This window comes from Callorhinus ursinus, unplaced genomic scaffold, assembly GCF_003265705.2.
Source record: "Callorhinus ursinus isolate GAN/ISIS: 27379988/994484 unplaced genomic scaffold, GSC_fseal_2.0 scaffold96, whole genome shotgun sequence".
Taxonomy (NCBI): Eukaryota; Metazoa; Chordata; class Mammalia; order Carnivora; family Otariidae; genus Callorhinus; species Callorhinus ursinus.
Genome location: NW_027397158.1, coordinates 1,404,959 through 1,542,992, shown reverse-complemented (window position 1 = coordinate 1,542,992; position 138,034 = coordinate 1,404,959). Strand labels below are relative to the sequence as shown.

The window sequence follows — 138,034 nt, the reverse complement described above, 5'->3', positions numbered from 1 at the left end:
AGTTGAGGGTGCACACATGGCCGTTTGTGGAAATATTCTGGATTCTTTTTCATATGTCCTATCACATAATAACGTCTCTCAATAAGTCTTGCCATGAAAGGGAGCAAGCAATCAGGCTGACCTGGCAGGGCATGGAGCAAGGCCTTGCTGCCTGTGGCAGGGGGCAGGTCTGCAGGTGAGGGGTCTGAAGGTGTGGTGCTGGGGTCACTGTGTCAGACACACCGCACGCTGGAGAGTGGCAGGAAGGGCCAGCTCCCCTCAACAGCGCTGGGTGTGAAGTTTGAGAGGACACAAGCAAGCGTGGAATGGTCCCTCTGGGGGTGGAGAATCATACGGCCGCAGGTGCTGGGTCGGACATGTGCAGGAGTGATGGCCAGCTGGCTGCAGGTTCAAAGCTAGGCCAGCAGGAGAGGGGTGGGGAGCATGCCAGAGCCCAAGAAGAGCCCGATGAGCTGTTCAAAAGGGCTCCGGAGCCTCGAGAGTCTGCCCTGCCAGCCCTACGAGGGGGCACCTTCAGTGTCTGAGGGTGACAAGGTCCAGGCTGCAACCACGAGACGTGCAGCAGGAAGAGAGAGGATGAGAGGGACCAGGCCACAGTGGTCATGCATGTGGATGAGAACATGACTGATGGTAAGGACCATGGGAGAGGGACACCCGGAGCCACGAGCCAGGGCCCCTGGGGAAGGAGGGGAGTTGAACCTCTTCACTTGGTGAAGACACGCTGAGGACCCACCGCAGGCAGGTCACTGCAGACACAGAGGATGAGACCAGCCCCTCAAGGAACTCGGTCTATTTCTCAGGGCTCTTGGCCTATTTCACATTTCTGCATAAACATGGTGGAGTGTGGGCAGGAAGCCAAGCAAAAGCCAGACCTCTACGGACAAATCGACAGGCAAAGGCGGCCTGAGCCCTGAGACCAGCTGCCTGCACAAACCTGCACCCTGGCATCTGTCTGCCTCCCAGACCAGCAGCACGGCCTAGAACAGACCACCAACACGGCACCTCTCCCTGAAACACCGGTTTTCCCGCAAGTTGGGGGAAAAACAGAACTCGTTTTTCTTAGTATTACAACAGATGTACAGTAGAGCCCATGCCAGGCCTGCTGCTGGGCCCCTCAGAAGGGCGAGGGGACCTCAGGCTAGAGGCCTGCCATGCGCTGCCAGGCTCACTCTTGAGGCCCCATGAAATAGAGAGCAGAGCACGCTGGCGAGTCACCCCTGTGGTGAGGGGCAGGGGAGAGGCGTCACCCATGACCTCAGGCCCCTAACAACCTTTCTGGAGGGCCCAGAGTGGGCTGGCACAACAGCAGGGACCTTCTGGACTCGAGGGCTCAATGCGGCCAGTGGCGGGCAGGGGCAGGATGTGAGGCTGGAGAAGACGTCCTGGGTGTAAGTCTGTCTGCAGAACAACCATAGGATCGGTGGGACCCTCACCCCTCTCCCAGCCGCCCACCCCCACAGAGGACAGGGGCTGCCCACCCCCCCCAGACCCGCGGCTCCCCAGACACGGAAGAAGACGTGTGGTGAGAGAGCTTCAGTGTGGACGCTGACACCCCGCGTCCTGTAGGAGGGCGACAGAACTACGTGGATCCAGCTCCCAGCGCTTCAGACCTAAAGCAGAGCCTGCCGGTGCATGCCTCCTCACCCGCACGCTGAGCTCAGCTGGGAAACCAGCGGCAGCATGCTCTACCACCCCACGGGCCTCACGAACGGGCCCACAGGGCCTGCCCCCCACACCAGCAGAGTGAAAAGCTTCGAAGGTGAAGACCGTAGTAAACCCGCAGGGAGCAAGAAATAAACCACGGAACAGAGGCAGAAACAAGCAAACACGGGGCGCCCGGGGGGCTCAGTCGTTGCGCGTCTGCCTTCGGCTCAGGTCATGCTCCCAGGGTCCTGGGATCGGGCCCCGCGTCGGGCTCCCTGCTCCGCGGGGAAGCCCGCTTCTCCCTCTCCCCCTCCCCCTGCCTGTGTTCCCTCTCTCGCTGTGTCTCTCTCTGTCAAATGAAGAAATAAAATCTTAAAAAAAAAAAAAGAAACAAACGAACAAAAAATACCTCTATGAATACTCAGAATGTTTCAAGATGATAATACACTTCCAAAACAAGAACAGGACGCCGTGAAGCAGGGAGATAGGGACGGGGAAGAGAGAGCTCTTAGAGATGAGCAGGTAAGTGCGGAGATAAACAACCCCAAAAAGAACTCAAAAAGGAAGCCCAGAAGTTGCCCAGAAAACAGGACACAAACAAGGAGACACGATATAGGAGAGAAAAAAAAAGAAAAAACAGGATGAAGACCAGACGACCACCACATAAAGTCAAGGAAAAAACAGAAACACACGAGGGGTGGAGCGCTGCTCCTGAGCAAGTGGAGGCGTGGGGGGGACGCTGACGCCTCCGTGCTCCGAGGGGGGTGTTTACAGAGGAGGCGTGCCGCCAGACACACCGCGGACCCAGTGTGAGGACAGAGCAGAGACCCAGTCCCACAGCCAAGGGCTCAGCCCCATTTTCAGGACCTCATACAAGTCAGGAACCCAAGAAAGGGGCAGCTCTGGGTCGAGAAACAGAGCTGCCAGCCCAGGGGGTGTGGGGAGCGGTGCGCGGGCTAGAGGGAGACAGGATAGAGGTGGCTCCTGGGTGTGGTGCCAGGAAAGAGCAGAAGAGAGCGTATGACAGGGAGCTGCAGAAATCAGTTCTACTGAGGACTGCCCTGCCTAAGGATGGAGCTCATGCAGGAGAGAGCAGGCCCCAAGTTTTCTCCTCCGGTCCCGGTCTCATGGCCACGTCCCTGCTCATCCTGTCACCTTCCAGGTACCGGGGACCTGAGGCCATGCGGTGGCCCTGGCCTCAGAAGCAGGCAGAGAATGAGGACCAGATGACACAGAGCAGCTGAGTCACCCCGCTGCCCCAGCCCCACGACGGCCCCTCAGAGACCTGGTCCCCCCTGACCCACTGGCCTTGGGCACTGATGGCCCTGCCCTGCCCCTCACCATCCTGGCTGAGCTGATGACAGATGGGGAAGGAAACGGAGGCCCACCCGAGCTTTTCGGGCAGGGCTGAGACCTGAGAGCGGGGACAGGGCTCCTGACACCCCACTAAGGCCCTCCTGGGCACCATCAGCCTCCCTCTGAGAGGCCAAAGGCAGAACTCAAGGGAGAGGGTTCTGCAGGAGCAGTCGGACCCATTCCCACCCCAGCCCTAGCACTGCATTTCAGGAGCCTCACAGGAGATCCAGAGCAAGGGGGTACCTGCCTCAGGAACCACTGGGCCCTAAATGGGAGACATGAAGACACACAGACAACCCGCATGCGGCCAGTGGGGCAGCTCCTCTCTCCAGGGCCCACAGAAAATGGACCACTTGGGCTAAAGCAACTGGCTCAACAAGAAAATAGCATTTCCTGGGCACCTACTGTGTGTGAGGCCCTGCATTGCCTGGGGTGGGTGGGGGCAGTGGTGGGGGTAGAGGACAGGGGTAGGGGGCAGGTTGAGGGTGGGGTAGAGGGGTGGGGTGGAGGTGTGAGGGGGTTAGAGTAGGGTGGAGGGCAGGTCGGGGGATGGGGTAGAAGGGTGCTGAGGCAGGCAGAAAGTCTGGGGTCTAGGGAGCTGGATGGACTCTCAGCTGGATGGGGTCTAGGGGGCCTTAGTCTGCAGATCTGAGATGTGGCAGGGCACCACCTGCCTGGTTAGGGTCTTGGGAACACCCCATGAGGTCTCCCAAGTCTCCACCCAATAAACGTTCACTTTCTTCCCCCGACCCACCCCGCCCACAGTGGGGGTGGAGGGACACCTTGGGGGCTTGCAGGAGGCTTCAAGGTGGTGGAATCTGGGGGGTCCAGGGACTTCCTGTGGAGGTTGGGTGGAATGCTTCAGAGAAGGAAGAGGGTGAGGCAGGAACAAAGACAAGTGAGGGCTGTGTGCATGTGCGCACGTGCGCGAGGGAGTGCATGTACAGGTGAGTGTGCGAGTGTGTGTGAGTGTGTAAAACCATAAGATACATGGGGGGTTGTGTGTGTGAGAGTACATGTGTGGGTGCGTGTGGGTGTGTGAGGCTGTCTGTGTAAAACTGTGTAAGTGTGAGAGGGTGAGGCTGGGTAAGTGCGTCTGAGCAGATGTGAGTGTACATGTGTGAAGATGCGTACGAGTGTGTGTGAGACGGGGAGGGTAAGAGTCTGAGTGTGCATGGGGGAGTGTGTTGAGACTGAATGTGAGGGACTCTGTGTGTGTGGGCATGCACTGGGGGACTGATGTGGGGCTTGCTAGCCCTCCCCACACCCGGGGGGAGCCCTGAAACCTAGCAGGGGAGCAGGGCAGGGGCGCTTCCCTGCCCCGCCGCTTCTGAATGGGGGAGGGGGAGGGCAGGCAGAGCTTGGGCAGCTGGACTCCAGGCCAGGATTATCAAGAGATTAAATCCAGGGGGCAGAGGCTTTACAGAGGCGACAGCCCCTCCTTTCGGATGCCTAGCCACCCAGGCAGCAGGTAAATCCTGATCCATCCCAGGGATGGTACCTAGTGAGGCCTCCGGGGCTGGCAAGGGGCTCATGAGAGGCTCAGATTACAAAGCCAGGGAGGAAGCTGGCTGGGCGCTGGGGACATGACCACAGAGGCACACAGGAAGGGCTGGAGAGGAGCCCAGAGGGGTCAGGGGGCTCAGCCTCAGCTGTGCCTCCACCCTTCCAACGTACCCAGTGCAATGACCCCTCTGCTAAGTCCCCGAGCTGGGGGTAGTGCCCAAAGCCAGAATCCCCATGGTGTTCAGGAGTTAAACTGCAAAGCTGCTCGGTCAGGTGGGGCAGTGGATCACATACCCACAACCCCAACCCTTACCCTCTGCCTGCTACCCCAGCCCTGCCTGTGGGGTGAGGCCCATCAGCTAATGGGACAGAACAGGGTACTGAACAGACCCACCTGCCTGGCTCTGCCCCTGGGCACCCCAGCCAAGCTAAGAGGTTTGGAGCAGGGTGTGGTCCGGCCCCAACCGAGCTCTGAGATGCTCCTGGGTATGGATGGGGAGAGGGAGACAGTGGAGGGGGGTGGGGGGTGGGGGTCCACTCCTTTGGGTCTAAGAACCCTAAATGGGGCAGTCCTCTAGGGAGCACTTAGGACTGGGCAGGAGGACAACCACGTGCTCATCCTGGGGGTCACTAGCTGCTGTGTGACCCCTGGCCCGCCAGTCTCCACCCCAGGGGTGGCTGCTCAGGCCCCTCCCCACTCTTAGAAGTATGGGGTCTCAGGCATGGAGGCCTGTGTCCTGATCCTTAAAGACCAGGGCGTGGTTCCCAAAGCTGGTAGCCCCTCCATGGCCCCCAATCTGGTGGTACCAGGATCCCATCAGAACATTCCCTCCTCCTGTCACACCCAGCTCACCTGCCTTGGCTGGCCTATGCAAACTGAGGGAGCCTATGCAGCCCCCCAGCCCCCTGCAGGGCATTCTCCTGAAACTGTGTTGCCCCCATCTCTGCCCCCCACCCCCTGTGCCTCCCCCAATCCCATCTCTCCTCCACAGAACCCACGGGAGGACTTCCTTGCTCTACCATCATCAACCCTGGGTCAGCAGTGGTGACACCAGGAGCCTGAAGGGAGACCAGGCAGGGTGGCAGGGTCCTCTGTCCTAGGGGTCTTGATAAATTCTAGCTCTGCTCAGTCTCCATGTGGCTGGCCCAGTGCAAGGCCCCAGGGGTCAGTCTGTGGGAGCACGCCAGTGTGGGGGAAGGGGGCACACAGCAGACATTCGGCAAGCCATCCTCATAGGCCCTCCCCACGGAGAGTCTTGGGGTTGGGGAGCCCTGACTCCAAACCTGACCCCAGGCTCTGTCCTGTGGACCACACCCCACAGAAGGCACTGCCTGTCTTCAGATCCTGGCTTAATGGGGGACAGCATTGCTCATCTTGTCCCTGTCTTGAGCCCAATACCCTCCCCAGACTTCGCACCGAGGTAGAGGCTGACTGTCCCCTCCACCCCCCTGGGTTTCTCAGCCAGTGGCCTCCCTGCGAACATCAACCCTCCTTGGATCTTCACCCCAGCCGAAAGCAGACCTGGGCCCTGGCCCTCGCAGCATCCCTCACCCTACACTGCAGACACTGCACCCCACTGCAGGCGCCACACCTGCTCCACACCTGACCACCCTCACCCCACAGCCCCAGCTAAGGAGGGTGGCCAACCACACCTGCAAAATGGCCGCCGCAGGTACAGCCCCAACCCCCCACTCTGGACCCCAGAGCTTCCCTTCAAACCTGCAGCTGCCCTCTCAGGCTGAGAGGCGAGGCAGATGCGCACAGCTGCCCTGGCAGAGCCCCTTTAGCCAGATGGAGAGCAGGGCAGGGACGGTGGGTCGGGTGGGACTGCTCTGCAGGAGCCTGCGCTCTGGGTCTTGCAGAGTCCTCTCCCCCCCCCCCCCCCCCGGGTTAGGACATGGCCAGCCCTGAGCGTCAGGACCTCTCCGCACCTACTCCCCGCAGCCACAAGATCCAGTTCGATGCCCTAACAGGCCTTTAATCCCAGCAATGCGGGCACCCCTTGGAGGAGGCCGCCCCTTGGGGAGGGGGCACCAGTCTCTCAGGGAAAGTCGCTATTCCTGGGAACGAGGGCGCGCATCGGGTCCGCGCCGGGGCGACGTCGCGCCCGCGCCCAGCAGGCCCCATGACTTGGCATTCCCTCCCTCCCCCCCCCCCCCCCCCCCCCGCCCCCCGGCCCCCCCCCCCCCCCGCCCACCTAGCGCCCAGCCGACTGCAGACCCTCCCTCCGCGCCGGGATGCCTCCGCCACCCCTTCGCCAGCGCACTGGCAGCGCCGCTGGTTTGGGGTGGGAGGAGAGAGGGTGAGCAGCAGCCTAAAAGGGGAGACCAAGGGTCTTCGCGGCATGCTCGTCCCTGTCATCCGAGTCGGGCGGCCCCGCAGCCCCCTCCCCGCCCGCCGCCGGGCCACACCTGTTACTCGGGCGCTGGCTGCGTAGACGCAGGCCTCCTCCGCTGACGGCCCCTCCCAAGCCTTTCTAGAAGGGAGCTGGGGTCTCTCGGGAGGAGGACGCGGCTGGGGGGGTGGTGAAGGGCAGTCCTGGAGGTGCGCACGAAGCTGGCCTCCCGCCGCAGCCCCCGCCGGCCCCGCCCGCCCTTCTGTTATGCTCTGGGCTCCAGCATCCGCCCTCCCCCACCCGGGGGACTCGGGCAGCTGCCCCGCGCGCTCCCCCGCGCCCCCATCCGCGTGCTCTCCCCTTCTCCCCTGCCCGTTGCGCCCCCCACCCCGCGCCGGTCTAGCTCCGCGGCCCCTCTCCAGGAAAGGACTGGAGCGCGGAAGCTAGGGAGGGGGCGTCTTGAGAGACCACCGACCGCGCGCGCCCTCCCCGTGGCGACCCCCGCCCCTCCCAGCGATAGCCCCGCCGCAGCAGAGGCCGCAGCTACGAGGCCTTTTCCGAGGGCCCTGCCGGGACTCGAATAAAAGAGGGACACCCCTGAATTTGCCCCATTGTTCTCCTCAGGGACGGGGGAGGGTCGGGGGGAGGGAAGGGGTCGCGCGCGCGGCGCCGGCGCCTCCGACAGTGACAAGGACGCGGCTCCGGGCGTCAGCTCCCCACGCCGGGCGCAGCTGATGCAGGTGTGGGAAGCGGAGCGCAGGTGCGAGAGGCCAGGCGGGCGGCCGCCTTACCTCTCCGGCGTCACTGGCGGCGGCCCGGCATGGGCACGGGCATGGGCGCGGGTCCCCGAGCGCGGAGCTGCTGCGGCTCCAGGGCTGCGCTGGGCGCTGTGACGGCGGCACCGCGTGACGGGCTGCGCGCCCCCGGCCCGGCCCGCCCCGCGCCCCTCCCGCCGCGCTGGTTGGCTGCGCGCGGCGCTGGAGCCCCAGCCGCCAGCTGGTTTGTTGCGCGGGGAGAGGGACGGGCGTCGCGGCCGCCTCGGGGAGGGGGCTGGGACCGGAGGGGGCCGGAGCCGAGCTGTGACATCACCGCCGACACCGCGGTTTCCTCGGTGGAGAGGTGCGAACCTACACGGGGCTCGGACGCGGCGCCCCCTGCACGGGCGCAGTCCCCGCGCGCCCGCGCTCAGGGGAGAGTGACCAGGCGGCGCCCAGCCCCGAGGCCACCCCCCACCCGAACTCGCCACGGATCCCGCGCCGGCCTTCCCCCACTCTGATCCCTTTCTAGTGAAATCTCCACCTGCCCACCCACCCCCCGCTCCTGGCGAGGCTGGCAGCACAAACGCTTGGTCGCAGAGGGACAAAGCCCGAGTGGGCTCCTTGCAGCAGGGAGGGGTGGTGGGGGGCAGGGAGGGAGCACTGACTCTGGGTGTAACAGGTGCATTTTAAATGGCATCTAGAGTCTTGGTCAGAGCACTGGAGGGGACCAGAGCATCGCAGACATTTCTTCTGGCGGGGATGATGCAACCCGCCGGCGGGAGGCTGCCGCCTCTCCTCCCATCATGCCTTGGGGTAGACCCCCCACTCTCCGCCCGCCCCACTTCTCCAGGTCATCAGTCCCCAGTCACCCCCGCCCAGACTTTCTCCCCAGGTTAACTTCCCAGGACCAAGTCACACACTGCTCCGGGTCCGCACTGGCAAACCTGGCCTTCGTCAACCTCCCCAGTCGCTTTCTGGGCCACCGGGATTGACTGACATCTCTGTTGCCAGCATCCTCCATTCGCCGCCCTAGGGGTACAAACTCTGACAAAGCCTCAGGCCAGCTCACCCACCGGAACTGCGGTGGGTGCAGTGACGTCATGCCATCGTGAAAGCGGGGGCCCCCAGGACCCTTTCCCCCCCAGCTCCTGTCTGCATCCCCGTGGCTCAGCCTCGCCTCGGCAGGTGCCAGGCGCTGCCCTAAGGGTTTTATTTAGTTTCCCATCTAATCCTCACAAGACCCAGTGAGGGAGGGGGGCTTCACCTCGATTTGCAGCATCGGTACGCCCCCAAAGGAACAAGGGCACAGACAGATATCCGCTCTGTAAAGGAGACCACCTTCTCACCCTCGCCCCCAAAGGCCCCCAGACAATTTCTCTTTTTCTATTTCCTGGAACCACTTACATGAAAGAGAAATTATTGTTTTTCCAAACTTTTGGTAGAAACAGTAAAGCTATGGGGGGGGACTTTATCATCTCCATTTTCATCATATTTATTGATCTGGTAGAGTTCTCTATTTCTTGAGCCAAATTTTACATGTTTCTAGGAACTAATCAATTTCATCGAGCTTTTAAAATTACTAGCATACATACATTTTTATATCAACTGCCTCTGTAATTATTTCTCCTTTTTATTCTATACTTTGTTTATTTGCTTTTTTTCCTTTTTTAATATTTTTAAATATTTCCAAAGGGCCAACTTTTAGTTTTGTTCATCTTCTCATCTTTCCCTTATTTCACTTGTTCCTGCCTGTATCTATTATTTCCTTCCTTCCTGGTTCTTTGGATCTGATATGCTGCTCCATCTTGAGTTAAGTGCTTAGGCTCATTTATTTTTGACCTATTTAATTTTCTGATAGATATATTTAAAACTGCAAAATTCCTTCCCCAGCACTGGCTTCCTGGGTCTCACAAATTGGGACATACAGTGTTTCATTATCATTCAGATCTAAATATTTCTTAGCATCCCTGATGATCTCTTTTAAACTCATGAGTTACAAACCCATGCCTTATTTAATAATGTTATTTACTTTCCAATAGCATTTCTTGCTTGCTTGCTTCGGTATTTTTTTTATTATAACTTGTTACCAATTTCTAATTTAACTGTATTACTGTCTGAGAACAGAGTCTGTGTTCTGTCAGGATCCTGGCAGGAAGCAGATGGCACACCCCAATTGGGTAATTTGAGGAATGTTTGATAAAGAGACTATTTACAAACGAGTAGGTAAGAGTAGGGAAACCACAGGACTGAGTAACACTGGGGTAACACTATGGCCTGAGTGAGGGGGGGTGAGGGGGAGAGGGAGCAGCCCCTGGAAGGGGCAGAGTCCTCAGTTGAGGGATGCAGCCAGCCTGAGCACTCATCAGGAGGGATCAGAGCAACCAGCCCCTGGACCTCACGCTCCCTCCTCTCTAGATCTGGGAGTGCTCCCTTTGGCTGAGCCCAAAGGGCAGCTGGAATGCAGGGGCACCCAGTGAAAGTGACAAGGTCCATTTAGGGTGGTCTCTTAGAGCATGGGGTAAAGATGACCTAGAAGCACAAACTGAATGTAGCAGCCCAGTCTGCAGGGAATTTCGCCTCAGAAACTTATGGAGGCTTCTTCAGGTCCTAACACCTTTAGGACCTAACACCTGGTCTCTTTCTGTGAATATTTTACATGTGCTCAAAAAGGTTGTATTCTGTTTGATGGGCATACAGCTCTGTATATATTTAACAGTTCAAGATAATTAATTATGTTGATTAGGATTTGGAGATTTCTGCTAGGTTTTTGTATGCTTGAGCTATTAAATTATTATTTTTAAAATTTAAACCTCCAGTTACAAATGTTGAAATATCTATCTCTCCCTGCAGTTCTGGCAGATGTTGCGTGATATGCATTGAGACATATTCTTAGGTATTAAAATGACTTTGATGGGGGTGCATGATCATTCTGTGGCCCATTTCATCAGTATGCATGTGGTGCCCTTTGTTTTTGTTTTTATTTTTTTTGTCTTAAATTTGAATGTCATATATTAAGATGTCCATCTAGTTGGCTTTGGTTCATATTTGCCTAGTATGTCTTTTGCCAACTTTTTATTCTAAACTTTCTGTATCTTTTTTAAGTGTTTCTCTCTCTCTCTCTTTTTAAGATTTTATTTATTCATTTGACAGAAAGAGACAGAGAGAGAGAGAGAGCACAAGCAGGGGGAGGGGCAGAGGGAGAGGAAGAAGCTGGCTTCCCACAGAGCAGGGAGCCAGATGTGACTGGATCCCAGGACCCTGGGATCATGACCTGAGCTGAAGGCAGACGCTTCAACAATGGAGCCACCCAGGTGCCCCAAGTATTTCTCTTTTAAGCTACCCATTGTTAGAATTTTAAAATCTAATCAGTTTGTACCTCTTTTTTGGTTTCTTCCTTTTAATTGGAATTTAATCCACTTACATTTATAGTAATTACTGTTATATTGAGACTTAGTTTTGCTGTCCTATTCAAAATTTTATTTACTGTATTTACTTTTTTCTATTTCTCATTGAGTATAGTGAATTTTCTTCTTCTGTTTTATCCTTGTTCTTATTTTTATTCTTATGGCAACTGCCCTGAATTTAACACTGTTTTTATGTAACCTGTGTACCCTCTGTAGTTATGTATTCTCCCTAACATTCAAGTTCTTCAGCCTGGTCACATATCCTTTACTCCCAGGCGCTGATATTGTCTAGGACTATAGTTCTGAGTTAATCCGGCCATACTTTTTCTTTTCTTTGGTCCTTGCTTTTGTTTAAAATAATTAATACTCATTCCAAGGAACTTGGTCATCCTTATTTTCCATCCCTCTTGAAGATTCTCCTGCATTTCTGTTGTTTATGAAATATAAAGTTTTTTAATGTGGGTTTTGGGGTAAAAAACATTCTGAGGCCTTAGATTCCTGAGAATACTTTTATTATATTTTCCACTTGGCTGGATATGAAATTCTGGTACAAAGTTTGTATTTAAAAAAACTTTTTTAAAAAATTACTTCGTGGTCTCCTGGTATGCTGTTGAGAACTCCCGTGTCCACTGGCTTCTTGTTCCATGTTCTTTTTCTCAGGATGCTTCTGGAACTTTCTGAAGGTGTGGATTGTCCTGTGAGCCTATAATCTGAGGTTGCTTATTTTTCTTTCATTCTGGAAAATTAACTTCCATTGTCTTCAAATGTTTTCTCCTCTCAGTTTTAATATTTTTCTGACTTTAGGACGCCTACCCCTTCTATCCTCTGCAGCTCTTTTGTACTCTTTAAATCCTCACTCCATGAGGGGATTCAGGGCCCCTCCCCCCAGCAACAAGACAGGGCTAACAGCCAGACCCTTCCCGTCTTAGCTCTGCACTAGCGACTCCCCTGTGCTCTTTCAACCCACACTCTGATTCCCTTTCTTTTGCCTTCTTGTGGGCTTCCCTCTCCATCAGCTGTGTGACTCTGGGTAAGTTCATTCACCCTCTATGTCCATCACGGCTCCTCAGATGGGATAAGAGCAGGACCGGCCTCACATGTGAAATGCCGAGAGCAGGCCTGGGTCCACGATGAGCCCAGTATGGACCACGTGTCACAGCGGAGGAACCACAAGAGGACTTCTGTGACAATGAGTGATGTGCACGGTCACCTCCATTCCACTCAGAAGTGTTAGCCACTGCAATGACAAATGAGAGAAAAAAGGTAAAAATATTTGAAAGGAAGAAACAACATTATCATTATTTGCAGATAATGTGATTGTCTACCTAGAAAACTTTAGGGATGAGTGAAAAGCCATGGGAAGCAGTAAGTTAGGGGCAGGTAGGAAGCATCATCACAGAGAGGACAACAGTTTCCATAAAGCAGACAGTAACCAGTTGGAGCCTATAATGGAGGAGTCTGAGCACAACAGCACTAAGGAACATAAAACACCCAGAAACAATAAAAAATGAGCAAGTTTCTCATTTGTAAAGAAATTATACAGAAAAACTAAAAATCCACTGAAAAGACGTAAAGCAATGGAAAAACGCAGCATACTCTTGTAAAGGAAGAGGCAATATTGTAAAAAGTCCAGTTTTCCCTAAATTAAAAGTACACATTTGATGCTGTCTTAATTAAAATAGCAACAAAAGTGCACATGGAAAAGCAAACATGCAAGACTAATCAGGAAATTTGTTTAAAAGGAGACGAATGAGGAGGATCTGCCCTGTTAGACCTTAAAACATGTGATGAAATGCTAAAGTTCTAAATTCTGAAAGAAATAGATCAAAAGTTTATGGTATCATGTAAAATAATTTGGGGAAAATAGATGACTTAGTACCTGGTGTAGGCCACCATGGGAGATATACAGAGCGGGCTACCACCTGACATGACATCCAGAAAAATTTCTGATGAGATAAACATTTATTTGTAAAAAAAAAAAAAAAGAAAGAAAGAAAGAAAGAAAGAAAGAAAAGAAAAGAAACTTTAGGAAAGTAGAATGAAGTGTGATTGGACATATTCAATATTGGTGTGGAGAAATCAGGACACATAACCTGAAAACACTAAAGAAGCGCGATGGACTGTAGAAAAACTAGACATCCCTATGGCCCAAACATCATAAACAAGATTGGAAGACCAACCCCATACTGAAAACATATTTCAGAACTTAGGAAGATGAAGGGAATTTTCTAAAACTATAAAAAGCCTATACAAACTATTAACAAAAAATATAAGTAACCACCAGAGAAATGGCCAGATACTATGAAGGGACACTTTACAGAAAGAAAATGGGTCAATAAGCAAAGGCCATCGCAGTTAAAGGAATGAAGATTGAAGGAGGGAGATGTTCTTTTGACCTATCAGATTGTGCAAAATGTGAACGTCTGGTGATACCCAGTGAGACCGGGCTGTGGGGAAGTGCACCCCTCCACAATGTGGCAGTGTGCAGCGAAAGAAGCACTATTTTTCTGCAGGGCAGTCTGTCAAAAATGTTTCCACATTTAAAGTGTTCCTGTCCTTTTTAATGTGGGGCTCGAATTCACCACCCCCAGATCAAGAGTTGCATGCTCTACCAACTGAGCCAGCCAGGTGCCCCAAAAGTGCTCCTCTCCTTGGTTCAGTGAGCCCGTGGCTAGATACTCGCCTGTGGTTTCTACACACAAAAATTTGCCCCCAAACCTGGAGATAATCCAGGTGTTCCCCCATGGGTACTAGATGAATGAATTGGGGCATATACAGGAGAGATTTTTCTGACACTAGTAAAATCAGTGAGTCTCAAAGTTATATGCTGATGTGCAAAGATCACCATGATGTTAAATTATTTAAAAGGGACACAGAAGCGTGTGCATAATATCTACCCCCTCTCTTTTTTTCCTGAAAGAAGCACAAAAAACTGGAGACAGTGTTTGCCAAGGTTGGGGCTACTTTTGGGGGAGGGGGGCTGGGGATGCCTTCATTTTTTTTTTTTGGATACCTTCATTATTAAAAAATATATATCGTCTTTTGGTATGCACAGTTTGAATTTTCTAATCTTATTTGGGTGTATTTTTTTTATTTCAGTGGCTCTAAAAGTAGAGATTAAGACCCATTTTCATTTTTACTTTCTCTTTGTACCATTCTGAATTTACAATGTTAATAAATACTATATTAGAAATAAAAAGGTTTTAAAATCCTATCAGAACTGTAGACTTCTGCATAGGTAAACAATCTGGAAAGACCCCCAACCACTCCAAATATTAGGTTAAATCATGAAATTGCTAAAGTTCAACTATTTTGACCTACAAAAAATGGCAATTCAAATGACTTAACCTAATAAAAATAAATTGTGGAAAAATCTATCATAAAATTCAAAATACACAAACCAGGCTTGCAAACAGAAAAGGTAAACCACCTAAGTGCCGCAAGCCAAGAGGAACTTCAAAACTATGGTGATGGCCACAGCCAAATTGAGCCACTAAGGATGAGCAGGGATTGTAATGTCTGGACACCAACTTGGCAGGTGCACAGGGGACCTGGAGAATAAAGTGGGGGAAGAGGTTCTGGTCAGCTGGGGATCTTTGTGGGCACCAGGATGGCAGGGCCAGCTTAGGAAAGTGGCTGTCCAACTGGGGTCACCTTTGAGCAAAGTTGGAAAGAAAAGCGAGCCGAGCCACAAGGCTCCTGCTAGGTGGGTACAGAAGTCTAGGGGAAGCCAGCACACAGCAAAGCAGAGGAGGGGCGTAGGGTCGGGGAGAAAGAGGGAAACCGGGTGGAAGCCTGTGACCTGAGCTTAGGAAAAATTCTTGAAATTCCAGAAGGAGGACTAGAGAGACATTGAAACAATATTTGAATAAATACGGGCTTAGAATTTTCCAGAACTGCAGATAGAAACGCTCAGTGAGAAATCAACATAATCCCAAAGAGGAAAAATAAAACCAAATCTGCAGAACACCAGAAATATATCATCATCATCATCATCATCATCATCATCAATAGAAGGCAGAGTGACAAGACAGGTTACCTGAAAAGAAGTGACATTGGACAGTTGGGGGGGTGCTGCGACAGCTGTCGCCTGCCCCAATTAGGGAGACCTTGACTGCCCTTCCTCTTGGGTGGGAGCCCCGGGAGCGGAGATGCGGGGATGTCTAAGGAGACAGGCGCAATTCCCGTGCTGCCAGGCCTCGCACCCGGCCCGGGCCCTAGGCGCAGGGACCACCGGCACTCCGCCGCCAGCGCCTGGAGGACGGGAGCCCCGCCGCTGCAGGCCCCGCCCAGTGCGGGTCTCGCTCGGATTAGGCGCCCCTGGTTGCCCTGGCAACCCCCGGGGCCAGGTTCCCTGCTCCGCGGGCCGCGGGGGGGACGCCGCTGCCACAGCAACGGCGGGGCGTGTCCAGCTTGCGCGGCGGAGCCGGGAGCCGCGCCGCGCATCCCCGCGGCCCGCTGTGCGCCTGCCGGGCGCGGGCCTTCGTCCGGCTCTCCTGCGGCGGGGGTGCGGAGCCGCGGGGACCCTGTAGGCTCGAGCTGCATGGCGGCCCGGTTCCAGATCCGACGCTGGAAGGCCCTCAGCCGCGTCTTACAGATAGGGAAGCTGGGGCCATGATGGGAAACCCAGGGAAAGACTTGCTCCAAGGCAATGCGTTGGTGTCTGGGCAGGATCCTCCCGGCCCAGCAGCGACTCTTTTCTTCCCAGCTTTGCTCAGCTGGCTCTTGCAGGTCCAGGCCCCAAGGGTGACCTCTGTGGGACAGTTTCGCTGATCTGGCCTTGGATCTTGTGGCCACAGAGCTCCTCCGTCTGGCAGAAGGTCCCTTGCCCACCTGGTCCTTCCTTATTCCCTCTAGCAGCCTGCCCAGCTGCATCATTGCAGGCCTCGCCCACTCTGTTGGTTACACTTTCTTTAGCTTCTGCAGCCTTTCCTTAAAACTGAGGATTCCTGCCCTCCAGAGCCTTTTTAGGATGCCTCCTCCATGCAGCTTTTCTGCCTTCACCACTGGATGGAACATTCCCATCCTGAGTTCTCATCTGTTCCATCCCCTAAGAGTCTCAGGTCCTTGCGTTTAAAGTGGGGACAATGTTCTTGTTTGGGTTTGGGGAAAAGTAAAACAAAGGAGCCAACAGGCAGCATGTAAGCTGAGAACCAGGCTGTCTGGGCACAGACTCCCAGGCTGGTAGGCCAGCCTGTGTACAGAGCATTCAGGAGCCTCGGCAAGGCTGTAGACAGGTTTCCTGCACTGCATGGGGCTGCAGAGACAGGGTGGTGTGCGAACAGCCACCACGGGTCTGCGTGCAGTGGAAGAAGGCCAAGCAGAGATCCAGGCACTGACCCAGCCTATGCAGTGGGGCTGGGGCCCAGGAGCTGACCACAGACTCAGGTCCTAGGGCCTGGGACTGTCCACCAGAGTGACCTGAGGACAGCCTGACACTGGGCATGTGGGAACACAGAGGGGCAGCCAGGCAGAGAGCCTCAGGCCCAGCCTCCAGACACCTGCTCCTAATTCTCACCAGGAACCTGGGCCCTCCCAGCCCCTGCATCAGAATGCAGAACTTGCAAAGTGCTTACCTTTGAATAACTGAGCTTGGTTTACTCATACTCTTTTGCACAGGGAAGCACAATTTTCAACCCCGTTTTGCACATGAGGAAACCGAGGCTAAGAGACTCGAAAAGACCCCAGAAGGTCAGGGTGCGTGAAGTCGGTCCCAGTCAGACCCTTGGCTGAAAACTCGTTTCTAGACTCCAGGAGCTTCTCAGGGGCCAGAGCCACAGGGGGTAAGGCAACCCCTTTGGGTGGGTGGGGGGAAGCAGGTTCCGGGTGCCCAGGCCAGGTTTTAATTAATGGAAGCCTGGTTGGCAGCACCCTCCCAGCCCCTCTCCTGGAGAACCGGCAGGGCTGAAATGGGGCCCAGAAATCTATTTGTAAGAATGGATTAGCAAAACCTAATCTCACTTCACTGCTGAATCACCCAGGAGGTACGACTGAAGTTCCATATTATTTTATGAAGGAGTGAAATGACCTGCAGGAGAGAGGTATTGCTGGGCCTCAGGCTTGGAAACCTGGAGCCATGGGTGGAACAGAGCAGAGTGGGGTGGAGATTGGCAAGGCCCCAAGTGAATGGGCCCCTGAGCTCTGGCCTGGGAGGCCCAGAGGGGACCTGCACTGCGTGTGGACAGCTCTGCGGGGCTCTGCTCGCCAGCCAGTTGCTGACTCAGTGTCTGGCTGACAGCTCGGCAGCTGGGCTGAGGCCAGAGCCCATTGTGGGGGACCATGGCCACAGAGCAGCTGCTTCCGGGGGCTCCTTCCATGACCCGACCAGAAGGAAGTCGCTGGCTCCTTAAAGGTCAATCAGAGCCCCCACATGGACCTTCCCTTTCACCCCTTCTGACCCTGCCGTGGCTTTCCCTCCTCTGTGCATCCACAAAGACCCTACAAGTTCTGAGCTGGGTCTGGGGCATGTAGGGTGAGGGAACACGAAGGGCTGTCCCTCTCTGTATCCTTAATATGCTGTTAGGTGGTACTAATAAGTCAGGGCACTGCCACTGCCCCCCTGAGCTGGGGTGAGGGTGGGAAGAAAGCAGATGGAACGCTCCCCAGTGACTCTGGGATGGACTCTGTGGTCAGCCTGCACATAAAGCTGGGGGAAAGGTCTGGGGACTAGAGGCTGCTTGGGGGTTCCGTGTGCAGAGGAGTCCAGCACACTGCTAGCTGCTGCCTGGGCTGATGGCCTGAGTCGTCTTAGTGGAGACAGGCACTTCCACAAGGATTTACGGTGAAGGTAGGGGGGACATCCTGCCGTGGCAGTGCCTGGGGATCTGCAGGAGGGACCCTCTCGTGACCTGGCCCCTCCTCCCCAGTCAGCTTCTGCCTACTCTGTCCCTGGAGGCTGGCCTCCCTCCGTCCTGGGCTGGTTTCAGCCAGTGGGAGGCTCCAGCAGGAGATGAGAAGGCAGGAGGAGGGGGCAGGGTGCAGGTGGGGGCAGGTTTCCTAGTCTCCCCCTTTCAGGGTACCCCTAGTCCATTGCCATGCTTGTGGAGGGCTTTGGTCCCTCCACGACCTACCCCCGGTTCCAGTATGGTCCCCTCCCTGTGCCCTCCAGGACCAGCAAGGATCCTCAGTGCAGCTGACTACTGGGGTTCACCGTCCCTCCGTGGGGGCTCTCAGCCCCTGCCACCTTGAGTAAATGCCCTTCATAGACTCTGCGATACTGCACTTCAGTGTGCCAATGAGTTTCCTGAGGGGATCCCCAGTGATACATGCCGGCGCCTCACAAAAGCCCATGAACATTGACATAATTTTAATTAGGCCTCAAGCCCCTCCCCCAAACATCAGTAAATTATTCAAAGAAGAAATCATACAGATCATCTTTTTCTGAGTCCAAGGTAATAAAAAGGAAAATGAACCAGGGAAGCATAGCCCAAGGAGAAAACACCAAGCCCCTTGGAAATTAAAAATGTATTTATTTAGAGGAGGAAGCAAAGGAGGAGATGAAGGAGCGGTCCTCATCACCACCAGGGAGTACGGCCGCTGTGTCCCAAGAGGCAGATGCAGGCCTTACCTGCTTTGATAAGAATTCAAGAAAGACTGAAAATGATTGACCTCTATATTCAACTTCAGATAATTAACAACAACAACAACAGAATGCAAGGGAGAGTCAAGGAGAAGAGGTAAGCCCTGAAGTTACGGAACAGAAAATAAACACAATTCGGACTGAGAAAGAAAGGATTCATTATTTGAAAATGAGGAGATAGAGCTACAGAAACAAATACTTTAAATATTTATATAAAATGTGAAAATTTTAAAAAATGGACAACTTTCGAAGAAAATGTTAATCACCCGAGATTTTCTCACAGGGTGCTGACAGACTGCATGTTTATGTCCTCCCGAAATCCCAGTCCGCAGTGGGACGGTGTTAGGAAGCAGGGCTTTTGGCAAGTGAGCAGGTCATGAAGGTGGAAAACCTTTCTGGAGCAGGAAGGATCCTGCAGCCGCCGAGAACAAGCCCAGCAGATGCGGCCAGGCCAAAATCTGGAACTCGACTAGGACAAAATCGACCGGCGACAGAGTTAAAGGGCAAAAGAAAATCCAGCCAGGAGAAAATGTCTATGACATTCGTGAAAGATCATAGACCCCCATCCGCAATACTGAAATCTCTCTCAATGTTCAGTCCACGCTTCAATGTGTTTGGCTGTTTATAAAAGAAGCTTTGGGTCGTTCCCGGAAGCCTAAGAAGGTCTGCATCTTCCGTCCTGCCAATGATCCGGAATAGCGATGGGCGCCCTGCCACAGACCCCTTTCTGCTCAAGCCAGCCAAACTGAGTTCTCCACTGAGCCCGGACGGTGTCATCCACTGGAGGCGGTCCTGGTGACATCTGAGACATCGGGACCCTGTAAAATCCTGGGCCTCCTTCATGGCTGCATCGAGAACCCCGTGGGGAGCTCCGAGAAACCCCTGGGCCTGAGCCTCACCGGAGCACCCTGAATCCTGCTCGCGGTGGAGGCCTCTGGCCTCCCTGCATTGATTTCTGCTGGGGGCGGCTGTGTTTGCAAGGGTGTTTGGCTTCTGTTCCACCGAAGTGTGAACAAACTTCCTTCTCCTCTCTCCTACGCTACCACGTGAGCGTACCAGGCCCAGTGGCTGCCCCTGCATGCACATCCCAAATGCAGCCAACCGACATTCTGTTATTGGCCATGAGCATGTCCACGGCTGGCTCCACTCAGGCCGCCAGGAGCCCCCTCCCCTGTAGGCACGCCTGTGACACCCTGAGGCTACATCCCCGACGCACGATTATTGTTCTCAGGGGTCATGCATTCTCCTCCACGTGTTGGTGTCAGGATCTTCCCGTCGGTGTGCCCCCCTCCAAACTTGTGTTTCTTTCCACAGGATAATGTGCTTGCCATTTTCCTAAGGACTCAGTCAATCATGTGGGACGCCTTGTGCACATCAGGTGCAAACTCTCTGGACTCCCTGGGGAGGCTGAGCTCTCCATGGCAGGGGGGACCCTATCAGAGTCTTCAGTGCTGCTTCAGCCAGGAAAACATGGCATGCGGACTCAAAGGGCAGAGGATGACATCGCAAAATTGAAACTGGCAGCAAAAGTGGCTGAAATTAAATCTTTTCTTAGATCTTGGCAGAAGAGAGACTGACCTTGGAAGAAGGAGTTTGGGGATCAATTCCTCTCTCGTTGGTTATTCGAGAGGACGTGTGAAGGAGCCAGGAGGCCAGGGCAAGTCCCAGGCTACGGTGACAGTGCTGTTTGCTAAACCTCAGCGGGAGGTGGAGTGAGGTGACCACACTGAGCATCGATTTCCCCGGGGCTTCAGGCCTCCTCAGGATGAGGCCTCACCCCCCCGCCCCCAGGTGCAAGCGCTGGGGGAAAGCGGGTGAAATGGAGGGGCTGCGTGAAGGGGCACCCCAGGCAATGGTGGAGGAGAGGAAGGGGTGCGCAAGGGGGATTCAGGGACTGGGGTGTGACCTGTGCGGGCCCTGACGGAGCATGCTCCCTCAGCCAGGTCAGCCAGGGATGAGATCCCAGTGACCTTAGTAGGGTCTAAGCCACTTTCTGGGAACAAGGAGAAAAAGAGGGAGAGCCCAGAACATGTCTGGAAGTGACGGGTAAGTGCTCTGCATCAACCACAAGCAGCCCAAGGCCCCCGTCTGCCTCAAGGAGCGGCCTCTGCCTGGCCCAGGCTCCTTCCCAGGAGGCCCAGGGCCCTGGCCCAGCAGAGCAGACCTGCCCACCTCCTGGGGAGATCCCAGCTGGGACCCTGACGGCCAGCACCTACCTCAGAATGGCCTGAAGCTCTCTTCCTCTGCATGCCCACCTGGGGCTGAGGGCGGAGCCCCACTGGTCACCACTGATAGCTGCTGATGCAGCACATGGTGGCCCAGTGGCCCAGTAGAGATAAGTCCAGGCAGAGGACCTGCCCCTGCCTCAATTCCCTCATCCGCAAATGGAGAATAATAGCAGACTTTCCTCCAGGGGGTTCAAAGATTGGCTGAGTTAAGTTCTGTAAAGTACAAGGATTGGGTGCACCAAAAGCCCACTCACTACCCCTGGGCTTCTAGAATACACAGGAACCTACTTCCCACCTGGGCTTTGGGATCCAGCCCCTCCCAGATGGATCTGGCCAAAGAGGGTTTCCCAGGACCCCCAGAACTCCCTGTCACCGGTGCTCCCGGCCAGGTGGTGAGAGCAAGCTTCCTGCCAGGGGTCCCGACATCTCCCCGGTGTCTCCTCAGGCCTTGGCTGCCGCCTCCTGGGCCGTGTCTGGAGTCTCAGGAGCTCAGTAGCCCCACTGGCGACAGCTCCCTGGGAGCAGGTGCACAGGGAGAGGTCAGCAAGGTACCCTTAATTGCAGAGCACCCCTCCACCCACACACACCAGGTCTGAGGGGCAGGGGCAGCACAGAAGGGGTGTGCAGAAGCTCCCAGGACCCCCATCAAAGCAGAGCAGAGGCAAGGGGACAATGAGGGCCGGGAGCTGACACTTGGGTCTTCCAGGGTTGACAGAGTGAAAGGCTGAGCCTGGGGGCAGGGCTCTGTTCTGAGGAAGGGGATGTCTCCTGCCCTGCGCTGACCCTTCTTGTAGTACTTTTACCTTTCCCACCAGGAAACCACACCTGGCCTTGGGCCCCACGCCTCATACCCTGGGAGAAGTGACCTTCCTGCCCTGCACCCTTGGCCCCCCCTCCCCTCTGCCCAGAGGCTCCTGGGACAGGAAGTCTGCGCCCAGGGTTGCAGGAGAGAGAGACTCAGGGAGCAAAGCCTGGCCAGGTGGCCAGGGGCGGCAGAGAGCCGGCCTCCGTCCTGGAGCTGCCCCTCACCCCAGGCCTCTGGGTAATCCCCTCTCCCCAGTGGGCTCCGTTCCCTCCTTTGGGCCAGAAGACCCTGGGACCCTTTATGGATCTCACGCCCCGATTCAAATGGAATCAGCAGCCCCCCCACTCACCTGTCCCAGGTGTGCCCTCCTGCCCTCAAAACCATCTGTTGTGCGACACGGAAGAGTCCGTTGCGGTTGGGAGATAAGGGCTGACGGGTTGTCCCCACAACCTCCTCACCTCAGCATCACTGAGGCGGGCACCTCCCGACCCGTGCATCCAGTGCCACGTGTCAGGAAGCACCCAGCCCTGCCTGGTCCCGATTCTGGGGCGAAATCTATAAAAGACAACAGAACCAGGATGGAATGAAGCTGGCAGATGTACACGGGAGCTTCAGGGCCCATGGGGACAGGGACACACATGTGGGGAAACCCACAGAGGGCAACGCTGAGCCCTGAAGGAAGAACATTACAGGCCAAGACGTGGGTTCTTTTTTCTCTCTAAAGAATTTATTTCTTTGGGCGCCTGGGTGGCTCAGATGGTTAAGCGTCTGCCTTCGGCTCAGGTCATGATCCCAGGGTCCTGGGATCGAGTCCCACATCGGGCTCCCTGCTCCTTGGGAGCCTGCTTCTCCCTCTGCTTCTCTCTCTCTCCTCCTCTGTCTCTCATGAATAAATAAATAAAATCTTTAAAAAAATGAATTTATTTATTTATTTGACACACAGAGAGAGAGAGAGAGAGAGAGCATGAGCAGGGGGCAGAGGGGGAAGGAGAAGCAGGTTCCCCACCGAGCAGGGAGCCTTACTTGGGGCTCGATCCCAGGACCCTGGGATCATGACCCGAGCCGAAGGCAGACGCTTAACCGACTGAGCCACCCAGGCGCCCCAAGACCTGGGTTCTTTAAGACATCAGTGGTGTGGAAAAAACAAGAGGGTGGGATACCTACATACATCCATACAGACATACACACGTGTACACATATGTACACACATGTACGTACACGTGTACATAGGTAAGTACATGCGTACATACATAGGAGAGGGTCGGGATTGCTCTCACGACAGCACCGGGACATTGTCTAAATCCCAGCTCGAGCAAATCACCTTCGAAGAGACATTTTTTAGACAACTTGGGCAAATTTGTCTCCAGACAGGCTACCAGATGCGACTGAGGCATGTGTTTCGGTTTTGTTAAGGATAAAAATGGCATCGGGCTCCGTGAGAAAATGTCTGTTTGTTTAGATGCACAGGGGAAGGTCATGGTGAAGTGACACAATGTGTAGGATTTGCTTTAAAACTCTCCACAAGGGGCGCCTGGGTGGCTCAGTCGTTAAGTGTCTGGCTTCGGCTCAGGTCATGATCTCAGGGTCCTGGGATCGAGCCCCGCGTCAGGCTCCCTCTCCCTCTGCCTCTCTGCCCCCCATGCTTGCGTGCTTTCTCTCTCTCAAAAATAAATAAATAAACTCTTAAAAAAAAACCCAAAAAACAAAAAACAACTCTCCAGCAAAATCAGACAAGTGGCAGTTGAGGGTTGGAGGCCGGGGCCCGGGTCAAAGCGACGAGGGTGTTAGGGATGGCTGTTGAGGCCGGTGGTGCTCTGCCCCTGCGCCTGGAGATTTCCATTGTGACGCCCACTGAAGGTGATGTGAAGATAATCACCCCGTCCTTCCCTGCATCACCCTCCCTCCAGCGGGCCCCACAGACTCGGGCCACAGGGGTCCATGTCTCCCTGCTCACGGCCAGAGCACTGCCAGGCTCAAACTTCGTCGTGCGGCACAGGGAGTCTCCAGCTGCCTCCTGGAACCTCCTGCCGAGCCGGCGGCCTTGCCCGCAGACCCGCCATCCTCTCCTCTGCCTCTCCCCGCAGCAAGTGGCCCATGCCGCTTTCTCCAGCAGGAAGAACAAGAAAGCTTTGTTCTGGGCGCCTGGGTGGCTCAGATGGTTGAGCGTCTGCCTTCGGCTCGCGTCATGATCCCAGGGTCCAGGGATCGAGTCCCGCATCGGGCTCCCTGCTCCTTGGGAGCCTGCTTCTCCCTCTGCCTCTCTCTCTCTCTCTCTCTCTCTGTCTGTCTCTCATGAATAAATAAATAAAATCTTTAAAAAAAAAAAAAAAAGAAAGCTTTGTTCTGAGGGAGGAGAACATGCAGCTCCTGTGGGCCCTCCGTCTGGCCACTGGGTGTCACTGTTTCTCCGCGGGGCCGCCGCCTGGTGGTGGCGCCTTCTCTGTCCAGTCCAGTCCTCTGGCCGGCCACTCCCTGGGCAAGGTGGGGTCCAAGCACTGACCTCCGATCCCAGACATACCCACTCTGAATCTTCCCCTCCCGTGGGTCCACTGAGAAGCCTGGCCTCCTCGGGCTCCCTGCCGATTCGTGCCTCTGCCAGAAATGTAGATCCTCAGGCCCACCCTATTCTTCCTGAGCCAGAACATCTGCGCGTTCTTATGCTCATGTTTGGGACCCTCTGGGCTCCAGCACGAGAGGTCACCCAGGAAGAGCCCCCTCCCTTTCCCAGCCAGTTCTCGAAGGATTGCCCTTGCTGGGATCCATGGTTGCTGGAGGTAAAGTCCGTGATTCCGCAGGGCTCTTGGGATAAACCCCAAATGGGTCTTCCTCTGCTCCCAACTATGCCCTGCTCTGTGGGCCTGGCCCACACTGCAGTCCACCTTCTCAGCCCTGGTTAACCTCTCTCCCCGTCAGATCTTGGCTCGAATGTTCTTCTGCCAGGAAGCTTCCTGGCCTGCCTGCGCTCCCCCTTGAATGTACTTCCCTGAGGCCACGGCTTCCTGCCACGTGGGTCCCTTTCCTGGCTGCGTGCTGGAGCATCGTCCCACTGTCTTGTTCATAACCGTTTATTCTCATACGGTTGACACGGAGAAGACACTCAGACAAAAGCATGAATTAATGAAGCAAAACATCAGAACCTCTCCCAGAATGGGGGAAAAAATGAGGCAGAAGTTGGTTGCATGGAGGACAGGGATGCAGGTCTGATCACAGGTTTGTCAGTGCTAGGGGAAAACATTAAATTTCCAGTTTTAAAAAGCCAATTGTGCATACTTGTCAGGGTCCCCAGGACCACCCGGCTCGGTGACTCACTAGGGCCCCCCCAGACTCAGCAGAGGCCATGCCCCCAGCTGGGATTCACAGCAGAGAAATGGTGCAACACACAGGAAGGGAGAAGTCGGGGGACCAGGCCTGAGCTTCCGGGGCCCCTCCCCCCGGAGTCACACAGGCCACCAGCAGGCGTGACGACGCGTGAGGTGCTGTCTTCAGGGGAGCCCGGGAGAGACGCAGAGCCCAGGGTTTTTATCGGGGGCTGGGCCCGGGGCACTCCTGCCTGCTGTTGATTCGGGGCACCCAGGAGGAAGCAAGTGCTCAGCATGAACCACGCTGCACAGAGGTGCAGGGGCAGCGAGGTGCTCTCATCCATGAGGGTGCCGGGAACTCCCGCAGAGGGCCACCCAGAAGGGCAGCGAGGTCCTCTCATCCATGAGGGTGCCGGGAACTCTCCCGGGAACTCCCGCAGAGGGCCGCCCAGGAGGGCAGTGGGGCCTCCTTGTTGACTCTCTTCTGCACAGCAGGTGACAAGCAGCTCCGTGGATGTCAGGCAGAGCCGATGAAAAGAAATCTGCTCTAGAATCACCGTGGAAAATGTTTATTTAAGCTGCAGCTAAACCAAACACACCTGCTCACAGGCCACGCTGATGAAGGAAGCCAGCAGCTTGCTGCATCAAATGGCTTAAGAAACCGCTTCTTCCAATGTTCATTAAAAAAAAAAAAAAAAAAAAAAAAATTGAAGGGCACCCGGGCGGCTCAGTCGGTAGAGCGTGCGACTCTTGATCTTGGGGTTGTGAGTTCGAGCCCCTTGGATATAGAGATGATTTTAAAAAAATAAAATCTTTAAAAAAAATTGGACTGGGAGACAAACTCCGAGTGTCCAGGAGCACTCAGAGGAGTGCGTGATGGCGTGTGGCTCTGGTCTGTTCTGTCCTTCTGTCAGGGACCCAAGAATGTTCTGGCACTGACTCCACTCAAATACCAGTCTACGCCAAGTGATTGCCATGACCTAGGCAAACATCTGGCAAACTGAGCACAAGAAAGTGAGCCCCCTCCCATTACAAAAGTGGCCTAGTGTAAATAGAAGGTTTCTAGGCATTTAATTTGTTTTAAATTTATTTTGTTCTTTTTCAAAATTATGTACAGTGAGTGCATGAATACCTTCATCTTAAACTCTGCTGTAAAAGTACATCTCAGGAAGGCATGGGATTCATTTTCCTGGGGGAATTTTCCAGAACAGCAGAGCCCACTGGGTTTTCGAGAGCAGCAGGGTAAGGGGTTCAGGGCAATGGTTTGCAGAGATGCAGGGGAGGGCGGGCGCCCACACCCCCGCCACAGACAGAGCCCCGCCCGAGGGCGTCTGAGCCTGGATCAGCGCCAGGGCCCGAGAAGAATCTGTCCATTCAACTCCTCCAACAGCGTCCACACCCAGCCTCCCTCCAGAAAATGACTGAGTGTAGGGGAATGGACGTTTACGAAGCTCTCACTGAGGGTCAGACGGGAAAGGGCCGTAGGAACAGGACTAGAGTTTGGGGCCAGGGGCCAACCCTCGCAGCCATGAGGGGCATGTCTGAGCCTCTTCCCGTAAGCGCTGGGCTGTTTCCACGAGGCGGCCTGGGGCGGGGGTGCCTCAGCCTCTGCCAGCCGGGCCGAGACACCGAGAGACATAGCCAAGGACCGCTTCCACTCCTGCGTGTTTGCTGAGCTGACGTGTCAAACACTCAGGGGTGTGAGAATGGTGAGGGCAGGGGGGCCGTGCAAGAGACGCCCCTCCTCGGGGCCAGGGCCCAGGCAGCAGGGCCAGAATGGAGCAGAGGGTCCTGAAGGAAGAGGAGGACTCGGGGGCTGTGTGTGAGACCCCCCCCCCCGAGGAGCCCCTAGGCCTTAGGAGTTCCCCGATGTGATGTGTGGGTGCTGGTCCCGCTGTGGGCCCGGGCAAGCGTCCCCTCCCTGGGGACCTGAGTTCACCACCTCCGTGAGGACCAGCTGGATGAACCCTCTGGGGGAGGGGACGAGGAGCCAGGCGCCCATCTCTCAGGAGGAGTCTCGAGCCCCAGGGACCCCCGAGGGTGGCACCCCTCACCTCAGCACACATTTAGGAGCCAGGCGCCCATCTCTCAGGAGGAGTCTCGAGCCCCAGGGACCCCCGAGGGTGGCACCCCTCACCTCAGCACACATTTAGGGTACCACCTGCAGCTTGCAGGAGACCGGTCAGAGGGGGCTCGTGTCAGCACTCTGGGACCTGGGGTGGGGAGGGCAGGCATGCGCATCTAGGCAGCTGGAGGTCCATCAAACTTTCCCAGAAAATCTTGCGTCCCGGGTTTGGACAATCCTATTGTTGAATTTTGGAGTTAAAGTTTGTGACGGACCCGTCCAATCCGGGCTCACAGTGACGCCTGGGCCTGCTTGCTCCGTGTGTGTGAAAGCCAGCCTGTACCAGCTCTCGCGATTTCTCTGCGGGGAACACAAAAAGCCGCTTTCCCGGGTTTTGGGGTGTGAGAGGGTGGGGCACCTGGGTGATCCTGGTGTGGGCTTCTCCTCTGTTCAAAGCAGTATTTAAGTCCAAATGTCAGTGAAAAATATCTCTCAAGCATGAAATGATGAAACTACTCAAATGTATCTCTTGTTGGGAAATCCGGCCAAGCTGGTCGTGCAGCTGCCCTGTAGGGAGGGGCACGGGCTGCGGGAGCCCGGGGGGTAGGGTGGGGGGCGACTCGGTCACAGCCCCCACTTCTCAGGCAGGCATGAGGCTCCAGAGGGGACACGCACCAGCCCGCATCCTCCTTGCTTTGCCACAACTGTCATGTTATGAACAAAACAGCACCCCAGGGAGCCCCAGATGGGAAAGGGCAGAGCCCCCGCGAGGCCCTGAGATGCACAGAGCAGGCACCGCAGGCACCCCAGGGACGCACAGTCACTGTTGGTGGAGCTGCTCAGCCTCCTCCAGCACACATGCCGCTGGGACCGAGCAACCCTCGGTCACACGGCGTGGCCAGGGGCCAGCCTCCCCACTGCCGGCTTAGGGCCTGGCACGTGGGGCTGCACAGGAGAGAAGCAGCCACCACGGAATGCCCCGGCCAGCGCCCGAGCAATCCGACAGCTGCCTCCCTGGGGCTCCTGGCCCTTCCCTGCAGTCCAGGCATTTCACACGTGGGCCCTTGAGTCCTGCACCACAGGGCGCCCCGCACCCCCAGGGGGCAGCTCAGCCGGGCAGCAGGGGCGTCAGCAATAGATGGGGTCAGGAACATTTGTCCGTGGCAACTAAGCAATTACCCAGGGACACCGTGCTTTTCAGGGACCTCTCAGTGGGCCAGGTCCTGCATGACACACACGCGGCAGAGACCCGCTCTGGCCACTCGCTCGTGACCTGGACTCCCCTGAGCCGAAGCTGCATGCCACTCACACTGAGATTGCGGGTTCTGGGCCAATACCTCCCCATCTGGGACCCGGAGGGCTGTCTGTGGAAAGGGGAGCGTGGGGGCCCTTCAATGGCCTTTCCTGGCCTGGGACGGCACGACAGGCTGGCTCTAGCTGTAGATTTAAAACCGAGCACCTCCAGATAGGCTGCAGGAGCGGGCCACTGGGAGGGGGCGAGCGGGCCAGTGTTACCCACAGACGAGGTCATCGTCTGCTAGAGCACCAAGGGGACAGATGGCTCACACCCTGCCTTCTGACATGGCTCTGGGGCACGGCAGGTGGCAGGTCCATAGACAAAAGCAGTCATTTGCCCTTTTCACATCAGTTACGGAAACCAGGAGTTAAATTACAAAAATAGACTGTATTGTGCTTTGGCGGGCTGCGGCCAAGGTGCCCCCAGCTGAACGGGGAAGTAAGACCCCTTTGGGTCCAAGGAGCTGGCCCAGGAGGCCTGCCCAGGAGTGAGGGGGAGGACTTCACGCCCCACCCAGAGCCCTGGCTGATCCACACCGAGCACAAGACGTTTTCCCGGCATGGGTGATGCCACTGGCCTTGGCGTCCAGGCCGAGGCCACCTGGCCCACCTGCCCAGGTGCCCTTTGTCTCTAGAGCTCCAGAGACAGAGGTCGGTTACCTGCCCCGCTGTTGGCTGTCCTCACAGGCTTCCTCGGCTCCCAATCGGCTCTTGGCCTGAGGAAACGCCTCTCAGGATTGCAACAGCCCCCTCCCTGTTACGCGAACACAAGGCATCTTCCTATTTGGGGACAAGGCACACGCCCTCCCCAGTTTCCCTGGGCTGCACACGCCCATCCACCTGCCAGGACTGGTCGTCCAACCCTGCGCCCAGGATTCTCCCGTCCTCCCATGAGCCACGCTGACACACGGTGCTGCACGACGTGGGTCTTGCCCAGGGTGGGGCAGGCCATAAACAGTGTGACCCGTGTGGCATGTGGCGTGACGGAAGGGCATCCAAGGGGCTCCACACAGTTGAGATCACTCCCTGGACAGGAGGCTTGGCTGGGCTGAGCAAAGAGAGGGACAAGCATTCCAGGCCCAAGGGAACAGCACAAGCCAAGGCACAGATGCATGTGTTAGTCTGGAGTAAAGGAAGTGTGTACCTGGGGGGGGCGGTGTGCAGCCCCCCAGCTGGGAGGGGGGGGTGGGCCCAGAGGAAGGGGTGTCGTCACTGAAGGAAGGAGCCCAGGGCCCATGAGGCTCTAGACAAGGAGCCAGGGCGGCTGCTGAGCCGAGGGGAGCCAGCCCTCGGGGAGGGTGGGTCCCTGGTTCCTAGCAGGCAGGAAGTACCCATGGTGATCAGCTCGCGGTAGGGAAAGGGTTCGCCAGGGCTGGGCTGGGCAGACTCCACACAGACTCCAGAGGCCCAGTGCCACACCGACGTCCCCAGGTTGGCACCAGGTCCCACAGGCCATGGTGGGGCAGGACCTGAGACTGCAAGCTCCCTTAGGGGTTCCTGCACAGGATGCCTCATTCAGGCCTCTGGCTGTGGAGACCGCCGCTTTGTTCCCTGGCCCCTGCTCTTTCCCCTGGGTCCTCACTGCGCTCCAGGCCCTGGGATGGGCATACTTCATTCTCCAGGCCCAGCGCCACTGCCTCCCAGGCCCCATTGACCTTCCCCTGGCAGCCCCCTGGGGTTCTCCCCCTCTCTAGGCTCTTAGCTCCCTGGAGGCCATGCAGACCCGGGACTCCTCCGGCCCACCCTCCTCCCCCACCGTTAGGCTTCTATTTTTCTCTTTGCTGACACTGCCTCAGTTGGAGCAGCCAGCCTGGGTCCTGGTCCAGAGCGAGGGCTCTGGAAGAAGGAAGGGAGGGGAGGGGAGGGAGGGCAAAGGGGAAGGGGAGAGGAGGGGCAAGGAGGGGCTCCCACCTGAGCCTTCTTATGCTGGGGCACTCCAGGCTAACAGTGCCAGTGAGCATGCCCGAGGCCAGCTAGGACCTCATCTGCCCTGGGGCTGGGACGGGGGCATGGGCCCGTGCTGGGCTGCTCTCTGACCAGCATGGAGGCCTGTTCCCTCTGCCTGTTTCTTCAGCCTTCAGATGGACAGAGGACCACTTCTGCAAGGCTGTGGAGATCCCCAGGGGCCCAGACCATGACTGTCCAGCCTGGCTAAGGCTCTTTGGGTCCCTGTGCCCGTGGGATGCCAGACAAACCCAGACCCAGCAACAAGAGCTGAATGAAGGGATTTTGCTGAACTGGGGATCAAGTTGTCATGGGAGGAGATCACATGCCAGGCCCCGGGGGAGGGTGCTGCCTCCTTGGTCACTGTGAAGCCTCCTGCAGGAAGCTCTGATGCTCCCCTGGTTACCAAGGCCCCCGGTGTTGGAGCCCTAAACACAGAGCAGGAAGTCCCACCCGTGCCCAACCAGGCCGCCGTGAGAACTGTAAGCAGGGTCCATGCTGCTGAGGAGACAGCAGGTCGGGCGCCTCCTTCTCCTGGTTGCTGGTAACATGGGCTTTTCCACGTTCCTGGGACACGAGCAGCTCCACTGTACAGGTGTCTCTGGCTCAGCTGGGTCTGGCCCCTTTTCCTGCTTCATGATCTGCATTTATTCTACCCACCTGTGACGTCGCAAGCAGAGAAGGCTCCGCAAGCAAACGTGCCCTTGGTTATGTGAGTGAACGCCAAACCTCAGGGCCCTTGGGAATGGAGAAGCACAGGGAATACTACTCAAAGGATCAGGAAGGAACATGTCCTCAGTGTGTGTGGGTCTATACGCACGGGGCATACATATTTTCTAAACTGAGCCTTTCCTCTAGCTCAGCAAACGATGGCCCCTGGGCCAAATCTGGCCCACCATTTGTTTTTATAAATAAAGTTTTATTGGTGGGCAACAACCCCATTGTAGCCCCTTTTGCACTACGACAGCAGGATTGAGGAGCTGTGACACAGCCTATAAAGCCTGCCAAGCCAGAAATAGCTGCTCTCTGGTCCTGTAAGAAAAACTTTGGAGCCCCCTGGGTCCGGCAGGATGCATTTGGCTGGGGCTGGGCACCTGACAGCCTAGAGGAGCTGGAGGGGTGGGAGGGCAGAGGGCAACATGCCAAGCTCTGTTTCTCATTGACTGGACTCTGGAGGCTCCTCCCCCCAGCAAGGGTTCAACACCCTGGCTGTCAGGCTCTGACATGCGGGAGAAGCGTCAATAAGGGGTCAGGTCACAGCAACAGCAAACAAGGACAGGCCGAGGGTGTAGCGGGAGCCCATCGACCGGCCTTGCCTCCGGACACCAGCACAAGGCCCCCTGGGAAATGTTCCGAGCACTAGCCAGGGCCAGTGTGGCCCTGGGGCCCCAGGCGGTGGGCTGGGTGCGGAACATGGCCTCCCACCAGCTGCTGGTGGCCCCCCCGAAGGCCCTGCTGAAGCCCCTGTCCATCCCTAACCGGCTTCTGCTGGGGCCTGGCCCTTCGAACCTGGCTCCACGTATCCTGGTGGCCGGAGGGCTGCAGATGATCGGGCACATGCACAAGGAGATGTTCCAGGTAGGCCATCCAGGTGGTGGCAGTGGATGAGCCTCCTCCTCAGCTGGGAGAGGGCAGGGGGAGCAGGGCCTGACCTATGTGCCCTCTGCCCCCAGATAATGGATGAGATCAAGCAAGGCATCCAGTATGTGTTCCAGACCAAGAACCCCCTCACACTGGCCATCAGCGGCTCAGGGCACTGCGCCCTGGAGGCCGCCCTCTTCAACCTCCTGGAGCCAGGGGACTCCTTCCTGGTCGGGGCCAATGGCATCTGGGGGCAGCGGGCCGCGGACATCGGGGAGCGCATCGGTAAGACATGGGGCCTCCTGCCCGCCCCCCAGGTGAAGCCGGCAGACCCACCCCACACACCCCAGGAGTGCCCATCCCCCTTCACGACCCCACCTCCCTGCCCGGTCAGCTGCTGCCTTCTCCAAGGGGGCATCAGGGTGCTCGAGAGACGCCCACCTCCCAGGATCCCAGAGCTGAGGACAGCGGTTACCAGAGCACGTGGGGAGACAGCGCTACGGGGAACCTGCAGATTTCAGCACCAACCCGAGAGCCCCCACAGCTCTCCTGGGGACCCAGGCATCACCTCCACCCTGTGACAGGACAGGGTGTCAGAGGCTGAAGCCCCCTCCCAGTATCTCAGAAACAGCTCTCTTTCTGGAGATGCGAAATACAGAGACACAGACAAGGTTTTCACTCTCAAGAGTAAACTTTTCTGAAGAGAGACAAGAATCAAAAGCAGGAGTGTGCCGTGGGTTTAATGATTGATCTCGGCATTTGGAAACATCGTGAATGTCCTGCATGGTCAGCTCCACACATGGCCGCACTCAGTCCTGGTTAATGGACAGCCCCCAGTGGCCCAAGGAGGTCCCCACCTCTCACCTGGTCCCCCTGAGTCCACACACTGGTTTTCAAAGGGAGGTGGCACAGGGGCAGAAGTCAGGCCCCGTTGGGCCCCGGCACCCCTGCTCCAGAGGGCTGCCCCCAGTCCGCACCCTGGCCCTGGGCTCCCTCCTGGAGCTTGGGTGGTCCTCCGGCCTCTTCCTGCCTCCATACGGCTCTGGGGGTCGGCTGTGCAGGGGGCCGCGGGGGCTGGGCAAAGGGGTCCTAGAGAGAGCAGGGGCCTGGCTTCCTGGAGCCTCCACTCACCCTATTCCTCCTCCACTCAGTCACTGAATGTTGCTGGGCAGGCACAAATCCGGCCAGCCTTGTGCAAATGCTTGTTCACTTCCCGGGTGAGGATCCTGGCTGGGGGAGGTCCGCCCAAGGAAGGGGCAGTGCCGCTGAGCCTGAACGCTCTCATCCCAAGTGCCCCAGAAACCTCAGCTCACAAAGAACAGCCTCACTGAGCACACCCCACCTTCCTCTTCCCTCTGGCTTCTTTGGGCTGGGATGGGCGGGTACCTGCCCTCACAGGGGCCGCCTGCTCAGCGCAGACCCCTGTGGCCAACACTGCGGAGGAGGGTGCTCACCCCTCACTCTGCCCCTGCCCTCAGGAGCCCAAGTGCACCCGATGATCAAGGACCCTGGAGGCCACTACACACTGCAGGATGTGGAAGAGGTAGGGTGGGGGCCCCTGGCCCTAGGGAGGAGAGGGAGCCGGCCAGCCAAGGGGGCTCAGGGCTGGGAGGCCGGGGCTGGCGGCTGACCCTCAACGCTTCCCAGCACCAGGTGACTGGGCACAGGAGGAGCATTCCAATACCTGCGAGCGGGTGGAAAGCCTGACAGGGAGGGTTCTGCCTGGCAGGGAAACTGAGTCAGGAGCCCAGTCCTGTGGGCTGGGCAAGAGGGGCTGAAGGCAGGATGTGCCCTGACACTCAGGATGCCCCGTCAGGAAAGGTCCATCCCAACCAGGCAAGACCCCGGCGACTCAGTGAACCTCACCGTAGCCCTAGCAGGACAAGGTGGGAGGCTGGGGCCATCCTTCCTCGGTCTCTGGAAGAAAGTCCTTCCCTTCCTGGACCAGCCCACCTCCCAGAGCCCAGAGGCTAGCACAGCACACACACACACAGGGCATGAGGCTCTTTTCCGCTGCCCAGATCTCTGCCATCCACGGGGAAGAGGAGGGTTTGGGAGGCGGATCCTGCCCTGCCCTCCCCAGGAAAAGTCTTTCTGGGCCCAGGGGGAGTCCGAGCCCGCTGGCTCTGCCCACGGCTGTCCCACTGTCCCACACAGGGCCTGGCCCGACACAAGCCAGTGTTGCTGTTCCTGACCCAGGGGGAGTCATCAAGCGGTGTGCTGCAGCCCCTCGACGGTTATGGGGCGCTCTGCCACAGGTGAGCCTGCCCAGGGGTGGGGCGCTGGGGGCGGGGCCAGGCATTCCTCAGGTCCGGCTGGGGGCTGGCGGTGCGGGCGGGTCCCTCCAGTCTGGGAGGCAGACCCCATCTTGACCTTCTACCCCCCTGCCTCTGTCACACGGTGTGCGGCTCCTCTGGGGTCCTCTGCCCACCTGAGAGCAGGATCAGGTGCTCGGGGCACCCAATAAAGTGCCCACTGTCCTCCAGTCCCCGTGGCTGGGAAGGGCGTGAGACTGACCCAGCTACCCGGGTCCCAGGAATGGCTGGGGCCTGCCCCCACCTTGTCCTGAGATCCAAGAGCCCCAGAACAGCCTCCTACCTCCGCTACCCTCCTCCAGCCTCCCCAACCCTGCACGGAATGGGCAGGACCTTGGGTGTAGCCAGGTGGGACTCCCTCCTGTGACCAGCAGTCCTGCTCTGGAGAGTTGACCACGGGATGGAAGGAGAGAAGCTCTCTCCAACCGGGCAGGATCACCCCGACAGGGCTGCCATCCACCCTGGGGGACAGGGGGGCTGACTGGCACTGCCCCAGCCAGGACAGCTCGTCCCCTGGGGTCTTGTCTAGTAAACCAGTCCTGGGCTGTGACCCCCAGGGCAGCCACCTGCCCCTCTGTGCCCAGCATGGGATATGCTTTATGCCTTTAAAAAAATGTATTTAAGTAATCTCTATGCCCAACCTGGGGCTAAACTCACGACCCCGAGATCAAGAGTCGCACGCTCTACCAGCTGAGCCGGCCAGGCGGCCCCGTGGCTTTTTTTTTTTTTTTTCCTAAGAAAACATGGAGATGGAGGAGAGTCAAAGCTTTCAGCTCGGGCTGTTTCTGGACTCTGTCCTCCCTGGGCTCTGGATGTACAGCCAGCACACTGCTGGCAGAAGGAAAGCCCAACCTTGTGTGCTCTGGTCCCTGGGCCCCACTCAGAGCCCCAGCCCGCCCCCAGGACCACAGACCGGAGGGGCAGGCCCTCATACACACCTGTGGGGGGGGGAGCCCTGTGCACAGGCCGGCCGGGCCCGTGCGGACACCTGCTCTGCCCCTCTGCTCCCCCCAGTTCCCACACAGAGCTGGTCCTGGGGGTCTGGGCATCCAGGAGGACAAGCCCTGGGGGAGGCAGGAGGCTCCCAAGCTTCCCTGCTGGCCTCTGGAGGTCCTCGAGGCCCTTCCCGAAACTCCAGAGAGTCTGAAACCTCCCGTGCTTCCCCATACTGCCTTGCACCCCCAGGTACCAGTGTCTGCTCCTGGTGGACTCGGTGGCATCCCTGGGTGGAGTCCCCATCTACATGGACCAGCAAGGTAAGCCACGCCCCCATCACCCCGCAGCTGCGGGGCTCGGAGGCTGTGGAGGGTTCTGTCTGGCAGGGCCTGCAAGCTCACCGCTAGCCCACACAGTGGGTTAGGGCCCCAGGGGAAACTTCATCTCCTCCCCCAGGAAGGACGGGATCCACGAACTAATCAACACCCCAGTGTTTCTGCTGGGTTGTCAGGCCCCAATGTGGGGAGCAAGTGGGAGGGAGAAGCTCCTCCAGCATCTGGAGAGGTGCTCAGAACCCCTCAGGCATGGGGGGGGAGAAGGGCCAGGGCCCCTGCCAGTGAAGCTGGGCCTCAGTTTCCCCATTGGCTGGCACCCCACCAGCCTGTCACATGCAGTGAGCTCTGTTTGCAGGGTCACCTTGCAGGCCAGCCCAGGGAAGCCTTGCAGGCCCAGCGTTTCCTCAGAGAGGAAAGTCCGAATCCACACGGGTGGTACCTGTCCACAGCCACCCACCCAGCTTGGTCAGGCACACTTCTCCCAGAACCTCTCTCTCAGGGAGCTCCGGGCAGGCAAGAGGGAGGGGGCCCTGGGGACGCAGTGCAGGGTGGCAGGGCTGTCCCCGGGATGCCCACTCTGCGCCCCCCGGGGCCAGCCGTCCCCACCGTGGGAGAGAAGGAGAGGCTCCAGCCCGGGTCCCAGGAGACAGTGCAGCCCAGAGAAGCCAGGGCTGGACCCGGGACACCCTCTGCACTTCTACCCTCCCTGCCAGCCCATCCTCAGTGGCGTCTGTAGACCTCAAGCTCAGGTTGGTGAGCTGTAGCCATGTTGTTCGACGTGTCTGTCCGTCGGCGTCCTCTGACTACCTGAACGCACCACAGCTCACGCCTCTCCTGGCGGTGGGCCTTTGGGTTCTTTCCGGGTTTGCGCTTTCAGGAATAAACCATAGAAAGCGTTTCTGTCCGTGTAAGCCTTTAGTGCACGTTGGTTCACAATGGTCTCTGCTGCAAACGGGTGCGACACTCGGATTTACAGCTACGCGTCGCTGGTGTCTCTGGCATAAAATCCGGTTTTCGCGGAAGTCAGTGGGCTCTTACTCAAGATGTGGCAAGAAAACCTGTTTCCCCCGTCCCCTCTGCCAGCCCCACACGCCCGCTCGCCCCTGACGCCACCTGCGTGGGCTTCTCTACACCCAGCTGACCGCAAGCGGGTGGCCTGCAATTTAACTCAATCTCCCCGGACACAGTGTCAGGTCGCAGAGGTTAAGGACTGAGTCCGACAAGACGGTCAGCCTTGCTTCAGATGGCACCTGCAATGATCCCGCCCTGGGTGGAGCTCGGCGCCCCCCAGGAGCATGCGCCTCTCCTCCCCACAGGCATTGACGTCTTGTACTCGGGCTCCCAGAAGGTCCTGAACGCACCTCCAGGGACTTCACTCATCTCCTTCAGTGACAAGGCCAAGTGAGTGACCCCCGGGGCCCCCGACCCGGGGCTGGATGTGGGCAGTGAGGCCGGATGGCCCCTAAGGAGGAAAGATCGGAGCAAGGGAGGGAGGCACTCCTCGGGCCGTGCTCGGACACACCGCTGGACTGCTCACCGCCCACCCTGGACAGGTGCCCGCCCGGGGCAGGTGCCCTGAAGCTCTGAGCTCACAGGCAGGTAGCTGGGGCACGGTGAGGGTCACGGGTATGAGGCTAGTGGCCTCCAGAAGAGTCTCTTCATGGAGCCTGGGCTTGTGTGTAAGGATGCAGGACCTGGCATTCTGGAAGTTCCCCAGCTTCAAGCCAAGGACTGGGGGTTCCATGGCCATCCCCAAGGCCCCCACCTCCGGCTCAGTGTCCAGGAGCTGATGCACAAGCTTCTTCATGGGGTTGGTCATGGACTAGCTTTGTCTGGCTGCCCCAGTGTCCCCCACATCCCCAGTGTGCAGGCCCTGAGCCAGGCCAGGCAGGGATGGGGGATTGGCCCCAGCAGAGGGTTACCGTCGGTGGCACTCGGCCATTTAGCAGCACAGAGACAATCTCGGATGTGGTGGGGGTTGTACGTGGGTGTGGGAAGTCTGAGCTGCCTGTGGGAGGGCCATGGAGGTGGCTGGGTCTGAGTATGGAGCTCGGAGCTCAGGTAGAGGCCCTGTCTGTTCACACTGACCTGGACAATAGGTGTACTTAAAGTTTCCAGACCAGCTGCATTACTGGGGGGCTGAGAGCAGACGAGCCGAGGTCCCCACTGTGCCTGGCCCAGGAAGGTGCAGGGGCTGGGGAGGCACATAGCCCGCCTGGGCCTGAGCACAACCACAGGGGTCCGGGGGGGCCTGCCCCTCTGGCTCACTTCTGCGAACCAGGAGAGCCTGACGGGACTGCCCCTAGGCGCCCCAGCCAGATAGGCAGGCACTCAGGCTGGTCCTTCCTTCCCAGAAATAAGATCTACAGTCGGAAGACGAAGCCGGTCTCCTTCTATCTGGACATGAAGTGGCTGGCCAACATCTGGGGCTGCGACGACCAGCCCAGGATGTGAGGACCACAGGGCCAGGGCTGCATCCTGTGACCTCTCTCACCAGTTGTACACACTGGGTTCTAAGCCCATAGCCCAGCTGGAGCCCCAGGATTCACCAGGGTCAGGCCAGCGATGCCCCTGGGACTGGGGGCTCAGGTCCAGCAGCACGGCCCCCACCACCCTCCCACTGGGCCCTCTCCTCTCAGAGTGCCCGTGCACCTCCGGGCACATTGGGCCTGGCCCAGCCACATCTCCCCATTCCTGGGTCTCAGTTTACCCACCTCTCAAAAAGAGGAGCTGAGCCAGGGGCTCCTTGTGAAGTGACTTTAGCTACAACCCAAGATCCCTTATGGCACACGCGGGGCTGAGGGGTGCCAGGAACCATGCCCTACTCAGCAGGAACAGTGGCTTCTTGGGGCCACTGGGGCTAAGAGAGGCCAGGTGGAGGGGAGCCCGCCCTAGGTGATCTGGCCGGTGTCCTCCCTCTGAGCCTTGCTCTCCCCAGACCTAGCTGCTTCTCTAGCTCGGAGTCTGTCATGCCCAGAACTGGACAGCGGCTCCCTGGGAAGTGGGCTAGACCCATTGTCAGAGAGCCTGGCCCGCCCCTCGCCCGGGGACGCTGGACCAAGCCCCGTCCTGTCTTCCAGATACCATCACACCACCCCGGTTGTCAGCCTGTACAGCCTGAGAGAGAGCCTGGCCCTCATGGCAGAGCAGGTGAGGGGGGCGGGGCAGGCGGCAGCGTGGAGCAGGGGCGTGGCAGGGGCCGGGCCCCAGGGGCAGCAGCTCCCAGGAGCCCCTGTGTTGAGGCCGGCCGCCCCGGGGAGGGCCCTCCTCTGGCCTCCATCAAGCCCTTCTGAGGAAACATGACGGGAGGGATTCCTGCCAACGAGGAAGAGTGGAATGAACTGTGTAGCCGAGAGACGAGCACTGTAGGACAGCGGCTCTGAGCTGGAGAGGGTGGGCTCCACGCGGGAGCGCAGGGAGAGGGGCGGGAGGGCTGGCTGCGAGGGGGCCGAGGACAGAGGCCGGGGGTCAACGTGGTGACGGGGCAGGTGTGGACTGTCATCTGACCCCTGGGCTGCTTAGTGAGGTGCTCAGTGAGGGCCCGGCTGAGCGTGAGGGGGTTTGAGGGACTGGCTGGTGGTCCTGAGTGTCAGGGGGAACAACTCCAGCAGGCTGGGCTCCAGCCACTGCCAGCTCCCAGGGTCAGGAAGGAGCCAAGCAGGAGCAGGGGCGTGTGACCAGGGGGGTGTCTTCGTCCAGTGCTGCGACCACACTCTCGGGACACAGGGGGCCAAGCGTGGCCCCAGGCGTGCTGGTTCTGCAGGGCACAGGACAGGAGACACTTCCCCCAGCACAGCAGACTTTCTCATCCTGATGTCTCCCAGGGGCCATAGCCAGCCACCAGCCCAGAGGCCAGGAAGAGCCCCTGAGCTGTGGCTGGGCTCCCTGAGGCTGCAAGGCTGTGCTGGCTGTTTGCTCTTCCGTGTCTGCTCGCAGAGCTGCCACCCCAGCGCTGGGCTGGGAGGAGCTGAGGTGCCCTGGGAGCTGGCTGGTCACCAGCACCCAGGCTGGCCATGGGCTCGGGATGGGGGGCAGTGTGGCTGAGAGAGGGTGGGGCCCATGGACTAGGGGTTGTGGGGGTCCCTGTGCTGGGAAGACAGGAGACAGTGGGTAGCTCAGAAGCCCCTTCCCCACCCGCAGCAAGGTGCTCCCACCTCACATTCTCCAGGGGCCGCAAGGCTCCATCCATTGGCTGGGCCCCCCATCTACCCCCCAGACCCAGACCATTTCCACTGCCCCGAGGTGGCTCCAGGTCTGGTCGCTGGGACAGAGCCAGGGCCCTGAGCTTGGGACTTGGGGGGTCTCTATGGGGATCAGAGTCCAGGCCAGGAGAGGAGCCCAGGAGCCCCTCTATGGCCTGAAGCTGCCACCCCCCATGGATGAGGGCGTTTCTCCGTCTCTCACGACCGAGGGAGGCGTCCCACCCTGCCCTCCCCTGTCGCGCCCGCGGGGTGCCCTCTGCCCACCCAGGGCCTGGAGAACAGCTGGAGGCAGCACCGGGAGGCCACGGCGTACCTGCAGGAGCGCCTGCAGGGGCTGGGCCTGCAGCTCTTCGTGAAGGACCCAGTAAGGAGAGCGGGAGGTGGGGGGCGGAGAAGGAGAGCGTGGCGGGGAGGGGAGAGCTTCTGCCCAGCCCCCTCTGAATGGACACAGGGTCCTGTCCCTGACCCCTCCGGATCTGAGGACACTTAGGTTGACGCCCCTGCTCTCCCCCAAAGCCTCCCCACTTAAAGTCGTTATGGGTGACCTCTGAGCCGAAGACGCCCATCGGCCTCAGAGCCCTGGCAGTCCAGCCAGGCGGGGGTGGAGAGTGGGAGGGTCCCCCGAACCAGCCAGTCAGCCCAAGTTCCGGTAGGAAACAGAAGCTCCTTAGCCCCAGGGAGGTGTGACCCGCCCGAGGGAACAGACACACAGACACACCCAGTGCGTCCGGCTGCTGGTGAGGTGGTGACCTCACTGTGCTTGGGCCCCTGCTTCCCCACTCCCTGCCCACCCCCGTCTCTGCCCGCCCCTCTGGAGCCTGAGAGCAGGGCTGGCCGGCCCAGATCAGCTGGTGCTGGCTGCACACCGTGGTGAAGGTGGCTGAGTCAGGCGCGTCCTGCAGGCGATCCGGCTGCCCACTGTCACCACGGTGGCCGCTCCCACTGGCTACAACTGGAGAGACATCGTCAACTACGTCATGGACCATTTTGACATTGAGATCACGGGTGGCCTTGGGCCCTCACTGGGGAAGGTAAGGAGACAGCGGCCACTCGGCGTGGCCAGTGCCAGGGACTGGACACACCTACCACAGAAGCTACATTCACCGCCCCACGTGGAGCACTGTGTGCCCAGGCCCCAGCTGAGGTCAGCAGTCATCAGGTCCCTGGGGCAGCAGGGGCATCCAGATGGGAACATCCTGCTCTGAACCCAGGGGCTTGTGCGGGGGGTGGGATCTGGGCAAAGGGAATGCTCCTGCCCCCCCTTCACCCCAGCTTGGTGACGCCGTGGGGTGCAGCACCCCCCAGTCCCCCCAGAATGGCCTTTCCCCCCTGCGAGTGGGCAGACCAGGCTGGAGGCCCCATGTCTGGGTCTGGCTGTGCCCGCTGAGTGGGCGATTCTGAGCGCTTGTTAGCTGACCGTCATCCTGGCCACCCTTCTTGAGCTCTGTGTGTGCTCTGCCTGGGTCGAGGTGGGGGGCTCCCTGTGTGTCTGGGGAGGGCGCCCACGCTGGAGAGCCCGTCTGCTCTGCCCAGACCTCGTTCAGGGCCGGGTCGACATCTGCATGGGGACCCCCCCCCACCCCCCACAGGTGCTTCGGATCGGCCTGCTGGGCTGCAACGCCACCCGGGAGAATGTGGACCGAGTGATCCACGCCCTGCAGGAGGCCCTGCAGCACTGCCCCCGGAATAAGCTGTGATTGGCAGCCTGTGGCCCATCCTCCTGGAGGGGCCCGGACGGGGACCAGGAGCAAACAGACTCTGCTGGACAGTTGGGCCCCAGGGGGCGAGGCATGCAGGAGGGGCAGGACGGGGCAGCTGCCCCAGCCCCAGGACGTCCTTCTCTTTGAGAGGCACCGCCCAGAGATGGACCGTGTGGGCTCAGGACCCATGGCACCTCCCCAGTGAGCCACAGCCCCTGCAGGTCCCTGGCCTGCCCCGAATACTCAATAAAGAGTCATTGGTCATCTGTCCTCATTGTGTGTAGGGTGGGCTGCAGAATCGTCCAGCAGGGAGTGACCACTGCCCCAACGGCTCCTTGGTTGGGGGATTGCTTGGGGGCAGATCCTTGCCGGGGCACGCCCCCCCTGGGACTGTTAGACAGGTGTGTGGGGGCCTTGTCACTATACACCTTGGCCCCAGATCTCACACCTGCAAAGAACACCCGCACACATGCCTCCAGGGCAACCCCCACAGCCTCCCGGGCTGACTCGTGACTCGAGTCATTGATGTTAAGGCCCCAACATGCCCCAGGCACACAGCCAGGACTGGAGCCAGGATGGCTGAAGGTCACAACACAGGTGTGCAGGCCAGTGCAGGGGCCTCAGATGGACAGCCAAGGGTGGCCCCGGGACCCAGCCCCTGCCCTTCTCCACTTTGGCGCCCTCTGACTCTCTGTCCCTTAACTGCCCCCTCACTTGGGGTTTCTGCCTGTGCCAGGCTCCCTCCCTCCTCCTTTCTAGGAGTTTCAGAACAGGCCAGCCTGGGAATCACAGCCACAGCCACACTCCAGGTCCTCATCTGTCCTAAGAGCCCCAGGAGGGGGCCAGGCAGGGCCTCCCCCAGGTTGAGGTGGGCACCCACAACCCAGCGGGCCCCATGTCTTTGTGCAGGGCCCGGGCTGGCCTGGCTCGGCCCCTGTCACTCACGCAGGTGCCCGCCAGGCACAGTTGTGTGCGCTGGGGGAGGGCCCTGAGCCAACGGACCGCGGGTCGGAATGTGCCTACGGCCACCAGGAGGGACGCGGGCAGGAGCGGAGAGGGCCCGAGGGTCGGAAATCCACAAGTTGAAGGTGGGCGGAGGGAGGCGCTCCCAGAGAAGGCCAGACAGGGCCCCTTGGGCTGCCTTCGTCCTGACAGCAGCCCTGTCCTGGTTGGCTCTTCCCTGAGCAGACACAGGGATGAGAACCCAGCGGCAGGTCCCCCGTGCCCCAGCCAGGCAACGCCCCCCAACTGATTAGATCCGGGCGGACCCGCCCTGCAGGTGTTTGCGTGTCGTATCGACGGAATCACATGGCACATGCTCTCGTGTATCTGCTGCTTTCGCTTGGCGCTCTGACAGTCATGCGTGTTGCATGGGACACGGGGACATGCTTTGTCTCCCTTGCTGGTGCGGTTCCATGGTCTGGCGTCTGTTTATCACCTGCTTTAACACACCTCTGGGGCTATGATGAAGAAGGTTGTGATGACCATTCTCACAGGTGTGCACGGCGCTGGGGCGTCCTGGGGTCATACGGTAGGTCCAGCTCTAGCTCTGGAAGAGTCCACAGAGCTCCTCGCGGCTTAGAACACTTGAGATCCTCACCGGACACGCCCGCAAGCCCCATTGGTATCTGGTGGTGTCTTCTTTTCTAGTGGGGGCGAAATTGTATCGCATCTGGTTTTATCTTGCATTTCTCCAATGACTCATAATATGGACCACCTTTTCAGGTGTGGACAGGCCATCCATAGATCTTCTTTTCTGACTTGTCAGCTTAAGTATTTTGCTCATATTATTTGATTTTCATCTTTTTATCGTTAATTTATGGCCATTATTTTATAGGTTCCAGGTACTGCCAGGTGCGTGATGAATATTATCCCCTACTCCCTGGCTTACCTATTCATTTTTTTAATCATGTCTTCCAAAGAGCAGGTCTTTTCCCTTTGTGAGTTCCAATTTATGTGTCTTCTCTTGTGGTCTGTGCAGTTGGTAACCTCTCAGGACATCTTTGATGATGTGGAGGTTCCAAAGATCTCTTCCTATGTTTTCTTCTGGAAACTTTATGGTGTCAGCTTTTGTGTTGAGGTTCAGAATGCACTTTATATTAATTTTGTGCATGGGGTGGGAAAGGGACCAGGTTCGCTTTTATCCACACTGACAGCCCGTGTTCTAGCAGCGATTGTTAAACAGACTTTCCTGAGCCCACCTGACGGACGTGGCCCCTTGCCCTTGATCGTCCTTGCAGGCCCTCCCAGGCCTCTCCCTCCTGGGGCACTGCCTCCGCCCAGCCCCGGATTGCCACCCACACCGCTGCTTCATGGTCAGTCTTGAAAGCAAGTTGTGCCAGTCTTCCGATTCTGCTCCCCCTTTTAAAGATTGTTTTTCTTATCCTAGATCCCGTGAACTTCCATGGAATTTAGAATCACCTTGTCTATCTCTTCAGAACAGCTCGTCTGAATTTTGATAGGAATTGCAATAAATCTATGCATCGAGTTAAGGACAATGGAAATTACCAAAATATAAATTCCTATTCGTGAATGGTAATTTGGGTCTTTTAAAATCATATTCAGCAATGTTTTAGTGCAGAGGACTTACATACCTTTCGTTACACATATTCCTGGGTCTTTGACAGTTCTGACCCTGTCGTAAATGGTATTTTAAAAATTTTATTTCCAATTATTTATTCTTAATGTATACAAGTACAGTTAACTTTTCTCCGTTCACCTGTCTTCTAACCTTGCCAAATTCACAAAGTCTGGCAGTTTCTTTGTGGATTCCTTGGGGTTTTCTATGTAGATATGTAATTTGTCTGTGAATATGACAGTGCCACTTCTTTTCCAGTCTCCGTCCCTTCTACTTATTTTTCCTGCCTCGCTGCACAGGTGAGGTCCCTCTGTAATACTTGGCTCGTGATGGGCAGCTCAGATCCCACTGCCACCGAGGGTCCCGCGGTCAGGGGCTCCTTCCCCACTGCGGCCCAGTTTCATGACAGATATTCGGAAAGGTGAGTGGTTCTCTGCTGCAGATGAAGCAGGCTTGCACGTCGGGATTTTCGGAGATGTTATGTGGTGTCCCCCTCTCCCAGGGCTACCGTCATGAGCCATGTTTGTATGGTGGCACAAACCTGCCAAAGAACCCACCTGCACTCTGGCCCCACTCAGAACTAACAGGCTCTGAGTCACCCGATGCACGGACATTCCAAGTGAGGTGCGTGCTATCTGCAAAAGCCAGCAGGGCCCATGTCGCACTGCCCTTATTCATCATGGTAGGCGGGGGATGGTATAAAAACTCCTGCTATTCCTTAGAAGCAATGTCTTGGCATGCCCAGACCACTGAGGCTCTCAAACCTTCAGCTACAACACAGACCCTGAGACGGTGACATTTGTCTCCCACCCTTTGGAATAAAAGCGTCTTACGAGGCATCCAAAACACTTGCCAGTCAATGCTCCTCAGGTCTTATCACCATGATGTCATCAATATCGTGAGCCAGCAAGATACTTGGCAGGACCCGTCCAGGTGATGAAGGCCCATGAGGCCTATATCATGACCAGAGCCAGCGGGTCAACCTCAGCCTGGGGCAAGACCATGACCTCATGTCGTTGCCTCTTCCAAGTGAACACAAATTGTTTCTAACTCCCTCTCCCATGGGACTTGGAAGGCATGCATTCCACAGATGCGCTGCCATGTAGCGCTGTCCACAGCCTGTGCCAGCCTCTTCCACTAAGTCTGTAACACCCCGCAGTGCACCTTGGTGACAAGCTACAGCTTGGTCCAGTCTCTGGAATCTGCTGTCATTCACCACGACCCCATTGATTCAAAACATTTTAAATGTATTGTATTTTTGAAGACTTTATTTTTGGAGGCAGTTTTAGATACCTAGCAAAATTGAGAGGAAGTTATAGAGATCTCCCATAGACCCCCCTGCCCCCACATGTGCACAGCCTCCCCTGTGACCAACATCCCTCAGCAGATGGTACATGTGTTATAACTGATGAACCCACATCGATACATCATCATCACCCCAAACCCATCGTTCACATTAGGGCTCACTCTTGGTGTCATGTACTCTACGGGTTTGGACAAATGTGTAATGACATGTATCCAACCGTATGGCATCATGCGGAGTATTTCCACTGCCCTAAAATTCCTCCGTGCTTCACCTGTTCACCCCTCCCTCCTCACCCTTGGCAACCACTGATCTTTCTACTGTCTCTGTAATTTTGTCTTTTCCAGTATGTCAGAGTTGGAATTCTACAGAATATCACCTTCTCAAATCGGCTTCTTTCACTTAGTAATAAGCATTTGAGTACCTCCACGTCTTTTCATGGGTCGACAGCACATTTCTTTTTAGCGCTGAATAATATCTCCGTGTCTGGATGGACCAGCTCATTTATCCATTCACCTACTGAAGGACATCTTAGCTGCTTCCAAGTTTGAGTGATTATTTGTTAATATAGCTGCTATAAATAGTCATTGCAGGTTTTGTGCAGACATGAGTTTTCAGCTCCTTTGGGTAAATACCAAGGAATGCAATTGCTGGATCACATGCTAAAAGTGAGATTAGTTTTGTGAGAAACCATCAAACTGCCTTCCAAGTGGCTGCCATTTTGCATTCCCACCAGCAGTGAACAAGAGTTCCGGCTGCCCCACGTCCTTGCCAGCACTTGATGTCGTCAGTGCTCCAGACTTTGGCCGCTGTCAGCCTGTAGAGGTTTCTCGTCGTTCTCGTGTGCATGTCCCCGATGACATATGATGCGGAGCATCTTTTCATGTGTTTCTTTGCCATCTGTATATCCTCTTTGGCAAGGTGTGTGCTAAGATCTTTGGCCCATTTTTAAATCAGGTTGTTTGCTTTCTTGTGTTTAAAAAAATTTTTTTAAATATATATTCTGGATAGCAATCATTTGTCAGATGTGTCTCTTGCAAATATTTTCTCCCAGTCTGTGGCTTGTCTTACTCTCTTGACATCATCTTTCGGAGAGCAGGAGATTTTAATTTCAGTGAAGTTCAGCTGACTGAGTCTTTCTCTCACGGACCGTGCCTCTGGTGTTGTAGCTAAAACGTCATCACCACACCCAAGGTCATCTAGGTATTCTCCTATGTTATCTTCCAGGAATTTTATAGTTTTTTGCTTTACATTTATGTCTATGATCCATTTTCAGTTAATCTTTGAGAAGGGTGTACAGTCTGTGTCTAGATTCATCATTTTGCATGTGCATGTCTGGTTCTTCCAGCACTATTTGTTGCAAAGACTATTTTTGCCCCATTGTATTGCTGTTGCTCCTCTGTCAGAGATCAATTGGTTATATTTGTATGGGTCTATTCCACTGATCTATTTGTCTGTTGTTTTACTAACATGACACTGTCACGATGACTGTAGTTTTATAGGAAGTCTTCAAGTCGGGTACTGTCAGTCCTCCAACTCTATTCTCCTCCTTCAGTGTCACGTTGGCTATTCTGAGAGAGTCTTTTGTCTCTCTCTACAACTTTAGAATCAGTTTGTCAATATCCACAAAATAGCTTACTGGAATTGGGATTGCATTGAACGTATAGGGCAAGTTGGGGAGAACTGACATCTTGACATATCTATGTACATGGAATATCCATTTCTTTACCTCTTCTTTGATTTTGTTCATCAGAGTTTTGTTTTCCTCAAATAGATGTTTTACATATTTTGTTGGATTATACCTAAGTATCTCATTTTTGATTCATCTGATTTTTGCTAAGGTCATACTGGTGAATTAGGGTCTTGAGGGGTGATGCTAAGTTCTGTTATTGTCCCTGGGATACAGTATGTTTTGCTAGACTATTTTGGCCATGAGAAAAGAAGTGCTTTTGAAGTCTTCGCCATGGCCTTTCCTATCATTAAAGCTCTTACACCTGCTAAGAACAGACGTCCTGATAAATACTCAGATACTGAGGAAATGATCACAGGGTAGGCCTGGACAATTTGTACCCACTGTGAATCAGATTGGACCAAGGTTCTGTGTTCTGCAAGCCTCCACCCTAATGGCATTTTGTGTCCCCCTGTGTTAGGGTCAGCTCAGGCCCTGAATCCCATAGTCTTCCAAGGATCTTGCATTTCCACTCCTACGTGTGTGGCTATTCTGGCCTATGGCCATAGGAAACTTAAGAGGTTGGGGAAGATGCTGCTACGTGCACTTGCCATGGGATTGCAGGCCCCTTTCCAGGAGCCAGGGTGTGGGCTGCAGCTCAGAAGCTGAGGAATGAATGTCACTGAGAGGCAAAGAGGGTGGAAAGAAGAAAATGTCTCCTAGGCTGGGCCACGTGAAGGTCACTGGGCCTCTCACGTGAGAGCTCAGTGGGGAAGGGGCTGCAGGCTGGCTGCCACGGGCTGATGAGAGAATGTGGAGTGGGGAAATGGAGCAGTAAGGACAGATGGAGGGGTGGTGTCAGATGCTGGGAGATGCCACCTTACACAGGAGAGGGGGTACCACCACGGTGACGGGACTGGCACTGGGTTGGCAGAGGGAGCTCCAGGTGTCCCCTCTGTCGGCTTCAGTTTCCTCTATGAACTAGAAGGTGGGGACACTTGGGAAGAGGGTGGTCATTTGCAGGGAATGGAGAAAGTTGGAAATTGTCTGCACACTAGCTTCTTTTACTTCTGTTTCCCGGGGAAATATTCTCCACGTAGATATACGGAAAGTGGTAAGTACCATCCCCACTGTGTATATGTAGTGTGTTAATTTATTCAAGGTCGGATATAGAGTATTTCATTGCCATGGAGTAGCATGTGACACAGGTGGGGACAAGCTGTTGAGCTCCAGGTCTCATGCAGACGCCTGGTTTTGCGAGTCTGATGAAATCACACTGAATGGATCAACGCACATCTGGTGAAACACAAGGCACCTTCATCCCAGGTCCTCGGGGGATCAGGCAGCTACTCCCGGAGGCCTGCTGCCCAGCACACTCAGACTCCCATGAGGCCATCCCTGGACAGTCTGAGGTGGTCCCTGTGGACATTTCTACCCCCCACCACCTGCCTCAAGGTGAAGCCCATTCTCTTCCCCAAATGGCCTCCGTGGGGCCTTTGCAGCCAGGCCGTGGGCAGTCAAGACTGAGAGTCAGGGGAAGGCAGCTCAGCATTCCTCACTGTCCAGAGTCTTGGTCTTCCAGAAGATGCTCTGCATGGCCAAGATCCGATCCTTATCCTGGATGTTGAAGACCTGGAACTGCAGATGGGGTGGGGCACAGAGGGGTCACGGAGCTGTCTGGGCGCCATCACAGGGCCCTGGACACTGTGTGGGACCACACGTGGCCCTTGACCGCCAGCACTTCCTGCCTCTGGGTCTCTGCCTGCACAGTCCTCCCCAAGCGTGGACCCACCCAGAGCCCTCTCCTCCAGGGGCCCTTCTTCACACGCAGGTGTCTTCCCCAGATGGGCCTGACACAGAGGAGGCCCACCAGGTGCTTGGGGAGGGCTGAGCATGTATCACCCCTCTTGCTTTCATCCTTCCAGCCCCCATGTGCCCCGGAAGGAGACCGTGTTGGCTCTTCAGGTGAGGGTGGGGGTCGGCCCTGGGGGAAAGGAGCCGGAGTGGGCTCGGTGGGAGCAGGGGAGGAGAGGGCTTAACAGAGCTGGCAGAACATTGGGGGCTCAAGGAGGGCCAGTTGGCAGAGCAGTCAGGCAACCCCTGAATAGGCCACAGCACGCAGACTCCTAAGGACGCGGCACGGGACGCCTGAGTCCAGGGACGCGGCAGGAAACTGTCCCTGTGAGGCCCAGGGATAGCCACACTCCTTCATGAGGAACGGAGTCCCAGGGTAGGCAGGTGGGGTTTGAACCCTTGTCGTGTGTGGCTTTGGGGGCGGTTCTGGTGGGTAACAGAGGCTGGCTCAGACCCGCTACCCTGGCTTCCTGGGGCACTAGCGGGCAAGGGGCACTTGTGGCCCATCTGACCTCCAGATGTTCCACCTTCCCCCGACCGACCTGCCCAGGCTTCCTTCAGCTCCTGACCCTGGGGGAGTAGGTCAGGGCTCTGTCCCCACGGGCATGCCCCCTGGGCCCAACTGAGACACCCCTCAGCCTGCCATGCCCACCTTGTCCAGCAGGACGTCAAAGTAGGCCGTGGCCCAGTAGGCCGGGTTGCTAGCCGGCAGCTGCAGAAGCGCCTTGACCCCGTGGCCGATGCGTGGGGGGGGGCTGCGGCCCAGGTGGGTGACGTGGATGCGCAGGGAGGCCTCCGGCTGGCTGGCAAAGTGCTCCACACGCTGGTACAGGGAGTTGAGGTCCAGGCCGGCGTCCTTAAGCAGGTTCCACTCGGGGTAGAGGAAGTGCGGCAGGTTCCTGGTGGCCAGACAGCAGAGCAGGACCACCAGCAGCCGGTACACGGCGCCCTGCAGCTCTGCCCAGTCCTCCGCCTCCGGGAAGAGCACCGAGGCCCACAGCAACACGGTCTGCGGCAGGACCGTGCGGTCAGGGCCCCGGCCCCCTTGCTGCTGCCCGCCTGCCCCACCTGGCTTCCCGCCACCCTCACACCTGGCCCCTCGTCAAGGCCGTCCCCCCTGGAAGCCCCCCCCCCCCCCCCCCCCCCCCCCCCCGCACTTCATGCCTCCCCTGGATGTCCCAGTGTGTGTCTCGGCTCCTCCCCACCCGCTGCCTCCATCCTGGCACCTCCCCGACTGCCCGAGGCACTGCCACTGAGTCCGGGCTCAGAGGGACCCTGCCCCCACCCAGCCTCCCACCCCACGACCCCCCTCAGGAGATTCTGAGGCTTCTATGCCTTCTCTGGTCCCTTGCCTCGTGCCCCCACTCCCCTCCGATGATCTCCTACTGTGCACTGCAGCCTGACCCAAAGAGCCCTACCCCGGGGCATTGTCCTGGCCCTAGTGTGTGGCAAAGCTGTAAGAATGGAGCTTCCTGGCTGCACCAGGCACCCTCTCCTCCCCCTGGCCCTGAGCCCCGCAGCCAGGGGCCCCTCCCCTGCCACACAGCTGCCTCGCTGTAGGCAAGGCATGACCCCTCCTCCCACCAGCCTCCACCATCCCTAGCTCCTGTGGGGCTCAGGAGCCACTGTGTGCCAGACCCCAAGGGTCCACCCCAGTAGGTGGCAACCCCTCAGAGGTGGGTGGAGGCCTGCAAGGGGTGGGGAGTGGGTCAGAGGGAGCTCCCATGCCAGGTCGGCCCACCACCCCCTCCCAGCCCCCAGCTCCCGTCACGGAGCAGCACTCCACCGACCCCCCCAACATGGCTCACTAGGGGTAGAGACCCCATCTGCCCCCCCTTCACTGCCTTGTGCCCCTGGGCCTGCCTTCCCCTGCTCTTCTCAGCACCTGATGGTCACACAGACTGAGGAGGACACAGCTCCAGCCATGTCCCAGCAGCCCCGGTGAGCAGCCAAGAGCTGCAGGACGGGGCTGCTTCCTCTCAGAGGGGGGATCCCCGGCCGGTAACCTTCACAGCCGCCAGGGCCCAGTGCGCCCGAGAGCCCCCCATGAGCACCTTCAGGTGGTGGAAGGTCAGGCCGGGGCTCTGGCCGCCATTGCGCCAGCTCTCGCGGTTGACCCGGTCCAGGATGGAGAGGCTGTCCAGGCGGTGGCCCGGGAAGGAGCCCAATGCAGCGAGCAGCCTGGTGAGCAGGTAATCAGTGGAGACCCTGGGAGCCAGGACAGGCACACCACAGTTGGTCAGCATCATGGCCTCAGCCAGGTATCAAGGGGCAGCCTGCACCCATAGCTTATGCCCAGAAAGGGAAGCCTCCAGCTTCTGTGGCCTCCCTGGGAGCAGAAGCTCATGAGCCTTACAGCGTGGTCCAGACCACGACAGGGGCCAGCCTGTTGCACCCAGCACCAGCCCCCCCATGTTTCTGTTTCCCAGGCCTGCACTTTTTAGGCAGTCAAATGTGAAGGGTCGGTTTTCATGGAGACACCCAGGCCCTAGAACATGGAGTGTAGGAAACCTCCAGGCCATCTTGGCCCTTTTGTGTGGACAGGAAGGTGCCACTCTGCCCTGCCCAGGGTGGGCCAGCAGTCCTGGTCCTCAGGCTGACACGTCCACTCCATGCCCCATTTGGGAAGTCCAGCCTTCCCTGGGCAGCCACGCAAGAGCTCGGGGCATTTCATGGGGCATTGCACACCCGTGGTGCTCACCATGTGCTTGCTGAGCCACCAAAGGGGTAGAACCTGAGGCCAGTGCCCCATGGGCCCCCCTCTTCTGTGGAGTCTCAGTCCCAGATGGCCATCCACCTGCACACCCAGAGCCTGGTTGGAGGGACATGGGATAGGCCATTCCCTGTTGATCTGTACATGTGAACACTCAGCCCCCCTCCCTTCCTTCTCACAAGCCCAGACAAAGCCCTGCTTGGGCTGTGGGGCTCACAGGCACTCAGTGGAGCCTTTCACTGGGGGCAGAAAACCACGGGAGGGCATAACCAGCTGGACGAATGTCATCCACGTCCAAGAATTACCTGTGAGAGCCACCCCCCACCCCACTTCAACCCAGTGCGCTGTTCCCAGAAGCTCTGCCCCAGGGGTGGGAGCTGGTGGGGCGGGTCACCCAGCTCAAATCACAGCGACCCTGCCTGCAAGGTGCTGTTGAGGCCATGTCAGAGCTGGAGGGGGCTCATTCTACTGCCCTTGGTTTGGGGTCTCAAGGGCAGCTCAGCCTCTGCCCCGTGCCCCCTACTCTCTCCATCTCTCACAGACACCAACTCGGGGTCTCCCTTTCCCTGCAGGTGCGAGTGAGGAAGGGGCCTCAGCACTTCAATGAGGGGATGGAGACTGGGGGCCTACAGGGGGCTGCTGGGGCTCCAGGGCCAGGCGGGGAAGGGGGACCTGCAGCTAAGTGCCACAGGTGGGGGACACACCATATCTGTCTGGGAAGCTGCTAGCAAATTCCTCTGGTCACCCTCACTGTGTGGGGCCCCCTCCCGACTGCTCCAGGAACCTGTATGACCTGGACACGTCACCGTTCTCTTTGCTGCTTTCCCACCTGAAACAAAGGAGTCGCGCTGGGTTGTGAGGGTCCCCTCCGGGACAGCCTCCTGCATTTCCCAGTTTCTCCTCCTCTCTCCTCACAGCCTGCCCCGGCACACTCTTCACGTGGGTCGGGGGCACAGCTCCACCCTCCCTGCAGCTCCAAGGGGGGTGAAGCTGGCAGTGGGGAGTGAGCATTCTGGCCAGATCCCACATCCCCCCCGCCCCCAGAGAGATCCCAGTGACATCCGATCCCTGCGGGGGGGAGGGGCATCCCCACAGAACTCCCTGCTCAGAGTGAGGGGAACAGTGGAGTGGCAGCCCCCTTCCTGCAGGCTCCCCAGGACCCCACAGACCCCAGGAGCTGTGTCCTACCTCCAGTGCTGGGCACTGGCTGGTACCAGGGCCACCTCTTGGCTGATGATCCTTCTCAAGCTGCCTTCAGGGAACCCATGCATCAGCTGGGCCCCTTCCAGGGCGGGCACCCTGTGCTTTCTCCGTACCACGGGCACAACGTTGAAGCGGATGGTTCTCCAGCCACTGGACACCAGCAAGGACAGATGGAGCTCCCCCTCCCTCAGGCTGTCCACGTTCAGAGATCCTGCAACGACCGTGCCCTGGAGTGCCCACCTCAAGCTACCCTTCACACCTCGCAGAAGGGGCTGGGGAGGTGAAGGATGGCCCAGGATGGCCCAGGAGTAACACACATGTCCCTGAAGGCCTGGTGTCGGACGAGTGTGCTTGGAGTCCAGCACCCAGGAGGGCCTGGATCCGAGAGCTGACGGTGAGTGAGTCTGCCCTCCCTGGTTCCACTCCACAGCCTGGGTCCCCAGAACCACATCCCAGATGGCACAGCGGAGTAAAGATATTTCCTGCCCCCTCACCACTCAGATGTAGCCCCGTGCCGCTCCCCTAACCCAAGGCCCCCACACCACCCAGGAGGGGACATCCCAAGGGTGATGGGGCTGGGGGCTGGGGTGGTAGGGGTACTCTGGTATGACCCGGGCCCTCTGGGCCTCTGCTTCAGTTGTCCCTTCCCCCAAAAAACATGAATACCACAGAGAAAGGAAGCAAAGCTGCACAGTGTGGGGGACACTCATACCACTGGCCCTGACCAGCGCCAGCCAACCCTGGATTCAGAGCAGTCCCCCCTCCCCTCCCTCAGCACCGCCCAGTGAGGGTGCTGGCCAGAGGTCAGGGACCAGCCATCGGGGAGACATGTCCCAAAGGGAGTCCCCAATATATGCAATGGAGAAAGGTCTCCACAGGGACTAAGCTTGGGATCTGCATTCCCCCACTGTCCCACCCTGGCCCATCCGCAGCACTGGGGGTCTTGTAGGAAGGAGCCTGGCCCCCCTTTATGCAGACCCCTCCCCCCAATCTCCTATAGGGTAGTTCTTGGGCCACTTCTTGGGACCTAGCCCAGAGTTAGGTCCTGCCACCTGGGCCACTCCATCCTCCCCCATGAGCCTCAGTTTCCCCATCAGTTAAAGGAAGAAGGGAGTTCAGTGATCCCTGGCCCCTCCCAATTCAGGGTTTGAGCTACTGTTGGTGGCTTCATTTCCTTATCTACCATTGGTCCCAAATTCTGTCCACGGAGATGGCTTGGAAGGCAGCCAGCCACACCCGCAGCCTGTCACAGCCACTCCCCGCCTTAGCCCCCAGCCTGGTCTCACCGGTTTGTTTCCCAGCGAGAGCAGCCTGGACCTTGTCACCTGGAGCTGCTGTGCTTCCCTTTTAAGGTAAGTGTCAGGAAGCAATGCCTGGAATTTCCCTGCGTGCCAGACTCAGGCGGCCCCCGGGTGTGGCTCCCAGGCTCCTCTGCTTTCTCAGCCTGGAAGCCGAGGGTGGTGGGGACCCAGGGACAGTGGAGAGGGGCAGCTCAGAGTGCGCCCGACGGCCCAGGGCTGGGCACACCCCCACAGGTGGGTCTGTCTCCCAGGAGGGGCACAGGGCCTGCAGGGGACAGGGCCAGGTGGGAATGACCATGAGAGGTCACGGCAGCAGACAGACATGACCCTGCAGTAATTGAGAGGTTCAGAAGATGAGCAGAGAAGACGTGGAAGGGGCCGGGGCTCTAGGCGTGCCTAACGACAGGCTCCGGCTGCCCTACAAAGGTGGCCACTGGCCCCAGGTCACCAGGCAGTTCTGGGGAGGGGCCAGGGCTAGAAGTTGTCCCCTCTGAGTGTTGGAAGTCCATCCAGAGGCCGCTCTGAGCAGCCCGGGGTGGGTCACTGTCCCTGAGGTGGGCTGACCACCCCCATCCTCTGGCATCATGGCAGACGCAAGGACCAGCCGCCACCATGGGCCTGTCCCTCCCAAGAGAGGCAGGACATTCTGTTTTGGTCCTCATGCCCTGCCAGGACAACTCGATGTCTTTGCTCTGGTCCCGGGGAGGACGCCCTGCTGTCCTGAACCCCACACCGGCGGTGCCTCTTTCCAGTGCTCTCAAAGTGCAGGCAGCCCCTGCTGGACAGAAGCCCACCACTCGGTGGTCCAGCCAGGAGCCCTGCCCCCCAGGGGCTCCGCACCCTGGTCATGCCAAGAAGGCACCTGGATGAGACACTGAGGCCAGACTCCAGCACAGAGCCTGCTCAGGGCCCAGGACACCAAGGAGCCACCAGACCATACACTGAAGCAAAACTGTGCACGTATGCACACACATCCACATCCTCGCATGCATGCACACTTCCACCTGCACACACTCACTATGCGCACGTGTCTGGAATCCTGTACACGCACACACCGTCTTCCCAGGGCCGCCTGACTGGGTGCTGCACACAGGGTCATCTGTAAGGACAACAGAAGCACCTGCCCAGACCTGTGGCCGGACCCGCATCCAGCAGGTCAGCGGGAAAACATTGCCCCAGCGGGTGTGTCGTTTCTAGCTCTTTCACAAGTAACAGCCAGTACTGTGACCACCAAAATCATCAGGTGACATGGAAACGCATGACCCGTCCTCTTAGAAGTGTTTGGAGCCAGAAAGGACCTCAGAGGAGCATCCCTCAACTCGTGTGCCCCGACACACACACCGAGAGACCAGCCTGTTCACACACACGTGCACACGCACACACGCACACATGCACGCACGCCCTGCCATCACACGTGTGCCCACAGTCGTTTGGCGGCTACCTGGTGTGATGAAGCTCTGGTGCTTGCAGTGCACAATGGCCGCCACCAGAAGGTCCTTGAGGACAAGCAGGACCTTGCTGGGTACAATGTGGCCACAGCACTTGCCACTACCCTCCGAAGAGACGCTAGAGATGTCCTCAGCCGTCCACTGCTCCAGGCTGGCCCCTTCCCTGGAGACACCCAGGCGGCAGGACGCGGGGCCACCCCCTGCCTCAGCGGCCCCCCACTCTTCAACCAGGAGGGCCTCAGCGTCCACCCACAGGGGCACCTCCATGTCCACTGGGTCCTCCGAGGAGCGCAGGGCGAACTGGAAGGCCTCCAGATCACGGGAGTAGTCCACGAGGAAGCGAGGGTCCAGCTCATGCACGCGCTCCAGCAGCGTGAGCAGCACGTTCTCCGCACGCTGGTAGTCCTGCACCCGGGGCGCCCCCCTCGAGCGGATGGCCTGCAGGTAGTGGTGCCACAGGGGTACCTGCACAGCCATGGCTGGGGCCAGGGCACAGGGGCAGCCTGGGAGGACTGCGCCGAGGCCGGCTGTGTGCACAGGAGGAGGCACCTGCCCAGCTGAGGAGCAGGTCCTCAGGTGGGGCCCCAGCTCCCCGCGCCCCGCAGAACAGAATTCCAGAGCTCGGCCACAGGGCTAAATAGCTGAGCCTGGCCTGGCCTTTGAAGTGGGGGTGAGTCAGTCACCAACAATTAGGAATGTCACTGGCAGCCTTGGGCAGGGGGCGGGGCCTGGTCACCACCCCGCCTCGGCTCCTCCCTTCTGTCACACGGACTCCGCCTCTCAGGCCCAAGGCACACTCAGGCTCAGGACAGCCCTGGAGAAATACCACAGTCAGACTGCTGCCCCTCCCAGGGCCCGGCCACCTCCCGCTGTGCTGTCCTGGAGCTGGGGTGGGGGGCTGTTCCTGGTGCCCCCCATCCCCAGCTCTGCAGCATGCGGCCTCCCCACCAGGTTGGGGGAAGACACATGGCAGCCCCATTGCTCAGATGACAAAGGTGAGGCCAGGTGATGGCCTCCCCAGACCCCAGTGTGGGAGCCCTGCTGCAGCTGCCTCTGAGGAGCCTGGAGGGCAGGGCGGGGGGCTGTGCTCCCTCAGCAACCTCAGCATTCCACTCAGGCACCTGTGCCCGGAAAGCAGGGAGCCTCCCAGGTGGAGGGTCGCCTGCAGCCCGCCTGTGAATCCTGCCTCCTCTCCCTTCAGTGCTGCCCTTCCAACCCCCAAACCCAGGCCCTCATGTGGCCTGCCCCCCTCCCTGTGGGACCTTCAGCCCGAGGGGAGCCCGCACCCACCTGGGTCTGCAGCTGGAGCGAGCCTGGTTCTAGGGGAAGTCTCCCCAGCTCCTCCTCACGGGGTGGAAAGCCACGCCCTGCCGGCCCCCTCCAGCGCCACACCAGGAGCCCTGCCCGGCCCAGCCTGTCTCCCTGCTCAGGCGGGCAAGTCCCAACCAGCCAGGGGGGAGCCGCCCCCGCTGACCCTTGGCCCTGCTGGGCTGGCCTTGTACGCTGGGTGCCCCCGCCAGAGTGTCTGCAAACAGTGAACTTGGAGATAGTCCCTAATAAGGTATCCTGGAGATGCCACCCTGCAGCCCTCAGGGAGCCTGCGCCTCCACCCACGCACGGGCCTCAGACACCCAAAGCGGCAAGCAGAACCTAGATCCAAGGCACTCACTTCCTGGTGCTTGGAAGCCCCAGGAACTGGGTCTCTCATTCCCCACCTCCCAGGACGGGGAGCTCACTACCTCACAGGGCAGCCCATAGCACTGTCAAACAAGAGACCGGTTTCCCTCCTCAGACCTGGCCCGATCCTGTCCTCTGGGGTTACCTAGAGCACGTCTGTCCCTCTCTCAGGGCAGCCACTCAGTGTCAAGGACCCTGATGCCCTTGGCCTGCCTCCCATCCCACCCATACCATGTTCTGTTCCCCCCACACACTCTGCATGGCACTTCAGTCTTCATGGGACTCTGTAGGGAGGGGCGTTGCTGCAGAGCAGCTGGGTCCCGCTGTCCTGACCTCGGCCCTGGGTCACGGAGCCAGGGGTCTGTGCCTTGGCTCCACCATCTGCGACCCAGTGATGTCATGTTCCTCCAGCTTCCCTGGACCTCAGGTCAATCCTGAATTGGCCCACGAGAGCGGGCAGCCCCACTTACCAAAGTGCCCACTCTGGGCACGGCGCATCAGGGACCTCCGCTGCTCGGGGCAGCCCGCATGTTGTGCACCCCACCCCCTGTCGTCTGGAGAGCTCTCCCCCTTGGCCCTGGCAGCTCCCTCCTCTGGGACAGTGACTCCGAAGTGCCCAAGGCCACTCATCCTCGCACCCTCCCTCTGCTGGTCAGCTCACCCTCGCTGTTTCCATCACCATTCTCCGCTGACACACGTTCCATGTCCCCAGCTCCTCGGGGCCCCAGGCCCTAGGCCCCACAGCAGCTCTGTGTCTGCCCTTGGACTTCCCACAGACCCCTCACACCCGGTGTCCTGCAAGGGCAGGGCCAGGAGAGAAGAAGCAGGTGCCACCCTGGACCACTCGGCAGTGTCTGACCACAGACGAGCCACGGAATTCAGTGGCCTGTAGACCCCCGGTCGGAGCGGTGAGTGACTGGGGTGGGCAGGGGCACCGGCGCGGTGGGCAGCCAGTGAAAGAGTTTGCTAGCTGGCAGATGTGCCAACGACCAACGCATGTTTGTGTAGCGTACACCTCCCGAGAGAGCTCAGGGCAAGTGTGCAGAGCCTGTGTTTCTGGAGTTCCCGGATGTGCTGGAAAAGAGGGATCTGCACAGCCCACGACGTGGACCGTGGGAGTCCGGCGGCGGACCCCACATGGCCTCGGCGTCGTGGGCATCGTCTGGCGGGACCATACTGGCTGGGCGCCGCTCAAAGCCCGTGGGTGAGCCTCCAGTGGGTGCTGGGACGGATCACCACGCTCGGGGCACTTAGAACAAGTCTATTCTCTGCTGGTCCTGGGGCCAGAAGTCCCAGATCAGGGCGTGGCAGGGCCCTGTTCCCCCCAGCACCTCTGGCGAGGATCCTTCCTGCCCCTTCCAGGCCCGTCTGTGCCGGCGTCCCCCCGGGGCCCCTTCGGTGTGTCTGTGTCATGTCCTGTGCCTCTGCCTTACAAAGACCTCTGGAGGACAGTTGGGCTCCTGGGCACAGCTCCAGCCGATCCCACCTCACAGTCCTCAACCCCGTCTCACCTGGGGCTCACTCTCTACCTGGTAATAGTCACAGGTTCATGGGCCCGGGAAGTGGCCACACTTCACACCCAGCCAGACTGCGTGTTGGAACGTCTTCCAGGAGGCCGCCACGCAGCTCCTGTGTTCATCAGCCCCCTCGGAGAGCGTGGGGCTGCCGCTCAGGTGTCCCAGGCCTTCCTGTCCGGACCACCACCAGACACAGCTCTGGGCCAGCCTCCAGATGTGAAAGCAGATGCTGCGCGAGCTGCCTAGTGTGATCCCCAGAAAGGGTCGGCGAGGTCTGAACCAGCCCCGGGTACCTGGGAGGACCCCTCCCTCTATGCCCAGTGGCAGGCCGTTCTCTCCAGGACCTCCTGGTCTCACTCAGCACACCTGTTGGAAGCTGCTCATGCTCATGGACACACAGAACTGTCAGACCTCAAGAGAAGACATGCCCAGGAGTGCTGTCCGTGAGACTCTGGGCGAGCCACTGGCCGGCCTGGCCCCAGAGCCCTCGGCAGAGAGATGAGGAATGAGCTCCCAAGACACGGCCACGTTCTGACAGCGACCGACAGCATCTTGGCCACCAGCTACCCAGAAACCAGCAACCCTTTCCGCATGATGCACCCCGTGGGCCAGCAAGTACCCATGCGGCATTCACACGGGAGCTGCTGAAATGAGTGGTCTGAATGTGGCCAGCCCCAGAGGGTCCCTCCCACACGTGGCTTCTGTGGGCTTTAGGCTGGAACAGCAATGCTTGCCAGGCTGCACACACCCGGTCCTGGCTCCCAGGGTGCCGGCGGCCCCACTGTCACCGGCAGCTCGGTGGTCACCGGCAGCCCTGTCACGGCCTAACTCTGGTTTGCGGCCCGACGACACGCAGGACACGCAGTCAAGGTGGACAGAATCTGACATGCATGTCTGACTGGCTGGGGACGTGGCTGTGAGCGCTCATTCGTTGCTTCTGTGGAATATTCAAGCCCAACAGGCCCCATATGTGTGTCTGCCATACCTGGCACTCCTTCTCCTTGCTCGACCCTGGAAAGGTTGCAGAGGCAGCTGGGAAATGAGGTGCCGCCCGCGCTCCCAGCCCTGGGGTCTTCCCTGGAGCCCTGCTGAGAAGGCCCCACTTCCTGTCCCAGCAGGCTCCAGCCTCCAGTCCAGGGCCGCGGGCCTCAGCCTCCACATCTGTCCCTACCCCAGCAGGCTCCGGCCTCTGGTCCAGGGCCGCAGGCCTCAGGGCACAGACCCCGCAGCTGCCGTAGGTACTCTGTGGGGCACCAAGGCCCGCGGTCACTCAGGAAGGCTGCCCCAGGGGAGACGAGGCGGGGGCTGGCAAACTAAAAACCACTGTGAGAGGGAGAAACAAGTCCCTCGCGGCTGATGGCAGCCCAGGTCACCGGGCTGTCCCTGAGCCGCTGTCTGACTGATGTTGTTTGCTGGATGGGTCCGGCCCGGGGTGGGGCAAGGAGCTAACCGACAGAGCAGGAAGGAGGACTCAGAGAAGGCAGGGTCCCACGTGCTTCCACACAGGACCCTCGCCTGGCGGGGGGACCGGCTAGGCAGGAGTGACAATCCCAGTGGTGGGGGGCTTGCAGAGAAGGGAGCCAGGCCCTGGGAGGAGGGGTTCCCAGGCACCCAATGTGGCCACAGCCAGGCCCCCTGCCCAGCCTTCCCCCAGAGATTTCCCGCGTGGTGGGGTCAGAGCAAGGAGACAGCTCTGGCCGTCGGCTTCCCGCAGCTCCCACACGTCCACATCCCTGTCACTGGGCGCGCCTCCCCACCGTCCGAGCAGCAGTGGCACGTGGGCTTATGCTGCCCCTCGGTTTCTGGTGATTTCTTGAAGGCATCTTCTGTGGGGTCGCCGGACATGAGAGGCACAGAGCACAGGAGTTAAATCACTGCCCCTCGTCCCCCGGGTCCCGGGGGCTGCCCTCCTGACACCGGGCCCATCGCTGCCCAGGGGCCCTGCGGGTCTGCTCCCCCGCAGGCGGCCTCTCCCAGCGGCCCCAGTGCGGCCCTCCCACACGTGGCTTCTGTGGTCTGGGGAGGACACGCAGGCCGTGCCGCCTGCCCAGGAGCCTGGGGCGGGGGGGCTCGCTGCGCGGCCAGCTGCCTCCACTCGCAGAGACCGGCTCTGGCATAAAGGCCATCACCCCCCCCACCTGCACCGCTCCATCAAGCCGAGGACGCGTGGGACTACACGTGGGAGGTCACAGGGCAGCCGACAGCAGGGGTGACGGCACCGGGGTGATGGAGGGCACTGAGGAGGCGCTGGGCAGGAAGCAGCAGACCTCCCTGTGGAAGGAACACGTGTGGTGGTGGCTGGGGTGGGAGGGTTCATCTGTCTGCTGCGGGCTACTGTCCAGGTGTCTGTGGACACTTGGGGTCCCCCAAGGAGAAGCAGGTGCGTGGCCGGCCAGCACTGTCACCTGGAAGGTGGCCACCCCCAGCCAGCGGCAGAGGCAACAGGGAGCAGAGAGCTCCGCCATGAAGCTTTGCAAGGCAAGAAGGAGGCTCGGGGGGCCACGGCCCAAGGTGGGGCCCGGCAGGGGCAGCGGGGAGAGGGGGGCTCCAAGGGTCTCAGATCCAACCCCTCGGTTACATGGCCTCCACCTCTGTCCCATGGTCATGGGGCACAGACACACAGACAGTGAGTGGTAGCCAGGGGCGCTCCCCCCATGGGCAGCAGTCCGCAGTTCTGGATGGCGCCTGAGCCTGAGTGTCCAGAGGAGGCTGTATTTTAATATAACTGCAGAGTGCGCGGCCTGCTTCCTGTCCAGCCCCTGCAAGGGACACGCCCGACAGAGGCCGTGAACCCGGGTCAGCTGAACCGTGGCTGCCGGCAGGAGCCACTCCTCTCCTGGAGCAATCGCCCACCCTCCCGTCGGACGGTCACGGAGGACAGTTGGCTCTGCAGGGGAGGCATGTCCCCAGGGAACAGAGTCACTGAAGAGCACAGACAGACAGCCGCTCAGATCCCAGAGCCAGTTAGGGTGGGATGGCTGCCTGGAGGCCCTGAGGGGCTGGCACAGAGGCAGGCCGTTCCTCTCCTCTGGGGTTGCCCTGTGTGTGACCCGTCTTCAGAGGACATGTCAGGGGCACGTGTCCCATCCACGGCAGGCCCAGCCGCACCCGCCCCTGTCCTGTCTGTCAGGGCGAGTACAAGAAACCCGACCAAGGGCCGAAGTGGCCAGCCTTCACACCAGGAAGCCAGTACTTCCGAGCGAGTTTTGAGGCCCCTTCCCCTCTCGGGAATCCAGTGTGGCAAATTCTGGTGCCCCTGGGGCCAGTGGCGGACGGAAAGAAGTGAGGCCACTCTCTTACCCTGGGTCAGGACCAGCCACGGTCTTCCCTGAACCCTGCCCTGCCCATCCCACAGAGATGCTGCCTGCATGGTAAGGACCTCTAGCACACCCTCCATCCATTCCAGAACATTCCCCAGGGGCCACGCCCAGGCCCAGGGCTGCCCTGTCCTGAGGGCTCTCCTTCTTGTCCATTGATGGCCCAGGACCAGGGGCCACGAGCATGGACTCCAAGCAGTGAGACCTTGGGGTTACGGGCAGGGCCCAACCCCCAAGGGGCTGGGCTTCTCCCTGGAGGAAAGGGTACAGGGGTGGGGGCAAAGGCTGGTCTGTGTTGGGCTTCTCTGCACAGCCTGGGGCGTTAAGGGGGAGAACAGGCCAAGGTGAACGCTGGGGAGGGGGTGGGGGCCCGAGGCACAGGCAGGATGCCCCTCCCACCATGGGGCAGCGACTCTCCTGGACTCTTGGGAGTGGCCACAGATAATCACGCCAGTCCCGTCAGCCCCCTCACGCCCCACCATTACACAAATGCCCCACAGTGAGTTCCCCAGGCAGGAACTCTCACCAGAGGCAGGCCACACCCTCTATGCCCCCAGAGCCCAGCTCGTTGGGGTCAGATGAGGCCCAGCCTCTGAGCAATAGGGAATGCTGCCCCCCGCCCCGCTCTGTCTCCCCGAGGACACCTGCCTCACACCTCTCCCAAGCTCCTCGGGCTATAGACAGCCTTGGGTGCTGGGAGGTGCCCAACCACACAGCATGTGTCCCCTGGGCTCTGAATCTGTGCCTTCAGAAGCTGGAGGTTATTGCTGGTCCAGAGGGGCCCGGGGCAGGAGGACTGGCTATAGGGCGTGTGCGCTGACGTGTCCAATGAGCCCCATGCCAGCCCCGGATGCCCAGTGGGACTGTGTCCAGCTGGGGAGCCTGGCCCATGCCTGCGTGGGGCACTCCGGAGGCTGTCCTCCCGGGGGACAGCAGGCAGAGGCCCTGAGGGTACCAGAACAGAGCACAGGCACTTCTCGGAGACACTTCTTTTGAGCACAGGTGACCCTGTCTTGAATTTCCACTTTGAGGAGACAGCCTGGCGCCTAGCAGTACCTCAGCAGCGCTCCCACCAAGGAACCCCTCACTACAGGTCCCTCCTGGCCTTGCCCCGGTGGGCTGCCCCCCATCCTCCCGGGATGCCCCAGAGGAGCCCAGGCTCTGGGAGTCTCGGGGGACATCCCCAGAGTCCCTACACTGGCCTCTACTCGTTTGAGGGGCAGTCATTCCTGGCCGCTGGGCCCCTCTCCAGCAGCTGCCTCTGTTCAAGAGGGACTCCGCAGGGAGAGGTCCAGCTTGGAATGAGGCGTGGGGAGGGGACACTGGCCCGACTGGATGCCCAGTGCCAGACTCAGTCCAGAGGCCCCAGAAGGCCCCTGCTGAGAGGGATGCAGGTCTGTGCCTGTCCCTCACCTTGCCCAGCCCCTGGGCCTGGGTCCCACCACCCCAGTGAGTGAGCTCTGAGAGTCCCTGCCTGTCCTTTATGTGGCTCTGGGAAGCTTTCAGTGACAGGAGTAGGGCGAGTGTGACACAAATCACATGTGGAGTCGATTATCCTGCGGGGGGACTCCAGAGGGAAGCGTCCAAGCACAAGGTTAGGATGAGGGGGGTCTCCTTTGGTCCTTGGGCAGGTGCTTTCTTCTCACCAGGCCTCAGTCTACCCATCTGCTGGACGCCAGCCCGCTACTGACCTCTGAGTTCTTTTCTAGATGTTAGAAAAGAAAGCCAGTTTATGATTCTCCCTCAGGGGGAAGCTGGTGTGCGGCCCCCAAACACACAGTCCTCCCAGGGAGAACCCCAGAAGGCTGGGAGCCCTTTCCCACAGGTGCGGGGTGAGGGGGAGGTCTGGGGGAGAGCCAGCCCCCTCCTGGGTGTGTCGCTCAGGGGGACAGCTTCACCCAGGACGCCTCCGGGTCTCCAGGAAACCGCTTCCAGACAACAGCGTTCCTTAGACCCCATGGCAGCAAGGCCTGCACTCCTGTTTCCAGGGAAACTCAATCCTCAGCGTCGCGGTTGCCCCAGCAACGCCCCGGGCTAAGCTGGCGGCTTGGTGGCCAGCCCAGAGGGGGCAGCTGGGCACTCTGACGGAGGAGCCAGGTGTGGTGCTGGAGCACCGAAGCAGGTCCTGGCTCGGCCAGGGTGCCAGGAGGACACTCACCGGGCAGCCAAGCCCCGGCTTACTCCCGAGTCCCGTGCTCCGGTCCGAGATGAGTTCTGCCTCCAGCGAGCCCGGTGATGGGGATGCCACTGCAAAGCAGACCCCACTGGGGCTGGACACCGTGATCCAGGTCAGTGGGGTGCCCGCCCTCCAGCACCCTCCTGGGAGTAGGCTCAAGGGCACCTTGGGGGGTGCACGGAGAGGCCACACCTCCCCAGCTCCAAGGGGCACTTGAGTGCTCACATGGTCAGCATGAGCACGCACATGCGCACATGCACGCACACACAAGTGCAGCATCAGCTCAGGAGAGGGGCCTGGGGAGAGACCGGACTGGGCATGGGGAGACCTGAGCCCAGCACCCAGCCGCCCCATCCATGCCTGCATGAGCTCAGGCCGTCAGCCCCCTTCTCTGAGCCTCAGGCTCGCAGCCTGCACACTGCAGGTGGGGAGGGACAGGCGACTCTTCCAAACTGGGGTCCCACGTGCTGGGATCCCACTCACTGCTTTCTTCGTGGCCGAGTGTGGGAGCTGCCATTGCTGGGCGGATGTGGTTCATCCCAGTATCTATTCTCTGACTTCCAGAACTTTCCCGTGTGCATAACAGCAACAACAGTGAGGACCGAGAACTCTCCCCATGCCCCTCTCTCCTTCACTCCCTACTTCCCAGAGTCAACCCAGTGCCCGGCCCCGCCATCCCACCCCCTTAGGCGCCTACCACTGCCATCACTTGACTCTGGCCACCACGGGCGGGCAGTCCGCACCCTGACTGACCCCTCGGGGATCCCAGTGAACCCCCGATGCCCCGGCTGACTCAGTTGTTTATGAACCCAGTTCTTAGAACCTCGGACTGCGCTGTAGGGGGTTGACATGGCCCTATATAAACAGCACAGGTGACCAGAGAAGAGTAATTGCCCACAGTTGTTGCCACATGATTAAATGACATGGTGGAGCCACCTTCCACACGCACACGCACACGCACACACGTGCACATACACACTGATGCCTACACAGGGTGCAATGTGATGGGACGGGACCCTTGAACCAGGTGACACAAGACAGAACAAGGGCCTGGGTGGGTGACTTTGTCCAGCTCCCAAGGGGTGTCAGTTCTCTGGTGGAGAGAAGGAGATGGAGGGAGGGCAGGCTTGCACACTAGTTTCAAGACACTTTCAGCCAGGCATCCCAGAGGATCATCCTCTCTGGATTCCAGGAAAATAGAGGCTTGAGGGCTGAAGCACGTTGCTATGGCTACCAGCGTTTGCGGGAGAGACGCCGGCTGGGGCCATTGTCTGGCAGTGGGCCATTGCTTGGCAGACAAGGCTGCCCCCAAATCCCACTGTCTGTGGGAAACTGTCACTGAAAGTCACAAGGAGTCCCAGCCGAGGTCCGCGCTGCCCACCCAGCCAACACCTGTTATTTGCATTGTGGTGATGGAGATCTGGGTGCCATCACCCCGGGGGTGAGTAGGCAGGCAGGCGCCAAGAGATGCCCAGATAAGCCTGTCCAGACAGGGAGGCAGGGCCACAGGGCTCCTCCAGCCCATCCAGCTGCAGACAGGGAAACTGAGGGGCCTGGGCAGGGTGTGGCTTGCAGATGGGACCAGGCCTGATGGTACTCCCCACGCCTGGACAAGTGCCCCTGCAGCCTCTGCACGGCACACCCCAGAGCACCCAGCCCCTGGCCTCCCCCTCAGAGCTGGGTTCTCAGGGGGTCCGGACCTAGAGCAGACAGAAAGGCGGACGCAAGGAAGAGCCCCGGGCGGGGAGGGCAACGCCAGGGGGCCTGGGATTCTGGATTCGGTCCCCTTAAAAGCTACCGAAATAGACTCTCTTTCAGGTGTAGGTTCTGATTAATGATAATTTCCTAGGAATTTGTCCACATATCTAAATTTTCAAATTTACTGATAGAAGTTGTTCCCAATATCTTCTCGCTGTTGTTTTGATGTTTGAGGATCTGAAGCAGGTGGCCGCCGGATCCTGGAGTTGAGGGGTGGGAGACCCAGGTATTCCTGTGTGACATTCAGGGGATCAGGGCAGGCCGAGAGGAGTCGGGCACCCTGAGCGATACCCATTTTGCTTTTCTGATTTCAGCCACTGGTTGATCCTCTTTACAGTATTTTTACCTTCTATTTCATTATTGTATAGATTTATTATGCCTTTGCTTTTCAGTTCTTTGGGTTTATTGCTCATCTAATTTTTTGAGATGTGTGCTTATCTCATTAATTTGCAGGCTTCTTTTTAAAAAAATTTTTTTTTAATGAGGCACCTGGGTAGCTCAGTCAGTTGAGTGTCCGACTCTTGGTTTCAGCTCGGGTCATGATCTTGCAGTCGTGGGATCGAGGCCGGCATTGGGCTCCGTGCTCAGTGCAGAGTCTGCCTCAGATGCTCTCTCCCTCTGCCTGTGCTCACCCACTCTGTCTCTCTCTCCGCACACATGCGTGTGCACGCTCTCTCTCTCTCTCTAATAGGTAGATAAATAAAATCTTAAAAAAATGTTTAACTTCTTTTAAAAAGGTGGCAAAAAATATATATACATCAAATTTACCATTTTAATCATTTTTAAGTGTGTGGTTCAGTGGCATTAAGCCCATTGACATTTATATACAACCATCACCACCATCATCTCCAGAACTTTCTCACCTTCTCAAACTGAAACTCTGTCCCCATGAAACACAGACTCCCCAGCCCCACCCCAGCCCCTGGTGCCCACCCTTCTGCTCTCTGCCTCCATGAATCTGGCCACTCTCAGGACCTCAGAGGTGGACTTGGACAATATCTCTCCTTCTGTCCCCGATCCGTTTCACCCAGTGCGATGTCCCCCGGGTTCATCCATGTGCTAGCCGCGGCCAGAATGTCCTTCCTTTGCGAGGCCGAATCACTCCCTTGTGTGGATGGACCACATCGTGTTTCTCCGCTCACCTGTTCATGGACCGTTGGGTTGTTTCCACCTTTGGGCTGTTGTGAATACGCTGCTGTGGACATTGGTGTGCAAATCTGTGTTTCAGTCCCTGCCTTCACTTCTTTTGGGGATACACCCAGAAGTGGGGTTGCTGGGTCCTATGGTAACTTCTTATTTAATGTGAGGAACCACCCTACTGTTTTCCATAACAACTGTATCATTTCACATCCCCATTTTCTTTTTCTTCTTTTTTTAAGGTATGCTTTTCTTTCTAAACAACGCGTTAGCTACATCCCATACATTTTGATATAATAATTTTCGTTATTATCCAGTTCAAACTGTTTCCTAATTTCCATTGTGATTCTATCCATGGGTCATCTAGAGGTATAAATACCCTAATTTCCAGACATGTAGAGATTTTCAAATTGTTTTCTACACCTCGTTTGAGTATATTGTGCTCAGAGGTTTTGTTTGGAACATCTTAGAGTGGACAAGCCTATTAGCATCCAAGTGGGGATGGGAGGGAGGTAAGTGGATATACGGACCTGACCTCAGGGAAGAGCTCCATGCTGGAAATAGACATGTGGGGTTGCTGGCATGTGCGTAGCTGGGCGAGTGTATATAGAAAGAGGAGCTGGAGCACTCCCACACTTACAGGTGGGAGAAGCAAGAAGGAACCAGCCAAGGAGACCAAGACAGGGGGCCAACGAGATGAGAACAACTGGGGGTGGTGTCAGGAGGCGAATGTTTCAGGGAGGAGGTGGTGACCCCCATGCTGCTAAGACATCAAGCAAGAGGGAGACCATGGACCACTGGGTTTAGCAACATGGAGGTCACAGGTGACCTTGACTGCAAGGGTACCTCATGGGGCATGTGGGAGCAACACTTTTTTAAAGAGGGTTATAAATTAAAACAGTTTGTGTCAAAAAGCAGGGTCTGAAAGAGAGAGAAAAACCACTGATACATAAGAAGAAGGAAGGCTTGCTGGACAACGTGTTAGGTACATGACAGAAGATGAGGTGGGATGGGAACTGAGGGGGCCACCCATGCGACTATAGGATGCTTGAGAGCATCCTGGTGCGGCAAGCCCTCCTCACGCACTTGCCAAGGGCCAAGCCCTGTGCTATTTCCAAGCCAGCCAAGGACAGAGGCACTGGCCCATCTCCGAATCTTCCATCCATTTGCCCTGATGCAGCCAAGGTCATGTCAGACCGGGTCAGATTAAGCAGTTATGCTAATCAAATGGGCCACATCCCCCTCCTCCTCATTCAGAAACCCCGCTCTCCCTGCTGCCACACCATGGTCCATAGCCATCCAAGGCTCCCACAGCGTCTGCCTCTCCTGCCTCGTTGCCCCCCACCCCTGCACCCTCCTCCCCCAGGCCCCATGCCGACGTTGAGAACCCACTACTCCCACTCTTCCCTCCACCTGGACACCTGACCTGTGCCTCCGCTATAGCTGCTGGGCCCTTGCTTGTCCTGCCACCTCCTCCAGGAAGCCTGTGTGCGCACCACGAACACAGGAGCAAACAAGACCAACAGGGCCCTTGCCCTTCCGAGAGTTCCTTAATATAAATCATTTTGTAGTTACTGATGCACACCTTAGGCTGGGTTTTCCGCCGTTCACACGGTGACCTGTACCAAGCACTGATCATGCTGGGGACTCAGAGATAAATGACAAGTTGTTCCCCTCACCCCCAAATGCCTGTTCAATGCCTGGCCCGGATCTCCCATTTATTATGAGTTGAGGATCAAACTGCCCCCCGTAAGAAGCAGGACCCTGCTCCTGGGGTGACACCCAGGGCCCCAGCAGGCTCCACAAATGCACAGAAATCTGAACTGGCCAGTGCTAAGACAGAGCAGCCAGGGGCCAGGTGTTACCGCAGACACAGAGGAGCTCTTTTTCCTCAGGAAACGGAGCCTGGCAGGCCACCAGCCCGGCCAGGGCCCTCTCTGCAGCAGGCCAAGCCACGGAAGGATGGCAAGCAGACGTCCGGTAGCTGGCCTTGGCTGCAGACCCTGTCCTCGGATGTGTCCTCCCCAGCTGTGCCCGCTCCTGGCGAGGGCCAAAGCCTGCTGCCGAGGAAGGCAGGGGGGCCTGTGGGAGGGCCCGAGTGGGCAGACAGGGAGGAGCACAGGGGGCGGCAGCCATGTGGGGCCAGGTTCTCAGTTCCTCTGCCATCTGCCTGGGCTCAGGGATGTGCCACACCGGGCAGGACACCTGAGGCCAGTGTGCCTGCTGAGTCCGTCTCCTGCCACGGGGAAGGTGCCGGGACCCACAGGCGGGTCAGTCCTAACACTACCTTTTGTGGGTGCGTGACCTTGGGGGAGCCTCCTCGCCCATAGAGTGAACAGGAAACCTGCCCTTTGGGGTCACGACAGCGGGAGTGACGATGTTCGCTAAGAAATCCTCAGCGGGGAATGCCCCGCCTCACTTCACTCCTGCGGGCTGGCGACCTTCCCTTCTCCATGGCGCGGGTCAGCCCCCGTAGCCACAGCCTCCTGCAGTACCGCTGGCAGCCACACAGCGGCACTGTGGGAGCTCGGCCACCCAACGCAGCAGCCGGCCAGTCCACAGGCGGAGGGGCCCAGGACAGCTCCTGGACTCGCACTCCCTCACTCGGCCTGCTCCTGCCCCGGGAGGCTGCAGCCTGTGACCTGGCTGAGCGGGGATCGTCCACTGGACGCTCTGTCCCGGGGTGATTTTGATCAGAGGTTCGGGTGCCCCTCCCTCCCTACCACTGGGCTCATTGAACGCACTCTGGGGCACCCAAGGGTCTCCCTAGGTCGGGGGTGGGGGAGCCTGACCTTCCATCCCGAAGATGCCAGGCTCCTCTTGCGAGCCCATCCTTCCCTCCTCCTGGGTAATAGGCGGTCTGCGTCTGGTGCCCCTAGGAGCCTGGACGCCCAGGGGGAGCCACTCGGGGACTTACTGATGCTGCTCCCCAGCAAGAGGAAGTAGTGAACTTGCTCTGTGTCATTTCCATTCCTGACCTACAAGGCCACCTGCCCTCCCGAGCCACCTCCTGTCCCACGGACTCCACACCCCACCCTCCCCAGAGGCGCAGCACCCCCAGGGCTCTGGGATGCCCCCTCCCATTTCACAGATGAGGACCTGAGGCAGGAGACACACCCAGGGTCATGCGGTGCACTGGCTGCGGCAGCACAGGGACCCCAGCCCAATTCAAAAGGGGAGTCCTGCTCTGATCTGGGTGGGGTAGATAGGGGAGCCCACGTTCCTCCGTGCGCAGCCTCTCCCCTCCACACAGCCGCAATGGGGAGGGGTGACCATGACCAAGGGGTGCCTGGCCCCTTTGGCAGAGATCTGCTTCCACGGGCCGTGCCACACAGGGACTGGGACCTCGCAGTGGCCTTTAGCGCAAGTTGAGCTGAGGAGGGCGCTGGAGGCAGGAGGAAGGGATAGGGCTGCGTTCAACCGTGAGTCTGGGGTCTTTGGGGAAACAGATGTCCAGTCCTCCTCCGAGGGGCTGAGAGTCCCGGGGCGGGGGGTAGCCTTCTGGAAGCCTCCCTGTGCACTGCCCCGACACGCAGACTCCCCCCCCCCCCCCCCCCCCCGGCCCGCAGAGGAGGCGACCCGCCCGGACCTGCAGGGCCGCAAGTGGCGGCCAGGGGCTGCAGACAGGAAGGTCTCGGGGCGGAGTGAGCAGCCTCTCTGGGCCAGACTCAAGGCGGCCGGGAACAGGCGGCGAGCCGCGGGGTCCTGCCCGGAGGTCCGCGAGGCCCCCGCGACCCGCCCCGGATGGAGACCAGGCCTCTCTCCTGGCCCCGCCCCCCACTCCTGGCTCTTCCCCTTCCCCTCCCGGCCCCTCCCCCTCCCGGCCCCCCCTTCCCCCTCCTGCCCCTGCCCCTCCAGGGCCTGCTCCTTCCCCGCCCTCAACACCCCACGGCCCCTCCCCTCCGAGCGCCCCCCGCCGCGCCCCCTCGGCTCCAGCTGGGCCGTGGCCCATCGCAGGCACCCGGCCACAGCTGGAACCCATTACGCCCCCAGCGCCTCTTGGGACGTCTCGGCTAATAAGTGACCCTCTGTAAATGTTAGGAATGAGTCAAGTTTATGCCGCGCTGCTTCAGCCTTCCCGTTAGCGGGTGGCGCCTCGGATGCCCGAGGGAGTGGGGAGGGTGGGGGAGGACGAAGGGGCAGAGTCGTTGCTGGCCTCGGAGGGAGAGCTTCCTGGAGTTCATTGTTCCTACAGCGGGGCCGGGGTGGGTCTCACTACCCCTCTGAGCCTCAGTTTCCCCGCGTGCAAATACAGGGTTCAGGGCAGACAATGGCTGAGCCCCTTTCGCCGCCTTTCCTCCCAGGAGGACATTAGGCGGGGTTGATGGTCTTGGCACTCGTGCCTTGCTTGGCCCAGAAAGGGTAGCAGGCACATCCTCCCCCGCCCGGAGACAGGCTGCTCACCTCCCACCCGGAGTAATACTGAAGGGGGTCATGGGGGGGTGTTGGGGCATGGCGCCTTCCCAAGGCCCCCTGCTGACTCAAATTCAAGCATCACTGTGCGAAGTAAGGCTGCAGCCTGAAGAAGGGCTGGGTCCCAGGTGAACCAGGACTAGGGTTCTCACCCCAGGGGGAGGGCAGTGGAAGTTGGTTCGTGGTATTTGCTCAGTGACCGTCCAGCACCTGGGCTGGGGATCAGAATGGGGCCTCACCAGGTGTCATGCAGGAACCCAGGTCTCGGGGCGGGGGCAGGGGGTGGTGACTCTTGGCATTCTGGTCCAGATGGAACCTGCCTTGTGTCCAGGGAGAATTTGAGGCGTGTGTGCAGAAGATGCCAGGCTGGGATCTCAGGAAGGAAGAACAGAGAGAATGTACCAGGGCAACGGGGTGGGCAGAACAGGGGTACGCCCAGGAAGCCCTCCACCCCCACCAGCCAGGGGCTGAGGGTCAGAGCCAGGTGGAGCCGTCTGAACCTGGAAAGGCTTCAGGGAGAGCTGGGAGGAAATCAGAGGAGGGAGGGGACAGGCGGTAGGAGGCGGTTCAGTGGTCCCTCACCCGGACCCTGGGCTGGGAGGGAGATTTGGGGTCACAGGGCGAGGGAGCAGGTTCTGAGGGACCCCAGGGGAGGGGGATCCCGGGGAGCCCAGAGGAGGGGTGAGTTTCAGAAGTCTGGGACTGGGTGGGCTGTGATAGGAGCACCCCGGTTTGCGGCCCTGGAGAGTCACTGTCTCAGGATCCCCTGGGAAGCACCCGGTGGTCTTGTCACACCAAGCGCTCTCACATCAAGAGTGAAGTGCTGCTTCACAGGCCCCTGAATGTCGTTCCCATGGCCAGTGCCACAGTTAGGCCCAGCAAGAAGGGCCCTGCCTGGGCCCGGGGTCTAGAGGGCACCCCCCGGCCCTCCCCCAGCTCTGCCTACCTCATGATGCAAAGAATCCGCAGAACAAAAGCAATGTGCCAACTCAGAGCCCAAGACCTCCCAATACCAGTCTCTGACTATCCAGAACCCTGGGATTTCCTGCCCACTTCCAGGCCTGCTGAGACCTCTCCCACGGCAGGTCAGCTGCTCTGGACGGGCCAGGAAGGAGGGCTGTCCTCACTGCCCTCCCACAGCCCCTCCCATGGCTCCTGCTCTGCCCTCTCCCAGGGCCCCCTCGTGCCCTTCCTGGTGGACAGGGCAAAGCCCTGAGCAGCTGGCCGCCTCCAAAAAGGGAGGTGGGTGGGTGGGCCTAGACCCTTACAAGTTGTCAATCCCTCCCAGCAACCCCCACTGTGAAGGTGGCGAGACCGTGTGCTGCAGGTGGTTGGGAGGTCGGGTCCCAGGACCGGAGCAGGGGCACCTCCCTCCCGGTGCCTCTGGAGACACCCACTGTGAACACTCAGCCTGGCCCCCACAGAGGTGGAGCAGGGCCAGAGGGCAGGGCACAGTTACCAGCTAGGCTAGGTGTCCTCCGGGTCCCCAGTGCTCAGAGCACCGCCGGTTACTCTACGGGTAGAGAAACCAAGGCATGTGCTTTGGGTGGTAGCCTCAGGCAGTCCTCTGCAGAGCACTTGGCGGCTGGGCTGGGGAGCCCTGTGGTAGCCCCCACGGACCCCAATGGGCTCACTGTCCAGGAGGCTGCCAGCCCCAAGTGAGTCTGGATGGCTGTTTTTCAGAGGCTGGAGGACACTGTCTTGAGTCCCACGGCCAGCAGAGAAGACCGGGCCCTGACTGTACGTGGGGAAGGCCTGCAGGCTTTGCCCATGCCTGTACCTGCCCGAATCCGGGAGATCGTGGCTGGCAGCCTGCGGGACAAACCACACCAAGGTGACGGGCGGTGGTAGGGGTGACGATGGAGGTGGGGGTGGGTACCGGGGGGGCCACAGAGCCATCAGCTGGAGTCTAGCTTCCATGCGTCCCCTGCCCCTGCAGTGTCCCCCTCCGGGTTCCAAGCCCCACCTAGGCTGGCCCCTCCTGTCATCTTGCAGTGTGATGGGGCACGGAACCACGCCCTCCCCCGGGGTCACCCACAGGGGCACGTGTCCAGACTCACAGCATGCTTACCACGAGGCCACAGGGACTGTCCAGCGCTGCATTTGTGTTTGTGACACATTTGTGACCAGCCGTCGTGATTTCATCATATTTGGGTTTCATTAGATGAGTGAAAATCCTGAAGGTCAACACTCAGGAAGCACAGACACTGAGCAGGCCCCTTGCACCCTGCCCCAGACCTCTGCTCCCCCAGCCCGCAGGCCCCCCCACCCCCGCCCGGGACCTCTGCTCACCCTGCCTGCAGGCCCCCTGGGGCAGAGCGCTTTGCAGCTAAGGAACTGGCCCCAGGCTGGGTCCCTGCAGCAGTGCCACCCACTGGTCAGGCCACTTGGCCCTAGCTAGTGCTGGTGACTCCCTTGTGTGTGGGTCCCGACACCCCTTTCTATAGTAAGGGTCTGTCCAGGCTCCTGAGGGAACCAGTCACTCACGATAGGTGTGTGTTAAGGAAGAAGAAAGCCCACTGTGTACTTAGAAAAGCAACTCGCTATTCAGATGAGACCGCCTTACCCTGACTCAGCAGTTCTCCCTGCTTCACGGGGGGTGGGGGCCCCCAGTGTCCAGGCCACTCCCACACCCTCTGCTCTAATTGGTTTGGGGCTCCCTGGGGTTAAAGGTGAGGATGAGAGGTAAGGTGTCGGTGGCCCGCCCTCCGACAGGAGCGGGAGGGAGGCCTGGAGCATGAAGTCCACATCCCCCACACCAGGGTCCCGGGTCAGAGCTGGACCCTCCTGGAAGAGCGGGGGGCAGACCAGCAGTGGGAGCCCGGGGACTGGCCCAGAGGCCCACCGTGGGGACAGGGTGCCGTGGCTGAGGAGCTGGGGGGCCCTGGTCCGGCCGCCCGGACCGACGCTGGCACTGCCCCTACAGGGGTGCAGGGGCTGCTGACTGCCTCGGGCCGTGCGCAGGAGGAGAATGAGCTCCTGCAGGAGGAGCTGGCCAGGCTGGAGAACCTGCTGGCCCAGGCAGGCACTGAGCAGGACGAGCTGGCCAGCAGGTACCACATGCTCAGTGAGCGGGTAAGCGTGCGCACCGGGCGCGTGGCAGGCAGAAGGCGGCAGCCTGGCCTGCGGAGAGGCAGTCACCTGTTGGGACTGGTGGCCAGACAGCCGGGACCATCGTCGAGTCTTAGGACATAGAATGACAGGTGACGTCAGCCACAGCACATCTAAACCCCGAGCCACAGACGGGAAAATGGGCTGGAGGGGGAAGGTGATGATAGGACGGGTGTCCAGGCCCCCTCTCCCTCCTGCAAAGTCCCCCCCAGGTCTCCCAGCCCAGCTGAAGTGTTGACTTGTGTCCTGCCTGCCCGGTGGCTTTGTGGGGGCAGCCGGGTCAGTCCTGAGCCCTCAGCGCCAACACCTCACTTTTGGGGTCTGCTAGGAATTGGCCCCAACCCTCAGACAGAGCTTGTAGTAGAGAATTGGCTCTGCCCCCGACCCCACACCTTTTCCTGACAGCCGAGGCCAGGGAAGCCCTCAGAGGATAGCTGTGACCCCTGGGTCCTCTGTCCCTGGGGCACCCACAAGGCTTTCCCCCGCAGCAAGATGCCATGTGGTTATAATGTGTGGGGCTCGGGGGGCCTCCTGTTGTTCAGGTGGCGAAAACCATGGCAGAAAGCTGAGGAAACTTGCCAGGCCAAAGCCTCTTTCCAAGGTCTGCCACTCCAAGCCCGATGGCTCCTGACGCGGGACTGGGCTGCAGATGCCCAGCTCCCAGTGCGGGGTGCTCAGAGTCCCTGTTGCGTCTGGCCCACCCCACCGCTGCTGTCTTCAGAGTCCTCCTCGCACCATGTGGCAGGATACATGACCCCAGTTTCCGGAAGAAAGAACTGAGATTCAGAGCAGCCAGACTTGCCCAGGGCTGGGGTGCCAGTGTTGGAGCCGAGGCTGAACCAGGGGCTGGCCCTTTCCCCAGCATGACCAGTGACCCGTACCAGCTGCCCGAGGCCCCCAGGATATCCGGGGCTTCCGGGAATCGGCAGCACCACCAGCCCCCATACTAAACACCCGCTCTCACGGCTGCCCCCACCCCCAGTGAGCCCCTCAGGCAGGACCACGGGGGCATCCTCAGCCCCGTCAGCTCCAGGAGGACATCAGCGAGCTCGCCTGCCCTCCAGGGCTGTCTGTGGCCTGGGCCCAGTCGTGGGGGTGGGGGGCCTTCCTAGCACAGGGTGGGGAGATGTTGGGAACCGGTGGTGGGAATGGAAGCCAGAAATCCTGCGGACAGATTAGTAAGCCTCATGAGTCAGAACTGAACTCCCAGACCCCGCAGCTCAGCGCACATGTCAGGCTCCCACGGGCGTCTCAGCCTCCCCCTTGTGCAGGCGCCAGAGGGGCCCGGCCGCCCCCACGTCACCCCCAAGCAGATGGGCGGGGTGGGGCGGGGGTCGGGGGGGCCAATGTGACTGCTCTGTGGTCACCCCCAGCCCCTGCCCTGGCCTCCTGGCTCTCCTGATTTCCCCGTGTCTCAGCACCCCACCAGCCCGCCTGCTGGGCCTGAGTTCCCCGCCCCAGACACCCCAAGTGTGCTCTGGGTCGGCACAGCCAGGGGCAGCGCCTAGCCCCTCCTGTTCTCCTTGGAGCTCAGGCCCCAGCAGGGAGCCAGGAAGGACTCAGGCTCTGAGGCAGGCCTGGTCCAGCTCGGCTCAGATGACCCCCAGCCCCAGCAGGCGGGCTGGGGGTGGAAGCCACTCATGTGGCCATGGCTCTTGCCCACCTGTGGAGGGACACGGGGAACACAAGATTCCAGCAACGGCCGGGGAGGGGGGCAGCTGGAGGGGTGGGACCCCACCCTTTCGCGCTCTCCGCGGGGGTGACCCCAGGCCTGCCCTGCAGTTTCTTTATGAAGCAGCCCCGGGGGCTCCCCTCCTCAGCCAGCCGCAGGCACTTGGCCCAGGGTCGGGGGGTGAATGCCTGCCCCTCGGCCCCATCCCCATCGCGTGGAGGGGCCTCAGCCTCAGCAGACCCCTGCTGGCGGCCCGAGGGGCGCCCTCTCTCCCACCTCGGGGAGGGCTTTATGCCACAGCTGCCCTGCCTGGTGGGCTCAGGAGCTGCTGGCTAGGTGGGCTGCTGTCCCTCTCCAGCTCCAGGCCCGTCTGGAGACCACCGAGGCTCGGCTGCGGAGGTCAGAGCTAGAGCACAGCGTGGACCTGGAGGAGGCCCTGGGCCGTCTGGAGGCCGCTGAGCAGAGGTGAGTCAGGACTGATGCGGCCGTCAGGGCTACCGGGAGCTCGGCCGTCACCCCTGGAGGCAGCAGGCCCCACTATGCCTTGGGGCCGTTGGCCAGTCTCTTCCCAAAGTGACTCCAAGTCAAACTTGCCTGGACGCGTTGGCCCCAGGCTTCAGAGGCAGGGGAAGGAGTGGGCAGAGCAGGGTGGGGAGGGGGACCAACCGGCTGTGGGCCTCAGGTGTGGGGTGCAGGTCCCATAGGTCTGGGGGGTCTCGCCGGCCCTGCGCTTCCGAGCATGCCACCTCCAGGCCCCGACGCCACCGAGGCTGGTGCTCTGGCCAGTGCTGCAGGCAGGCCCCCTGAGCTGACCGTGGCCCTTGCTAGCACAGCTAGTCCTGGGGTGCCCATGGGTGCTTCCCTCAACCCCACCCTTCTTCAGTGCTCTGGCCCTGACTCCCAGGCCCCTTTGGCTCAGGCCACTCTGACTTCATGGTCAGGGGCTCCTCTGTCCCCCAGCGGCCAGCACGTGTCATGCCCTAGCCTGGTAACCCCAGCCCTCCAGAAGTACCCCTGACCCCAAGCTCTAGGACACCGTCCCCAGAAGGGAAGGGGCATGTCTCCACACTGCAGGGAGAACAGCCAGGAGGGGTTGAGCCCCTGAGCTCGGCTGCGTCTTCAGACCTGGGGGAGGTTAGGACATTTGTGGAATACTTCCCGTTACTTGCTTCATCCTCAGGGACTCTGGAAACAGAAGGAAAGTGCTGAGAAGCATTTTGAAAACCAGTTTTCAAAAAACAGCAGGGGCGGGGGTGAGGGGTCACAACCCAAGAGGAGGTGATGCTCCGGTTGGAAGGGGGGCAGAGAAGGTCCCTTTCGCGGCCTCGCAGCCTGGCCGGCAGGGCTCGCTCTCGGAGGGCCGCTCTACCCATCACGGCCAGTTTCAGTGGAGAGAGGACCCCACGGTCACAGGGGGGCTGCCCCCCTTCACGGGACGTCATCTCTCCACTGCCCTGCCCTTTCCTCCCAGGCCCGGTCCCCTCAGCTGCCAGAGCCGCCCCTCTCATGCGTCTCCGGGCTCACCCCTGCACCTGGGACAGAGCCAGCCGCACTCGTGGGGCCCAGCTAGGGACGCTCTGCATGGGAGGCGGAGGGCGAGCACGCGTCTCCGAGACGGAGGGTGCCGGGGGGCACTCAGATACTGGCCCCAGTTCGGGGAGCTGTGGGCACCCCATGGCAGGTGGTCAGTGCCGCTTAGCGGTGGCTTGGGGACCTTCACACCGAGCTGGCCTGGCCGGGCCCAGGGAGCATGGGGCTTGGCTCTCAGAGCCTTTGGAAGGAGAAGCCACCTGCCCATGGTCATGCTGCTGCGGTTTCTGCCCGGCCAGGAGCACCGGCCTCTCCCAGGTGAACACCCTTCTGCGGAAACAGCTGGAGCACATGAAGAAGGCCAACGACAGGCTGGCCGAGGAGCTGGCCAGGACAGCGGACAGTGTGCTCCATCTTCAGAGCAAGCTGGAGCTGAGGGAGGCGCAGCGCTGGACTGAGAGACAGGTGCTTTCCCGCTTTTGCCCACTGGCAGGGGACACCTGTCCCGGTGCTTATGGCCCACGGCAGGGGGGAGGCGGTGGGGGCTGGGAGAGAGTGAATTGGCTCTAGCTGTGGTTCCTCCTGGAGGGCAAGGCTGCTGACCTGCTGCCACACCATGTTCCCCATCGAGCTGGGCCACAACAGTCTACAGAGTGGGGGCACCATGTTAGGGAGGCCCTTCCTTGAGACCAGGCAGGCAGGACCCCAAGATCAGACTTGGAAAGTAGGATGAGGGCACAGGGTCCTGGCTCTGGCACGGCCTGCCCCATTCTTGAGAAAGAAGGAGGTCTCCGTAGGCCTGACTCCTGCTCGGGCTGCAGGGGTGGGGGGGCACTCGAAGGAGCCTGGGGCTACACCGTTGCTCCCAGCCCCTGGCCAGCGGCAGCAGGGCCCGCCCAGGCCTTGCCTGATCACAGTCTTCCGAAACCCTAAGCCCTTCAGGGGCTCAGGGCACAGTGCCCTAGGCCGCAGGCCCTGGGGGTGGTCGCTAATGGCAAGACCCCTGGCGTGGGCTGGGGGAGATGCTTGGGACACATCACACCCTGCTCCCCTGCCTGGTCCAGGTCTTCCCACGGCTATGCTTGTGGCCACTGAGTGAAAAGAGGCATTCATGCCTCTGCTCTGGTCTGTCCTTGGACACAGCCCCCTGAAAGGGGCATGGCCTGGGGCAAGGTGGGCCTCCACAGCTGTGGCCATCTCTAAAGGGAGCAGGTGTCCCCACGGCCTTCCTACTGTCCTCTGCCGGCGCCACTGGCAGGATTTTTCCCAGACACCACCTGGAAAATGGTCGCTTCCAGGTGAAAGCAGAGGCCAAGGGCAGCCAGCGTGCCTGGGCCTCAGGCTGATCACACCCAGACGTCCCTCAGACAAGCCCACCTCCCAGGGCCGTCCTGCACTGCCCGCCCAGCATCAGGCGGAAAGGACAGCCGGCTGGGCCCCTGCAGGCCCGGGGCATTGCTGCCACGCAGCACGGCTTGGCCCCTGTGCCCGGCCATCTGTGGCTGTGGTTCCGTGGGAGGCCGGGTGGGCCCTCCTACTGTGCAGAAGCAGAGCGCCCACAGAGGGAGAGTGCCACCTTTACTCGTGTCACCGAGAGGCCGTGTCTGTCCCCGCAGGGTAGTGGCTGACAGCAGGGGGCCTGTTAGAGGCAGCCCACGACCCTGCCCCCGCCTCCTCCTACAGCCGGGCTTGTGACCGCAGAGCGGAACAAATGCCCTGGAGGACAGGTCTCTAGTTCAGCTTGGATTGGCTTGTCAAGGGTCTTCATTTCCCCCTTGGCCGTGAAAGAAGGTCTCATGGTCGGCGGGTGCTCTCTCTCAGTACCTTAAAGACCCTTCCCTTGTCCTCTGGCTCTGCGGTTGCTGCCAGAAGTCAGTGCCCGGGGCCTTTGATGCCGGTGGACTCCCGGCAAAGGTAATCTGTCCTCCCACCAGGCAGCTTTGACGTCGCCGTTCTGCGGTTTTACTAGGATGTGTCCCTGTGCAGATTTCTTTCTGTTTATTCTGATTCAGACTCATCAGGATGCTGTGTCTCTGTTACTTTTGGAAAGTAGCCCTCACGTCTCCGAGCGTTGCCTGTGCCCATCCTCGCTCCTCCCAACCCCGAGCAGGCCAGCTGCTCTCACGACCCCCCGAGCCCCCCAGGCTTCTGAACCTGGCCTGTCTTCTCTCTGTCACCCTGGATTGTATTCTAGACAATTTCAAATATACCTACCTGGTCAGCTCGTCTGTCTCTGGTGTCCAAGCTCTGTTAAACCTGCCTGCTTTGTTAAATTCCAAATATTGTGTTTTTCATCTTTAAGAATTCTGGTAGATTCTTTTCCAAATATCTTACTCTTAACTCACATGTTCAAACCTCTCGTCTACTTGCTGACGCGTCCTGAAAATGGTTATGTTCTCCACTGTGTCTGATGTTCCAACATCTCAAGTTCCTTAAGGTCTGATTCTATTGTTTCTGCTGGCTTTTGATCATAGTGCTCTGTTTCCTTGTGTCTTTGGTGATTTTATTTTTTTATTTTAAACCAAGAGCTATTTATTTTTCTTGGAACTTTGTGAAAGTTCTTTGGAACCTGGAATGGATGTGGTATCTTCCAGAAAGGGTTTTCATTTGCTTCTTACAGGTGCATAGGGGCTCTGACAGTCTTTGGGGCCACAATGAAGTACATTTTCAGCCTGAGTTGTTTTTAAGCCACCAGGTTATATGACTTCAGACTGAAAACTACAGGCTGCCTTGTCGCCCCGTATCCACAGGGAAGATCCTTTTCCTTCCCATTTTACCACCAGACTGCTGTCACAGCAGCACAGACCGGGGCTTATGTTATGTTAACATTAATTCTCACAGTTCTAGAGACAGAAAGTCCAAGATCAAGGTGAGAGACTATTCAGTGTGTGGCCAGGGCTGCTTCCGGGGCCCGGACAGCTCCTTCTCACTATAACTACACAGACACACGCACACACACATGCACACGCACATGCACATGCACGCACACACACACACACACACGCATGCATGCATGCACACATGCCCAGACAGCTCCTTCTCACTATAACTACACACACACATGCGCACACACACACACACATGCACACACACACACACGCCTGGACAGCTCCTTCTCACTATAACCACACACACACGCACACACACATCCACACATGCACATGCACACATGCACAAACACACACACACCTGGACAGCTCTTTCTCACTATAACCACACACGCACATGCACACACACACACATACACACCTGGACAGCTCCTTCTCACTATAACCACACACATGCACACGCACATGCACACACGCACACACGCACATGCACACACACACACACGCACGCACATGCACACACGCACACATAGTGGAGGGGGTGAGCGAGCTCCCCAGGGCCCCTTTATGAGGGCGCTAACTCCATCACGAGGGTGGAGGCTGAAGGCCCCACCTCCAAATCCCATCCCACTGGGGATTAGGTTTCAACATTCAAATTTTAGGGGACACAGGCACTCCATCCACGGTACCTCCTTACAGTGTCCTGCAGGCAGGGCTGGTGTGTGCATGCGTGTGTATGTGGGCACGTGGGGGTTCTGGTCAGGCACATCTGGCGCCCCTTAGAGAGCAGCTTTGAGACCTCACTCATGAGTGTGGGCAGACTCCCCCTTTGGATGGACCCCAGGTTTTTCTCTCAGTCCCCTGAGCCCCTGTGGTCAAGGAAACATGCGCAAGTTGCTGTTTGGCAAGAGGTTGCGTGTATTCCTCTGGAGTTCCTGACCTCGCCGGTTCCTGGCCTGGGTGTTCCTCCCCACGTTGGCCAGCCCAGCCTTGCATCCCGGAAGCTGTGCAGTCTGGAATCTAACATAGTTTCATTGTAATTATTGGGCAGGCCAGGCCAGGCATCTGCTCCCCCAGGAGGCAGGTCTAATCCCTGCTCTTTGAGGATCGCAATGCGGGTGGGGAGAGCGGTGCAAGTGTACAGAGGAGTCTGGTCCCAGGCACGCAGGGGCCTACAGCGACGTGTTTCTGGGCTCAAGGGGGGACCTCAGATGTGGGATCAGGACAGGGGATCGGCAAAGGCTTTATGAAGGAGGGAGGGTGTGTGGGTCTTGAGAGCCAGCAGAAGTGAAGGCACGCTGTCCAAAAGCAGCGTTCGAGAGGCACTTGGAACAGGCAGGGAGGGCAGAGGGAGTATGGGGCAGCGCTGGGCCCGCGGAGAGCCTGCTGGGGTCGCGGGAGGTCAGCACTCAGGACACAGCCAAGTGCAGGGCCTGGGAAGGTGGTGTGGAGACTCAGGACCCCTGGGCTTCAGCTCAGTTCCCTGAAAGGCCGACACTGCTGGCCACACATGGCCCCGTCCCGTTACTGCCCCCAACTCCGTCCCCTGTCCCTCCCCCACAGTCCTGCAGTGGTCTCCTGCTCCACCATTACTACCCAGTTCACTCTGCCCTGTCTCAGCGGGCGGCTTCTCCACTTTCCCCTCTGTGAGCTCCAAATGGTAGAGGCGTCTGTGTCCCTGGCACCTTCAGGGACCAAGCCCCACACCTGGACATGTTAGGGGCTCCCCTAGAGTAAGAGCTGCTCTCTTGGTGCTGGAGGAGGAAGGGAAGCCTCTCCCCCTCCCTGTGCTGGCTGGGGGTGGGGGGCGCACAGTTGCTGAGAGCTGCAGGGAGACCAGGCTGGGTCAGTCCTGGTTCTGGGCAGGACCTGGATGTGGTCACTTCCCCAGGTCCTTGGGGTAAGGGAGTGAGCACTGCTCCCTAGGAAGCAGGCAATTTGCATTATTTGGGAAGATAAGCCCATGGGAAAGGGGGCTGCAGGAACTTAGGTGGTGCTGGGTCTGCTGCCTGCCGTGGGAGCCAACCCAGCTTGGCATCCAGAGGAGAGGGCTGTGGAGAGGGTGAGTGGGGTTGCAGGGCTCCTCTCACCTCCCATGCCGGAAGCAGACTCAAGCCTCTTGCTTTCAGATCCAGCACACACACTCAGGGGGGCCCCAGGACTTCCTCCTCCTGTGGAGACAGGTCACTGCACTCCGCATACAGCTGGCCGAGCTGCGTGCGACCACAGAGAGGTGAGGGCACGGGGCGCATGGGGTTGGTCCCGTGGGTGTGGAGGAACGGACAGGAAAGGCGAGCGATGTGGGAGAAGCACAAACAGACAGAGCAAGGTAGGCAGGGGTGCAAGGGGAGAGAAGGCAGCGGGGCAGGCCCGTCAGGGGGATGCTGCAGAGCGGGGGATCCACAGGGCAGAGCCTCAGGGCCCCTCGGATCCCTCTGGCACCTCACACAGGTCTGGTCTGGGATCTTTGAGGTACATGTCATGTCAGGATCCCGTTCGCATAGCAGGAGACTGAGGCTCAGAGGTTCAGTGTTGTGCTGGAAGCAGAGAGCCTGTCCTGGTCAGCCTGGCCAGCCCCCGCTCCCCCTCCCCGGCTGGGATGTGCTGGAGGCTTCTGAGGATGGCAGGGGAGGGGGTTGGCTGTGGGCAGAGAGCAGGGCCCAGGTGACCAGACCCTGCCTCTCCCAGCCGCTCGCAGCCTTCGGGCCCGGAGCCCGCAGACGGTCCTGAGGCTAAGCTGGGGTGCTGCCCTTGTATTCCAGGGGTCTCACAGACATGCGAGCGGAGGCGGCCAGGACAGCCTGGCGCCTGCAAACAGCCTGCCTGAACCTTGACTCCAACCTGCGTCTGTCAGCCAGCAGCGGGGCCGGTGCCCTGGAGCAGCAGGCCCTGCAGGCTGTGCAGCTGGAGCGGCAGCTACGGGACAAGGTGCGGGAGATGCTCCAGCTGCAGGGCCGCTGGGACGCAGAGAAGGTGGCGCTCCAGGCCAGGTGGGTGCCGGGCGGCAGGCAGGCCGGGAGGCTGGACCTCCCAGCCCTCTGCTCACGTGCATGGTGGCCCTCCTGGTGGCAGAGGGATGGTCCCCAAGGTGGGCTCACAAGTCCCTAACCAACCCCTGGAGGCCAAGCTATAGCGCCCGAACTTTGAGGGTTTCAGGGGACGCTGCAGTGGATGCATTTGGACTGCGTCCTCCTAGCTGGGTCCCAGAAGTGGACTTTTCCGTCCTAGAAGCACATCCCTCCAGAGGTGGGCTCCTGCTTTGAGGTAGCCCGTTTAAGAAGCTGAGGCAGGTGGAGGGGCCCAGGTCTACTCCTGGTGCAAATGAGCCTCAGAGCAAGCACACGAGGTTTTGGACGCAGAACCATGTCGGTGGCTCAGAAATCTCCAGTGGGCAGCTTCAGCAGGCAGTGGGGAGACAGGGCCCCAGGGAAGGCCTAACCTGCTGGCCCTGGCGCACAATTCCACAGAACCTAGGGTCACTCGGCCACAAACACCTGCAAGCTGAGGGGAAGAAACCTGCCCTACCCTCAGGGGGCCAGCTGAGTCCAACAAACCCCAGAGCAGCCCCAAAGGAGCATGATGGCCCAATGCAGCCTGCAGGGGCTTCACCCCAGGGCCTGCGCCAAAGATGCTGGGGCCTCAGGAAGGGAGACCCAGGTGCACGGAGGGGAGCCAGGGGTCTTTGAGAAGAAGCTGGCTCCTGGGAAGGAAGGGACAATGACATCACTTGTTGTTAGATTTCAGTGGCTGAGGTGCTCTAGGCAGAGGAAGCAGCTGGACCAACGGCCCTAAGGACAGGGGCAGGGCCTCAGGGGCCACTGGCCATGATGCTGGAGAGCAAGTCAGGGGCAGGGTGGTGGCCTGAACTCTGATTCTGCATGTTGCTCCAGAGACAGTGGGGGCCACTGAAGGTTCTAGAGCAGGAGAGAAGTGTCTGACCAGGCAAGGGACTAAGGCCCGCTCGGCCAATGCCAGGGTGTAGACCACAGCACAGGGGGAGTGTGGACACAGCCCGTGCATCTTCAGGGCACCCCTGCACTCTGGGCTTTGTTCTCTGCTCCGACACCCTTTCCCGGCCCCCACCTTTTCTCCAGGGTCTCCGAGCAGGCGCTGCTGGTGGAGAAGCTCACAGAGCAAAACTCGAAGAAGGAGGCAACCATCTCTTCCCTCAGAATGCATGTCCAGAAGCTGGTGCGTGGGGCTGTGAGAAGCGTCAGGTCTGCGGGAGGCGGGCACAGGGTGGGAGTTCGGCACCGGCCCCGCTGAGGCATCTGCCCAGAAGCTGCTAGAGGACACCTCGGAGGAGGGAGCTGAGTCCCTGCAGCACGTTCTGAAGAGCATCACAGAGGTGCAGGCCGTCTGGGTCCTTCCTGCGGTAACGCGGCAGAGGAGCTAGGATCCTGATGGCTGACCCTCCACAGGATCTGGAAGGGCCTTGCTTGGCCACAGCCCTGAGTTCTCTCCCTCCATCCCTTCCTCTCTGTACCCTGAAGGTGGCCCGGGCAGACGCCGGGGGCCCGGAGCTGGCGTGGGGTGGCAGCGCTGGAGCTGAGGAGGCCCGGGGCCCGCTGAGGAGGCCCACGCGCTCTGCGTCCCCTCACCAGGGTGTGTCCCCACCGCGGGCCCGCTCCCCGGACACCCCGGACCCCACACTGCAGGCCGTGCAGACAGCCTTTGAGAGGTGGCAGCTGCGGGAGCAGGTGGGCAGCCACGGGGCACCGGAGGCAAAGCTGTGTGCGGAGGGCCATTACCCGGCCTGCCCGTGGCTCACCCAGGGCCAGATACCCCACGGGTCACAGGAAGGGTGGCGGGGGTGCCACCGAGGGGAGCCAGGGGCCTTTGAGAAGGAGGTGGCTCCGGGGAAGGGTCTGGACACAGCCAGTGTGTCTTCGGGCCCCCCCCCCCCCGCCCCGTGAGCTGCAGCCCCAGGGAGGGGGCTCTGGTCTGCAGTGCAGCTCTGCTGGGGGAGTCTGGTCCAAGGCCCGCCTAAGCCAGAGGGGGCTCACGCTGCACCCCCGCCCCGGGCAGGAACTGCGCCTGCAGCTGGAGTCTTCTCAGGCCGTGGCCGCCAGGCTCCGGGAGCAGCTGTCCGAGAGCCAGCAGGAGCTGCAGGCCTCAAGGAGACTCCTGCAGGAGCGGGTGCGGGAGCAGGTGCGGGAGCGCGAGGACCTCTTGCGCAGGCTGCGGACGCAGAGCCGGGAGGCGCAGCACTGCAGGGCGACCAGTGAGCTCCTGCAAAGGTGACCGCAGGGCTGAGCGGGGCAGGCCAGGCAGCGCCAGCCCGGGGGCGCTGCCTGCAGGAGAGAGGGCGGGCCCACCTCCAGGACAGAAACTGCTCCTGGCAAGGCCGCCCCCCTTGGCCTCCTTTCGCCCCCTCCGCCCCACAGCCCCCTGCCTGCTCTGAGTCTCCGTGCCGTCACCTGGGCCCACCTGGGCTGCCTCTGCCCAGGCTCAGCCTATGCCCTGCCCCCTCCGCCTGCATCCCCCAGGTGCAGCCCGGTTCCACTCGCACGCTCTCTCCCCGCTCCTGCCCGCCGCCCGACTGCAAGGACTCCTCCCAGGGGTCCCGTCCGTCCTTCAGATGTCCATCTTGTCCATCCTGTTCTCCTTCCCTCCACATCCACTGGGGTGGCCTGAGAGCCCTCCTGCGCTGTCCTGCGGGTCTGGCAGCCTATGGTGCAGTCGGCCCTGAGGCTTTCTGGATGCTTCTGTGCACACCTCAGTGCCCTGGGGTCGGTGGGAGTGGGGAAGCGTGGAACCTCCAGAGGCCCACAGTCCTGAGTGAGGGGCTGGGAGGGGCTTCCCAAGTCCATACTGTGCCTGGGCTGGGACGTGGGGGCCCGCAGGCTCTGGCTAGAGGAGCAGGTGCTTCCCAAAGGGGCCAGGAGAGGGAGCAGGCAAGGAGGCTGCCTCCCCTCATCCCCCCTGGGGGCGGGGGGGCTCCTTCTCTGGGTGACCCGGCAGTGTCCTTGGTGCTGAGACCAGGGATCTGAGGAGAAATGAGCCCAACCCTGCCTTGAGAGGCCCCCGGGGAACAACCCGGGCAGAGGAGTTCAGCCTGGCGTGGGACATGGCACAGAGGGATGGAGGAGGGATGGAGGAGGCTGCCTGGAGGGCCGAAGCCTTCCTGTGGCGGGGGAGAGGCCTCCCAGGGGCTGACAGGCGCAGAGGTGGGGGAGTGCAGAGCCGCTCAGCGAGCAGGGTGAGGCTGGTGGGGTCCATCCCTCCACAGAGCAGAGGGCAGTGCGGGGTGGGGGGGGGCGGGCAGGCTGCAGCGCCCGGGACGGGTGGGCCGGCTCGGGTGGGCCCCTCAGCGTTGGGGGCGGAGAGGCCGGATCCCACAGGACTTTGGGAAAGGGAGGCTTCAGGACTGGGTGCTCCAGGGGCCAGGACCCGATGGGGAGCCACTGAGGCCCGGACTCCTGGCTGAGGGGTGGCATGCAGAGAGGACTCGGGAGTGGGTCAGCCCGTGAGCACGGCTTTGCACAAGGGTGCTACACCTCAAGGGCCCGGGGTCCCTGTCGGGGCGAGCTGAGCAGGGTGCAGGCAGAGGAGGGGTCCCGTCCTTCCCGCTGAGTTCTGCAAGGACTAGCTGAGCTTGCCCTGTGCGTGCCAGAGGGCTAAGCACAGGACACACCAGGAGCAAGACCCTTGAGTGCTTTCAGGGCTCACAGAAGCCGTCCAGGAGGGGATCAGCCTGCCCAGGCCAGGGGTGGCTGGGTGTCTCCTGTCCCCCACCATGCTTCCCCAGGAGGCTGCCCCGAGTGGCCCCCTGGCCTGGCACCCCCCCCCCCCTTGCCCTGCCTGCACTCCCGGCACTGGGCCGAGGTCTGACTCTACCCAGGGTGTGTCCCTCGGCTCCCCTTCCCGGGACCCAGTCCTCGGGCTGCCCCAACCTCCACGCCCCTGTCCCCAGAGAGAAAAGGGCTCTGGAGACTGTGGCGGAGGGGATGAGGGGGAAGGCGGCCCTCTGAGACGGCTGGAGGTCACAAACTGTGGGCAGAGCCGAAGGAAGAGCGGGGCCGCAGGGCGAGCGGGGCCGCAGGGAGCTGGAGACCAGGTGGGCTGGGCAGACGGGCTGCCACGCCTCTCAGCCTCCGTGTCCCCAGCCACACACGGGACCACATCCTTACCAGGCTCATCTCCGGGAGTGGGGGTGCTTGATGGGACAGCAGGGGCGAAGGGTTCTCCAGAATGCCCCAGCCTGGGCTGTCACCCCCGCCCCCACACCCCTGCTCCAACCTCTGGCCCAAGGCCTACTCCCCGCCCCAGGGGCAGAGGTGGGCCCTGTGAGCTGTGTGAGCACACACACTCCTCACCCAGGGCTGTCAGGGTATGGACCAGGAACACCACCGTCACCCCCCCCCCCAAGCCCTGAAACAGGGCTCATGAGCTTCCTGGCCCTGCAGGGCCACCCATGCTCCTTTGGGGCTCCCTGGGCTCAGAGGGAGTTGCGAGCCATCACCCTGCCCATTGTGGCCCCCTCTTGCCCTGAGGTGACCTCACACCCTCTGCCCTCTGGTTTCTGAGCCTCAGTCAAGGGCGCCTAGAACAGCTGGAGGAGAAGGTCTCGGGGCTCAAGAAGGAGCTGGTGGCAGCCCAGGAGGCGCTGGACTCGGCCCGGCTGCAGAGGGACGTCCTGGACAGCGAGAGGGAGGGTCTGCACAGAGCCCTGGCCCGGGTAGCCCTCCCCGCTCGCTCTCTCCCACCCTGGGCTCTGGCCTGCCCCCCTCCCACTCACTTGTCTCCTCACCCTCCTGGGCCCTTAGTCCATTCGCAGAGTCCCCAGCCAGTGGGCGCTGGCCTATCCTCCCTGGCCCCTGGCCACACCTGCTTCCCCTTGGTCTCCCTCGGCTACCCTGCCACCTCTCCCGGCTGCAGCCTGAGGACCCAGGGGGCCAGCGTCCACCTCAGAGGCCTCCCCACCCTGCCCCGCCCAGAGCTCCCTCCCTCCCTGGCACAATGGCTCTCCGCCTGTGGGAAAGGTCTGCGCGTGGATCCCAAAGTGTCATCGGGGTGACCGCACCGTACCCCCTGCCCTAGGCCGAGTCCAGCAGCACAGACCTGGGACTGCTCGTGACGCGGCTGAAGTCGGAGGGGGTGGAGCAGAGGGACTCCCTGGCCAAGATGGCAGCCCTGACGGAGGCGCTGGCTCAGGACAAACGCAACCTGAGCCACCTGGTCCTGCAGGTGAGGCTGGTCCCCAGGCTGCTCTCAGAGCCAGACCCACCCGGCAACCCCACCCCTCCACGTTCTCCGTTCCTGCCCAGACTGCAGGGGTCAGGGGGAGGAGGCATAAGGGAGCCTGCCAGGCCCTGCGCTGGCTGGGCGGGGTGCTCAGCCCACAGGACTGAGGGCACACAGGCGTGATGCACGGCGCGTGGTGCACGGGCCTGACCCGACGCCTCCCTGCCCCCCTGCTGGCAGCTGGAGCAGGAGCGGGACCAGCTGCGGGAGCAGCAGAAGGCGCTGGCGCGGGAGCTGGAGCTCATGCGGACGGCGCGCGGGGGCCTGCGCCAGGCCTGCGGGCACCTGGAGAAGCAGCTGCAGGGGCAGGCGGCCCAGTTCCAGCAGCAGTGGGCCCAGCTGCAGGAGCAGGTGGGCCAGGTGAGGTGTCCGCAGGGCTCCTGGCTCCCACTCCCACCCAGCAGGGCCGCCCCGTCTCTCCGGGGTGTGGAAGGCCACGGGTCACCTTTAGAAGTCACGCTGGCTCAGGACGTCAGCACCGGTGCTGTCTGCCGGCAAAGCTGAACCGCCAACCAACGGTCAGCTCAAAGCCCGCCGTGACACTGGCCGCCCGGCGGTGGGGGGTAGGAGACGGGGCGGGGAGGGATAAGCAGAGAACAGTACGTGGGGCCTGTCCCAGAGCCCCCGTCAGAGGATCGAAGGCCTCCGCCCCGTGACTTGCACACACTCGGGGGTCAGGCGCGTCACTGCTTCCTCCTTTGTCCCATTGCTTACCTCCCTGGACCGCCTCCACGCTCGCTGTTCCCGCGTTGGCTCATGTGTTCATTCTCCGACCTTCCCTGGACCCCGGCCTTCCGAGGAGGGCAGGCTCCGTGGGGAGTGGCACTGGACCACTTCGCTTTCCTCCAGTCCCGGCCTGTTGCCCCACGTGGAGCCCTGCGCCCGCAGTCTCCCCCCCCCCCCGGCGGTGTTGGGGCCCCCTGCTCTGGGACTCAGCTCCGAGTCCTCCTCCCTTCACTGCAGTGTGATTTGCACTCAGGAGCCAGCCTGCCGTTCCACGAGTTGCGACCACTACGTGCACCGTGTGGCCGGCACCGATGGGGACGGGGACGGTCTCCCCGGGGCCTCGGGCTGCCCCGCCCCCAGGCAGCCTCTGTGCCACGCGCCCCCCACGCACGGGCTTCACCTGTCCGAGAGCTTCTGGTAAACGGAGCCAGAGAGTCGGGGCCATTTTGTGCCCACCCGCTCTCTCAGCGTGCCGCCGGTGGGCGTCATCCTGCCACGGGCAGCGAGAGCTCGGGGCTTTCGACTGCATAGTAACATTCTGTGTACAAATAAACCACATTCGCTTTCCCATTTCCTTGCTGCTGGACATTTGGGTTCTTTGCAGTTTGGGTTGTTATGCACAAGATGGTCCTGGACACTGGTGTACAAGTCGCATCCGTGTATGGGGAGGGAAATCGTGGCCATTTGGTAGGTGTACGCTGAATTTAATAAGAAACTGGCAAGCGATTTTCCAAAGTGATTATGTTAGTTTATCTATACCACCAGGAGCCAGGGAGCTTTCAGTGGCTCCTTGGCCTGGTCCACATTTGACCTCATCCACTTTTACTTTTTAGTTCCTCTGTGTGTGTGAAGTTATACACCGTTGTGGTTTTAATTTGCACTTCCTGGATAGCAAATGATCTTGAGCACATTTTAATGAGCCCATTGGAAATTTACATACCTTATTTTGTCAAGTGTCAGTTCAAATCTTTTATTGGGTGTTTGTATTTTGGTTATGGACATCTAGGAATTCTTCATGTATCTTGAACGCGAGGGCTTTGTCAGACAGATGTACTTGGAATAGTTTACTCCCCTTTTGTGACTTGCCTATATATTTTCTTCCTGTTGTTTTTGGTGGACAGAGAATTTTAACTTTGGTAAAATCCAATTTGCCAAGTTTAAAAAAATGTATGGTTAGGATTTCCTAGATCCTGTCTGAGACATTTTTTGTGTAGCCCAACGACAAGCAAATACCCTCCTGTGTTTTCACCTAGCTCTTACATATAGGTCTGTGATCATTGCAGGTTGATTTTTCTGGATGGCAGTGGTTCTCAAAGTGTGTTCCCTAGGCCAGCAGCATCAGCAGCCCCTGGGAACTAGTTAGAAACGCAGGTTCTCAAAATGCTCCGCTCAAAACCTACTGAATCAGAAACTGCAGGATGGGTGGCAGAAATCTGGACTTTAAGGAGCCCTCCAGGTTATTCTGATGCCCCCAAAATGTGTGAATCACAGGTGTGTTGTGTGAAGTAAAACTGAAGCCCGTTATTTTTCATACAAATGTCCAGCTGTCCCAGCACCGATTTTTAAAGACTGTCCTTTCTCTCCTGAATTACCTTAGCGACTTGTTGAAAGTAAATTGAACATACATATGCATATATGTGCACAGATCAGATTGTCGATCTGTGCAAATCAACCTGCTCATTCTTTCCCCAAAACCACACTGTCTTGGTTACTGTAGCTTCTCAGTAAGTCTTGAAATTAAGTAGCATGAGTCCTCCAATCTTCTTTTTCTTTCTTTTTTTTTAAGATTTTATTTATTTGAGAGAGAGATAGCAAGACAGAGCACACTTGGGGTGAGGGGTAGAGGGAGAAGCAGGCTCCCCGCTGAGCAGGGAGCTCGACGCAGGGCTCGATCCCAGGACCCCGAGATCATGACCCAAGCCAAAGGCAGACACTTAACTGACTGAGTCACCCAGGCGCGGCTTTATTCTTCTTTCTCAAAATGGTTTTGACTGTTCTAAATTTTTTACATATCCATGTACATTTCAGAATCAGCTTGTGAATTTCTGTCATTCCCCCCACCCCCAAAAGCTTGCTAGAACCTCGATTGACATTGTGTTGACTTTATAGGTCAATTTCAGAAGTCTGGACACCTTAGCGTCATTGCAGTGTCCCTCCGTGAAGCTGTGGTATGTCTCTTAATTCTCTCAGCTGTGTTTTGTGCTCAGTGTAAAAGTCTTACCCGTTTGATTAAATTGATTCTTAAATTTGATATTGTGAATTGCCTTGCTGTTTTAATTTTATTTTCCTAGTGTTCATTATTAGTGTAGAGAAGTACAGTCTCATCTATGAACTTGGAGTCACGTGACCTTGCCAAGTTCACTCGTGAGCTCTAGGATTTTCCATGTTCATAGTCATGGCCTCCGTGAAAAGCAACAGTTTTCTTTCTGATCTCGGTGACTCTTATGTCTTCTTCTCTTGATGCACTCGTTAAGGAGCCTTGGAACAAAGTTGTAAAGACGGTGAGAGTGCTTATCCTTACCCCCGACCCCGGGAAGGAATTTAGTATTTTGCTTCTGTACGACGTTATTGATGGGCCTTTCACGGCTGCCCCTCATCACACTGAGGATGTTCCTTTCATTCCTAGTGTTCTGAGAGGGGTCCTCATCGTTTTTATCATGGATGGGTTTTGAATTCTTTTAAATGTTTTTTCTTTATCAAGATGATCACATCATTGTTCTCCTTATTGTTAACGGGCTGAATTATGTTGGTTATTTTTTGAATGTTACACCAACCTTGCATACCCAGGATAAACCCTACTTGGTCCTAGGTTAATAGCCTTTTTATATATTTTTGGATTCAATGTTCTGTGAAGGATTTTTGCATTTATATTCATGAAGACTAGTGGTCTGTGATCTACTTTTCTCATCATGTTTTTGTCAGATTTGGACCCAGGGCCTCATAAAATCAGTTGGGAAATTTACTTATTTCCTGAAAGCATTTTAACGGATGTTATTTCTTCCCTAAATGTTGGTAGAATTCACTAGTGAAGTCATTTCAGTCCGGAGTTTCCCTTGTGAGAAGAGTTTTGATAATGAATTCAATTTCTTAAACATGTAGGCTCCTCGGGGCTCCTGTCACCTCATGTCTCTGTTCTGTTCACTGATGACTTCGCTCATTGCACTTTCATTACCTCGCAGATCAAGCTATTTTCTCATATTCTCCGTGTGACTTCTTTTCTGACCTGTGGGTTATTGATGTACGTTGCCTAACTTCAAACATACGGATTGTCTAAGTACCTATTTGTTACCCATTTTTAATATAATTCCATTGTGCTCAGAAAACATACTCCAGGGGACACTTGGGTGGCTCAGTCGGTGAAGCATCTGCCTGATTCAGCTCAGGTCATGATCCCAGGATCCTGGGATGGAGCCCCGCATCGGGCTCCCTGCTCGGTGGGGAGTCTGCTTCTCCCTCTGCCACTCACCCCGATTGTGCTCTCTCTTGCTCTCTCTCTCTCTCTCAAATAAATAAATAAAATCTTTAAAAAATAAAGAAAATAATAAAAAAAGAAAACCTACTCCATGCTATTGGAATGGATCTAAAGGCATGTTTTATGGCTTACAGGTGCTCATGTGAGAAGAGTGTGCACAATGCTATGGGTGGATGTAAGGTCTATAAATATCAGTTCCAACATGGTTGAAATTTTCCATGTCCTTACTGGCTTTTTGTTTGTTTGTTTTACTTGTTTTATGTATTGGTTTTACTTGGCTGGATGTGTTTGTCTGCCTGTTCTAACAATTGGTGCTGGAAGGGCATTAAAATCCCTATCTGTGATTGTGGAATTGTCTATTTCAAACTTTAGTCCTGTCCATTTTTGCCTCATGTTTTGAATTCCTATTATTAGGTGCATACACATTTAGTATTTTAAGTCTTCATGATGCATGGACTTCTCATCATCATAAAATGTCCCCTCTTCTTTCCAGTGACACTCTTTTCCTTGATATCTATTGGTATTGATAGAACCACACTAACTTTCTCGTGGCAAGTGTTTTCATTGTATATCCTTCAATAGATTTACTTTCAATTTTTCTGTGTCTATATATTTAGAGTGTAAAAAGCATATGGTTGGGTCTTGCTTTTATGTTTACTCTGACAGTCTCTACTTGTTAATTGGAGTGTTTGTACCATTTACATTTAATGTAACCGTTGATATGCTTGGTTTTATTCTGCCATCTCAGTACTTGTTTTCTATTTGTCGCATTAAAAACACATTTTTATGGGGCGCCTGGGTGGCTCAGTCGTTAAGCGTCTGCCTTCGGCTCAGGTCATGATCCCAGGGTTGTGGGATCGAGCCCCGGATCGGGCTCCCTGCTTCTCCCTCTCCCACTCCCCCTGCTTGTGTTCCCTCTCTCGCTGTGTCTCTCTCTGTCAAATAAATAAATAAAATCTTCAAGAAAACCCACCACATTTTTACATTCCTTGTTTCTGATCTTATTTTGGGTTAGTGGCATATTTATGTAGTATTCCACTTTATGTTCTCTATTGGTATTTCTCAGCTACACTTCTTTTCCTTATTATTTTAGTAATTACTCTAAAATTATGATATGCATAATTTATATTCAAATATTATACTACTTCAAAAACAATTTAAGACCTTCACAACATGTATTACATTTATCCATCCCATCCTTTGTGCTCTTGTTGCAATATATTTTATTTCTACATGTGCTGTTATAAACTGTACAATATATTATTCATATTTTTGCCTTAAATGGTCACTTTGACAATGCACACACACACACAAACACACACTTCAGTTATCTGGCCAAATGCTTTATCTTCACAGCATATTAATTGTAGTCTTTTTCAAACCTTTATCTGATAACTCCAACATCTGCATTCCTGAATCATTCTCTTTCTATTGTCTTTTTATCTCTTGGTTTTCATTCATGTGGTCTTGCCTCTTGATATGCATAATAATTTTGTTGAATAAGACTTTATGTTTTTGTAGAGATAATTTGAGACTCTGAATGATATCAACTTTTTCCAGAGGGAATTTGCTTTTGATTTTGGGAAATCAGAGCAGGGGCAGATCGCCTTTAGCCACTCTGAGCTCAAGCTGGTTTGTAAGTGGGTTTCAGTCTCCCATGAGGAGCAGCCTATTTCTGGTGTGCTCCAGGGTACAGCACAGCTCTCCCGGGCCCCTCACTGGACGTGTTGGGTGCTGACCGGGGCCTCTAGCTTCTGGTGGGTCCTACCTCCAGGTTTTGTTTTCCCAATTCTGTTAAGAGTTCTGCCCCAAGTTCCACCTAACTTCTCAAATTCTCGGCTGCCACTTCTCATTCAGATTATAGTCCCTTGGCCCTATACTTCTTTGGAGTTATATTTTTTTTAAAAGCAGTACCTTTTTTAAAAACAATACAGAATCTGAGTCTCCCCTCCCCTCTGATCTCTTCACCTCTCACACCGCAGCTGCTTTGGTAGCTTTGAACTCCAGGTTAGGTCTCCCTAGTCTTCATAAGCCTGCTGAGACCCTAAGTCGAGTTCCCAGCCTTTTAGCTAAGGCCTTATGCTTGGCTGTGAAGGCTCTGGGCCTTGCAGTACTTAGGAGCTGGCCGATACCACAAGGAAAATCTCTGGTGGAGTGTTGGCTCGGCTGGAACCACGTGTCCTTGGGTCTTGGCCGCTTTGGCACCTGTTGGGCCCTCATACAGGTAGTTATGTTGCAGGTGTGCTGCATAGATTTTCCAGCTGCTCCAGCAGTGGGAGCGTTGGTCTTCAACCACCTCCTTCACCATGATCAGAAGCGGAAAGTTCTGGTCTCGACATGTGAAGAATTTTTTTTACAGGGTGTAGAATACTAGGATAGCCATTATTTGCCTTTAGCATTTTGATGAATTCATCCTACCGTCTTCTGACTTTCGTTGTCACTGCTTGGAAATCAGATGTCAGTCTTAGTGTTGCTCATTTTAAGGTAACGTGTGTTTTTCTCTCTGGTTTTAAAAAGTGTATTTCTTTATCTTTGGTATCAGAAACTTCACTATGCTCTGTCTCTGTGACATTTTCTTTGTATTTATCCTATTGGAGGATTATGGCTCATTTTAAATCTGTAGCTCGATGGATTTTACTGGATTTGGGACATTCTTGTGCAGTATGTGTTCCGACAGTCCGTCTCCTCTCCTACTGCAACTTCAATCATACGCGGTTGGGCCTTTTTACCTCGTCACATGTATCTGGTACCCTCTCTTCTGTGTTTTTCATCCTTTTTTTCTCTTCATGACTCAGTCTGAATACATTCTTTCATCTGTCTTCCAGATGAGTAGTCCTCTCTTCTTTCTAAGCTGGCATCGAACCCATATATTTGTGAATTTTGATTATTTTAAGATTAGATTGTTTCTAGTTTCTAGTTCTGTTGGGAAATTCTACATCTTGCTGTCCGTCTTCTCAAAGGTCGAATTACAGCTATTTTAAACTCTGTGTCCAATGACTCCAATACCTGAGTATCCAAGAGGGCAGGGAGGCATCGGTATTTATTTTATGTCCTTACGTGTGTTTTTTGCCATACGATCCTATCTCCTGATATGCCTGGTAATGCTGATTAAATGCCAAGTATCATAGGTAAAAAAAACTGTAGGAACAACTTGAGGACCTTGATGACGCTATTCTTCTTCCAGAGAAGACTTCCTTTGGGTTCTGGCAGGCAGTGAATGATCACCATAGTCCCTGGTTGAAGTGATTCAAACCTGAGCTTCAGCTTTCATGAGGGATGATCTATTTCTGATTCGGTCCCACTGCCAGGGCGAAGCCCTGTGGTGAATGCAACTAAAAGCCGGGGTGTTTGTAAGGGCCCCTCTGCTATGATGGTTCTGAACTTGAGTTTTTTTCCCCTGAGGCCGTAGCACTGTCAGAAGCGCTCCTCAGCTTCTCAGTTTCTCAGCCAAAACTTCGAGGTCAGCAAATTCTGAGGAGAGAAGAGATGCCAAGTGGTGGGCTCATTCCTCTGAGTCCCCCCCTCTAGGCCTCGGCTCCTTTTGCCCCCACTGCCTCTCTGAGGCCTCATACAGATCCCCGGGTCACATTCTGTCTAGATTCTTGTGATGTTCTTGATGGAAGTGTTTGTCCACAGCAGTCTGGTCCTCACTGCCATTGCTGTGTCATAGTTCCTGCCCCCTGGACACTTGGGGCCAGCCAAGGTTCCCATTTAGACTAGCGGCTGACTCTTCCCTGGGAATGCTCGGTTCAGGGACTGCTCCAACACGGCTGCAGGAGTGGAGGCCCCTCTGCTGGGGAAACACACATGGGTACTTCTGAAGTCCAATCTGTCTTCTGTTCACTCTCCTCCCCATCTTTTCCTCCATGTCATTCTGCACAAAATTGCTTCTTTTCTCTTGAGAGGCCCCTCACCCTCCCACTCTGCCAGACTGTCCCTCCCCGCCCCCGCCAGGTCACATGCAAGAAACAGGCCTTGGAAGAACAGCTGGCCCAGAGCCTGCAGGACAAGGAGGCCCAGATGGACACTCTGCAGAGGGCCCTGCAGGAGAAGGAGGCTTTGTCTGAGGAGCAGACCCAGCTGCTGGCCAAACAGCAGACCCTGGAGAGGCAGGTCCAGCTCACAGCTGAGGAGGCAGCTGACCTCAGGTACCTGGGGCCCTACCAGCAGGTTGTGTCCACATGGCCTCACCCTGCAAGAGCCTGGAGTGTGGCAGGGGGCAGGCACTTACTCAGCGACCGTAGGGTGAAGCAATTCTGTCTACGTGGGAGAGAGGCTGTGAGTGAGGGGCAAACACAGTGCCTGGATAGGAGGAACATCTAGAAGTGAATGTAGTGAGGGCCCTGGGATGGCGCCCCTGAGCAAGGTGGCTACACTGGCCAGATTGCAAGGAACCAGAAACCTGGTTCAGACCAGCAGAAAGAAGGCATAGGATGTCTTGCTCATGGATCTAAGAAGTTCAGGTACACATGGCTTCAGGCAATGCTGGATCCAGGCGCTCCCACAGTGCTGTCAGAATCCTGTCTCTCCCTGCTCAGTTCTACTTAACTCAGGGGATTTTGTTCTCAGGCAGGCTCAGGGTGAGAGGTGGCAAATGGTCAGTGGCCACTCCAGACCTCCTCCTCCATTGGACATACTGCCCTTCTCCCCACAAAGCCCAAGAGCTGCTACTATTGGCCATCGTGAGCCATCTGAAGGCCCTGAACCAGTCCTGGGAGTTGCAGGGCTCAGATTGGCAGGCTGGAGTCATGGGTCCATCCCTGAAGCCAGGGACAGTGTCAGCCCCAGGGAACCATGAAGTTGAGGGCAGGGTGAGCTTCAAAGACCTTCGGGGCCCCCTTCCAGAAGACATGAAATAGGCACTTGGAGGTAAGGGTGGGGTGCCTGTGTGCTATTGCCCAGTGAGCTGAGCTGGTCCCAAGGTCTCTGTGGAAATCCAAAAGCTGGTCGCTTTCTGCCCCCAAACTTGTGGGCTCTCTTGAGAACATCTAAGTATTTTTTAGAAAGGTTTCCTCCTGGAATTCCAGAATATGGGGGTCACGAGAACCCTTCAAGTCCCAGGTCCTTAAACATCCTCACAGACAAACCTTCTGCAAATGAAAGCTGACAGAGAAATTGGAACAGAAAACCTAACGAAGGCTACTCTGGGTCAGCAGGAGCAGAGGGTCCCTGCTCGTTACCCCCTCCCAAGCCCCACAGGTACTCAGAAGGGTGGGGGGTAGAGGCCCCTGTCACCTGCCAACATCTGCTGCCCAGGTCACCGGCAGAGGCTGGGCAGAGGCCTCAGCAGCCCAGGATCCTCTCTCCAGGCTCAGCCCTGACCTCTGGGCCCAGGGCCTCTGCACCTGGCAGCCCAGTGGCCCCCAGACAGAGCCAGCTGCTTGTTAAACAGCACTTCACAGTGAGCAGTCTGAGCTTCTGCTGACAAGGCTGCCGGGGACTCGTCAAACCACACATGCCTGGCACACACGATCCCCAGCACACATAGTGTGTGTTTATCCGGCTGGCTCAGTGGGGCTGGGGGGTCTGACCACGGCAGTTTTAATGAGCTCCAAGGTAATGTTGACAACGAGCAGGTGCGAGAAGTTCTGCTGTAGCTCTTTGCTTCTCCCGCAGTGGGCTAGATATAACAGTGATGGAGGACCCCAGGGTTCAAGGTCCTGCAGCCCCCACAGCCAGGCCCTGACAAGGCTGCAGCACCAGGGACACGTTCTCAGTTCGCAGGGTGCTGGCCCCCTCACCAGCCAGGGAGATGGGTGGGTTCCCTGCCTGCCCTCTGCCTGCACCCTGGCTGGTCATGCCGGGCCTCCGCTGCAGGAGGCTGAGGTGCTCGGGGCTCCCATGGGAGGACAGACTGGACACACCCTCAGATCCCCAGGCTTTGAGGTGAAAATTCTGGTGTCTGAGCGGCAGAGACCACTTCTCCCAGAGGGGACCAGGCTGATATCTGGGAGGAGGTGGGTTCAAGGTGTTGGGGAGAGCATTCCCCACAGAGGGGGTGCTCACACAAATGCGGGGAGTGGGGAACAAGTCGGGTGCTGATAAGGACAGAGACTGGATGTCAGAGAAGTGAAGTTTCTGGGCTCTGCAGGCATCAGGGAGCCCTGGAAGTTGTCAATGTGCCCTCCCTTCTCCCCCCACAAAGGTGGCAATAGTGTGCAGGGGGCCGCGGTGGGGGGGCCGTCAGGGCAGCAAGGCCCCCATGGCCCACGCCCTCCCTGACCCACTGACTTGGGTGGGGTTATGTGTTTGCTGTTGGTGTGTTTGTCTATTTCTGTTTGAGTGTTTGTGGTGTTTGCATGTGTGTTGTTTGGCCAGTTCCTTTCTTCACCCTAAGCCACCCAGCACAGGGCAGAGTCCAGTAACGGTTAGGACACGCTGGTTGGCTGGTTGACGGCTGACAACCACTTCAAGTCCCTTTATCACCCTCTCCAGAGATGAATGCTGCTGTACCTTTCCAGGTACTTCCTGACACAGAGGCAGCTTTGCACAACGGAATCAGGCTGCATGTGCCCTTTTGCTCAGAGAATAAAGAATAGAGTTTCCTCGTCCTCAGCAACAACTCACTAGATGCACCATCATTTCTAACATGCTGCCGTTTATCAGCATGGAAGCCAAGTCCAATCAATACCCTATGTAAAGCTGCAGTGAGCATCTTGTACACGCGGTGCTGGTTCCTGGGTATTTCTAGGGAACTGACACATGGGAATGGGGTTGTGGGCTCGAAGATAAGCACACTTTAAATTTTGAAATTTCCCAGCCTCCTCTCCACAAAGAAAATGGTCCCCACATCCTTGCCCACGTTGACTATTGCCCTTGTTTAAGGTTTTGTCAATCTGATGTAGAGTCAATAACACCTCATGGTTGTGATTTGTATCTCCCTGAGCCCTAGTAAGGTTGAGTAAGCTTTATATGTTCATTCTCCCTTTGTGTTTTCTTTGTGAATAACAGTCATTTTTTTTTCATTTTTCTGTAGGATCAGCTGTTTCTGTCATTGATAGACAGGAGCTCTTCCCATATGGTGGATATTAATTCTTTATCTTTTTAGTGCAGGATTTTTTTCTTCAAGTCTGTCCCTTGCCTTTTAAGTTGGTTTAGGCGGTCTTCTCTGCCCAACCATCCCCCAGCCTTTAAGTGTATGTAGATCTGCTGGCCTCTATTTTTGTCTTCTGGTTTTTGTGTCTTACTTCAGATTTTAAAATACCATTCTGTGTTTTTCTCGACTATTTCTTTTTTTTTAGTGAGAGAGAGAGCGTGCTCACGGGGGTGGGGAAAGAGGGGGAGAAGCAGAGGGAGAGAGAGAAGCTTAAGCAGGCTTCACGCCCTGCATGGAGCCCAACACAGGCCTCCATCCCACGACCCTGAGATCAAGACCTGAGCTGAAATCAAGAGTCAGATGCTTAACCGACTGAGCCCCCCAGGCGCCCCTCTACTGATTTTATAGTTCTGAGTTGTTTATTTGCTGTTTGCTTTGTTTTGTTTCATGTAGCTCTTTAATCCATCTGAAAGATGAATTTGTGCGGGACCCACTTTGGTTTTAGAGACTTAAAATGAATGAGATGTTCATTCTGTTTATCTTCTGATTTATGAGCCTGGCCTTGGCAGGCACCGTCCCACTGTCTAGCAAATGCTCTCTGCACCACCCCTCATCGGCAGGACCGCCCGGGTGACGGGCCCCACTGTCTGATGACTCTCTGCAGGGCTGAGAGGGACTCTCTGGAGAGCAGCCTCTTTGAGACCCACCAGCTACTGAGGCAGCTACAGGCACAGCAGGAACAGCTGGAGGGAGAGGCCCAGAGCATGCAGCTCGCGCGGCAGGCCCTGCAAGGTGCTTCTCGGGCGGGCTCTCTCTGCTCCTCTCCCCCTTCAGTGGATCTCGACCCCCAGATGTGCTGCCCCCACTCCCCAGTCCCCCGAAGGGGCACGAACACAGGCCGAGAGCTCACGGGGCTGAACGGCTCCTGCCACTATTGTCTGGGAGGGATGGGCACCTGCCCCGCCTGCCTCCAGTGCTGGGCCCAGGCGCAAAACTGGGCTGCAGCCACAGGATCAGCATGCTGGCTCCCTGCCCCGCCCCCGTGCTCCCTGTTCAGCCTGCCCTGCCTTGGGGGGCCTGGCCATAGCCAGTACAAGGTAAGAACTTAGGACACACACACTGCAGTGGGGCATGGAGTGCTTTGTCCCCCCGGCTCTGACAGCCCCCTCAGAGCAGGGGGCTGTCCCTCCATGGGCCCAGCACTCCATAGGGAGTTTGTAAGGGCCACAGGGGTTCCATGCTGTGGGGGCCCGTGGCCAGTCCCTAAGGCACCTGTCACTTCACAGTGGAAATGCAGCAGCTGAAAAGTACCTGGGAGGTCCAGGAGACAAAGCTACAGTGGGACGTGGGGCGGCTTCAGCGGCAAGTGGTACAGCAGGAGCGGGAGATGCAGCTGGCCCTGGAGAGCCAGGCGCTGGCCCACCACGAGGACCTGGCTCGGCTCCAGAGGGAGAAGGTCTGCTTCCGTTGGGCCACCCAGTTGCCTGGTCACTTCCCCAGAGTCCACCACGTCCCCAAATGCAGCAGACACTTAGGGGTGAGGGCCTAAGAAACCAGCCAGGAGACAGAGGTGCCCCAGCCATGCTGTGGCTAGGCCAGAGGAGGACTCTTCCCAGTTCAAGTGAGCCTGAGCCATCCAGGGCCTGGAACGTGTGTGTGGAAGAGGCCAGGCCTCGGGCAGGCTGACCTGGCTGCAGTCTGAGGGCCAGTAGCTGGAGGGAGCTTTCCCTGCAGGCCTTGCTTGACGTATTACACATCTTACGAATGTGGAGGCTCAGGAGAGGTTTATGAACCACTACATAAACGTGGGAGGGCAGATGGTGAGGCGCAGCTCTGGCCTTGGTGTCACTGTGTAAGACAAGTGGCATATGGCTGACTGGGGTAGACAACCTCTGGGGACCCATCCTGTGCCCTGATGAACCATGAACCAGGTCTCACCGAGGACCTGCTGGTCTCACGTGTCCCGACCCACGCAGCCTACGCAGCCTATCCCTTTGCATTGGCCCAGGAGATGCTGAGTCTGTCTCTGACAGAGGAGAAGGAAGCGGCAGCTCGCTGTTTGGAACAGGAGAAGAAGCTGGTAGCAAAGAATGTAGCCAAGACGGAGGCTCTGAAGGAGGAAATCCAGAGCTTGAAGCATGAGAGGGATGAGAGTCTCCTACAACTGGAACATGAGATGAAACAGGTGATGGGGGACTATGAGGCAGCAGGGGACCCTCATATCCACTTCACCGTGCCTTCTCTGACCCAGCAAGCGGGCTGTGAGGGCAGCCTTTCTAGGTCACTGCTATTGCAGCTTTGGTTTTCCACAGAAGTTCTGGGGGACAGATATTCATCCATCCACCCATCCACTCATCCACTCGTCCACCAATTCATCCATCCATCCATCCATCCACTCATCCATCCATCCATCCATCCCTCAATCCATCTACCACCCACCCACCCATCCATGTACCGATCCATCCACCCATCTATCCATCCATGCGCTTGACTGTCCCTCCATTTATCTGTCCATCATCTGTCCATTCACCTGACTTGCCATCCTTCTATCTATACACCCAGCAGATGTCCCACATACATGGCCATCTATCCACATACCTGATTTTCCATTCACACACCTAACCATACATCTATCTATCAAATTGCTTAAACATCCAACTATCCTTACACCCAACCATCTATCCACACATTCATATGACCATCCATCTAACCATTCTCTTGACCATCTGTCTACCCGTTCACTTAAACATCCTTCCTTCTATCCACACACTCATCTGTCCATCCATAGCCACCATCCATCTCTGTGTCTGACTATCCATCCACCTGATCAGCCAGCCAGTGTGTGGAGAGCTGACTGAGCATAGGCACGGAAGTTGGGCCATGTCAGACAGAGTGAAAAGGCCCCATCGAGCCCACTCGGGACAAGGGCTGCCTCTGGGGTGACACTCCTCCCCAAGCAGGGGTGTGGAATCAGGAACACACCACGTCCTGGCAAAGGCTTTAGCCTCTCCTTAAAGAGGCCCTTGATCCTCACAAGCACCACCCCCCCAATCCCGCCAGGCCCTGTCATTGAAAGAAGCAGAGGGGAGGCTGCTAAGGGAAGAGCTCTCCAAGTCCACGCAGGAGCTGGAACAGGTGCAGCAGAAGGCCCAGAGCCAGCATGAGCAAGCTGAGGTGAGCCCTGTGGGCCCAAGCAAGACACTGAGCACCCAGTAGGGCCACCCCGAGATGTACCTTCCTACCTGGTCCCAGGGACACAGCCCCCTCTATCCTGGCCCCCCTGAGCCTGAATTTCCCCCAGGGAATGTCCAAGTCTGCTGGGAGGAAACACTGTCTTAATGGGAAGGAAAAACCCAATGAACCAAAGCTGGGGGGGGGCGCTGTGAGAGCCAGTCCCTGCTCCCCAGCAGCAGACTCGTCCAGGAAGAGCCGACAGAGGAGGGCCTGGGGCCACAGGTGAGCCAGCAGCAGAGAAGGGCAGACCCAGACCCGGGCCCTGGCCAGCCCCACAGACACCCAGCCCTGCCTATTTGTGCACCTGAGCTGCACTTGGTAAAGTGGAACTGCAGGAAATGTGTGTGAGGCCTTTTGGGGCTGGCTCATTAGACTCTCCCAAAGGAGAAACCCGACCTGGAAAGGCCAGCACTGTGCCCAAGGCAGACCCTCCCTGGGAAGGACATCCACAGAGAGTCCCAGGCCGAGCCAGGAGAGAGGCACCCCCGAGGGATGAGGGACGGGAGAGCCCCCCATAGGTATAGGCCCACTGCCACACTGAGGCTGCCTTGGACAACCAGCTGGGGTCAGCTGGGGCTCCAGACTCCATCAGGAGCCCATGTCCAGGGGCAGGACAGGCAGCAGCTGCTAGGACTCAGAGTGGGGGCAGTGACCTTGGGGCCCTGTGCCTCCGCCCCACGAGCGGGGCGCCCACTGCTGTGTCTGGGGGGGAGGCTCAACCAGGGTGTCTCCTTACCTTCCACCCCGCCCCACTGCTTCCTGATGTGGTCACTGTGAGCAGAGCTGCCTGCGGGGGGCTCCTGGCACCCAGGGAAGTCTTATCCAAGAGCCTCTCTCCCTGGAGCCCCCACCCTGCTCTGTCCCGCCCTGAGGCTGGGTGGCCCTTCCAAGGGCACAGCTGGGAGGAGTGGGGGTCCCTGGGATTGTGCCAGCCAGCAGGACACTTCAGGGAGCTCGTTAAGTGTCCTTTGCCACCTTGGCGTGGAAAGTGGAAATTAAAACCCACTGAAGAGGGAGAGAGAGGAGAGATGGCATCTGAGGAAAGCCAGGTGTGGGGTGCCATCAGAAACACCCCGGGCAGGTGGAGGGGCTCCAGAGCAGTGCCCTGTCGCTCACAACCCTCCCAGGGGCTTCCCGGCGGGGCCCCCACAACCATGCAGGGTCCATCCTGGGGACACAGCCAGACCCGGCCACCCAAGGTGATCCTGTCAGTGGGGAAGGACAGCAGGGGCTGGGGCAGGGGAGGCACAGTGAGGCTCCTTCCCCAAGAGCCGGAGACACATCCCGATGGAGGCCCAGCCCACTAGCGCCCTCGCTCTGCAGCAGCCAAGAGTCCCGAATCCCTGCGGGTGGGAGTGGAGAGGGCTCTTAGAGACGCAGCCCAGGGCCAGTAGCGTGGGCACCTGCGCCTCCTGGAACAGGAAGCCAGCTCCATCCCCCGCCCTGCTGAGGAAACCGCCACCATGGGGCCCAGACCGCTCTGGGGCCAGGCCCGCGGGGGCGGGGGGTGGCGGTGAGGAGGGGGATCCTGGCAAGGAAGCTGGGCTGGCCTCAGGCTCCAGGTAAGCAGGTGTTGTCCTTACTGGTGGACAAGGAAAGCTTCGAGCACTGCTGCCTAGCCTGGGGCCCAAAGGACCCCCACCTCCTCTGAGTGCCCACCAGTGAGTGCCAGAGAGGAGCCTCATGAGTGCTGTGGCCCCAGGAGGGCAGATTTGGGCCAAGCTGAGTCCCGGATGAATGGGCCGCCTGAGCGTGGCTGCGTAGTCTCTGTGGGGGTGGCCCCGTGACCCCTTTCCAGGCACATCTGCAGGTACTCACACGTTTAGGCTGGCAGTGATGTGGGTGTCCCCTAAGGCCCCCACCTATGTGAAAGTTCAGGAAACCTTGGGCTCGGCTGAGGGGTCCCTGTGTTCACCTGGACTCAGGGACAGGGCTCCCCCTTCCCCACCACTGCCACATCTTCTGAGCTGGGGTTCACCTTTCTGGCCCTATGCTGACGGGCAGGGTCCCAGAGAGGGCGACTAGAGGCCCTTCGTCTGGGAAGAGACGCAGTGGACGCCCCAGCCACAGGGCCAGGGACCTGGGGGACTTCTTCCGTGCCCGGCCAGCCAGCGAGGGTGGAGGCCCAGTCCCGAGCTCCGGGGCACGCACGCTGAGCATACTGCCCAGCCCGAGGACTTCCGCAGTCTGTGACACTTGAGGGGAGGGCCCTCTCGCTGCCAAATCGCTGTTCTTGGCCCCTCAGCGGGATGGGCCCAATAGCAACATTTTAGGGATGAGAAAGGTCAGTGCTTGAGTCCCTGACTTGGCACCTGCCACCCACCCTGCCCTGGAGACCCCAGAGGCAAGGCGTGGGTGGCAGGGTCAGCCCCTCCCGGTGGGGGAACCCCTCTGGGGCTTCCACACCATGTCCCCCGGGACCCTGGCATTGGGGGCATTGACAGCAGTCACCGTGAAGACCCTGACCTGGAGGCCCAGGCCGCACTCGGCCCCTGCCCAGCTGGTACGGCCCGAGCGAGGACAGCGTCTGGCTGCCCGTGTGGGCCTCAGCAGACCACCAGCTGCCTAAGCCTCGGGCCACCCGTGGGTGCCATGGCCGGTTTGCTGCTCCCTCCAGGCCACCATCAGCGCCATGACCACGGAGCTGAAGGCCCTTCAGGCCCAGTTTGAGGACGCCATCTCAGCCCATCAGAGAGAGGCCTCGGCTTTGGGCGAGAGTCTCCGGAAGATGGCGGCAGAGCGAAGCGACGCCAGGAGAGAAGTGAGGGGATGTCGGGGGGGGGGGGGGGGGAGGGGTGCCAGGAGGGGCAGAAGCAGTTCCATTAGAGCAGGGATGCCGGGAGAGGGGAGAGGCCCCCGGAGAAGGGGAGAGAAAGCCTTCCTGAAAGGCAGGTGTGACCCGGGGAGCAGGGAGGGGGAAGGTGGACCCTCAGCCCAGAGACCCCTCCATCCTACCAGCCCCGGGAAGAGCCTCGGTGAGGTGGCGCTGGCCGGGCTCTGCCTGCAGGCGGCATGAGGTAGAGACCCCCATGGGACCGGGCACCTGGTGGGGTGAAGCCATCCTGGGGATGCCCGGGGTAGAGGGGCAGACGTGTGGGGGCTTTGTGGGGTTTTGGGGGGCAACCATGCATGGACCTGGCCAAGGCCTCGAGGTCAACACGGGGCCCCCAGGAGCCACGTGACTGTGTCCTGCGGTGGGGACAGTCCTGGGCAAGGCAGGCAAGCAGACTGGGGAGGTGTTTCTGAGGGAGCTGTGACAGGACCTGGGAAGCCTGGGAGAGGGGAGGGCAGGAGGGCAGAGGGATTTGGGCTGGGGGAGGGTAAGCCAGCGCCCAGGTGGGGCCGTGGGGGGGGGGGGGGGGGGGTCCTCGTGCCCACCCCGGGCTAGGAGCCAAGGCCACAGGCAGCAAGCGCACTGACCCGGGAGCTCAAGGGAGCACCAGACGGAGCAGCAGAGAGGAAAGGGGCTCCTCAGCCCTCCCCCAGCCCCCCAGGGACAGGCCCGCAGTAGAGGGAGCGGGAGGGAGAGAGCATGATTTAACATGACAGGCTGTTTACTTTGGCCCCCAAAGAGAAAGGTCTCCTTTCAACAGATTTCAAAGTCAGGCCCGGTCAGCGACCACACGGGGAAGCAAAATGAGATTTTAAAACTAGGGGCTGCAGGGGAGGAGCCAGGAGACTGGGGGCACATTTGTTCTGGCGAGGTGAAAGAAGAAATCGCAGGCCTCCTGAGAAGTTCAGGTTCCCAGAGAGGGGGCCCCCGGAAAGGAGAGGGACCCCCGGAGAGGGGAGGGGCCCCCGGAGAGGGAGTGGGGGAGCAGGAGGCTGAGGCGAGGGGGCAGGCAGAACAAGCCAGGGAGCTGAAGAGCCTCCCAGGCGCCAGGCTGGCCCCGTTGCCATGGAAACCATAACGTTTTCACAGCCTTTAAACTGAAGGAAGGTCCAGGCTTCTCACAGCCCTGCCCAAAGCCCCTACACGGTGTGCACGCACGCACACGTGAACACACGGCACCGTGCACACACGGGCACACACGTGCATGCACACACATGGCCTCATGTGCGAACACAACACTCACAGGGAAACACATATGGACACCGCGAAGCATGCATAAACGTGCACCAAGCAGCTCATGCAACTTCACAGCTTACACGCACACACCTCACGCTTGTGGACTGGGCATGCACGTTCACACACGTGTGCAGATGCACACACCACACACTCACACGTGCTGCGTGCGTACACACATGCACACAGAGTGCACACGTGTGTGCTCACACGCACAGGCCAGAGCCCCGTAACAGCCCTTCCCCTGCTTTCCCGACTGTGCAGTCCTGGAGCCACCTCCCTGCAGGAGATTTCAAAAGACACTGTTTATACGATTTCTAGTAAAGAAATAATTATTATAATCACATTAAGTGATTTGGCTGTAAAATTCCTGTAAGGAGGATGGTTGTTTTCATGAGGGAGGCGGGGGTGCAGGGGGAGGGGCCTTTCTCCCGCTTTGTTTTGCTTGTTTTCATCTCCTCGGCCCTGGGAAATGAAAACAGCTTCTTTTATGATGGATAGGGCCTTTTGCTGGTCCTTGACCTTCCTGGTGGATTTTTGCTGAGCTCTGCGGAAACTGCTCCACACGGTTGTGGCTCCCACATGTGGGGGGTGTAAGGGGAGCAGAGGAGGGGCTTAGGCCCTTCCCAAAAACAGAACAACAATAACAGTGGGTGGACACAGGAGCCAGGCTGGCCAGAGGCCTGGACAATGTCCCACTGAAACAGCCAGCAAAGTGGGGTTTGCTTCTGGCAAACCAGAGCCTTGACATTGCTCCGAATTTTTGTGGCTTCCCCTCTCTCGGCTCTGCTCGCTGCTGGCCTCCTCCACCCCCTCCTCAGGTCCAGCCGGGCCCGCACAGAGCACTCTCTAGAGTACCCTGCTCAGGGCAGGAGCGTAGGCCTGGGAGGCAGGAAACCAGAGGTCCTGGCCAAGCCTGGACCGTAGCCTGGGTGCTGAAGGGTGGGCTGGCCCCTCCCTGGGTCTGCACTCTCCTCCAGACCCCCTCCAGGGGTTGGGGGTGGTGCTGACACGAGGCACCCTGTGTCCCAGGGCAGCATGAGTAAGACCCCTGACCCCACCCGTGCTCTGTCCCTGGGCTCAGCTCCTGGGCCTCACACAGAAGCGCAGAATCGGCAGGGCCTATCTAGAAGCCCCCAGAGTGTGTGGAGTGTCCTGGTGTGGGGACGACAGCATGATGGGTGTCCCCTCTGGGCCTGGAACAGGTCTGGCAAGGACAGGGGACGAGGAGTCACACCCACAGCCTCTTCCAATCCCTGGGTCCGCTTGCAGAGGCTACAGTCGGGGCGGCTGAGCCCTGAGTCCAGGGCAGATGTGCAGCGCATGGTTCCCACTGGCTCCAGAGCCTGCCCACCTGGGGCCCCTCCCTGCCCCCCACCCCTGGATTTAGGGTGTCCGTGCTTCTGTGGAGCACTCTGCACAGAGCACTCATGCGACAGTGAGCACCTGCTGCCCGAGTGGTTGGACAACCTGGCCCAAGTGGGCCTTCTAAGGGCCACCACCCAGAGACCCACCTTCCCCTGGCATCCCATAAGATAGGGAAATGAGGACCGAGGGGTGGGTGTGCCCACAGCCACGCAGGAGTCGGGAGCCCAGGCCACTGTCACACCATCGCTGAAGAGGACAGCAGGTGGGGCAGCCCAGCAACCAGAGGCCACTGGACCTGGGTGGGGACAGTGCAGACGTGTGGGCTGACCAGTGACCAGCATCCCCGGAGTCCAGGGAGGGGGCAAGGGGCAACACCAGGGCCAGGAGAGTCCGAGGGTCACCTCCCTGGGCTCCGGGACCAGCCCTCGTGAACCACCCTGCAGCCTCATGGCATTAGGAGAGGTGACCCCCCAGATGGGCAAACCCAGGTTATCTGCTTCTCCTTCAAGCACTTGGGGACACAGGGCTGGGGGTACATCAGTGCTGCCAGACCAGAGCCTGATCCACAGCCCCTGACCCCTGCCCCCCGTGGGCCATATGGCCCATGCTCCTCCCCCAGGTGGAGAGGCTGCGGGCCCAGCTGGACGAGGCCCGGGAAGGGCTGGCTGTGCTGCGCCGGGAGCTGCAGGGCAGCGAGGAGAGCCGTGAGGGGCTTCGCAGGGAGGCCCTGGAGGCCCAGAGGGCCCTGGGTGATGAGGCCCGTGAGAAGGACGTGCTGCGGCGCTCCAACACTGAGCTGCGGGCTGCGATCCGCAGGGCTGAGCAGGAGAAGGCCAGGTACCAGGGCCCCTTGGCGCACCTGTCAGGGAGCCGGCCCAGCCCCCAAGCTCATCCGGGGGACAAAGGATGTGGGATGTGGGGCGTTCTGACACGGGCCAGACGGCGCGGGGTGGACTCACTAAGCGGACCCAGGGTGCCAGTTGTCCGTCTGAGGGCTCTACATGCCGACACACGGTGGGGGGAGGGGGGAAAGCCGAGAGGCCAGACAGGTCCCACGTGGCCAGCAGGAGACGGCCAAGGGCTGGGGAGCAGACGGAGGCCGAGGGGCCTGGTCCGGGGCCCGGACGACAGCAAGGCCAGAACTGCAGCCCTCAGCGGCGCCGGGCTGCTGCTGGACGTTGGGTCTCTGGGAGTGTGTGGCCGGAGAGAGGAGCATGGCAGGGGGAGGGTTCAGAGACATGGAAAGGGGCAGAGCCCGCTGGGCGCGCAGACCTCGGATACCGGGAAGGTGAGAGGGAAGCAGCCCCAGGGGGCTGGGCTTTGGGACACTGGAGGACCGAGCCACAGGGGAGGCATCTGGCCAGAGTGAGGTGGGTGGCAGGAAGTCTCCATGGGAGAGGCTAGAGCCCCAGCTGTGACATGCTGCTCAGTTTTCAGAGGTCCAAGGAAGAAGGGGAGCAGAAGGTGCTGGTCCTGGAGGAGGCGCGAGCTGTGGCCCAGAAGGAGGCCTGTGAGCTGCGGGCCAGTCTGAGGGAGGTGGAGCAGGCTCAGGCAGATGCCCACCGGGAGCTCCAGGGGCTGGGCAGGCAGGTGAGGGCAGCCGTCCTGGAGCCCCGCCCCCACAGGGGTGTCCCCATTCCACACACCCAGGCCCCAGCTCTCTCCCCTGCCCCGGGCACCCACCGGCTGGAGCCGAGCTCTGGGACATGGCCTTGCAGCCTGTGTCTTTGGAAGCCACCAGCCGGAGGGCCCTGCTTCGACCCATGGGGCTCCCGGTTCGATGTGCCCCAGGGCGTACAGATGACCAGCCTCAAACTTGCTGGCTAAGAACAACCACTTTGACCCTCGTGGACTCAAGATCAGGAATTCAGCCAGGGCACAGAGGGGACGTGCCAAGAAGACCCCACGGTGGGGGACTTGTGGGCAGGGCTGGGTGGGCCCACAGCAGCCGGGCTCTCGTGGCCCAGGGCTGGCCTGGCCGTCAGCTGGGGCGCCCCCAGGGCCCTGGCCGCCGCGCCTCCCCGCATGGCCACCTTGGGCTTGAGAACTCATCTATCGGCGTCGGCTTCCACAGTTAAGAGCCACTTAGCTGAGTTCACTGGGGCCGAGTCAGCTCAGAGGAGGGGCCTAGACACCCCTGGAGGCCAGAGGCCTTTCCAAGCTGTCGACTGTCCTCAGACTGGGAGCGGTTCATGAGATGCCCTGGGCTCCCTCTGGACCAGGCATGTCCTGCCCCTCCCTCCTTCTACCCCCCACCCCCAGCCCTCCTGTGAGGAAGGTTCTGGTACCTTCCTTTCCACATGAGGCCACGGAGGCACAGAGAGGTGTGTGGGACCAGGGTCCCTGTGAGTGAGGGCTGGTGAGGAGCCCAGAGCAGCCCCCCTGATGCCACTCCCAACCCACTCCTTCCCACATGGTGTCCTGGCTCGGAGGGCATCCCCAACCCCCACACCCTGAGTGTGGGCGCTGCCCCGAAGGAAGGCTTCCCCCCCAGGACATGTGAGCAGAGGCAGGGATCCAGGAGGGTGCCGGCAACCCCATCAGCACCGCCCCACACTCACAGGTGAACATGCTGGAGGCTGAGAACCGGAGAAAGAGCCAAGAGGTGAGCCAGCTGCAGGTCCGGGGCGCTCAGGACGCCCAGCAGCAGAGCCAGCGGGAGGGGCTGCAGGCGCAGAGGTTGGCCGCGGAGGTGGCCCACGAGGGCACCCTGAGGGAGGTAGGAGGGCTGAGCGGCCTGCAGAGAAGGCACCAGCACTGTCACAGGGGCTGGGATCCAGGGCCACCTGGCCCAGCTCTCGCCCATGTGTGCTCCGTGGGTCCACCGGCTCGTCTTCTCTCCCACTCCCCAGCGGGGCTGGGTGCAGCCAGGGTGGAGGGACAGGGCCTCCGACTGAGCTAACGCCGTGAAAGTGGTGACCCCTGTGTCTCCTAGGGTTCTCATGTTTTAGAAAGGGACAGCCTCACCCAGGTGACGTGAGTTCTGAGTCGAGGGACAGTCAGCGGCCCCTGAAATGCCCAATTCTCAAAGAGCCTCAGGATTCAGAGCACACACCTACACCCACACCTGCATGTGTGTGTCCCCACGGCCCTGACCATGTGCTGGGCAGCCCTCGATTGACCCACTGTGCCAGCCCTTAGGAGCCCGTGGTGTTGTGTCAGGCACCCTGAGGCTCCCCAGCCCTGGGCTCCGGAGGAGGCTGACCCAGCCCATGCCACCACAGGCCACAAGCATGGGGCTGGCTGAAGGTGGAGCTGTGGCAGGCCACAGGCAGGGACAGCCAAGGGTCACAGCTCCGTCGGGCCTGGGGTTTTCACGTGTCTGCCAGGATGTGCTCCAGAGTCCTGGTGTGTCCTTCCCCACCTGAGCTCAGGGGTCCCCACTGCCAAATACGGACTGGGAGGCGGGCCTGAGGTCCCCCTAGCTGTGACATGCCAAGGAGGGAGCCTGAGGGGTTCCCTGAGGAGTGGACAGAGGCCCGGGGTCAGGGCTCCAGGGGACAGGTGGCTCTGGGAGGACTTCACATCCCTCCCGCAGGTCCTGAGCCTGCAGCAGAAACTGGCGGAGGTGGAGGCCGCAGCAGAGGCCCAGAAGCAGCGGCTGGAGGAGCGTCTCTGCCAGAGCCAGGGGGCCGAGCAGACCGTCTGGGCTGAGCTTCGCACCACCCCCAGGAGGCTGCAGCGGGCCAGGGGGGCGGCTGAGGGCCTGCAGGCTCGCCTGGATGAGGCCTGCCGCCGGGTCCACAGCCTAGAGCAGACGCTAGCTCAGGCTGAGGGTGCCAGGCGGCATTCGGAGGGCCAGCTGAGCCAGCTGTGGTCCACGCTGTGCCATGGCCTGGGGCTCCGGGGACAGAGCCCCTCAGGTTTCCCTGAGCGGCCCAGCCTCCCCAGGAAAGGTCAGTGTCCTCAATGGCTTCAGGTCGCTCCTGCCCCAGCTCTGCACCCACCTAGGACACACACCCCTTCCCCGGGCCTCACGACCCACACGGTGAGGGGCCCGGACTCCCGTGCCCCACCCCAAGACCCTGTGGGTGGGGGCTGTCACCACGTCCCCACGCCGTCCCCTCAGCTGGCACCGACCGTCCTGCAGGCTCAGATGGCCTCCAGGCTCGCTCCCCGCGGCAGAGGGCCAGCCCCCCCGCCCGGTCCCGCTCCCCACTGCGATGGCCCTCACCTGCACCTGGGGACCACAGCCCGGAGGTGGACGTGGACTCTGTGCGGGACGCCCTGCGGGACTTGGTGCAGCAGCTGCGGGATGCCCGGAGGGAACGGGTAAGGGAATGGAGAGGACATGCCCTGGGGGCTCCTGAAACGGGGAGAAGCCGCTCATCACTCTGCTGTCCATCTGTCTGTCTATCCCAGGTCTGCTGAGACCCTGGTGGGGCCCTGTGGGTCACTGGGCTCCTCAGTGTTCACACTGTCCTTTGTTTGGCATGATAAATAGCAGTAAATACCACGGTCTCTCAAAGCTTGACTGCCCCAAAGGGCTCGGGGTCCTCTCTTCCTCCGAATGGGCGGCAGAGCCCCTGGCGCTGGGCGCCGCTATGACACACACTGGGGTCCAGGTCAGCGCACCCGAGCCCCCCACGCCTCCCGCCCGGCACCTCGGCCCTGCATTGCCCCCCAGGCTGCCCCATGACCTGGGTCCTTCTGCCCAGGACGACTGGCACTTCCAGGCGGTAAGCCTGAGCAGCCGGCTGAGTGAGGCAGAGAGCGAGCGTGCCCAAGCCCAGAGCCGCGTGGGGCAGCTACAGAAGGCGCAGGCAGACGCGGAGGAAGGTGACGTCCCTTCCCTCACCCTGCCCTCAAGGATCGCTGTGAGGGGCCCCCGCCACCTCCCCAGGGGTTCCCCGGGTGCCTCGCCCCTGGCTGCCAGGCGTGTGCGGTCCTGGGAAGTGCTCAGGCCTGGGCCACGAGCAGCGCCAGACCTGTGTGCCTCCCTGGGCGGTAACTGGCATGTGGCAGCTGGCTGGCTGCTTTCTCGGCAGTGGCTTCCCCGTCACAGGGGACTAAAGTCCAGAGACCCTGCGGGGACCCAGACCCTCCTGCCACACCGGCCTCTTACGGTTCCTACCTCAGGGCCTTTGCACTGACTGTGCAGGCCCCCTGGAGCTCTCTCCCGCCCACAGGCATGAGACCCATCTCTCCATCAGGTCTCTGTCCCCTGTCCCCTCAGAGAGCGCCCCTGCCCTGCTGGTCACCCCTCCTCCCCCCATTAGTGGGTCTGCCCGGGAGGTGGGCCCAGGGCCTAGCACAGTCTCAAAGGAGGAATGTCTGTGGAAGGGAAGAAGGTGGGAGAGAAGGAGAAGCAGGCAGAGGGACCCAAACCCGCCCCCAGGGATCCTCAAGCTTCAAACAGGAGGAGCAGGGAATTGTCAGAGGGAGGCCTCTCCAGCCCCCACCATCCAGGTGCCAGACACTTAAACTCACCAAGCCTCAGTTTCCTGTCCTGTTAAATGGGTGGGCGCAATCGCCCACGTGGCAGCCCCACAGCGCTTGGGAGCCAGGCAAGCCTCTGCTCGCCCCACAGCTTGGCGCCAGGCGGAGGCTGAGATGAGCAGCACCCAGGCGGCGCGGGCCCTGCAGGAGGAGGCGCTCCAGAGGCTGGAGCTGGAGTACCTGGCGAGCACGCGGGCAGCCGGCCGGGAGAAGCGGAGGCTGCAGGTGGGGCCATGCGGCCGTGGGGACCTGGGGCCGGGGAGGTGGGAGGGAGATTAGGAAGGGGGGCGGGTTTCCAGGTCCCTATGGGCATAGGCACAGCAGGTGGCTTCAAGGGACATGTGTTCCCACAGAGCTCATCAGGGGCCCCTGGTAAGAGCTGTTCGGAGGTGGTCCCTGCCCTTATTTTGCAGACTGGGGAAACGATCCTGGATAGGGAGCCACTCGGCCCCCGCGGCAGAGCCGGCAAGGGCCAGAGGCAGGGCAGACCCCCGGCCTCCCCGGCCTGTCCGTCTCTCTGTGGCCATGCCGGCAGGACTAGGGTGACACCGGCCCAGCCTCAGAGCCCTCTGTGGGGTCACATTAATGCACATTTACGTGGCTGCAGGACCGGCTTACTGTGTCCCACTCAGACACAGAAGGAGGTTACACAGGATTAATTTGGGTAAATGTCCCCATATATGGGCTTTGCGCTGTGAAGGTGGCCTCGGGTCCCCTGCTTTCAAGTGAGGAAGCTGGGCTAGGAGTGGGGGAGGCCTGGCTGGACAGGGGAGCCCTGCACCCCACCCGAGGCCACAGGTCAAAGCAGCCTCAGCAGGACTGGGCTGGGGAGCAGCTGGGTCTGGGAAGTTGAAGCTGCCAGGCTACCATTTCCAGAAAGCTCTTTGAGGCCCTTGGAGGCATGGGGACCAGCACACCAGCTGAGGGAACACAGGCCCCCCCAGAGGGGTCTCAGGGAATCAGGGTCCCCGGCCCCACCCTGGATAGATGCTGCTGATGGGAGCGGCAGAGCAGAGGGACTGAATGGGACCTGGAGGGCGGGACAGGCATCTCAGCCCCACCGACACAGAGGTCGCACTGCCAATGTCCTGCAAGGAGAGGGGGCCCTGCACGTCAGCAGGTCCTCACCTGTGCAGGGGACACCGGTGAATGAGGCTCGCAGCCCATCTCTCTGGGAGGGGTCTGTTTCTACTTCGATGTCTTTTGTTGTTTGCGCTGTGACCTCATCCTCAGATGGGTTCAAGAAAGGTAGGGGTGTTGTGGGCTATTCGAACCGTTCCCTCCAGAGCGGAAGCCAGAAGGCCCGTTTATCTCTGAAGTTCAAAAATGTGCCAAAACATTGACTTGCTTCCTCCGTTATTTTATCCTATGCCTGGCTCCTCGCCCGTGTCCCGGAGAACTTAGGGTCTTCGTCCAGGTTAGCTGATCTGACTGCCGTGTCGAATCTAACCCCGCCCTGGGTCTGTCCTTGTGGTTTTCATCTCGACTGTTCCTACTCTGGCTCCCCCCCTTGGCATCCCCTTCTTGAGACGGTTGGTCCACATCTTCGGACACCTGTTCCCATTTCTTGCAATTCCGTTCTCTTTTCATTCAAGACCCTAAGATCCGACCCCTCAGATTGACTTTGTCTCTTGAACCACAGTTGATTGCTACCGTCGAGATGTTTTCCCTCTGCCTGGCTTCAAAGAAGGGGGTCTGGGGGCGCCTGGGTGGCTCAGTCGTTACGCGTCTGCCTTCGGCTCGGGTCATGCTCCCAGGGTCCTGGGATCGAGCCCCGCATCGGGCTCCCTGCTCCGCGGGAAGCCTGCCTCTCCCTCTCCCGCTCCCCCTGCTTGTGTTCCCTCTCTCGCTGTGTCTCTCTGTGTCAAATAAATAAAAATCTTAAAAAAAAAAAAAAAAGAAGGGGGTCTGGTTCAAAGTCAGGAGTGGGGAGGACCCACCTGCGACTTCACGTGTCCCTGTCCAGATAGTTCAGGCTGACGCTGAAAGACAGACAGAAAGGGGAGCCCCCAGGGGCTGTGGGGAGCTTGCGGGACCAAGGAGGACGCAGCACAGAGCGGTCCCAGAAGTTTCCTGTTCCAGGGACCGGGAGGGTGAAGGCCCTGTTCTCAGGGGCATGGCTGGCTGTGGTGGGGGGCGTCCCGAGCTCCTCTTCTCCAGCACTTGCCTGCCAGGGGACTGGGGGCCTTGGAGGCCTCCCCTCCAGCCCGGGCTCTGCGTCAGCGTCCCGAGGGTTCTGGCAGGTTTCCATGCGAGGCTTCCTCACATGGGTGCAGAGGGCTCGGACGTTGTTCAGATCTTCTCTATCCATGTTCATTTTTCTCCTTAAGAATTGACTCAATTTTTCAGTGAAGTGTGGGTGCCAAAATCTATCAGCATCATGTCAAGTTGTTCCTAGAATTCTGGTAATTCTCCTATTTTTAGGCCACTTGGTTCCGTCTGCCTCCATCTTGTGGGAACCTCCAAAGTCTCTGGTCTCCAGCCCTGAGGAAGGTTTTTCCCAATTTTTGTAACCTGTTGGCCATTGAGGTGGGCACCTGGGAGGGGGATTCAGACCCACCGGAGGCCCAGAGGCCCCAGGCCTTTCCGAAGAAGAGCAGATCCAAGCAGCAGTGTGTGCAGGGGGCGAGGGGCTCAGGCCCCGCGGCCGCACTCCCTGCCCCCACGGCCCTCAGCAGGTCAGCAGGCCAGGCCGCCAGGGTGTGCTAGAGCGAGGTCTGCGTCTGACAGGACTGCTTTCACTTTCACGGACCGGGTTCTTCCCCCCCCAACCCCCGTTTCACATGAGCCAATGTGTTTGTCAAGAGAAAGTTAATTAAAAACATATTTTTCTAATTAAATGGTAGGCTGTGCTATGCAAACAGTAAGATTCTTGTTTGAGAGCAAATCCCTCCCCGTTTCCAGGGCTACCCTGGGAATTCAGTAGATCAACAATGCAGAACGGGCCCAGAGCGTCAGGACACGCGCCCCACACTGCACGCGGGGGGTCCTGCGGGCAGCTGGTGGCCTCCGGGCAAGTGGGGGGCGCGGGCCCACACACACCCCCGGGAGAGGCAGCCGTGGGTGGGGGGTCCTCCCGTCAGAGGGGCGAGAGGGGTCCTCGTGGCACCAACCAAACCGGCCAGAGCCACCCCGCGGCTCTGCACCCGCCCCTCCTCTTCTCCAGCACCCTCCTCCCAGGGCCCCAGCTGAGCGTCAGCCCGGTTCCAGAAGCTGCTGGGCTGGCAGACTGGGCAAGGCAGGCCACACAGGTGGGCAGGGTCCACCCGGCCGGACACGACGCCCCGCGCCCTGCAGGGCACCAAATTCCTCAGAGTTTGGGTGTTCTGATTATTTTCTCTTCATACAGTGGACTGGTGGGCTTCCCCTCCTTTTCTGTCCCCTGCGGGACACTGCCCAGCCCAGCTCAGCCGCCCTGGAAGATTGTGCGGGACTGGCCCGCACCTCCATCCTCTTGGCCACAGTCGCTCCCTGCCCCCCCCCCACCTTTGCCCCATCTGCTGGCCTTCCACTCCTAATTTTAAAGGCATCGCCGAGGCCCCGCACGTGTTGTTTGTTTCACATTTTATTTACATCGGAGTTCTACCTGGAGCTGGAACTTACACCCGAGGTTCCATCCTATCTATCTGTGGCCGCGTCTGTTTCGTGGTGTTGGAGACTTCTGCTCGTTTCTCTTAATTCAACCCACCAACAGTTCATCTGTTTTATTGGTCTTTTCAAAGAATCATTTCCATCCTCGCATGGAAACCTGCCAGAACCCTCTTTTCTCATTTTTTTTTACCTGCAGTGATTCATTTTGGCTTATATTAATACTGTTGTGATTTTCCTCATTTCTTAAACTTAGTAAGTGACGGATTTACGTGCTTTCTCTCTCAATAGAGCATTTCATGTTGTCCCATTCTCCCCGCTTGTGGTTTGGTGTGCGTGCCATTGATTTCTGACATGAATTCTTTTTCTTTTTACCAGTTTTCTAGGAGTTTCCGTTTTACCTTCTTAATGAAAGGGTTATTTAAAAGAACGATGACATGTTTGGGTCTCTTTCTGTTGCTGCATCTAGTTTTCCTGGTGAGAGGGTGAGGCTCTGGGGCAGTTAGGATCTTTCGATCAGCTTCTGGATGGATCCGTGTGTATGTTCCTCGTTTGTAGGTTGTTGGTTGATTGTTCACTTGTTTGGTTTGGTTTTGTCTATTTTTTTACGATATGTTTGGAGGGAAGCAGGGCACGCTGATCACAAAGTTTATGGAGAAGAGTATATGTTTGAGATTTTTAATGGAAATTTTGAAAAACAATAGTAAAGCTGATGATAAGGCTGGTATGGTCAAAGCAGGAGGGGCTGGCACAAGGATGGACAAACCGGCAGGCACACAGGGCAGAGTCCAGAGGTGTTCGGACCCAGACCCTGGGCTCCCCCGTCCAGGGGACCGAGTCCCCCTTACATCCGAGCGCTGCCTGGCGCTGGGCTCTCCTGGGACTGGCCCAAGGGCTCCCAGAGGGCAGGACCCTGCATGGGGCTACAGTTCCCACTTTCCTGAGGCTACCTGGACCCTCAGACTGAACCAGGGTTTTCGAGGCTTGCTGGCCTAGCCCACATCTCGTGCAGCAACAGGACTCAGAACCACAGAACCACAAAGACACGAGAAAGGAGAACTCAGTGGCGCAGCAGGCAATGTTCACAAAGGGTGCACCATTCAATTATTACGGTTAGTTTTAATTCCATAAAAGTTGAGTCATTACAAGAGGAGCATAATGCTTCACATAAGTGGTTTGGGCCTCTTTAAAATACCATGAAATATTTAAGCCATATTTGAAGGAAACCTCTGCTTTTCTCCTGGAAATGTGCGCAAACAGAAAATGGTAGTTTCCAAACTTGCAGGGAAGGCTGAAACCTTGCCATTTTAGGCACAAGCACTGGCCTCCCCACCGTCCATTTCTGAAGTACTAAAGCATCAGACAAAAGGAAGCACGTCCAGGCTCAGCCCACTGGCTCCCTCCGCCAGGGGGTCACTCTCCTGCCTCCTCTGAATCCGCCTCCTCCACAAACAGGGCTACGGCCACGCCAGCACTGGGGACGACTGATGAGGGATATGGGATGGGAAGGCCCCCCAGACACACGGCTATGTTCGCCAGCCCAGACGGGCACCTGTGACTTGAGGGCTGGTACCTGCAAGGCTCATCAGGGGGTCCCTGTGCCTTCTGGCTTTCCCCTCTGGCTCCGTGCCTGGTCTCCCTCTTCCTAAACAAGCACCTCTTGCAGCCCCTCCCCCTCCCCTCGCTGCTGGCCCTGTCTCCCCTCTCCCAGCCAGACTTCTGGGAAGAGCCGCCCTTCCCTCCACCCTCACACACACACGCACGCACGCACGCACGCGCACGTGCACGTGCAAAGGTCATCAGCAACATTTGGTCCCATCCAAAGGGTCTCCTTTGGGTCTGTGTCTGCCCGACCTCTTGGGGCATTCCACAGAGGGGATTAACCTCTCCGTCCTGACTTCTGCCAGCCCTCTGGTCCTCCCTAGGCCGCCGTTTCCTCCTCCCCCCTCTGCTCTAACATCCCTTGACCCGGGACCTGTTCTCTCCCCTTCTGGCCTCTCACCAGGTCAGCCTCCCCCCTCCCCTGGCCCTCAGTGCCCTGGGCCTCCAGAGCCACCTGGTTCTGTGACACTGTCCCCCACATCCAGTGACTCCTAGGCAGAACCCCTCAAGACTGAACTCTGAACGTCCACCCCCAAAGGCTCCCCCCTGCCCACCTTCCCAGATCGGTAAGTGGGTCCTGGACCACCGCAGCAGTAGAGGCCTGGGAGTCCTTGGCACACCGCCTGCTCCTCAGCCCCCACACGGCCCCTCCAGGCTGCCTCTGAAGTCCAAGTCATGTTCTTCCACTTCTTGCCCCCTTGAGCCCAAGTGACCACCGGCTCCCGTGTAGAAAACTACAGGACTCCCCCTAGCGCCACACCTCTGTCTTCCCACTTAGCCATCGAAGCACCAGCAGGTGTGACCCCTGAGTTTCCAGAGTCCAAGGTACAAGAGGCACTGGCCACTTCCCCCACGAAACACTTGGAAAGCTTCAATACCCGGAAATTGGCCTGGTCTTACAAAGCCATGTGGCATCACAGGCGAGTTCCCCAGGTGACTCCTGTAGGCTTGTTTGTGCTTGTCTGCTCATAGGACTTCTCCAGGCCCACCGTGGGCCCACTCCAGGGCCCAGGACACACAACAGGCGCTGTCCTCCTGGGGAAAGCTCAGAGCAGGGGTGACAGCTGCAGCAGAGCAGGGAGGTTGGCCAAAAGAAGGCCAAGCATCCCTGCGGGGAAGCCAGCACAGCGGGGCCCCGGGCTGAGAGGACATTGGGCAGTGCTCCAGGCAAGGAGCAGCAAGGGGCTGTCATTCGAGAGTGAGCAGGGCAGTGGTTTGAAGGGGTAGCCATGTTCCCTAGATAGTTTTCATCCTGAGGGCCATGGGGAGGTGGTGATACCCCACCTTTGCTCTCCTTGGGGAGGCACCGCGGGTCATAGCAAATCGCCCCGGCTTTGCCCCAGTATCTGAGCCACAGCCCTGCAGGGAGCTCTGTGGCCTGACACACTGCCTACCTCTGGAGCCCCCGATTCTGCTGTCCATGTTGGAAATGGCCCCGGGTCAGGGCCCTACTGACTGGACCAGGGTAACAGGTGGGGTACACATAGTGTGCCCACCCCACATATAGACTAACATGTGTGCTCAGGCCACCCTGTGGAGCCTGTCCAGAGACAGAAAGGTGAGGGTGTCACAGGTGCCCAAGCAAATGATGATGGTTTCGGTGGGCTGAGGTAGAAGGGCCAAGGATGGGGCAGGGGTGTGTGAGTGGGTGTGGAGGGAGGAGAAAGGGCCGTGAGCCTTCCCAGCTGCCTGGGCTGTTGGGGTCTGTGGGGCAGGGGACAGTGTCCTGGGCTGGACGCTCCTGGGCTGTGACACAGCAGGGTCAGAAGGGCTGAGGCTGGGGAGGCACGTGGTGGTAGATCTCAGAGGCAGAAGGCAGGGGGAGGGGGGCACAGGGGCTCAGCTCAACAGGCTCCATGGGGTCAGGAGGACTGTCATGTTCGTTCCAAGGGCTGGAAGCAGGGGAGCGATACCAGGTGTGTCCTCTGAGGCCTCTCTGACCACAGCAGAGGACCTGCCAAGTGGAGCCTTGCAGCAAGTTCTGCACCCCAGCCCCCTCCCCACCATGGTTCCACCCGAAACTGCCTGATGGGTGCACGTTGTACTTGGCCTGTTCTTGCCTCTTCCCAGCGACCTGCAGCAGGGCCCAAGCCGACGCCCTGGGCTTCTCCTTCCCAGGGAGCCGTGTTTCCAAGAGACCCTCTCCTTCCTCTCCCTAGGAGCAACTGGACGCGCTGCACAGGGCACTGGATGAGAGCAGAAGGCACGGCCAGAGCCTGGCCCAGAGAGCGAAGCTGCTGGAGGAGCACGTCGCCCGCCTGCAGCGCAGATGCCAGGAGCCCTTGCCGCAGGTGAGGGGCCCCAGAGGGCGGGGCATTCCCTTTAGGGAATCATCGGTCCCTTGGCGGCCTGAAGGGAGGCTCTGGGAGATGCCCGAGGCAGGGGTTCACACCTGGAGCCACCCAGACACACGGGGAAACTGAGGCGGGAGCGAGTCAGAGGCCCGAGGCCTCTCCGCAGTAAGCGCCCCTACGACAGAGGGTCGGCTGTGGACGCGCAGCTCAGGGGCAATCAGCGGAGCCTGGAGGCCCGGCCCAGGCGCTCTGCACCCGCAGCGGTGGCGGGGCGCAGAGCGCAGGGAGGCGCGCCCCGCGGGAGCGGACTGCAGGGGGAGCTCGCGGGGCTGCGCGCGCGGGGCGCGGGGCTGGTGGGCGGGCCCGCCCGCGGCTCCAGGGGGCGGGGAAAGGGGCGGGGAAAGGGAGCGTCCGAGCGGGTCCCGGCTGGGCCGGCAGCGGGAGGCGAGGCACAGGCACCTGGTGATTGGGAAAGCGCTTGCTCTGCAGTTGCGCACCCCTCTCCAAGCCCAGGGCCGCCCTGGCGCTGGAGGGTGACCCTCCGCACCCCCCTCCCTCGTGGTCATACCCCACCTTCGCTCTCCTTGGGGAGGCACCGCAGGTCATAGCAAATCGCCCCGGCTTTGCCCCAGTATCTGAGCCACAGTCCTGCAGGGAGCTCTGTGGCCTGACACACTGCCTACCTGTGGAGCCCCCGATTCTGTTGTCCATGTTGGAAATGGCCCCGGGTCAGGGCCCTACTGACTGGACCAGGGTAACAGGTGGGGTACACATAGGCCTACACATTGGGAGACCAGGAAGGCACCCGTGGTAAAGGGGAGGCAGGACAGCGAGCCGGCCCCCAGACCTGCAGAAGGAAAAGGAACGGCAGCGAGGCCGAGGGGCCGGGCCCATCCCAGGGGCCCACTGGCCAGGGATTGTGACAGCCACACTGTCCCCATGTATGAAACAGGTCAAAGTGAAGCTATTCGGGTTGAAATTGGGGGTGAGGGTCGCCAGAGCATCTTCCTGGGGCCCAGAGAAAGGAAATGGTGTCCCTGGAACCAGGCAGAACGTCACCCAGGCCCCACCCCCACTTAGGGCTCTGTGGGCCCAGCCTGCAGGTGCCCGCCTTGCAGCGGGGCCTCCCCCTCACATTGCCCAAGAGGCAGCTCCCTTGTCCTGGAGGGGCTGCCTCAGCCCCACAGGAACAGGAACAGGGACCAGGGTGTGTGGCAGGCCCACCCGCCACCTGCCCCAGGGTGCCAGCCACGTTGTGGACCCTGGGGTTCTGACGCCCTCACAGCCCCCTCCAGGGGCAGGCAGGGTGGGGACTAGAGCCAGGAATATGGAGGCAATAGGGGAGGTTGGGGATGGCCTTTGCTGGGCCGACAACCTGGCGTCCGAGGCATCGGACCCTTCCCGCTCAGTGACCCCGTCCACAAAGTGAGAAAGAAGTCCTGGCGTTGGGGCTTGCTGAGGGCCTCAGCCATGGTCCCCAGAGCAGGGCGGTCTTCCCAAGGCTTCGCTGAGATGAGGATATGGATGTGTCCTGCCACCCTGGCAGCCTGGCTGGCCATGACCAAGAACCTCAGTGAGCATGCCTGGACCCCATCTGGGCAGAGACCCTCATCGTCTGTCCCCTTGAGCAGGGGCCGGAAGCTGTGTGCGGGGAGCAGGCAAGGGAGCGGCACAGGGGTCTGCGGATGGCGCAGCCCCTCCTACCGCAGCGCTGGCCCCGGCAAGGTGTGAGAGAGGTGTGCCAACGTGGGCTCACCTGTGTAAAGGGAACCAGACCCAGAAGGGAGGGCATTCCTTGCTCATGGCTGCCCCGGGCAGCAGCGTCCAGCCAGGGCCTGTCAGAGGCCGCCTCAGATCCGGGAGATCCCCGAGCTGGCCACGGCATCCCCTGCTCACCGAGACCTGCAAAGACCGGCTTTATGCGGGGCACACTCGTCTGGGCGCTGTGGCCCAAGGGCAGAGGGGCCAGGGGACCAGACATCCCAGGCGTGGCCTCACCACGCCGAGTCGTAGCCTATGGAATGAATGACAAGGAGGTGGGTGCCCAGAGCTCACAGACTTTGGAGGACGGAGGTGCCAGTGCGGCACATGGACACCAGTGAGGAGTGGAAGACAGAGGCCACTGGCCACAGCAGGAGCAGGAAAGAGCAAGGAGCAGCCAGGTCCCGGGAGAGTGACGGCTGCCTTCAGCCTCCAGCCTCTCTCCTACAAGGACCGGCCAGCACAGCCCGCAGGAGAGCAGTGAGGCCCCACCAGGCGAGGGCACTGCTGGGCCTGGAACCGCCAGAGGAGTGTCCCCAAGCACGCATGGACATGTGTCCTGGGGCAGGCCCCAGCCACCAGACACACACTGTCCAGCTGACATGGACTCCGGGGACAAGCGGCTTTTCCAGAGGGGTGTGGCCAGGTCTGGGGTGGCAGTGGGGGCAGAGGGCCTGGGAACAGGGTCGGGGGTGGGATGCAGGCACAGAGGCCAGCAGGTCGGGAAGTCACTGAAAGCCACTGGCCAGCCAGTCCCTGCAGAGCCACCTGCCCTCCCAGGAAGGAGGGTCGGCCAGCCCCTCTGGTCCCGGGAACACTGCTCCTCCATGGCCTTTGCTGGGAGCAGTGGCCCAGCCCCAGAGGCACGGCCCAGGGCAGCAGAGCCAGCTGGGGGCCCCCCCCGCAGCACAGGTCGGGGAGGGGAGGACCAGCTAATGAGTTCCAGGAGGTCAGCTGTGAGGGGCCCCCAAACCCATAAACCCTTTATTGGTGTCTCAGGAGGGGAAACCCGGATGTGGCCGTTTATTTATTTTGGATTTCACTTTTCTCTTCTCTTTTTAACATGCACTTCCAGGAGTGTAGCTGGATTTTTAAAGAAACAGGACTTCCTTTCTCAGTGGAAGTGAACTCTTTGTTTTTCTCACCCTGAAGAAGAAAGGAGTCCTTATTTTTGTAACGCTACCCTCCTATCACTGACTACATAACTTTCCCGGCAAGACAGGGCCACCATGGCTCCGGGCTCTGCGGGACCAGCCCCGGGAGGACACGGAACGGAGGGCTGGCCTGGAGGCACCCATGGGGTGGGCACAGCAGGGCAGAGGAGGGAGCCTGGTCGGAGAAGGGCCTGGGTTCTGATCCTGCCCCAGCTGCTGACAGGCCCATTACCGGCCCAGGGACTTCCGGAAGGAGACCATCCTTGTCAAGCACCCACAAGGCATGACCTGGGGCGTCAGTTCCTTCCTCCTTCCTTTGTCCCCCCACAAGGGACAAAAGGAGCCCCTACCAGGCTTCCCGTTGAAAGTGTTTGCTTCCTCGGTCACATGATACTTAACCCCCTGCCCCGTGACTGGCGTGGTGGGGAGGGTCACCAGGAAGGGGCTCTGCTTGGGCAACTTGCAGCTCCAAGGAAGACAGATGGTGGGCACACAGACTTGCTGGGATGGGGGCCAGTGAGTGGGCAGGGACTGAGAGCTGAGTGCAGGGGACCAAGGCTCCGTGAGGCAGGGGGATGCCAGAGCCAGGCCACCCTGTGCCCCTCCTTCAGCCGCCTCCCTGGCTGCAGGGCCTCCCCCCGCCCCAGCCTGCTCTCAGGGGACCCAGAGCCCTTTCCAGAGCCCTCCAAGTGCTTCCCAGAGTGGTGGCTGGCCTGACACCACACGCCTACCAGAAGGCCACCGCAAGTTCTGCCGTCTGGGCTCTTGCAGATGGAGCAGGGGATGCTGAGGAAGGACAGGGACCCGGCCCGGCCAGGGGCCAAGAAGGAATGACCGCAGCAGGACGAAGACAGGGCCCTGAGGTCGAACCCACAGCTGCAGGTCAGCTGGGCCGGCGGAGCTTCCTGCGCCCCGGGCTGGGGGGTGGGCCAGGGGCAGGGAGTGTCCAGGTGCAGTGGGTCTCAGAAGGGTGCTGCACACAGCCCCACGAGTGTGCCTACGCAGATGGGAAGGACGGGCTGGACCGTTCCTACACTGCTCGGCCCCAGACGACAGTGGGGTCTACCAGGGTCACACCTCAAGTCACAGGCAGAGGGGGAACCAGGACCCAGGGCTAATGGACCTCTCCTGGTCTCTCCGAGGCCCCATGGGGGTGGTAGCACGGTCGAGGGACCTCGTGAGCCAGGCACGGACCAGAAGAGGGAGACGTGTGGGAAGCACCGGGTCAGGCAGGCCTGTGGGCAAGTCCAGGGGCCACCCCTGTGTGGGGTGGGGACGTCTCCCCTTCCCCTGCTGGCAGACCCCTACCTCCGCACAAGGACTTGGCACGAGGAGCTGGGGCAAGAGTCAGGCTGTGAAGCCACCGGAACCCCCCGGTGCAGCCAAGCAGAAACTAGGACCACTCTCCACTTCCATCCGGTCACTCCCACCACTCACTGAGGGGCGGAGCGAGGATCCTGGGCCAGGTCACCACTCTCTCTGTGTCCTTAAGGGGAGTGGTGGGGACAGTTCCTGGGTCAGGGGTCACTGTGTCCAGTAGTGCCTGGCACATAGCTGTTGGAGCAGAGGTGGTCCCTGCACCTGTCCTTCAGAGTCAGGAGGGGAGAACAGTGGCCTTGGACATGGACCTGCCCTGCCCTCCCCCCCCCCCCAGCCCTCCCCTCACACACCTGCTGGAGCTGACCCTTGGGCTCTGAGCCGTCAGACAACTGGGAGCCCTCGGGTCAAAACCTTCATTTTACAGCTGGGGAAACAGACTCAGAAAGGTAAAGTGACCACCCAGTGTCACCCCCAAGTTAGCGTCCCTAACCCACCGAGACCCATGTGCCAAACTTAGAAGCCAAAGAGCACGTATTTCCTTATCATCCTGATATGGCTTTTGTGGCCTGAATGGAAGGCGGTCTGTCCACTGCAGGCACGCAATGGCCTCAGTCCCCAGGACCTGCTCGTGTGGGTGGCGTCCCTCTCTGGCAGCCGGTGAGCCCATCTGCCTGCCCGATGTTTCTCTCCCACACATGCCCCTCTCCTCAGGAGCCACAGAGCTCCGCACAACCCCGTGCCTGGGGGCCCGGGCTGCGGGGTCTGCCCACCCGACCTGAGCTCCTGCCCCGTCCCCAGGTGGCCAGTCTGAAGAAGCAGCTGGACCAGGAGGTGCCTCGGCAGCAATAAGCCTGCCTCGGCCAGGCCTCCCGGGCCAAAAAGTGAGCCCTGCTGCCAAATGCCCCCGAGCGGCCTGCCCACCACAGCCCACCACAGCTGAGAGCCGCCAGGGCCAGCAGAGCCCCCGCCAGAAGAACAGAGACCCCGGGCTGTTCAGTCACAGCCGGGAGCCCACCACTCCTGCCCCAGGGACCCTGTGTCAGCAGGCGCCCTGCAACTCCACTGAGCACAGAGCTCCCCCCAGCCCATGGGACACTGCTCCAGGACCCTCCTCTGCGGGGCCTCCCCCGCCCCCCGCTGCAGGGAGCACCCCCCCGCCAAGCCCGCACCCAGCCTGGCACTGCTTCTGCTCGGACGCACGGATCTGGGCAGACCCTGGTCGCCAGGCCCCATCCGGCCAGCTTCCGTGGCCACAGGCTGCATTCCATGCCCTCAGCTCTATAAACACGGGGAAACACGTGGAAAATATTTCCACCAACCGGAGCCAAAAACATAATGTCCTACAAGGCCCGGCCACCACTTCCCTCCATCCAGAGGCCGCAGGACCTTCCGTATGCAGGAACTGCGGGCCCATCCCCATGGCAGGTGGCTGGAAGTGACTCAGAAGCAAGTCCCCGTGACTCACTGGCCACAAGAAGCGCTGGCCTGTGAAAGTTAGAGCCCTGACAGAGCCTCCCACTTCTCCAGCCAATAAACTCTGGGAAAATCCCTGCGGGAACCCAGCTCCGGTTGCTGCAGAGGCCGAGGCAGCCATCTTGGGCCTCTGTGGGGTTCACCTGTTGGCGCTTTTACTCATTCCCCCATTAACACTGGGCAGAGTGACTTGCTTTCCTCTCCCAACGGCCTCTCTTGCTTTGTAAGCGGCACGTTTATTACTACCTCTGTCCCTCCAGAAGCTCCCTGGGGCACCTGTTGACAGATGAGGAGGAGACGGGGCCTCCACAAGGCCTTGCTTCTGAACCAAGGCCACAGGGCAGTCAGCAAGAGGTCAGGTGAAGCCCAGAAGCCCCATGTCCATGTGGTCAGTGAGGCTGCAGGCCCAGCGTCCTGTTGGCTGGAGGACGGAGATGGGCTGAGGGCACCGAGCAAGGTGAGGCCCACTGCCTGGGGTGCTGGAGCCCTGCTGGGCATCCTCCTGCCCTCACACACACCACCCACCCCGCCCTCCTGGAGGTGAGGTCCTGGGGCGGGGGCCAGGCCGAGCGGGCAGGGGTGGGGCCGGACAGCTGCCCATATGCCCTCCCTGGAATCGGAGGGGAAAGGCTCACAGCTTCTTCCTTGGCCACGCTGCGTGGAGGCCTCCAGCCTGGAAGAGGCCCAGCAGCCCCAGCATCCGTCTGGGGGTCATCAGCCTTGGAGCAGTCCTAGCTCTGCACCCTGCAGCTGTGCAATCCTGGACAGGCTCTCTAGTCTCAGTTTCCTGTAAAATGGGGCAACTCCACCCCAGAGGGGCATGGTGAGTCCTCTAGGAGGTGCTGCCCAGATTGGCACCATATGAGCTCTCGGCACCTGGGGGCGGCACCATCACCCTGGAGCCCCTGTGGGTGGGGACCGCCAGGCATCGCCAGGCGTCTGGAGCTACAGCCTTCCCGGGCGTCAGAGAACTGGCCCCATGCCCACAGCGGGGTGGGGGTGAATGAAGGCAGGGACCAGGAGAGCCGTAGAGAAAGCGCCACTCCGGGAGCCCAAGGAAGGCTGTGGTTCCCACAGCATGGACCAGGCAGGAGAGGGTGAAAGAGCACCCTGAGGAGACAGGCCCTGGCCCCCCGCAGCGCCCTGGCCTTTGAGGGAGGCTGAGGCTTCCATTGGGCCACAGCTGGAGCAGGAAATGGGCCACAGGACCAAGGAGGCCAGCTGGAACCAGAGTCATTGATATTCAGGTTTCTAAAACATTGGTATTTTTCAAATAACTGCAAAAAAATTTTTAAGGAAAAAAACGTATAAAAAGAAAACCACCACCACCCATAACCCATCAGTGCAGATCCTAAAATCTGGGCCTTTCCTTCTTCCGGCACGTGGGCAGGCCATTTATGCTGTGTACGCTACATCGGATACTCCTTCTAAAGACTCTTAGTTGACATTTTACCATTCGTTTTTTCCCACGTCATTAAAAATGCCACAGAAGCATGATTTCATCAGCTGCCGAACCTCCCAGCGAAGGGACTGGCCACCTAAGTGCCCTTTTGTGGCGGCCGTCCCTGGCAGCTGTGGAACAGTCAGGAAGTGGAGTCCGCCCTGTGGGCCGGGGGGTGGGGGGGAGGGGCGGGGGGAGACGATGAGGCTGCCTGTTGGCGATACAAGGTGTCTCTCGTCACCTGAAGGGAAGAGAGAGCCCAAACCTGAGCCCACCTGTAATCATTTTTGGCCTCCCCCTGCTGATTCTCCAGCTCAAAGTGTTTCTAATTCCTCTCTGTTTCTTTCTAAAATAAAGCAGCAGTGAGCATCCCGGGAAGTAAATGTTGAACCCCATTCTGGTCATTTCCCTAAGATCAAGAGCAGAAGTCCCGTCCGGCTGTGTGGGGGCTCCATGGAGGCGGCACGCCTTGCCGCACATTAGGGGAGAAGCCAAGTGGGCCCAGGACTCAAGGACTGTCCCTTCATGGGAGGGTGCTGTGCACCCTGAGCCACGTGTGTTCATCTCTGCCTCAGTGGACCAGCTGTGTCAAGACTCCATCCAGCCTCACAGTGTAATAACCAGGTCCACGCAAGATGTACTCAACCCGCCCCTCCGGGCCCTATAACCTCCTAGCCTCGTTCCTGGAGCAGGTGGGAGGGCGGTTACCTGGGGCTGGGGCTGCTGGTTTCACATGCGTGGAAGAATCAGCTGCTCTGGGGGAGATTATGCTCAGCCAGCTGCCCCTGGAGAGAGCTCTGGGAGGTTTAGCCAGCCAGGCTTTGCCACTACAGCCCCACTCGGAGCCCTGTTCAGGGTCCCTACCCCAGCCCTGCAGGGACTAGCCAACCAGGCCAGGTGTGTTGTGGGGAGGGAGACTCCCCACCTTGCCCTGAATGGAGCCCCAAGTCCTAGGGTATCCCTGGGGTCAGCTCTGGGGCTCGCCCATCGAAAATGCAAACATACTCAGGCCCTAAACTAAAATGTCACAGGTCTGTTGGGGAGGCTCAGATTTCCTGGCCGCGGAACATGAGCCTGCTTGATAAAACGATTTTGGTTTTGATAAATGTGGACTTTCTGTGGCAGAGACAAAGGCGCCCTTGAGTCCAGAGGGGAACCTAAAACGGCACATTGCTGAAAAGTATTTCCTGATAATATTTTTAGCACCTGAAAAAAAAATTTTTTTCCCCTCTTTTTTTGCCCGTAGAGTTGTGTGTGTGGGGGGGGGTGTTTTGTTTTTGTTTTTTTTTTTTTTTTTTTGAAATGTAATGCCCAGCAGTGGTGGGGCCTCATGTTAACCCCCAGTCTCCCAGACCAGGTACAAACTGGCCCAGGGTGAAGGATGCAAAGAAGCAGCAAGGCAGGGGCCCCAAGTAAGCACGGCCTCGTTGGGGGACACGGACCCAAAGGTCTGCCTGTGGTTGGCTCTAGCCCAGACCCACAAGCACCTGCTCTCTGGGGTGGGGCCTAGGCCTAAGCACCTCACAGAGCCGCCCAGGCGACACACTTGAGCGGCCTGGCTGGGACCTGTGTAGACCAACCACCCCCACCATGTCTGGAGAAACAGTCCCTTTCTTGGTGCATGTAGTGGGCACCACTGTGTGCCTATGGGTATGCTGGGCTCTGGGGCAGCCCTGCTCCCTACAAGCCCCCAAGTGGACCCAAATCTAGCCCAGAAATAGGCCTTGACTAGGTTCTCCTGACGCATGTGCTCAGGAGAAGGTGCTGAAGAGGTGCAGGTGGGCCTGTGCTCATGTGTTGTGTCTGTGAGCACGTGTGTGTGAGCACATGTGACTGAGTGTGAGTGTGTGTGTAAGTGTTGTGTCCATGTGTGTGAGAGTGTGTGTGCACGTGTGTGTGTGTCAGCGAACATGAGCAAGTGGGAACGTGCCCTTCCTCCCCAGGTTCTTGCAGAGAGCTGTGTGAACTCGGGGTTCTGTTCCCAGCACAGCCCCAGCCATCAGATGTCATCTCTGACTTTCATCCTCCAAAGATGGGAGGGCTTGACCTTTCTCATCCTTCACTGGAACCACGCAGTCGTCCTGCTGTCCTGGGGGGTCCCCAAGGCAGAAGCCTGGCCTGGCCCTCTCGCAACCGAGTTCAGTGGAACTAGAGAGAAGTTTTGGGGGAACTTGCTCTGGGGGGGGTACCAGTGTGAGGTTGGCCCCAACTGTGACTGCCTCCTTAAATCCCAAGTCTGTCCTGATTCTAGCCTACACCTGTAACCCACAGAGTCAAACCATCACACTCTGAGGACCTGTCCACTATTTCTTCAAAACTGCACTAATGTTCCTGGCTAACTGCAGAACAACACTTGCTCACTGAAGACATTTTAGGACATAAAAAAAAAACACAGAGCCAGACATAAAAGCTCCCAGAAACTCAGTGGTAGTGCTGGCTCTTTCTGCTTATCTTTGGTGGGTGCACAGTTGTCTTTTGGAGCTCCAGGCTTGGCTAGCAGTCACACATCCCCCAACACCAGATTTTGAGAGCAGGGGGATGGGGGATGGGGGAGGACCCCGCACTGAGCCTGAGCAAGGTGTGAGGTCAGTGGTCCCAGAGGCGGGAGAAGAGCTGGGGACACGGAATCTGGATTGTGGACTCCATCCACCAGGCCCAGGAGCATCTATCCACTTGCCCCCGGGCCCACGTGGACTTGTGTTCCCCCGCTGACAGCCGCCTAACCCAGGAGTCTGCTAGAGATTCTCTTGCTGTGAGGTTCCCTCAGGACCCTGAACCTGTCAGGAAACCTCGCCAGGGATTTCTCCTGATGTGGCTGTGCAGGGTGCAAACACCTTGTCTAATGCCTTGAAGTCCCCCAGGCCAGGGGCCCTCACAAAACCAGACGGGAGCCTCACCCCCAGGGCCAGGAGCAAGTAAGTGTCCACAGGCTCAAAGCTTGGGGAGCTGCATGGGGCTGGCCTCTGGCCACTTCCACAAGGGTATCCAGGCACTGTTGAGCCGAGTGGCCCCGACTGACGACACTCTGCTGGGGATGACCGGATCCCCTGGCAGGGCAACGACCCAGACCCAACATCTCAGGCAGGCCTTAGGGTCTGTCTTAGAACTGCTGTGTGAGCAAGGCGTCTCCTCTGGGCCCGCCCTAGTCTGGCGACTGGGGACCCACGCAGGAGGAGGACGAGGCGCTCGTCCGCGAAGCGCTCACCTCGCCAAAGCCTGGGACCAGAGAGCCGCGCCTCCCCGCCGGCGCAGGCCCAGCCGGGAGCGTCCTGAGCGCCCCGGCCCTCCCGCGGGGCCTGGCGCTTTAAGAGCGGTGTTATTTGCATGACCCCGCCCAGGCCCCGCCCAGGCCCCGCCCAGGTCCGGCGACCGCCCGGCTGGATATTTAAATCGCGGCCCCTGGGGCGGGGCCGGCCCTGAGCGCGGTCCCGCCCGGCGCCTTCCTTCGCGGAGCGGCGACCCGAGCGCGGCCCGGCCGAGCGCGCGGAACCCCACAGACGGCGCGCCGCGCTCCTCGCACACCGCCCGGCCCCGCCGGCTCCAGCCCTGCACGCGTCGCCAAGCCCTCGGTCCCCACTGCGTCCCCGCTCCGTCCTCGCTGCGCTGCGCTCCCGCTGCGCTCCCGCTGCGTCCCCGCTGCGCCCCCGCTCCGTCCCCACTCCCGCCCCGCTGTGCGCTGCTGCGTCCTGGCCGCAGATCCCCGGCGATGCAGCTCGCCGCCGCCTGGGCGCTGCTCTTGGCCGCGGCCCTGGGGCTCGGGGTGCGCGGGGTGCGCGGCGCGGTGGCCCTCGCCGACTTCTACCCGTTCGGCGCGGAGCGCGGCGACGCTGTCACCCCCAAGCAGGACGACGGCGGCTCGGGGCTGCGGCCGCTCTCCGTGCCCTTCCCGTTCTTCGGCGCCGAGCACTCCGGACTCTACGTGAGTAACCTCGAGCTGCGGGGGCGCCGGGGAGGGCGCTGCGCCCCGCCGCTGCCCGCCGCCCCGACTCCCGCCGCCGCCGCCAGCAACTTGGCACCGCGGCGGCCAGAGGTGGAATGAGGACAGCGCTTCCTCCCGCCGGCGGCCAAGGCCGGACAGCGGCCCGCGGGAGAGGCGGGCGGGGGTGGGGTTCGGGCTGCAGCCGGGCCACCTGGGCGAGGGGGGCGCGGCGCGCCCCGGCCGGGTCTCACCCGCCTGGAGCCTGGGCAGCGTGAGCGGACCCCCAGCGCGGTGGGGGTAGTCCTGGCCCAGTCCTGGTTCTTTCACAAACAGCGGTGTGGCGGCAGCCTCGTGCTTTCCGGGGGGCCTCGTTTCCCGAATGGGGCACCTGACCCTTTCAGTTCCTCACCGGGCCTGCCAAGGTCTCCGCCTCTCTCCTGGCCCCGTCGGCCCCGCCCCCAGTCGACACCTGAGGCGCACTGCCGGGAGGCCGGGACCCGTACCCCAGGCAGTCAGGGCAGGGCCTGCTTCTCAGCAGACGACCTCTGGGTGTGGCGGTAGCTGGGGTAGTGTCCCCTCTGGCTGTCGTTTCCCTTTCTCCCTTCCTCCTGAGTCCAGGAGCTGGTCACTCCCAGGAGTGCAAGCTCTGGGGCCAGGGGCTCAGGACAGCAGGGGGACTGCCCAGGCTGAAGGACAAGGCCCAGCGCTGGTTCAGGACAAGACACGGGTGCTGGTCCTGTGTCTGCGGCTCCCAGTGTCGGACCCTGGGCCACAGAGGGCACGAAACATTCTGTCTCATCACTGTCCTGCAGCTTTACTGTAGGAGGGCCCCTGGGCACTGGCACCCATCGTCCCCAAATCGAGGCTAGGAAGGTGTTGGGCCAGCCTGATGGCACCTCCCGTTACATCTACCACCGTCACCCCAGCCACGACCTCGGCCATTTTCAATACCATCCACCACCACTGCCGTCAGCCCCGTCCCCCCTACCCCAACACCACCCCCTGCCGCCCCCATCCACGCGGCCTCCTGCTCTGTCAGCTCTCTCCTCCCCACCACCACCACCACTCACATCTTTTGCACTATGGACATCCTCACCCAGCTCTGTCCCAGTGGCCTCCACCAACATCATGTGCTCCCTCCACCAGTGGCCACGGCACAGCCTGGCCGCGGCCTCTCCCCGCACCTGTGCAGGAAGGCTTCCGCACCTGGGCAGTGGCATTTGGTGATGGCAGTGGTGGGAGGGGCAGGCGTCCTCTCTGTAGATGCCACCCTGCTGAGAGGCCCCCTGGGCCAGGGCTGACTTCCAGCAGTACGTGGTGGACAGCGCAGAGCTGTGCTCAGGGGCCAGAGGAGGCCCTTGCATCTTAGAAACGGGACAGCTCAGGTTGGCACCATTTTCACAGAACACCGTCAAAATGTTCCGTAAGCATCGGGGCCAGGCTCTGCCTTCCCATCAAAGTTGCAGGTGAAAATATTATTCAAATGGTGGACCCTCTTAATAGCCTCACCAAAAACATCTACCCTTGCCAAAACAACGGGGAGAAATGGCTCTAAGGTGGAAAGATCTACTAGAAAAACAAATCGTTTCATGAGAAACGAACATTATGGCCACTAACAAAACATGTATCTCCATAAAAGCTTTTTCCTAAAACAGAGAGTATCGGAAAAACACGTGCCCGTGTGGACACAGTGGGCACGCTGTGCCTTCTCTTTCTTCAGTGAGAAAGACAGTGGAATTGCTGAGGGAACGGGGCCGGGACACCTGCCTGGCAGGACCGTGAGGGCGCTGTGGTCATGGAGGAGCACGGCAACGGGTGGGAGGCAGGAAAGAGAAGGGAAGGTATTTGTTCCATAGCACGCAATCTGGCCAGTGCCTCCCGCGCCCATCCAGTGCCTGCTCCTGGACAATCGGAGGGCAGATGGGGAAACTGAGGCTCAGAATGCCGATTCCAGGGCCTTTAGACCACCCTGTCCAGCTGTCTCCTCACCCTTCCATCTCAAACTTAGTGGGACCCAAACAGAAGTCCAGCTTCCTCCCTGGACCCACTGTCGCCTTTTGCTGCCTCCCTCCTTTCCCTTGTCCCCTCATTGTCGGGGCCTTGGAAACACATCGCACTTCCCAGCGTCTGCGCGGTCCCAGCCCTGGGCCTGGCCACCATCCCCACTCGCCCGGAATGCATGTAGGGGCCTCCTGGCCGGCCTTGGTCTCCTGGCCCTGCCCCCTGAGACTGCCCGTAGGAGCACTGCCAAATGTGAATGAGATCCTGCCTCTCCTTTCAGCCCTTGCCTGCCCCTGGCCTCGAGGCTGGGTGCTTTGGCCCCCAGCACACCCTCCAGCCCCCTGTGCTCCAGCCACACAGAGCAGGCCACGCTCAGGGGTGGCGCTTGCTATTCCTGCGGCAGGCGGCTCTTCCCCAGACATGCAGGTCTCAACAAGGGCCCCCCACGCCCCTCCCCCAACTCTGTCCCCTGTGCTCGCCCCTGACCCCACCTTGGTTGTTTCCTTGCTTGGTGTCCGCCTCCCGCCCGTGGACCTGTGTGTCCTGCAAGCCACATCAGGATGAACTCGTAGCATGTATTTATGTCTTCTGATAGGAGGCAGTGGACATGGCAGACACATTTCCTGGCTCTGTCCACTCAGTGCTACCCCATAGCACTGAGCACTCTCCTGGTGCTTGGCTCCTGGTTGCCAGACGTCAGTCTCCCCAGAAGGAACTAGGGCTCTGTGGAGACGACTGGGCCCAGGCAGGGAAAGTGCAGAAGGAGCTGTAAATGAAGCACATTCGAAGTAAGCCGCACTCCAAGAATGGTTGGGATGTGGCAGGGGGACACAGAGGCCATCAGAGGGGCCCTCTGGCCAGACGGGGACAATCGGAGGTTGAAAAGAATGATGGCAACAGGTTTCCATCCTTTAGATAAAGAGGGAGCCAGGGAGCTGGGCTGGTAGGAGTCAACAGTGATTACACGTGCGAATGAGGGAAGCCGTGTGGGCAGCACCGCATCCAACTTCGCTTTCCTGACTCGCGCTCAGCACGTGCGCTTCCAGCACAGAGTGTCCTTGGTCGTGTGTAGAGGTCCTCATGTCTGCCCCTTGCTCTCAAGCAGCTCAGGAAATGTTGTGTGCAGGCAGACAGACAGACAGACAGAGGAGGGGAGAGCCCGCACCCGGCGCACATCCGAGCGGCGTGTAGGTGTGGATCAAGTAGGAGGACGCTCCTTGCTGTGTTCTTGCAGTTTTTCTATCAAAGCGGAGTGAATGCCTGAATGTTCTCCTACTGAGAAAAGCCTTCTGTGTGTGCTGCCCAGAGCACCTGGACACACACCCGGCCCCCGGGAGGCCAGGCTGGCCAGCTGGGAACAACTCCGGGGTCCCCGCCCCTTAGCATGAAGCCAGAACTTCGGAGCTAGAAGCAAGCAGCTTGCCAAACCCTGTCCCTCCACACAAGTCACCATCAGAACCTGGTGCGCTCACTCTGCATCGACGTGTTCATTCATTCATTCCACATCCTCAACCAAGCCCTTGCACTGAGGCAAGAAATAGCAGCAGTGTTCTGGTTTTAGTATTAAAATCATTTCTGGGAGCACCTTGGGGGCTCCGTCAGTTAAGCGTCCGACTCTTGGTTCCGGTGCAGGTCATGATCTCAGGGTCATGGGATCGAGCCGCTCATTGGGTTCTGTGCTCAGCGTGGAGTCGGCTTGAGACTCTCTCCCTTCTCCTGCTGCCCCACCTCCCCTCTAAAACAAACTCATTTCTATTTTGTTCGCTGTGCCGTCCCAGCTTCCAGAGGAGAGCTAGCTCCTGGAAGCTGCTCTGTCGATGTCTGTTGTTCGTTTTCTGATCAGTGCGTTGATACATCCATAATCCCACCATCCAAAAATAAGCACTTTCAACATTTTGCTGAAATTCTTCTTGATCTGTTTCCAAGCATACTTAGGGTCCTACACGACAAATCTGGGGCTGCCACTTCATACAATTCCTATTTCCCATATTTCTTTCACTATTTTATGCCATGAGCATTCCCCATGCCTTAAATTTGTGGAAACATGCTTTCTGGGGACCGTCTAATATTCCATCCTGTGGCTAGATCATGATTCTTTGAATTGGTTGCTCCATTGAGTGTTGATTGAGTGGGTGGTCTCAGTGGTCCCCATGAATTCATGGTGCTCTGGCGCAGGTGCACCCTATCCATGCCTTTACACGGGGCTCCCGTCATCCTTTCCTTACAATAAATCCCTCCAAGTGGGACGACTGGGTCTGAAGGAATATGCATCGCCCTACTGCCCCCTGCCACCCAGAAGGGCATCCTCACTGGCACCCTCCTCTCCTGGCCCCCAGGGATGCTGCTCCCGTGAGCCGGTGAGCAGGCAGGGGGGAAGGTACCAGGCTGGTTTCTCCCCATCCCTTGTCTCGGGGGGAGGGGGAGGGCAGCCTTAGAGCCTCAACATCCATAAACTGGTTCTTTACAAAGTGAGGCGAGTTGTTCCTTAAACACCTACTGTGTGCGTAGCCACTGCCCTGCTCCCCAGCCCCAGGACTCAGCTGAGACACCAGTCTGAACTGCGCGGGCTGAGTGCAGGCGAGAGGAGTGTGAACAGGACGGGGTCCCTGGACCCAAGCCCTCCGCACAGTGGAGCAGCCCGGGACCACACTGTCCTCCGAGCTGGTCCAGGGGTAGACCAAAGCCAGCACAGTCCCTCAGACCCTTGTAGGCTACTCTGGTCAGAGGGGGCAATGGCACAGGCAGCCTCAGAGGCTTGCTAGGGACGGGGTCTGGGATGAAGCTGGGGCCCAGAGGAGTAACTACTGTCCCCAGAAGAGGGACTGGCAGGGTGAGAGTCCGGGTGTATGTGTGGAGCAGGGACACAAGCCAGGCTTGCATTTGGGGTGCGTCTCGACTGTGGTGGCTATAGGATGGCAGCGGACCCCACAGGGGTGGCAGGTGGCTGAAAGGAGGCACCTCTGTCTGAGGACCAGGCCAAGGGGCAGCAAGGTCTCAGGAGAGGCAGGGAGGCAGCAGCTCAGGCGGGTGATGGGCGCAGAGGAGGAAATGGGTGCCCAGGGGCTGTGGGGCTGTATTGCACGGGGAGGCGGGTCCAGGGGCCCTGGGGGGCTGGGCTCTGGGCCTGAAGGGACACCTGGTCGTGGTGGACCCGAGGAGAGGCAAGGAGGTGGCTTTGCTGGGGGTAGGGGTGGGGGGAGTTGCCTTCTACACAAGGAAGGAGAGAGAAGAGCGCAGCAGGGACAGGGCGAGGGACGAGGAGGCACAGGTGCTGGGACACCGGAGAGGCAGGCCCTGCAGTGGGGCCGCGGGCAGCGCGCCAAGGCGAGAGCAGAGGGTGGCCGCAGGGAGCCTCTGGAGGAGGGCCGTGGAGGGGGAGGACACCGCAGGAAGTACAGC

The 138,034-nt window shown here is 59.1% G+C and overlaps 5 protein-coding genes across 24 annotated transcripts in view; 3 read left to right on the top strand and 2 right to left on the bottom strand.

Annotated features, from left to right (window-relative positions):
- KIF1A (kinesin family member 1A) overlaps window positions 1–7,765 on the bottom strand; it is a 92,781-nt gene extending 85,016 nt beyond the window's left edge. For all 20 annotated transcript variants that reach the window (XM_073888786.1, XM_073888789.1, XM_073888790.1 and 17 more), the window contains exon 1: window positions 7,634–7,765. The gene's annotated coding sequence lies outside the window, so the exon portion shown is untranslated. The remainder of the gene's footprint in view (window positions 1–7,633) is intronic.
- Window positions 7,766–31,465: 23,700 nt separating this feature from the next.
- On the top strand, window positions 31,466–41,559 carry AGXT (alanine--glyoxylate aminotransferase). The gene is made up of 11 exons (XM_025886488.2): window positions 31,466–31,798; window positions 31,894–32,086; window positions 33,280–33,344; window positions 33,959–34,059; window positions 35,302–35,372; window positions 36,704–36,788; window positions 37,742–37,837; window positions 38,468–38,537; window positions 39,858–39,953; window positions 40,492–40,620; window positions 41,179–41,559. The coding sequence occupies exons 1-11, from the start codon at window positions 31,568–31,570 to the stop codon at window positions 41,284–41,286; spliced, it is 1,245 nt and encodes a 414-aa protein (XP_025742273.1). The 5' UTR covers window positions 31,466–31,567; the 3' UTR covers window positions 41,287–41,559.
- Window positions 41,560–47,995: 6,436 nt separating this feature from the next.
- On the bottom strand, window positions 47,996–55,953 carry MAB21L4 (mab-21 like 4). Its single transcript, XM_025887927.2, has 5 exons — window positions 55,352–55,953; window positions 52,595–52,820; window positions 50,748–50,901; window positions 49,346–49,702; window positions 47,996–48,477 (listed from the first exon to the last, which is right to left on the bottom strand). The coding sequence occupies exons 1-5, from the start codon at window positions 55,833–55,835 to the stop codon at window positions 48,385–48,387; spliced, it is 1,314 nt and encodes a 437-aa protein (XP_025743712.2). The 5' UTR covers window positions 55,836–55,953; the 3' UTR covers window positions 47,996–48,384.
- Window positions 55,954–63,971: 8,018 nt separating this feature from the next.
- CROCC2 (ciliary rootlet coiled-coil, rootletin family member 2) lies at window positions 63,972–128,116 on the top strand. The gene is made up of 31 exons (XM_073888826.1): window positions 63,972–64,157; window positions 73,037–73,187; window positions 74,280–74,428; window positions 76,495–76,601; window positions 77,966–78,131; window positions 82,624–82,727; window positions 83,257–83,484; window positions 84,589–84,685; window positions 84,988–85,194; window positions 85,523–85,734; window positions 88,031–88,175; window positions 88,538–88,684; window positions 88,922–89,101; window positions 96,894–97,087; window positions 100,640–100,767; window positions 101,262–101,431; window positions 101,984–102,160; window positions 103,036–103,149; window positions 105,827–105,970; window positions 109,263–109,480; window positions 110,074–110,233; window positions 111,207–111,248; window positions 112,182–112,539; window positions 112,734–112,915; window positions 113,302–113,422; window positions 114,174–114,307; window positions 121,432–121,650; window positions 123,198–123,291; window positions 123,388–123,602; window positions 125,253–125,312; window positions 126,600–128,116. The coding sequence occupies exons 1-31, from the start codon at window positions 64,077–64,079 to the stop codon at window positions 126,648–126,650; spliced, it is 4,755 nt and encodes a 1,584-aa protein (XP_073744927.1). The 5' UTR covers window positions 63,972–64,076; the 3' UTR covers window positions 126,651–128,116.
- A 4,042-nt stretch (window positions 128,117–132,158) lies between these two features.
- The window catches only part of SNED1 (sushi, nidogen and EGF like domains 1), an 84,458-nt gene continuing 78,582 nt past the window's right edge, over window positions 132,159–138,034 (top strand). Inside the window, exon 1 of the mRNA XM_025888522.2 lies at window positions 132,159–132,634. Within this exon, the coding sequence (XP_025744307.1) occupies window positions 132,422–132,634 (213 nt within the window). The 5' untranslated portion in view covers window positions 132,159–132,421. The remainder of the gene's footprint in view (window positions 132,635–138,034) is intronic.

What these genes read in the sequence shown, in the direction of transcription:
- AGXT (XM_025886488.2), top strand. Translation starts at nt 31,568, where the DNA reads ATGTTCCGAGCACTAGCCAGGGCCAGTGTGGCCCTGGGGCCCCAGGCG. An exon ending in TGCACAAGGAGATGTTCCAG is followed by an intron (nt 31,799 to 31,893) that starts GTAGGCCATCCA and finishes CTCTGCCCCCAG; the next exon opens with ATAATGGATGAGATCAAGCA. An exon ending in GGACATCGGGGAGCGCATCG is followed by an intron (nt 32,087 to 33,279) that starts GTAAGACATGGG and finishes CCCTGCCCTCAG; the next exon opens with GAGCCCAAGTGCACCCGATG.
- MAB21L4 (XM_025887927.2), bottom strand. Translation starts at nt 55,835, where the DNA reads ATGGCTGTGCAGGTACCCCTGTGGCACCACTACCTGCAGGCCATCCGC. An exon ending in CCAGAGCTTCATCACACCAG is followed by an intron (nt 52,821 to 55,351) that starts GTAGCCGCCAAA and finishes CGGTCGTTGCAG; the next exon opens with GATCTCTGAACGTGGACAGC. An exon ending in GCCAGTGCCCAGCACTGGAG is followed by an intron (nt 50,902 to 52,594) that starts GTAGGACACAGC and finishes CCTGGCTCCCAG; the next exon opens with GGTCTCCACTGATTACCTGC.
- CROCC2 (XM_073888826.1), top strand. Translation starts at nt 64,077, where the DNA reads ATGAGTTCTGCCTCCAGCGAGCCCGGTGATGGGGATGCCACTGCAAAG. An exon ending in ACCAGTGAGCTCCTGCAAAG is followed by an intron (nt 85,735 to 88,030) that starts GTGACCGCAGGG and finishes TCTGAGCCTCAG; the next exon opens with TCAAGGGCGCCTAGAACAGC. An exon ending in TGCACAGAGCCCTGGCCCGG is followed by an intron (nt 88,176 to 88,537) that starts GTAGCCCTCCCC and finishes CCCCTGCCCTAG; the next exon opens with GCCGAGTCCAGCAGCACAGA.